At 30.7% G+C, this 144,179-nt stretch overlaps 11 protein-coding genes and 2 pseudogenes across 21 annotated transcripts; 9 read left to right on the forward strand and 4 right to left on the reverse strand.

Moving 5' to 3' along the window:
* The first annotated feature begins 7,003 nt into the window (after positions 1-7,003).
* On the forward strand, positions 7,004-9,019 carry LOC114195909 (UNC93-like protein 1). Its single transcript, XM_028086355.2, has 2 exons — positions 7,004-8,425; positions 8,651-9,019. Exons 1-2 carry the CDS (start codon positions 7,269-7,271, stop codon positions 8,883-8,885), a joined length of 1,392 nt encoding a protein of 463 aa, XP_027942156.2. The 5' UTR covers positions 7,004-7,268; the 3' UTR covers positions 8,886-9,019.
* A 14,372-nt stretch (positions 9,020-23,391) lies between these two features.
* On the reverse strand, positions 23,392-30,689 carry LOC114163642 (uncharacterized; annotated as a pseudogene).
* Positions 30,690-31,049: 360 nt separating this feature from the next.
* On the reverse strand, positions 31,050-32,164 carry LOC146883916 (uncharacterized). The gene is made up of 7 exons (XM_085666779.1): positions 32,158-32,164; positions 31,980-32,055; positions 31,756-31,883; positions 31,587-31,686; positions 31,386-31,512; positions 31,235-31,303; positions 31,050-31,076 (listed from the first exon to the last, which is right to left on the reverse strand). Exons 1-7 carry the CDS (start codon positions 32,162-32,164, stop codon positions 31,050-31,052), a joined length of 534 nt encoding a protein of 177 aa, XP_085522905.1.
* A 20,788-nt stretch (positions 32,165-52,952) lies between these two features.
* On the forward strand, positions 52,953-57,471 carry LOC146883917 (uncharacterized; annotated as a pseudogene).
* Positions 57,472-62,346: 4,875 nt separating this feature from the next.
* LOC114163643 (uncharacterized) lies at positions 62,347-63,148 on the reverse strand. The gene has a single exon (XM_028047943.2). It carries the CDS (start codon positions 63,052-63,054, stop codon positions 62,488-62,490), a length of 567 nt encoding a protein of 188 aa, XP_027903744.2. The 5' UTR covers positions 63,055-63,148; the 3' UTR covers positions 62,347-62,487.
* Positions 63,149-65,935: 2,787 nt separating this feature from the next.
* Positions 65,936-66,799, forward strand: LOC114164558 (uncharacterized). Its single transcript, XM_028049275.2, has one exon. It carries the CDS (start codon positions 66,191-66,193, stop codon positions 66,587-66,589), a length of 399 nt encoding a protein of 132 aa, XP_027905076.1. The 5' UTR covers positions 65,936-66,190; the 3' UTR covers positions 66,590-66,799.
* Positions 66,800-75,837: 9,038 nt separating this feature from the next.
* Positions 75,838-76,848, forward strand: LOC114196030 (large ribosomal subunit protein uL6). Its single transcript, XM_028086523.2, has 3 exons — positions 75,838-76,273; positions 76,384-76,506; positions 76,605-76,848. The coding sequence occupies exons 1-3, from the start codon at positions 75,902-75,904 to the stop codon at positions 76,689-76,691; spliced, it is 582 nt and encodes a 193-aa protein (XP_027942324.1). The 5' UTR covers positions 75,838-75,901; the 3' UTR covers positions 76,692-76,848.
* A 5,898-nt stretch (positions 76,849-82,746) lies between these two features.
* On the forward strand, positions 82,747-90,266 carry LOC114163859 (ankyrin repeat family protein). Of its 5 annotated transcripts, XM_085666942.1 has the most exons (6): positions 83,052-83,189; positions 85,998-86,175; positions 86,340-86,748; positions 87,492-87,528; positions 87,604-87,737; positions 89,673-90,266. In XM_085666942.1, exons 2-6 carry the CDS (start codon positions 86,151-86,153, stop codon positions 90,049-90,051), a joined length of 984 nt encoding a protein of 327 aa, XP_085523068.1. In that variant the 5' UTR covers positions 83,052-83,189; positions 85,998-86,150; the 3' UTR covers positions 90,052-90,266. The 5 variants fall into 5 exon arrangements, with proteins under 5 accessions (XP_085523067.1, XP_085523065.1, XP_027904022.1 ...); XM_085666939.1 differs by having other exon boundaries at positions 82,750-83,189; positions 85,998-86,748; positions 87,604-87,772; positions 89,673-89,959; XM_028048221.2 differs by having other exon boundaries at positions 82,758-83,189; positions 85,998-86,748.
* A 2,694-nt stretch (positions 90,267-92,960) lies between these two features.
* On the forward strand, positions 92,961-93,968 carry LOC114196094 (large ribosomal subunit protein uL6). The gene is made up of 3 exons (XM_028086617.2): positions 92,961-93,401; positions 93,512-93,634; positions 93,735-93,968. The coding sequence occupies exons 1-3, from the start codon at positions 93,030-93,032 to the stop codon at positions 93,819-93,821; spliced, it is 582 nt and encodes a 193-aa protein (XP_027942418.1). The 5' UTR covers positions 92,961-93,029; the 3' UTR covers positions 93,822-93,968.
* Positions 93,969-95,363: 1,395 nt separating this feature from the next.
* LOC114195866 (uncharacterized) lies at positions 95,364-99,421 on the reverse strand. The gene is made up of 9 exons (XM_028086285.2): positions 99,146-99,421; positions 98,810-99,056; positions 98,383-98,532; positions 97,492-97,549; positions 97,313-97,405; positions 97,015-97,146; positions 96,555-96,646; positions 95,929-95,988; positions 95,364-95,828 (listed from the first exon to the last, which is right to left on the reverse strand). The coding sequence occupies exons 1-9, from the start codon at positions 99,310-99,312 to the stop codon at positions 95,553-95,555; spliced, it is 1,275 nt and encodes a 424-aa protein (XP_027942086.1). The 5' UTR covers positions 99,313-99,421; the 3' UTR covers positions 95,364-95,552.
* Positions 99,422-104,818: 5,397 nt separating this feature from the next.
* LOC114164630 (WAT1-related protein At5g64700-like) lies at positions 104,819-110,332 on the forward strand. Its single transcript, XM_028049366.2, has 7 exons — positions 104,819-105,328; positions 105,440-105,502; positions 108,550-108,666; positions 108,848-109,082; positions 109,170-109,328; positions 109,753-109,904; positions 109,989-110,332. Exons 1-7 carry the CDS (start codon positions 105,135-105,137, stop codon positions 110,179-110,181), a joined length of 1,113 nt encoding a protein of 370 aa, XP_027905167.1. The 5' UTR covers positions 104,819-105,134; the 3' UTR covers positions 110,182-110,332.
* A 2,139-nt stretch (positions 110,333-112,471) lies between these two features.
* Positions 112,472-116,510, forward strand: LOC114164389 (putative calcium-binding protein At1g02270). Of its 7 annotated transcripts, none has more exons than XM_085666374.1 (10): positions 112,472-112,895; positions 113,001-113,105; positions 113,216-113,321; positions 114,079-114,299; positions 114,403-114,479; positions 114,561-114,882; positions 115,320-115,427; positions 115,521-115,628; positions 115,760-115,904; positions 116,048-116,510. In XM_085666374.1, exons 1-10 carry the CDS (start codon positions 112,731-112,733, stop codon positions 116,059-116,061), a joined length of 1,371 nt encoding a protein of 456 aa, XP_085522500.1. In that variant the 5' UTR covers positions 112,472-112,730; the 3' UTR covers positions 116,062-116,510. The 7 variants fall into 7 exon arrangements, with proteins under 7 accessions (XP_085522500.1, XP_085522498.1, XP_085522499.1 ...); XM_028049042.2 differs by having other exon boundaries at positions 112,474-112,895; positions 114,561-114,669; positions 114,757-114,882; positions 115,763-116,510; XM_028049041.2 differs by having other exon boundaries at positions 112,476-112,895; positions 114,561-114,669; positions 114,757-114,882; positions 115,760-116,510.
* Positions 116,511-138,012: 21,502 nt separating this feature from the next.
* On the forward strand, positions 138,013-141,531 carry LOC114163198 (NAC domain-containing protein 91-like). The gene is made up of 6 exons (XM_028047355.2): positions 138,013-138,450; positions 138,823-139,100; positions 139,179-139,484; positions 140,152-140,463; positions 140,568-140,975; positions 141,059-141,531. The coding sequence occupies exons 1-6, from the start codon at positions 138,246-138,248 to the stop codon at positions 141,347-141,349; spliced, it is 1,800 nt and encodes a 599-aa protein (XP_027903156.1). The 5' UTR covers positions 138,013-138,245; the 3' UTR covers positions 141,350-141,531.
* The last annotated feature ends 2,648 nt before the right edge of the window (positions 141,532-144,179 follow it).

The raw sequence follows: 144,179 nt of genomic DNA on the forward strand, positions 1-144,179 counted from the left end.
TTTAATAATACCTCATTTTCCAAAAACACGGGAAATTAAAATCTTTATATTAATTCCAAATATAACCAAAGTTCATAAACCATAACAACTAAACTTAATAACAAAGTCTTTCATCAGAGTTTAGAAAATATTTCAAAGCCGAATAATATAAAACTCTCAGGCTTTTTCCCCACTTCACGGCTAAGCCTCACCAGCTTCACCTGCAACATCATCTGCTCACGTGTACCGCGTACACGATCATCGCTAAACACAAGCAGATAGGGTGAGCTAAAAGATAAAGCATAAATGTACAACAAATACACACACACACATATATACATACATACATACATATATATATATATATATATATATATATATATATATATATATATATATATATATATATATATATATATATATATGCATAAACAATAAAATACATCAATAACACAAACTCTTCTCTTATCCCGCATGGCCACAACCATATATGATATTATCTCATTTCCCAAAGAACTTCCTTCTTTTCTATCACATGGCCACAACCATGTATATCGATGCACCTTGCGGAAGACTCGTTACCTTCCTTCCACATGGCCACAACCATGTATATCAATGTACATCAAGGAGACTCGTTCCAGCTCTTCCACATGGCCACAACCATGCTAGCAGTGTTTTACATCTTCTATTAAGTATCTTAAGGCGCTTTGCTACCTCACCTATCAGCCACAACCGATAGAGCACGTGCGGGGACTATGCTACGGATCACACACCTCGCCAGGTGGAGTTCCCAAATACGAACATAGTCCGTAACGTCCCAGGACTACCAAACTCGTTAGTGAATCACTGAGGAGGGCAATCCATCTGGACCCATCCGTACTGGCCACAACCAGCACACTCACACCGACAACACTCGCCAACCCGAGCCACAACTCAAAGGTTGCTCGTGTTCATCCGCTATCCCGAGCCACAACTTAAGGGAAGTCATTCCGGGTCACAACCCATAGAATGCCACATGCTTAAACCCTATCCTGGGCCACAACCCAAGGATACGTTCCGAGCCACAACCCAATGAACACTGTTAAGACTTTGACAAGTGTACCAAGTCGCGCAAGTAGTAACTGGTAAGACCGGGATATCGTTTCCCAAGAGACTCGTGTATACTAAATTATTGTGTAATTAGTGACTAATTTAAACTAATGAATAGATTCATAATTTGGGTTTTTGTATGCAAGAAAGTAAATATTTCATAAATAAGTAAAATTGAACTTGGATATTTGAAGACTTTAGAAAATGGTAAAGACTAGAAATGCATTGGATTGGTATTGTTGGAGTTAGACTTCACCTACTTCACTCTCATGTATATTAAACAATAAAACTTTTCTCCATTAATTACTAATGTCAACCCACAAGTCTACTCAAACTCTAATTCCTTAGTTGAATGAGCCTAGGTTTCCTTATTTAGAGTCAATTCCTTGAATCCCTAAATAAACAAACCTGCTTTACAAATTAGGGTTTAAGACAACTAATGGGTCAAGTTCTATTCCTAGATACAAGTTCCATTAGGTATCTTGTTTCAATTCTAGGTTTCAAGAGATATTTTCCAATACCTAATGACCCAAATATCATGCAATGAATAATCAAAACAAAGCAAGCTTTAAGCACATAAACAAAGATACTAACAATCAATGGAAGAAGCATTTATATATTCAAATCATTCAAAAACACATGAAAGTTCAGTGGCTACATCTAACCCCAACAAAAATGGGTTTAGCTCTCCATTGTCATGGAGAGCTCAAGCTTATAAAAATGGAAATGGAAGAGGGAGGAGATACAAAGAGGAAGAAAGGGTAGTTCCCACTAGCCCTAGCAGACCTCCAAGCACTCCAAGACGTGTTGCTCGAGCTCCAAAGTGTCCAAGATACGTTTCCCCTCGCGAAAACAGAAGAAAAAAAGTCAACTTGCCACATCAGCGAAAATTGGCGCCTGTCGAAAAGGTCTCACCGCCAGGCGCTAGGGAACAAACAATGGCAAAACGACCAGCTACCGCCCTGCGGTGTCTAGGTCCCGCCAGGCGGTGAGCAGCAGTGGCGCCTGGCGCTGGCGGCCTGTTGCGCCTAGCGCTATCTCTGTGTTGCTAGGCGCTTTCTGTTGACATTTTTGCTCTTCTTCTTGCTATTCCGGGTCACTCATTTGTCTGGACTTTTGGAGCAAAACTTCCAATCTACAAAAAGGACACAAAAAATGGGGATTAGTGGTATATTTAGATCAATGTAACCCACAATGTATTTATTTACAAAAGTAAGGTAAAATTGAGGATTAAGTAGGTTAAAAGCTTTGGAAGAGATGATTTTGCTAATGAAATATAACTTGGATAATGGTAAAAATTAACATTATCAAACACCAGCAAGCCCACCATTGAGATATCTTAGAAGCCTTATAGACCACGCCTTACAAAATCCATCTCATCCCATTCATACAACAGTAACACTTACCTTGAACGCACAACAACACCTTCGCTTGCTCAGGCTAAAAGCCTTTGTTCAAATAACCCAGTTTATCTCGCTTAAGCTAGGTTACCTCGCCTAAGCGAGCACCACGCACAGAACCAGCCTTAAACTCTCGCTTAGGCGAGTCACACTCGCCTGGGCGAGTTCACATTTCGCCCAAAAATCAAACCTCTCGCCTGAGCTACGAGTTAAGCCAACAACAGAACATTCTTCGCGTTCTCGCTGAGGCGAGATACTCTCGCCTGAGCGAGACTCTCTTTCGCTCAAAAAAATGGAATCCTCACCTGAGCGGGATGCCCAAGTCAATTCACCCAACCCTCGCGAGTTCTCGCTTAGGCGAGACTCTTTCGCCTAGGCGAGATGTCCTTCCGCCCAAACCAAAACCTTTCGCCTGAGCGATAGCCTCGAGCGGGAAAAGGGTGTGAGTCCCTGCATATCTCGCCTAGGCGAGCCTGGCTCGCTTGAGCGAGAATTGCAGACTCTGGCACTGTTTCACACACACAAACACTGCACCCGAGACCCAAACATAGTCCAAATCATACCAATTCAGTTTGACAACATTGTACCAATAAAACAAGCATAATTTATACGCAATAGAGGCTCCCAACCCCAATTTCGCACCATAACAACATACACAGCACAAAATACCCATCATGTTCATGAAATTAGGTATAATTCTTGATAAAACAGTACCAAACCACCCAACCCCATGACCAACACGAAATCCATGGCAATAGGTCATCAATTTCATACAATCAAACCAGAACTTAATATTACGAGTTCAACTCCCCTAACCTGAATTTTTCCTTGCTTAAAACTTGACTTTGGGAGGTTCCTTTGATTTCCACTTCAAAACCCATGACCTTAACTAATTGAGCTAGTACTTTTCCACGTCATACCCATTATAATTTAATGTCATCAATACACTACCTACCCGCATTTATTAATTAATTAATTATTTAATTAATTAAATTCTGCGAATCTTACAATTACCACTCACATAATCATACATTTATTAAAATTAATAATAACTTAAATAATGCATAAATGGATTAATTAGGACTCAAACCCAAGACCTCTCACACCAGTAAGTACTCTCAACCACTTGAGCTAGTACTATTCCACGTTATAACAATCTCCATTAAATGCCATAAAGGCTCCCCTACCGTATTTATTAAATAGTTATTTATTTAATTATTTAAATTTTACGGGTCTTACAGTCCACGTCCCTAGAGGTCAAAATTGCTGAGCGAATCTACTCTCAAAACTCGCCAGCTACACCAAGCTTGGACAACATTAGTCGGTCATACGGGAAATTGTAGTCTCCCTAAGAGTGACGGTAGGAGAACTACGAGAGGAAAACGCCTTTGCTAGAAATCATTTGTTGAACTCATACGCCAACTCGCCTCATGGATAAGTTCCCTTGTGAAGTTCCTATCAGAGGAATGACTCCCCTCAGACCTCCTAGAGGCCTAGCAAATCAAGAAGAATGTTGCTAAGTACACATTAATAGATGGGCATCTATTCCATTTTAAGTTCTGTAGACCACTGCTAGCCTACGTAAAAGAAGAAGAAGCATATCAAATAATGACAAAGTTCCATGAAGGTATGTGTGGAAGTCACATTGAATGACGAGCTCTAAGTTTAAAGGTCATTTACGCCAGGTACTATTGGCTAACGCTGCGAAAGAACTGCCAAGAATTTTCCAAGAGGTGCCCCTAGTGCCAAAAACACATGGACTAGCATCAAGCACCACCCAAGGTCTTGCACTCTATAAATGCCCCTTGGTCGTTTCACACCTGAAGCATAAACATACTAGGACCTTTTTTTCGAGCTTCCCGATAGTTGAAATTTCTAATAGTGGCCATTGAATCTTTTTGATCAGCAAATAATATATAGGTATATTCATGCATTAGTTTAGTGCATTTTTATTCATTTGTGCATTATTGGACTCATTTCATCGTGCATTATCTAGTTTCAGATCATACATTTGGATTGTTGTGTTGTTGGTGTAAACAGGTATGAAGGGAGTATGTTAGACACAAAACAACATGTTTCACAAGTGTCTGGTGGAGTCTTCCACGACTTGTGGATTTGGCTTCAAAGATGCGAGTTTCAAAACAATTTGTTCCACAGGTGCCTGATGGATTTTTTCACAACCTGTGGTTTTTTGTAGTGAATTGGCGAATACAAAAAAGTATGTTCCACATGTGCCTGGTGGGTGTTTCCACGACCTGTGGAGTTTGCAATTTGGTCTCTCTATATTTTTTTCATCTCAATTTGGTCCCTGGTTTGGGAAATTTGATCTCAATTTAGTCATTTATGTTAGTGGTACAGTAACAACGTTAAATGGGGTGTCACGTGTTAATTCCTCGATTTTATATTTTTTTTTGAAATTTTTTTATTATTTATTTATTTTTTGAATTTTTATAAAAAATTAAAAAATTACCACGTGTCAAGCTGTCATTGTGCCACGTGGCAGTGACAGAGTGATGTGGCAGTGATAATGCCATGTGTCAGTATTATGCTAGGTGTTATTTCCTCATTATATATCTGGTCCATGTATTCTAATTTTTGTCTCAATTTAGTCCATATTTTTGTAAAAATAGTGCAATTTCGTCCCTCTCCAAATTGAAACAAAAAATAATTTTTATATAAATGTTATACAAATATTTTTATTAAATTTGATATTTTTATTCAAAGTGATATTTTTAACATAGCTAAGTTTATTTAAATTTGTGTTTCACATTCAACTTTACTTAAAATTGTTTTCAAATTTTAAATTTAGATGTTTTTTATTGTTACATGAACTAGTTAATTTATGATTTTTTTTTCTATTAACATTATTTTCTATTAACAACTTTAAAACAATTTTAAATAAAGTTCAATGTAAAATATTAATTAAATGAACTTAATTTTGTTAAAAATATTTACTAGAAATATCAATTTTGATAAAAATATTTGTGTACATTTATATAAATATTAAATTTGATTTCAATTTGGAGAAGGACAAAATTGCTCAATTTTTACAAAAATTTGGACTGAATTGAGACAAAAATTAAAATAAAGGGATCAAATTGAGGAAGTGAAAATGACACCTGACATATAAGTGACACGTGTCATTGTTGTCACTGCCACATCATTCTGTCAGTGGCACGATGACAACTTGATACATGACAATTTTTTTATTTTTTTTAAAAAATTCAAAAAATTTAAAAAAAAATTTAAAAAATCTAAAAACTGATATGTGCCACCCCTCTAACAATATTACTATACTATAAACAGAAGGTACCAATTGAGAAAAAAAAAAGAAGAAGAATCAAGTTAAAATTTTACCGTAAAAATGAGACCAAAACATAATTTCAGTTTTCGAAACAAGAAAAGTACATTGATTCCGTTGACTTCTATTATGCATTGTGATCCCATTGGGTTTACCGCTACAATTGAATCCAGCTTTCATTCACGTGGATTCAATAAATGGATGGACAAAAAAAAAACTGGAACCACCTAAATTAATTTAATAAAAAAATGTATTTTAAAATGATAATTTTTTGTTTAATTAACATATAGTAATTTAAAAATTGTCATTCCTTAACAAAACAGATGAATTGATTCATGTAAAATCATGTGGAGTGAATTATATTTGTTCAAAAATTGTCCCTCCCAGAAAATCACAATGCTGTCGATAATATTTTTCTCAGTCTTATTTTTTAATGTATCAATGAGCATTAAATATTTTTATTACATTGGTTGTGAAGCTACAAAATAAAAAGAGAATTATGAATAATAAAAACTCTAATCTAGAAGAAATATAGTAAGTATAAGATAAATGTTTTCTGACACATTTTATGTAATAAAATCGTAATTATAAAAATAATGTTTATTAATAATCTCTGCTGCCATTTCTTTATCTTTATCCTTTCATGTATATTTAATTTTCTTAACAGTGTATCGATTTTGATTTACAAATAACTTATATCTAAATTTAAATTATTTATTAAAAACTAAAAGAACACGAGTAATTTATTTTTGGCATCACTTTAATTTAAATATAATTAAGAAGTTCAAATATTGTAAATTTTAATTATATAAAAATTGTTTAATATATACAAAGCAGAACGAACACAAAGGATAATAGATATTTATAATATATTTAGTTATGTTTTAAATTAAATACCAGAAATTATGTAAACTTTTTTTAATTATAAATATTATTGAAAGTTTTTGATAAATTAACGATTTGAACTATTGTAATTTAAATTAAATTAAAAATTTTCATTAGTACATTTTTTAAAGTTTAATTTAAACGCAAAAGTTTTCTGACATACCGTCACACTTTTAAAATGGGAATGTTAAAATATTGATATGTAGATTCAATAGAATAATTTTTAATAAATTGAATTATTAATAAAATAAATATTAAATAATTTGGATCCGTAAAAAAGTGGATTTGATTATAAAAAGTGGATTTGTTCCGATCGCTGTTTAAATATTCTTGAATGAAATGTTTCATCATAAACAAATAGTTTCGGGAGTAGCAAACGGCCATTTCCGATGGTTGAAGGAGTTTGCGTAAGCATCTTCAATGCTTCCCTCTTTCACTGACCGGTGGCAATCCTTTCAATTGCAAACAACGAAAGATAAGGGAGAATTTATACTCTAAATTTGTTCCATTACTCTTCTACTTAAACTGTTCTATTCCCTCAAACCATCATCATTTTCTTCTTCTTCTTCTTCTTCCCCTCTTCCACATACTGCCAAATCAATTATCCTTCTCAAATGGGTAACCATGAAAATGGGGATTCAAACACCCAGATTTCTGAGGGCGCAAAAAGTTTTTACCTTTTCAGGTACAATTCGCCGATCATTCAGATCGTTCTTATGGGGTTGGTATGCTTTTGCTGCCCCGGCATGTTCGATGCCCTCTCCGGCATGGGTGGCGGCGGCCAACTCAAGAACACCGTTTCCAATAACGCCCTCACCGCCCTCTACACCACCTTCGCAGTCTTCGGTATCCTCGGCGGCGGCGTCTACAACATCTTCGGACCCCACCTCACCCTCTTCGCAGGTTGCTCCACCTACGTCCTCTACGCCGGCTCCTTCCTGTACTACAACCACTACCAGCACCAGTTCTTCGCCATCATCGCCGGCGCCATTCTGGGAATCGGTGCCGGCCTCCTCTGGGCGGCGCAGGGCGCCATCATGACCTCCTACCCGCCAGAGAATCGCAAAGGCACTTACATTTCCATCTTCTGGAGCATTTTCAACATGGGGGGTGTCATCGGTGGTTTGATTCCCTTCATTTTGAACTACAACCGTGGCGACGCTGCTGCCACCGTCAACGACGGAACCTACATAGGCTTCATGGCTTTTATGTCCGCCGGGGCTGTTTTGTCGTTGACCATTCTACCAGCCAGCAAGGTTGTTCGAGATGATGGCACCAGGTGCACTCACATGTTGTACTCCAACGTCACAACCGAATCCTACGAAATCCTCAAACTTTTCTACAATTGGAAGATGCTTCTGATCGTTCCCGCTGCTTGGTCCAGCAACTTCTTCTACACCTACCAGTTCAACCATGTTAATAAGCCACAGTTCAATTTGAGAACCAGAGGGTTCAACAATGTGTTCTATTGGGGTGCGCAGATGCTGGGTTCGGTTGCCATCGGTTATGTGATGGATTTCAGTTTCAAGAGTCGCAGGAAAAGAGGGGTTGTGGGAATCTCTGTGGTTGCTCTTCTTGCGACTGGTATATGGGTTGGTGCCCTTGCAAATCAGATTAAGCGTGACCTCGGTGTGATCATGGATTTTAAGGACTCGGATTATGCTGGACCCTTTGTCTTGTTTTTCAGTTTTGGCTTGCTTGATTCCATGTTCCAAAGCATGGTGTATTGGGTTATTGGGGCCCTCGCCAATGATTCTGAGATTCTTAGCAGGTATATATATATATATATATATATATATATATATATATATATATATATATATATATATATATATGTAGTACACTCATAAACATAGCATAATGTCTCATCTTCTGTTCTTTCTTTCAGTTAACACTCATGAACAGACATGTCTAAGAATTAATCAGGATTTCAATCTGAGTACTTAGATTAACAATCTCATGGTCTCTCATTCTTAATTATTGATATGTTATGCAGGTATGCTGGGTTCTATAAAGGCATACAAAGTGCAGGAGCTGCAGTGGCTTGGCAAATTGATAACCATAAGGTGTCAGGTATGGCTCAGTTGATTGTGAATTGGGTGTTGACTACTGTTAGCTATCCCTTGTTGTTGGTTCTGGTTGTGTTGGCTGTGAAAGAGGACAACAAGGGAGAAGAGGAACAAGCAAAACAAGTTGCGCCTTCATCGGCTGAAAATGCCTTTGTCCATTGATATATTATCTCTTACCTGTAAAAACGAACTGCATCTTTTGTTTTGTCTTACTTATGTTGTCTCATCGTTATCATGTCATCATCAGTTTCAAAACTTTTCAATGTTTGAAGATTGGTTTGTATGTGTTCATGGAACTCGCTTGTCTGATTCGTCACACAAAAGTAAAAGGGACAGATTAATGCAATTTATATAGTAATTTCTAATTATTGCAGCATGGGACTAACACGCAATGCATGTCGAAGGAAATTTCCGTTACTGTTTTAAGTATGTGGGAGGGGAAAATTTGAAGGAAAAAAAGATAAAATGTTGTTCATAGAGGTTTTAGTAGTTTTCAATTTTGGTATAAAGATAGAAAGTTAACTAATTTTAGTTCGATACATATTCATATTTATTTATACCGGAAATGATAACTTAAAAAAGTTTTATTTAACAAATTTTGATCAACAATCATATTTGGTAAAAAAAATTAATATTTTATTATTTTATTTTTGTAACCTCTATAAAAAAAATAAATAATTACTTTATTTAGTAACTTTTGTCAATTTTATCGATAAAAATATTTGTTAAAGAATATTTTCTTATTGGTTAAAATCCAAATGAAAGTAAACTTATTGCATGAAAATCAGTCAACTTTTTGTTATTATACTAAAAACAGAAATCGGAATTGTTTTTATGAAAAATGTAACGCCCCATTTAATTATTAAACGAAATTAAAGGAAACGTCATGCGATAAAAGTATAGTAGCGTAGTCTTGGGATCCTTAACACAACCCCTACAACCTGGACACACCACGATGCCAACATAAACCAGATACAATTCTAACAAAGAGTGTAGAGTATGAAAGCATAAAACGATACAGGGATCGTAGCCCTAAAAAAATCGTGAATAAAATAACTCCAGTCCAGATGGCTAAGCAGCGGACTCGTCATTCCCTTGTTGACCACGAGAACTTCGCCCATCTGCTCCCATCAATCAAATTGATGATCATCGCACGAAGAACAACCACATACAATACAACCATGAAACAAAACGGGTAAGCTAGAGCCAACAACATATTCATCATACAGTCAAATATATTTTCATCATCCCATATCTATATAACAACCACGCATGTTATGACTCTTCATTCAATACACTACGACTCGACTCGACTCGACTCATCCGGATACGTATAACTTAGTCGGATTCAACGGATGCCTACACTTGTGGTGGATACCTCTACTCATCTCCGAGCTGCTCATCCCCGAGCTATGTGTTACAAGTGTTACAATGAATCAAATTTCCCTCACCACAAGGTTAGCCCTTAATGAATTTCAGGTCTCCTGCTACTCTCCCCACAGGAGTCAGTCCGCTCTAAGTGAGACTAACTGGCTCCTTAGAGTGTCAGGATGCAACCTTAACTTGAATCTTTACCTAGTTATACAGATGGGCACCACCATGGACACCCACTAACAGGGGCCATGGAATTACGTCCCTACCACTGAAGCGTAGCCCCGGAGGTCTCACCTAGAGACCCCAAGGAATTACACGCTGACACAGACTAACACTCATAAATCAGCAAGGAAAATGATCACATACACTATGCAGGGAAGATTTATACCAACATCCATAGACAACTCCCGTATATCACATGTCAATCAGTACCAGCTCGTATTACCAACCTTAAGGAAACATCTCCCCTCATGTCAATGTCATGCCACAAAATTACCAACCACCAAGGTTCATCATTGTTCATACCTGATTTATGATCGCATACAAATCTAACCACTCATGTAATATTCACGTAAGATCATGCCACTCTCACCCGTCATCACATATGAATCCCCCCCTCAACATATATATATATATATATATATATATATATATATATATATATATATATATATATATATATATATATATATATATATATATATATATATATATATATATATATACACACACACACACAATTCAACCCATCAAAACAGATCATCCAAAATAAACACACGTCCCAAGCGAAGCGTTGTCTCGCTCAGCACCTCGCTCAGGCTGAGGGGTTTCGCTCAAGCGAGACGTGCTCGCTCAGGCGAGCTCCCCCTTCGCCTAGACGAGGGCTCGAGAAGGGAACAGAAGCACTCGTGGGATCTCGCTTAGGCGAGACCCCTCTCGCCTGGGCGAGATGCTCGCTCGCTCAGAATCACAGTGGGTCGCCTGGGCGACCATTCATGGAAAAAGGGCTTAGGCGAGCCTCTGTTAGTCTCGCCTAGGCGAGACCAGCTCGCTTGGGCGAGTTTATCAGTGCCCGCCACTGTTTTCACCTACAATAGATGCGAAGACATACCACAAGCAACAATCCCACTGTATCATACATCCATATCAACAGGTAAACACAAAAGAGAATCACCAACCACATAAAATAACATACTCACACCAAACAAGCAGAGGGTTCTAGCTTCTCGTACCTGGAATATGCTAGTACAGGACTCAACAGTAACCACGGGCACCATAGCTTTAGGTTATACTTAGGAACTGAAAAAAACAACGGAGCAGATCATATGATGAGCTGACTACGGATTCTTAGCTGAAACAAACATGAATAAACACTGGAGGAAGTACGAGTAGGGGTTGGAACAGACTTACGAGAAGTGAAAAACTAGTTCGAGCCCACTGGATGCGGAAGGCGGCTGAACCTTAACAGAGCTCTCTCTCTCACGGAGTAGAAGGGTGACGGCTGATTTCTGAAAGAGTGAAAGTGGGTGTGGGATTAGGGCAACATGAAAGGCTTTTATCCTATGAGCCGACCTTTAGGCCCATTACTGTAGAACAACCCTTAAAAGGAAGCAAAAATAGAAAGGGGGCCTTACAAAAAACATATTTTATCGAAAAATAAATAGAAAACGTTGTTTAGTCTCAATATTTAACCAATAGTTAGCGATTGATTATATAAAAAAAAAACTAATAATTTTTTTATCAGCAATAATAAAAACTAAATAAGTTGACGTAAGTGAGTACTGGAATGTTTGATAAAATTCCAAATGTTTGGCAAATGTTTTATTTTAAGAAAATAGCTAAAATCTTAAAACTTTAATTTGGTTAAGCAAGTTCCGAAAATATAGAAGTTGAATAAGAAGGCACTCGCTTGATGCTAAAACATTCGCGAAGAAAAAAATATAAAAGAAAATAACGGTTGGCTTAAGGCATGTTGGGAAGAGAATTAGTCTGAATATCACGTCAACTTAAGATGATCCTGATGAAAGAAAAAAAAATGATTATTTATTGCAATGTTGTAATGGGCAGTTGTGATAATGGGTATTACAATTTGATGTGAACCCATTCGTAAGGCCTCACTTATGGTTTTTTAGGATTAGAATCATTTAAAAAAACTTGAAAAATTAATGAAAATGTGAATTGAAAAGTGGTTGAAATTTCAGTTTGGACAATAATTTAGAGATGTCAATATATTGAGATGTAGAATTCCAGTTGAAGTGATTCTAAAATAATGTAAAAGACGAACTTTAATTTAGACTTAAGAATCACTAATTTTGGATGATTTGAACAAGAGTTATGACCACCACATAAATCTAGGTAGAATAGGATTTTCTAAATTTTAGTGAAAAAGAAAGAACAATAGAGAGTAGACAAATATGAAAGATGTAAGGAAATAATCATTTTTTTCCAAGGTGGCAACACACAAAAGAATGGAAAAATCATTTGATCACTCTACCAAGACATTTTCTGTTCTTAATACTTCCAGTTCACAAGTTCCTTTCCCTGCGCACCAACACTTCTTGGAAAGAACCTCACCCTTTGCGCACCAACGCATTGGGAAAGACAACTAATACCCCTTACCTGCTCGCCAAAACCCGATAAGAGCATTACTTTACCTTAGGTCTTATAAGCAACTACCCTTGCCTGCTCACCAAAAAAACCAAGCAAGAGTACACTCTTAGCTGCTCACCAAAACTCGGTAAGAATGCTGCTTCTACTAAGACCCATAAGCAACAACTCTTGCCTGCTCATCAAAACCCAACAAGAGTATCACCCTTACCTGCTCACCAAAACCCGGTAAGAGTGTTGCCTACCCTGAGACTCACAAACAACAACCCTTGCCTGCTCATCAAAACCCGACAAGAGCCCACCACTTACCTATTCACCAAAACCCGGTAAGAGTGTTGCTTCCCCTGAGTCTCACAAACACAACTCTTGTCTGTTCAACAAAACTTGACAAGAGTCCCACCCTTACATGTTCACCAAAACCCGGTAAGAGCATTGCTTCCTTGAGGTTTACAAAAAACAACTCTTGTCTGCTCAAAAAAACCCGACAAGAGCCACAACCCTTACCCGTTCACCAAAACCCGGTAAGAGTACTACTTTTCCTTAGGTCTTACGTGCAACCACCCTTGCATGTTCACCAAAACCCAACAAGAGTACCACCTTTACATGTTCACCAAAACCCGATAAGAGGGTTGCTTCCACTAAGACCCATAAGCAACAACTCTTATCTGCTCACCACAACCTAGGAAGAGTATCACCCTTTCCTGCTCACCAAAACCCGGTAAGGACGTTGCTTACCCTCACACTCACAACAACCACCCTTGTCTGCTCATCAAAACCCGACAAGAGCCCACCACTTACCTGTTCACCAAAACCCGATAAGAGTGTTGTTTCCCCTGAGTCTCACAAACACAACTCTAGTCTGTTCAACAAAACCCAACAAGAGTCCCACCCTTACATGTTCACCAAAACCCGGTAAGAGCATAACTTTTCCTAAGCCTCCCAAGCAACATTCTTTGTCTGCTCAACAAAACCCAGCAAGGACATTGTTACTAAGCTTATATCAAAGTCTTACAGTAACCCAAAATTCCATTTTATCCGACTCTCCAAAGTCCTAAGGGTAAAATAACAACTCCTTTTACTCGACTCTCCCTAGTCATCTGAGTAAAAGTACAACTTGGTTTTAAAGGGATGAACGAACTTCGAGCATACATCACACAACTAACATAACATGCTTCACTACCCCAAAAGAAAAAAAATCAATTCAAACTTTACCTTGTTGTTGTCGTGGCACTTCAGACTTCCCCCGTTCAGGGCAAGATTTGGCGTAATGACCCGACTTGCGACAATTGTAACACTTCTTCTCATACGACTTTGCTCCTGAAAATTCCGGACAAACTCGTCGAAAATGGTCTCCTCTGCACTAGAAACACTTCACTGTCCCTCGTCCTTCACATTGAGGTCTGGTGTAAGGTTTCTCTTGTCGTTTCTCATTGATGCTACTGTTGTTAGGATGTGCCCTCATGACCCGACTTGGGCCCTTCTCCAGTTGTTCCACCATCTTTGCTTGTTCCACCAATACATGGAACTCTCGGATCAGTGCAGTAAAGTGGTGCATTAGTCATTCTCCATTTGGATCATGATGCAATTCACAATCTTAGTCTTTTCTATGTGAATCTTGGACTTGTATTCAAATAATATGGATAACACTTATTAAAGAATTTCCTTTTTTTTCCTTGCTCTAACCTAGTGACAGAACTTGACCAAAAATTTTAGGGGGGCCAAATTATATTTGTTATATATAAATTATTTTTTTTAATTAAAAAATTTAATTTTTTACATCATTTTTTATTTAAAATAAGCACTCATGATAATATAATCCAAACAATATAACAATAATATATACATATATATATATATATATATATATATATATATATGAAAGAGTAACATAAAGTTTATCATCAATAATAATATATATTAAATAAAAACCAAAAGTTACTTTTAGTCAAAATGGTTCTCCAACTTTTACAACCTATAAAAAAACATTCAAAAAATTAAAATATGTTAATGTCAATCAACTTATTGCAAATTAGATTTCAATGAAAATAAACTCAATTACATGTAAGAATGAAAACATCTGAGTCAAGTCCTCCGCTTGATTTTTTACTAAAAAGATAACACGGTAAGCAATACGTAGCATCTTTTAATGGCGATCATCTTTACCAGACAACGGATAATTTTCTAGATGCATTTGATATGGACCCCATTTTAGATAAGCATTCTGTACCTCATCAATTTGATTTGGTGGGTATTACCAGATTTGAAGACGCTTCATCGGATTTCGTTCTAAAGTATTTTCATTTTCTTCAATATTTGGATTATCATGAAGTTTCTCAATTTTAGATGACGTAGATGCATTTTTTTCATCTTCATCAAAAGTTTTCCTCTTGAAAAAAGAATCAATTCTTTTACTCTTTATCATATTTTTTCCTAATATAAATTTGTCAATTCTTTTACAAAAAAAAAATAAAATTATGAATACCCCAAATTAAATCTTAAAAGCAAGACTCAATATTTTAAGAAAATTAATAACTTCTAAATGATTAGTTTCCCTTACCCTAGAGTAGATTCCTAATCTTTCTCTTCCCTTACACAACTTCAAAGCCTAAGATATTCTATCTATACAAATAAGAGTTTGATCAACAATTAAAGCATGATTTTATGATCTCTAACAGATAATATATGCCTAGAGCATAGAAAAGTCACATACAAGAAGAAAACAAATTGTTTTAAAAAAAGAAGGGAAAAAATGAACTTACTCAAAAGAAGAAATTGTTCAATCCAAAATGTTTGTTAACTCTTCAATTTTGTCGTAGTGCAATTTAATTTTGAAAATAATAAGAAAATGATGGTGAAAATTGAGATGGAAATAAAATAAAAGAAAAAAATGAAAGCACGAAAGGGAAAAACTAAATACAAAAATATAAGAAATTATAATAAAAAAAAACATAATTTTTAAATTTAAGAAAAATAATTCAAACTAAATTAATATAAATAAGATAATAATATATAAATAAAATAGTAATATATAAATAAAGTAATAGTATATAAATATATTTTTTTAAATACATAAAAAATAAAATAAAATAAAAATCAATTAATATAAATATTATTTTTTAAACAAATAGAAAAAAGGAAAAAAAAAATGGTTAGGGGAGACGTGGCTCCCCTCTGTCCTGACCTTGTTACGTCCCTGCTCTAACCCTTGTTTCGAATCTTCCAAATTTTTCAAGTAAATATTTGTCTTTACTCTTGTCACGTCTTCATCATAATTATTGACAATTTTATTGAATAAAATTTATTGCGTCAAATTATAACTTAGCTAGTATAATAAATATTTGGTATGATAAATAAAAATGTAGGCCTAAGTGTTTTTAACTATTTTTTCCTCACAATAATACTTTTTTATGAAATTTCCAAACTTAAAAAATCATTATTTAGATGATAAAATCTTTAATTAATTTTTCATTCTTATAAAGAACATTCTTTCATGATTTGTTAGTTGGGTTGGGGTCATTGAATTTTTTATTTTTTGTTTTTTCATATACGGAAAATTCTTTCAAAATTTGTTCCCTTGAAGTTTGAATTTGGAAAAACAATTATTTTCTCTTCATTTTCATAAAAAGGAAAAAAGTTTTTGAAATGGCTTTTCAACAATTGAAGGTAAGTCCTTGGTCAGGCTGTGACATGTATAAAGCTCGGTGGTTGGTGACTGCAGAAGGGTTGGCACATTGAATGGTTTGATGTTAAATTTATTTTTATGTTCATATTTTAATTCAAAAATATTAATCTGGTTAGTTGAAAAAATTATATATATTTTTTTAAATAATTTAAGTCGATTATAGAAAACAAAACTAATTATGGATACAAAGTGTTGATTAGTTTGGAAAAATAATAAAATGACTATCAAAAATTTGACTATTTTGTTACTATCTGATCTGTCATCCAAGGTGACAATTATAATTTAATTTTTGAATTAAAAATTTGTTTACATGTTTAAATAATGGAGGTGCTTGAATATGTTTACATAATAATTATCTTTTAAGATTTTATATCTTGGTTGTGTTTATATGTGTATGGAACCAACCACAAGTTAAAGGATAGAGTCATATTCAAGTTTGTGTCCTTAAGGATGATTTTGAATTTGAATATTGCATGTGAAAGATTATGATTGAGGATGGAGATTTTATTAAAAAAAAATCTTTCAATTTTTTTGGATTAATCATTGGCAATCATTAAATATTTGGTTCAATAAAAGAAAAGTTGAATAAAAAAAGGGTTTATTTTTAGATCTAAATCTTAAATTTCATGCAAAATGTTATAGTAAACTTACAAAAATGCAAAATGAGTGAAAACTATTAATCGGTGAAATTAAATAATATATTTTTTATAAATAAATAAATAAATAAAAAGTCTCCATGAAAATTTTGCTTACCTTGTGGCCTTAAGGTCAATTTTTGAATTCGTCAATAAAAATGAATAATTGTTTGGGGTAGGCATTCTCACTATTTTTAATCATTTGAAAGAGTGGAAATAATTACTATTAAAAAAAATTTCTATTTCCTGTTAATTTTATTTTGAAAATTTTTTTAGAAAATACTTACAAATTTTGTTGTGAAATTTTTTTTAAAGAAATTGTTACCAATTTTCTTGCAAAATATTTTGTATAAAACACTTTTTGAAACAAATTTTATAGAAAATACTTACAAATTTTATAAATTTGTAGAAAATGATTACCCACGAAAGAATTACCTGCCAATTAAAATTTTTAGAAAAAATAGCAGAAAAAAGTTTTTTCTTGTGAATATTTTTTATAAATTTGCAAGAAAAATTTCATGTAATATGAAAATTTTTAGTAGTAATTGATACGGATAATTCCCAAAAAAAATAGTATTCAATATTGAGAATATCAAAATACTTATAAGTGGACAACATAACATGATGATATTTAATTGAAATTTTAAAAGATCTTTTAGAATCATTGATATTTAGAATAAGACATTTCAATAAAACATTTTCTAACTTAAAAGTAATAATAATAGAGTTACTTTTTTTCCAATTTCAAACCTTTTTTTTTACTCATAAATAAGTGCTTTTACCAATAATTTCTGAGATATTGTTTTTATGATTTCTCAGTCAATAAAAAATAATGTTTTTCTTTTTCTTTTTCTTATTTAGGTTTTATATGTCATGTTTTTTTTGTCTTACTACATTTTTTTTTAATTTTCCCTTTAATCACAAGATCGAATTTTTTTTAACTTGATTTAAACTTTTTAGTGTTTAGCAAGATGAAATTTTAGTTATTAAGAGTCTTATGAAAATCAACAAACAACAAAGAAAAATTGATAAATAAAAGAAAGTTTATTAGACTAGGGTTATAAAAATTCTTATCAAATATTTATGTGAAAATAATATATATATATATATATATATATATATATATATATATATATATATATATATAAAGTATAAAGTATAAAGTAAACAAATAGATCCATTTTGTAATCACTTTAAACATTCCTGTTTTTAAATAAAATATTTAAACTAGTAATTAAAACTTTCGATCTATATTAATCAAATTTGTTTATGTTTTATATTTTTGGTTGAAATACCTTTTTGATCTTAATTTTCGTTAAGTTTTTTCAAATAAGTCCTAATTTTGGTTTTGTGTTCAAATAAGTCCTAATTTTCGTCAATTTTGTTCAATTTGGTCATTTTTTACTAATACCGTTTAAATCATTAACAGCTATGAGGTGACTGCCACGTGTCACTTGTGATTTTTTTGAATTTTTTTTATATATTTTTATTTATATATTTTTTATTTTTTAAGTTTTTTTAAAATGTACACGTGTCAACCAAATAGCGTGTCACGTGTCACTTTGTGGTTTTTTTGATTTTTTTTAATTTTTTTAAATAAATTGTTAAATGTCCACGTGTCAACCCAATAGTGTGCCACGTGTAAGAGTCAATGTTCTATATTCAATTTGGTTTCTATATTTGTTATTTTTGTTCAATTTGGTCCCTATGATCAAATTGAATTTTTATATCAAAGTTATAATGATGTGAATTTTAATATATTATATAAAAATATTTAATAAAAAATGTGAATTTTAATATAAAAATTAAATTTGCTTTCAATTTGGAGAGATACCAAATTGGTTAATGTTAACAAAAATTAGGACTAAATTGAACAAAAATAACAACTATAAGAATCAAATTAATTATAGAACATTGACTTTGACACTTGACACGCTACTGGGCTGACACGTGGACATTTAAAAAAATTCAAAAGAAAATCAAAAAAAATTCAAAAAAACCACAAAGTGACTCTTGGCACGCTACTGGGTTGACACATGTACATTTAAAAAAAAACAATTAAAAAAAATCACGAAATGACACGTGACAATCACTGTTTATGGCCGTTAATAATTTAAACGGTGTTAGCAAAAAAAGACCAAATTGAACAAAATTGACGAAATTTAGGACCTATATGAACACAAAACCAAAATTAGAACTTATTTAAGAAAATTTGATAAAATTGAGACAAAAAAAAGTATTTTAACCTATATTTTTTAATTTTTGTGTTCCAAATTTGTTTGAAATTTCTGAAAAAGAAAAGTGTTAAATGCTTGGTTGATATTTAAAAGCTTGCTCTACATGTTCCATCAAGTACTAAGAGTTGACATGAAAACAAACAAACAATTATGTCCATTCATGTTTGAAAGTTTTAAATCCATGTTTCTCAAGTGGATTCTTTAATATATCATTTCCCAGTCTAACAATTCTCACTTGATTTCATTCCAGAACTAGTAGGAGACCCGTGCATACGCACAGGTCGTGTTTTTTTGCATTCAAACTTTGATTATGTTGAAAAATTCAATTTAATATTTTTATGTATAAATAAATAATTATTGAAAGAAGTATTATTATTTATTTATTATAGAATTTAAGGATATGTTATTGATATAGTTAGGTGAAATGAAGTATTATTATTTATTTATTATAATTTATAATAAATTAGTTGTAAGGTGGATTTAAGTATATCTGTAATATGTAATTTAATTTGTTGTAATATATATTGTTATTTAATGTTATTGGATATAGATGATTTATTTTGATTTAAAAGTTTTGAAATGGTTGATTTGTTAGTCTGAGTATATGAAATGATTATACTTATTAAGTAAATATAATATATTATAACTACAAAGAATTAATTAATTTGATGTAGTATATTTAAATTTCTTAATTTTGTTTATGTTTGTAACGTTAATGATTTAAAAGTTTATTATTTGTTGGTAAATTTAAATTTAAAATCATAACTATTAAATTTGGAATATAAGGAGATTAAGATTTTAATTGATGAAAAAACCTATTAGTAGATTTTTGGAACTGAATAACAGATGTTATTTTTTTTGGTTGAAATTATTAATATCATTAAATTAGAAATAAGATATTTAAGGGAATACGAAGAGTTGGCGGCAAAAGGAATTATGGATAGTCTTGTCAACGTGCTCAGACTGAAATTGTGCAAGATTTATTCTAAAGGTCAGAAGGTTTGGATGTGCAACAAAACGTTTCCTTTATTTTAGTTAAAAGGAGATATCGTGGCTGTAGCTTTCTTTGTTCATAAACGAAGAAGAAAAACAGTACTCCTCAGCAATCACAGAACAATCCAACTATCAATGTCTGCCTCTAAAGATTTCAGCTTCACCAATTTCTACCAAAACTCTGTGATGGTGATGGAACCCTTAGAGGTTAGTTCTTTTGCATGTTCTGTTTTTTAATGTTTTTTATGTTTGACGTATACAGTTGGTTTTTGGACGAAAGTTTATATTTTTCTTCCATCCTTTGGTTCAAGCATGTCCATAAAGTTTTATACAGTTGTTATTTTGAAGGAAGTTTGTGTTTTTATGCTTTACAGGAATTTTTGGAGTTTGAAGAAGGATTTTATGAACAATGGGGCAAATCTCTACTGCCGGGGACAAATTTTTTCAGTGATCCGAGAGGAAACGTGATCAACATAGAGTTTGAACCCATTTTTCTTCTTCAGAGACAGTTCCGTGCAGTAGAGCAGCTGATGGGTTTTTATGATCTAAACGATGTTTATTACGTCGTTAGCCTTTACTGTGGAGATCGCTACTTTCGTATGAGATTGTTCGATCTGGACTGGACTGAAGTGGTGTATCCTGGTAGAAGGAACAATGGTCTAGCACGTGACCCTCTGTCCTCAGTCAGATTTTTCCAAGCCTTTAGAGTGCAGTTCATTCCAAACACGGTATGTAAGTTTAATAATTTTTTTTTTGAATTTTTACTTAACATTTGGTGTTATTTTTACTAATATAGGGTTTTTGTTGGTTGTTGTGGTAGCTGTTGATAATCTTGCCCGAGTACTTCCAAATGTTTTGTCAGGATAAAATTTCGTTTAACCATCCGGTGAAGTTATATGATCCTTTGGGCAAAAAATTTGAAATTTTTGTGGATACAGATGAGGGTGGAAGGATGGTGTTATTTGGATTTTGTCAGTATGTTGCATACTACGGGTTTGTTTCTCCTTGTTTCCTACATTTAAATTATGTAGGAAACAATGTCTTTGTTCACAGGATCTTCTTGGTGGAAGGAGTTGAAATTGATTATAGTAGAGATTTGCAGGCTGGTGGTAGCAACCAACTTGAAGTTGGTTCTGTTGATTGTGAGAAAATATTAAGTTCTTATGATGTTCGGTCATCTTCTTTGGTATGGCTGATAGTTGTAGTTATTACTTAATAATTTTGGTTTATATTTATCTTGTTAACACAAATTCTTTGAATGTAGTATCTGGATTCGAAATTTGTGAAAGAAGGCTTGGTGAAAGGGAGAAAAAACTATGTTCTAACGAATGGCCATGCACAATTCTGGAACTGCAAGATTCGATGGACATGCAGGAGTTCATTTGAATGTTATCTGACTTGTGGTTGGAAGAAATACTGTCAAGAGAATGGGTTGGTTGCTGGAGATCGTGTTAGATTTATGGTGCAGACTGACCAAAGCAACGTCATCCAAATTCTGAAGATTTAGCATGTATATGTATTTGTAGTTATTTTGGATTGTAAAACGAATGTATGGCACGTATGAACAATGTCTATTTAGTTTTCTTTATTTGAACATAACTAATATTTTGTATGCCAACATTGATATTTTTGGTATGTTGGCATTAATGTTTGTGTAATATTTTGTATTTGAATATTAACCTTTTATGGTATGTTGTCAACTTTGTTTATAAAGACCAGTATATATAATATTCAATGAAGTATGTATTGTAATTATATGTGGTATTTAGGATTTGTGAATGTTGAATAATTTAATTTTAGTACTTTATATTATTTTTAAGTAGATTATTAGAGAAAAGAAAGATTTGAATAATTTTAAAAGATATATTCGGAAATTAAAATTGTGAACTTGTAAACTTGTACATTATTTGAATATCAAATAACTTAGAATAAATTAAAATAATATATTAGTATATTTTGCATTATATGAAACGTAGAGCAGAAAATATAAAAATTTAAGCAATTATTTTGAATACCAATTGTTAAATAAAATTGGAAATTTATAAGTATTATTATATTTTGCACTATACGAAACGTAGAGGAAGAAAAATTTAAAGTTAATGAACTATTCTTAATAGCTATTGGTAAATAAAATTGGAAATTTATAAGTATTATTACGTAAAAATCCATCCTAATTCATTGGATATAAGTATTGTGATTGAGAAAATTATTTACTATAGAAAATGAAATTAATGAAATAATGTGTAGTATCAAAATTAATAATTCAATTTGAACAACTAAGATTTATAATAATGCTAAATATCTAAATAAACTATAATAAGTTAAAGATGTTAACATTTGTTAATATTATTATCCTTAACTGAATTGAAAAATAATTCCTCAAGTTCATGATTTCATGTACTCAATATCTGTAGGATAGTCATAATTATAATAGTTATTTGATATATGAAAATGGATCACGATTTCTAGAGCTTATAACAATAATAATGTCAACTATGTGGGAGGTGCGGTAAAGAATGATGGTTGTTTGCTTAGTAAATAGTCATTATTAATTGGGCTACTTATAGGTTTTAGAGTGTTGGTTTACCTGAATAAATTAATAATGTGACAGTTATGTTATGAAGGTCCATGGCGTAATTATGGTGGTGTGATTAGTAAGTATATTGAGTATCAATTGGGGTGAACATAGGTTCGAGAATTTTTTTTTTCATAAATAATTATTATACGACGGCAGATGGGCACTATTTGATGTGATTGTGGTAGGCGTGCGAAATAATTATGTTGGTGTGAATAATAAGTAATAATAGTCGTTTGTTGAATCTATACATTTATTATATGTTGTTTGGTTTCTTTGGTGTATGGTAGATTAGAATTTTAATGCATATGCCAAAATAAGCACATATTCAAGGAATAAAGATGGTAAAAAGAAGATATAATAAACCAACGTAAATAATGACAGAAGGAACCAATTTACTTACATCTCCATCTTTTCCTTCAATGCATTCAAACAGAAACTTAAAACAGGACAACAATTCAGCATATGAATGCAGCACAATCAACGATTGATATCTTCAAAAGTAGCCTCTGACAGGAATTTTAGACAAAATACAGGAACACAGGTATGTTACCATACAATACAGTCATACATTGTTAAAAACTTCTTTGAAAACTACATTTGTCGTAGTAGTCAAAGGTTTGTTTTCATTGTCATGGATTAAAATCTTTAATCCGGATTTGCTTTTAACTCTAGAAGCTGCAACATATAACTGACCATGACTAAAAACTGGTGTTGGCAAATACAACCCAACACAATCTAAAGATTGTCCTTGAGATTTGTTAATGGTCATAGCATAAGACAACATGATCGGGAATTGTCTTCTAATCAGCTTGAATGGCCAAGGGGACTGGGATGGTGACATGGACATACGTGGAATGTAGATCTCAGTTCCTTTTGATTTTCCAGTAATAATCTTTGCACTGATTACATGATTTGCAAGTTTAGTCACTATTAATCGGCTACCATTACACAAACCTTGAGATTGATCCAAATTTCTTAAGAGCATAATTGGAGCACCAACCTTTAGCTTGATACTATGATTTGGTAGTCCAGATGTTCTTAAAGAATTTAGAAATTCAGGTGTAATACCATCGTATGCTTCAGCTGCTGCTGGTTCAGAGGTATCTATGCAGTCGGAGCTTAGATATTCTTTAATTTCTCCTGAAACACATGAATCAGATCAAGTTCACAAATCTTAGTGATGATTTAGTAAATTCTTAATTATGTATAATGACTGACCTGGAATTGATTCCAAAACAGATTGATTAATTTGATCAACAGTTTCAATTTGATTGGCTAGAATAGCTCTTGATATAAGGAACCCTTCATCTTTGTACTTTTGCATTAATCCTGAATATGTGCTATTGACAATGGCTTGGATAGGATCATTATATTCTAATATTAGTAATTCTGATGGGATTTCTATGTCAACTAATCCATCGTTTGGTTCATTCAATGAACCATTGCCAATTTTTATTATCCAGGAAGAAAACTCTTCAATTTCAGCTATAGTAGACTGTTGTAACCCATTTTGCAACAGCCGCATGTTCTTTGTCAAATTCATAATCTGGCAATCATCCCAAAGATAGGATGAGTTGATAGTAGCATGAACAATATCAGACCTGCTTCCACGTGGAATAACAGGCAGTATTTGTCTAAAATCTCCTCCAAAAACAACTACTTTGCCACCAAAAATTGAATCAGTTTTGTTCTTTTCCCTCATGATGTCTTTTAAAGTACGATCCAATGCTTCAAAACAATACTTGTGAGCCATTGGTGCTTCATCCCAAATTATTAGGTTTGCCAATTTCATCAACTCTGATAGTTCACTACCTTTTGTAATGTTGCAAACAGAGTGCTCTAATGTAGGAACAGAAATCTTGAATTTAGAATGAGTTGTCCTACCTCCAGGCAATAACAATGAAGCTATGCCACTTGATGCAACTGTCAACACTATTTTTCCTTCAGATCGAAGAGCAAAAGATAAGGTAGTCCACATAAAAGTTTTCCCGGTTCCACCATAACCGTATAAAAAGAACATCACCCTTCATCATGATGAACAACATCTATAATCTGTTGAAAAATATGTCTTTTCTCTTCTGCAATTGGTTAGAATTTATTAAGTTATATTTGAATGTCTTCATGAATAATGCATGGAGAAAAGAACACAAACCTGTCATACGGTTAAAGTTAGATTCAAATACATGTAGCTCATCATCCTTGTTGTAATCAAGTTCTGTATATACCAATCTATTTCCACAATAATCTACCACAAAATGATTGGGATAAGGCATAGATGGCCATTCCTTTAATGTTCTCCTGTTATTCTGCAAGAGCTTCTCAATTTCAATCAAAGTCAAATTTTGAAGAGTTTCAATATTGAGAATGAGTTCTGCAACACAAAAATTCAGTTAACATACTTGGAACATGAAACATACATTTCATATGCTTTAATTCATTGTACCTTGATTTCTAGCAACCATTCGTTCGTTGTATAGTATTCCATCAGACAACCATTCCCATGTTTTACTCCACAGCTCTTCAGGTTTTAAGACATTATTTGACATAAGGATGGTTACAAATAATTTCCTTAAGAAGTGTCCAGATCCCCAATATTTAGCTTCCTTAATAGCATCTACATATTCGGTATCTTCTGCTAAAAATCCACAAGCTTCACACGCTTCTCTAAATGTAAAATATATTATGTTGTCAACAGTTCGAAGATCTACATATGATTGTGGACCTTTTACTATTGTTAGCATCCTCCTTAAATAGAAAAGTTCACCAGTTGCTGGGGGAACCCAGATAAGTCTGCCAATGGTGTTGCCCTTTTGTCTTGGTTTCCAACATCTTTGATTCTTGTTATAAACATACTTAGATACAAATTGAGGATATGTCAAATCCCTTGCATCAGAATATTTTGTGTTGCAGTCCATCCAGGTTGTAAACATTGACTCCTTAACTGTTGGTTTTGCAATGATTTCATCAATATCATCATCATCCTTGAAGTACACTGATTGCTCGCCAGGCAAATGAAAAAATAGACGTTCAACAGCTGGATTTCTTCCATGAATAGGAAATGAAAATATTCTCCAACAGGCTTCACATGGGGAAATATATTTACAATCGATATACTGTTTGATTTCATCTGTCGCAACTTGAGATACATTCTCATCATTGCCATTGGAAACTATAGCAGCTGTAATTCTATCATATCCTTTATAGATGTACTTAAATGAGTACTTGATAGAATTGGAACGATTACACCATTCAACATTAACATGAGCTTGATATTTGACCAATATTGTAGGATTGTAAGGGACAACAAAACGATTATCTAGTTCTATGTCATTCTTGACAACAGTGATATCGTTGCTTCTTCGACGATAATGAGGAAAACCATCTTCTGCAATTGTGGTAGTATTTTGGTATTTCTTTGGATAAAATCTCGAACATGAACCATTCTTCATGCATGGAGATGATCTATTAGATAATCCACATGGTCCGTGCATCATATGTTCTTTGACACAGGCATACAATTGTGGCTCCTTTTTGGCACATGGTATTTCAACTGAAATGACCTTATCTATATCCAAGGCTATTGGATATTTGCTAGAAGGATGTAAGAATATTAGCAAATGAGCATGTGGTAAACCTCTTTTCTAAAATTCAATACTATACATGTCTGTCAAGAAGAAATTAACAATTACGTTGTTAGAAGGGTATAATAGTGCAAAAATTTGGGCTTAAATCATCAAAATATTAAAACTTACATGCTATTACTCTGCCCAATATATGCTTTTTGGTTAAATCTGATAGCAACTGATCAAATTTGATTCTAAATACTCTTGCAATAATATCTGGCCAGTCTGAAGGACTTAACTTTGAACTCTTTAATATTCGAGATATCTCTGGCCATTTCGGGTTGCAAGTAAAAGTTACAAAAAGATCTGGGAATCCTACATGACCACATATTGCCATTCCATCAAAATATAATTGATCCATAAATCTTCTGCCACCAACAAAGCTTGATGGAAGCACAAATCGTTTTCCTTTTTCAGAGGCATCAGTTTGGCTTTCATTACTTGGTTGACAAAGGTTATTATACTTATCAACCCTCAGTTTGGATTGATTATTTCTGATGAATGATAATCTTTCTGACTCAATTATTGTGTATTCATCAACAACAAATTGTTGGAACAATCTTCTAGATCTAAGTATAGTCATTGCCTCAGAATCTCGAGTCTGAATTCTAAAACAAAACCATTCCCTGATTGTTAACCGATTACGTTTTGATGCCAAAGAATCGCGATGACTAATATCATGCCTATAACCATCTTCACCATATGGAAACAACAAAGGATATTGATATCCCAAATAACTGGTGTGCAATTCATTTATTCTTTGCAACTTACCTGTCCTGCTTTCCATAATAATATCTCTGGGAGAAGCGCTATCAACATCGCCAACGATTAATGCAGCTACTTCTGACACCATTGGCATGTTGTATATTCGTCCATCTTTTTGCCTATCTGCGATAAGCCTCAACTTGAGATCATGAAATGGTTGTTCTGCATATCAATCCCTAGCCATTCTGAAAGATTTACAATGTACATTGTACTTATCAAGCATCTGACTTAGTGTTCTGACTATTTCAGCATCAATATCATTATGGTTCCTACAATGACATTGAATTTCAAATCAAAATGATAGCATGATTATATTCAGAATTCAGAAAGCATAATAATAGTTAACCTCAAAGATTGAATTCTATTGTGTATCTCGTTATCAGTATCATATATGTAGAGCTGAGCAAACTTTGGCTGTTTTCCAAGTGGTGGCAGAAGACTACCAATTCGATGACATGACTGCCCATGAACTCTTAAATTTGGTGGTCCACGTCCATTGTTATATTTGTTGTCAATTTTTGCTCCAGGAGATGTGAATGCAAACATCATGTTGTATGTTCTAATGTGTTGTTGAAAACTTCGACTTTGTTTAGAATCAGATTGAAACAGAAGTTGTTGAAGCTCATCAGGGGGGTCTTTTAACATTGGTAATTGAACTTTGCCATTACCACAACAAAGTTGAAATTTAGGATTAACACTTGGATGACTTTTGTCAATACGTTCTTCATACCACATATGACCTTGGCAATGCTGACAAATATAGATTGGATCCCCTATATCTGCATACAACTTGCAAATGAATAAATTAGTGAGTTTATAATATCATAGATGATTGAAAAAATATATGACAATAATTGTTTTTAGAAGGCTTATCTTTCTTTGTGATTGATGAATTCGTAGCTCATTTCATACTTTGCATCAATTTCTGCAAAATAAGTATTCATGTAATTTATGTAATACAGTTGTAATCAAACTGATATACTTTATTTTTTTGACCAAGGATATGAATATTGATTTCCTTATTTTAACTTAATTTTACCTTCTACATGGGAATTAGATGAATCTGAATTATCTTCGCTTAACTGTAGTTCATCAATGACTTCTAACTGCACAGATTCAGTTGCCATGCTGGAATCATTGGTTGTTGTGACCATATTAACAGTGGCTTCAAATCTATGGAGAAGATTTTGTTGCTTTCTTTTGCTTCCACCAATATCTCTTTGCTCGTTCACCAAAGTAGGATGTGGACCTTTCATTTGTAATTCCGTATGACACCTTTCTTCATTCACAAAAAAACTTGTTACATCAGCTAATGGTGTACAATTTCGTCTTTTTGTTTCAGGGTGTTTCTGTTGTATGCACGTAGCATTCATCCTCTTGTGTTGGATTATTTGTTTCCTTTTTAATCTTGCACTTGTATTGGACTTGATATTTTCATTATCCATCCTAATAGATAAAAAGTACATGAAAATAATTAACACAGCAATACAACATTTAAAAAAAAATCTATAAATGTTATGCAGACATTTTGTAATAGGTATTCAAGATTTAAGACGAACTTCCTAGAAAACAATTGTAGATGAAATTAAAAAATCATCCAGCAGCCAAATAATACTCTTCATTGGTCAAGTATAAAAGTTGTCTGGTTGAAGTCATCAGTAGCCTCACAAATCTGGTGTTCTACCATATTTTTGTATCTGCATAACAAAATTCTTCATCAGATTGACATCATTGAAATATTTGGTGTATATGTTAATGGATGGAACAATCCATCCATTTTTACCGCCAAAAATAAAATGTGTATAAAGTAATAGTAGGACATCAGATATAATTACGATTATTAAATGGAGGTCATTTCAACTTAACATGTCTTATCTATCACATACACTGCATTTTCAATTTACCTTATTTAACATTAGGTGGAATAACACAATCAAATATTAGGTTGAACACTTTTTCGTTCAGGGAAACCCATCAACATCTTCTCCGTAATAGTAAATTGACTACTTCTCTGGAAATTTTAATGTTCAACAGTAGTATTAGATTTAAATGCTTGTCCTCTCAATCAATATAATGTCCTTTCAAGAAATCCAAAATCATCCCATCCAAACCAAAAAGTGCTTTAAATTCTAACTATTACAGTTTTTGCTCGTGCGTTGTATTATTATATTTCATGGATAACTTCTTTATTCAAACAATTTAATCAATTATAACAAAAAATTTATTATTATAGTTCTACTTAGCAATTCTATTTTGGGGCGCTTTGGATATAAATATTGTGATAATATGATTATTATGTTGCATAATAATGTCAATTAATGGTAGTATTAATTAATATTCAAGTTTAATGAAAAAAATATTCACATAAGAAACAAACCAAAACTGTAGTAGTCATTATCCTTAATTTTTCTCTTAAATCATTACTAAATAATACTGAAAAACATATAGCAGTAATTTCATAAATTAACAATATAGTTAGTTGAAAAAAAAGATGTAAAATATAATAATAACAATAACGTTATATTACCATTCTACGATATTGTGTTCTACAATTTTGCACCACCAAAACTATTAAAGATGATTCACAAAATCCATAAGTACAATTCATCAAAATACAACCGGGATTGAGTCTACTATAGAAATTACAATATGGTTGACAAAGATAAAAACGTTCGCAAAAATATTTTAACAGACTTTTCTTGGGCACATTAATACATTTATAATTTCTCCTTTTTGATACTCTTTGTTGGCTTTGTAGTCTTTGTAGCTGATAACTGAGCTAGAGGAATATCTTCCAGAAAATCAAACTCCATGATACTTGATGGAATGTCTGGAACATCATCAATAGGAGCAGAAACATCTTTAGAGGGCATCATACACAAAACTATATCAGGTTCATCATCAGCGGTGGAAGAAAGGCACATCTGCAATGATGAACATAATCATGTTACACATTCAAGGAATCAGTTTTATTATTATGCTAACTGAATTAAAATAATCCTTACCAATGAACTATCAGTATCAGTTGTTAAGTCACATGCAGCATTACCAATACATTCAGCAAGTTCAATTGTCTGCCAACATATATATAATTCATGTCAAACATTGTAAAACAATTTACCTCACAACCAAAATGACCATATTTAAAATACTTACTAAAGAAGTCCCGCTAGAAGTTGGTACATCAAGAAGAATGGCATTGCTACATTTACCAATAACCATTGGCTGCATAATTCATTTGCAATTACAATTTAAAAACAAAAACTATCATTGTTGTCATAACAAACAAAATCAAATTCAACTATACTTACTGAGGAATTGGAAGTATCAGGAACTATATCAGATGGACAACTAACAATACATTCACCAACAAAGCTTGCCTGTAAAGTGGTATAAAGAAATCAATTACTAATACGACTATGATTGATAATTCAGCTTATGAATACAAAATATTGCAATACTACCTCCTCATGTCCTAGTAGTGCTTTAACGTGATCAATAATTTCCACGTCAGTAGAAACTCTTATAACTGAGGCAGGTCGGTTCTTTCCTTGTAGCTTAACCTTAAAAGCACAAGTACATCCTAAAATAACATCTAGATCCTCTGGAAAACACTTTGGATCGTCTTCACCATGCTAATGTAAATCAAGTAGAAGAAAATAAATTATTAGTAACTTGTTTACAAAAATGATTCTTGTAAAATTAGTTAAGTTATAAAACATACTGCATTTCTTTTACCTTGATCATTTTCTTTCTCAAATCAGCAGCAGAAACACCAATTAAATTCATGCAATCTTGGTCCCAAAGCATGAAATTGGCCACCTTTTTCCCATCAGTCACTTGAATTTCCAGCTTGTATCTACAAAAATTTATATTACAAATAAGACTATCACATAAGGCATAACATATAAATTAAAAATATACTAACCGGATTCTTGGAGAATCATTAAAAGCATCACAACTAAGACACTTAAAGGAACCAACTTCGTGAGTTCTTTTCGCACAAACGTTACACACCAGATAATTCCATCCATCATTTCCTAAGTTAAATTTAAGTGTACGTGCAACAGTAACACAGGAAATCTCCTATATGAATACAAAAAAGGTCAATAATATGATCAACAAATACAAAATAGATTTAAAAGAAAATTACAAACATAACAACTACCTCTAATACAGTCATAATCTCTGAAACACTTTTAACAACGGTTTTATACATAAACCTATCAACATGATTAATATGTGAAGAGCCACTATATTGACTCCCCTCCTCAAAAGTTTCATTGCCACAGGTTCTACACACAACACATTTATTAGTGTTTATGAAAAATAAAATAATGAAAAATACATGCCTAACATATGAACATACTCTGCGAATTGCTTCTTAAAATTGATCAGCTCAGGTATGTCATCGCCTATGATCAGTTTCGAACCATTCCAAGAATTAGACAGTGAAACTGGCCATGGACCTATACAAACAAATTAAATTAGATTAAATAATAATGATAATCTAAATATAGTAATGACGTTATTCATACCTGAAGTAGGCTTTATCTTAGCCTGAGTAAGAATAATAGCAACATTAGATGTTTGACTACATGTCCTCCAATAGCTCAATAATTTCTCACAATACGAATCCCACAATGTGCAACAGATTATAGCACCACTGCATTAATGAGATAACAACAATAACATAAAAAATAGTTATCAAATAATTATAAAACTATTGCAAATATAAAACACCAAATATAATGAAACAAACCTCAAATCTTTGAGGTCAAACACAACATTTTTGGAATGGCCTTTCTCCTCTACATTGTCCAGCATACCAATGACATCTAACATGCAAAAAAATTAATAGATTAACAAAAAAACAAAATATAGGACACATACATAACGATACAACAATAAACTTACCAACCAACAAATCAGAACAATACTTTCCATCAATGATATCCTTTATACTTTTGAACTTCCAAAGCTTTCTAGGTATGCTTGCAATGGGTTGTGGTCGTATAGACGTTGCTCCTATAAACAACAGCTTAAATGGATGCTCACAAACTCTATATTGAGCTTTGTTCTTCAAGAGTTTAAAGTTATGCATTATGTAACTTTCACCCTCTTTTAGCTTCTCTTCCCAAACACCCATATCTTCCTTCTTAATCATTGCAACAATAACATCACCCTGAAAAACAAATTAAAACATATATGGTTAAATATAGTTGTCATCGAATAAAGTAAAATTTACAATATGCTAAAATATGGTACTTTACATTACCTTTTGATCCATCAGAACCATTTCCATACTTCGTTTGGATTCCCAGGACTCAACATACCAGAAATCTACGATTCTAACAGCAAATTTCAATGTCTCCCTTTTTCCATCAATATCCTTGATCATATCAAATTTTTTTGCCATCTAATATGTCACAAAAAGTTAGGTCTTAAGTTTCAACTGACCACACAACGAACTCAAATAAAGAAAAGAAAAATTAAGTAAACAAAATATTAAGGTAAGAATCATCTTCAAAAATAACAAAACAAAATAGTGTTCAATATGTTCTAATCATATACAACTGAAAAAATTAACAAAAAAAAGTCCTGAAAATAACAAAAAATATTTCTTTTCAACAAAAACATCACAACATCTTAAAAAAACATTAACAAATAATATCTCAAACAAAACGAAACTTCTATAACGTATTTCAAAAGATAATACAGCATAATAACCAAGTACAAAAAAGAACTTCTATAAAAGTGTTTTAAAACATAATACACAACAATGACGAAGTAAAAAAAACAAACGATAAAGAAGAAAGATGCATCAAGAAGAAAAAACAGTAAATAAAATAAATATTTAACTTTTAAGAAAATAAAATAAAATATCAACACCAAAGATCAACACATAAAATGTAGTTCAGAAGTTAAACAATATTAACTTACGAAACTAACAGAGAAAAGAAGATGAAGATGAAGAAATACAGAAGAAGGACGAAGAGAAAAGAAGGAAACCTGGAGAAGAACAGCGCAGGTAACTTGCCTTGCAGAGGAAGAATTTTCAAATGTAACCAAATTTTGTTACGCGACTAAGAAAGGAAGGAAGAAGAAAATGAAGAAATACAGAAGAAGGAGGAAGGGAAAAGAAAAGAAGGAAAGCTGGAGAACGACGGAGGTAACTTGCCTTGCAGAAGAAGAATTTTCAAATGTCACAGCAAATGGCCATCACATCATTTAACTCTCTACACCGCCAAAAACACTACAACACCAAAATGACTAAAATACCCCTAATCTAGAACACGTGTCAATGAACGGGAGTGTCTAATTTAGTAATTTCACTATCCTAACATTTTCTTAGATATATAGTAGATGCGTCTAACAAAGATGGTGCTTATCCTAGACTCACAATTATAGAGACACATAACATAGATTCACATTTTTCTCACAGAGAAAAGAAAATTAAGAATTGAATTTTATATTTATCTTAATTTTATAAAATTAATTTAAAAATGAAATTTAAATTTACTTATATATTATAAATTTATTTTATTTTTATTAATATATATATATATATATATATATATATATTGTGATATGATTTATTTGATGTCATATGTAGTGGTTATAAATTAAGGATTGTAAGAACCTTATCGTATCAAGTTTAAGTTTAATTAGTGGAATATTATTCAAAAGTTTCGTTTCAGTTTGATCCCTGTTTTTAAAAGAAGTTTTATTTTCATCTAAATTTTTGAAAAAATGTTTTAATTAGATCATTTTCAAAAAAAAAAAATTATTAACGCATTTACGGTTATTAAACTGAAACATTTTTTTAAAAGATTGGGACGAAATTAAAATTTAAAAAAAAAAATCAAACTAAAATTTCTAAAAAAAAATAAGTATTATTCGACTAATTAAACCTAGGATAAGGTTCACTTCTCCTAAGTGAAAATTGAATTAAATATTTGATTATGAACTTAACCTGTTAGCATACGTTGAGAATTATTTTATATGTCATATTACATAAATTTCAACAAGCAAATGTTCCTAAACCATAAGGAGTTTCTTAAAAAAAAAAAAACATTGTCAGCGGGATAATAAAACCTGGTAAGAGTCCCACCCTTACATGTTCACCAAAACTCGGTAAGAGCATAACTTTTCCTAAGCCTCCCAAGCAACATTCTTTGTCTGCTCAACAAAACCCAACAAGGACATTGTTACTAAGCTTAGATCAAAGTCTTACAGTAACCCAAAATTCCATTTTATCCGACTCTCCAAAGCTCGGTGGTTGGTGACTGCAAAAGGGTTGGCACATTGAATGGTTTGATGTTAAATTTATTTTTATGTTCATATTTGAATTCAAAAATATTAATCTGGTTAGTTGAAAAAATTATATATATCTTTTTAAATAATTTAAGTCGATTATAGAAAACAAAACTAATTATGGATACAAAGTGTTGATTAGTTTGGAAAAATAATAAAATGACTACCAAAAAAATTTGACTACTTTGTTATTACCTGATCTCTCATTCAAGGTGATAATTATAATTTAATTTTTGAATTAAAAATTTGTTTACATGTTTACATAATGGAGGTGCCTGAACATGTTCACATAATAATTATCTTTTAAGATTTTATACCTTGGTTGTGTTTATATGTGTATGGAACCAACCACAAGTTAAAGGATAGAGTCATATTCAAGTTTGTGTCCTTAAGGATGATTTTGGATTTGAATATTGCATGTGAAAGATTATGATTGAGGATGGAGATTCTACTAAAAAAAGTCTTTCAATTTTTTTGAATTAATCATTGGCAATCATTAAATATTTGGTTCAATAAAAGAAAAGTTGAATAAAAAAAGGGTTTATTTTTATATCCAAATCTTAAATTTCATGCAAAATGTTATAGTAAACTTACAAAAGCGAAATGAGTTGAAATCGGTGAAATGAAATAATGTATTTGTTATAAATAAATAAATAAAAAGTCTCCATAAAAATTTTGCTTACCTTGTGGTCTTAAGGTTAATTTTTGAATTCGTCAATAAAAATGAATAAGTGTTTGGGGCAGACATTCTCACTATTTTTAATCATTTGAAAGAGTGGAAATAATTACTCTTAAAAAAATTCTTATTTCCTGTTAATCTTATTTTGAATTTATTTTAGAAAATACTTACAAATTTTGTTGTGAAATTTCTTTTTGCAAGAAATTGTTACCAATTTTTTCGTAAAATATTTTGTATAAAACACTTTTCGGAACAAATTTTGTAAGAAATACTTGCAAATTTTATAAATTTGTAAGAAATGATTATCCAAGAAATCACCCCAATTAAAATTCTTAAAAAAAATAGCAGAAAAAAATCTTTTTTTTACAAATCTTTTTAATAAATTTGCAAGAAAAATTTCATGTAATATAAAAATTTTTAGTAGTAATTGATATGGATAATTTCCAAAAAAATATTAGTATTATCAAAATACTTATGAGTGGACAACATAACATGATGATATTTAATTGAAATTTTAAAAGATCTTTTAGAATCATTGATATTTAGAATAAGACATTTCAATGATTATTTTATTGTTTAGAATTTGATGATATTTGTGTGACTTTTTATTCCATAAAACATTTTCTAACTTAAAAGTAATAACAATAGAGTTACTTTTTTCCAATTTCAAACCTTTTTTTTTACTCATAAATAAGTGCTTTTACCAATAATTTCTGAGATATTGTTTTTATGATTACTCAGTCAATAAAAAATAATGTTTTTCTTTTTCTTATTCTTATTTGGGTTTTATATGTCATTTTTTTTTTGTCTTACTACATTTTTTTTTTAAATTTTTCCTTTAATCACAAGATCGAATTTTTTTTAACTTGATTTAAACTTTTTAGTGTTTAGCAAGATGAAATTTTAGTTATTAAGAGTTTTATGAAAATCAACAAACAACAAAGAAAGACTAATAAATAAAAGAAAGTTTATTAGACTAGGGTTATAAAAATTCTTATCAAATATTTATGTGAAAATAATATATATATATATATATATATATATATATATATATATATATATATATATATATATATAAAGTATAAAGTAAACAAATAGATCCATTTTATAATCACTTTAAACATTCCTGTTTTTAAAATAAAATATTTAAACTAGTAATTAAACTTTCGATCTATATTAATCAAATTTGTTTATGTTTTATATTTTTGGTTAAAATATCTTTTTGGTCCCAATTTTCGTTAAGTTTTTTCAAATAAGTCCTAATTTTGGTTTTGTGTTCAAATAAGTTCTAATTTTCCTGAATTTTGTTCAATTGGGTCATTTTTTATTAACACCGTTTAAATCATTAACGGCTATGAGGTGACTGTCACGTGTCACTTCGTGGTTTTTTTGATTTTTTTTATATATTTATATTTATTTTTTTTTTAAGTTTTTTTTTAAATGTACATGTATCAACCAAGTAGCATGCCACATGTCACTTTGTGGTTTTTTTATTTTCTTTTTGATTTTTTTAAATAAATTTTTAAATGTCCACGTGTCAACCCAGTAGTGTCCACGTGTCAGAGTCAATGTTCTATATTCAATTTGGTCCCTATGTTTGTTATTTTTGTTCAATTTAGTCCTAATTTTTTTTTAACATTAACCAATTTGGTCCCTATCGAAGATGTGATCAAATTGAATTTTTATATCAAAGTTATAATGATGTGAATTTTAATATATTATATAAAAATATTTAATAAAAAATGTGAATTTTAATATAAAAACTAATTTTTGTTTCAATTTGGAGAGGAACCAAATTGGTTAATGTTAACAAAAATTTGGATTAAATTGAACAAAAATAACAAATATAAGGATCAAATTGAATATAGAACATTGACTTTGACACGTGGCACGCTATTGGGTTGACACGTGGACATTTAAAAAATTCAAAGACACATGTACATTTTTAAAAAATTAAAAAAATAAAAAAATAAAAAAATAATTCAAAAAATAATTCAAAAAAGCTACAAAATGACACGTGGCAATCACTGTTTATGGTCATTAATGATTTAAACGGTATTAACAAAAAATGACTCAATTGAATAAAATTGACGAAATTTAGAACTTATTTGAACACAAAATCAAAATTATGACTTATTTAAAAAAACTTGACAAAAATTGAGACAAAAAAATATTTTAACCTATATTTTTTAATTTTTGTGTTCCAAATTTGTTTGAAATTTCTAAAAAAAAAAGTGTTGAATGCTTGGTTGATATTTGAAAGCTGGGTCTACATGTCCCATCAGGTACTAAGAGTTGACATGAAAACAAACAAACAATTATGTCCATTCATGTTTGAAAGTTTTAAATCCATGTTTCTCACATGGATTCTTTAATATATCATTTCTCAACCTAACAATTCTCACTTGATTTCATTCCAAAATGCGTCTAAGAAAGATTGTGCTTATCCTAGACTCACAATTATAGAGACACATAACATAGATTCACATTTTTCTCACAGAGAAAAGAAAATTAAGAATTGAATTTTATATTTATCTTAATTTTATAAAATTAATTTAAAAATGAAATTTAAATTTATTTATGTATTATAAATTTATTTTATTTTTATTAATATATATATATATATATATATATATATATATATATATATATATATTGTGATATGATTTATTGGATGTCATATGTAGTAGTTATAAATTAAGGATCGTAAGCCACTTATCATATCAAGTTTAAATTTAATTAGTGGAATAGTATTCGTTTTTATTCAAAAATTTTAGTTTGATACCTGTTTTTTAAAAAGAAAGTTTTAATTTCATCTAAATTTTAAAAAAAAATGTTTTAATTAGGTTATTTTTAGAAAAAAAAAATATTAACACATTAACGATTACCAAATCAAACTGAAACATTTTTTCAAAAAATTGGAACGAAATTAAAATTTTCTTAAAAAAAATATTAAACTGAAATTTCTGAAAAAATAAATATTATTCGACTGAATAAACTTAAAATAAGGTTCACTTCTCCTAGGTAAAAATTGAATTAAATATTTGCAAACGTTGAAAATTATTGTATATGTCATATTACATAAAGTTCAACAAGCAAATGTTCCTAAAGCACAATGAATTTCTGAAAAAAAATAACATTGTCAGTGGGATAATAAAGCTCTTTCAGATTCTACTCGTGCATGATTGATATTTGGATTATATATTTTTATCATGTGAAAATAAAATTTTGAACCTTGTAACTAAAAGTTATATATATGAACTCATTTTTAGATTTTTTTTTTCATTTTTTTAATTATTTTAACTATAAAATCCACTATTTGTAAAATGTGATATGTTTAATTTAATAATTAATCCAAACACACGAAATCTTTAAAATAAATATATTTTTTCTGATAAGAACAGAATGAAAGATAAAAGGAAAGACACTTTGATAAAGGGCAAAAGAGCTATAAAAGTAAGTCTATTCAATGGTTCCCTTATATAAAATTCAGTTCAATTATTCCATTGACATCAATGATTGCATTATATTTAAATATTAGCATTCTAAGTGGTCATATTAGAAATTAAATCATCTCAGTGGCTTAGTTGTATACAGCAAAAAATGAAGGGCATGTCTGCAACTGCAATCACTTCAATAACATAAAAAATAATTAATAATTTTTCTCTCTCACCCCTTCTCTCTCTCTCTCTCTAACTTTATATTGTTGAACTGGCTTTATCTATAACAGAAGTCTAAATTTATTGTATTAATTTTGAGTTATGAATTTTACCAATATTTACTGTTATCTCAAATTACAATAACATTTCAACTTCATTAAAATCATGTACAGTTTCAGAATAAACTCCACATTAGCATAATTTCAACTCTCAAATAAACACTCTTATTTACTAATTCCACTGCCACATAATTATTAAGTTTATAAATAAAAAAATGCAATTATTAAGTTCAGAAACAAACAGTATATATATCAAGGATAAATGAGTCTTTTCAAGTACTCTGTTTGGTACACACATGTAATTCTCTGTTATTTAACATTTTCAAGGGTTCATCCATTGGTCAACGATCGTAAGAACACAAGAAGCTTCATTTGGTTTTGGTTTAATTATTTGGACGATATCTCCTTTGGTACATGTGTGTCAATTTGATACCCACTATTACAAAAGTGTCAATTGCATTCTAATTTTTGAAAAAGTGTTTCAATTAGGTCCCTTTCAAACGGAGTTGACTAACGCTGTTAGTCAACGTGTCACGTGATTTTTTTGATTTTTTTGATTTTTTTAAATTTTTTTAATTTCTGAAAAAAAAAATGTCACATGTCAAGTCCTTGTGTGTGACACGTGGCATTGTCAGTGCCACATGGCATTGTCAGTGTCACTATCAAATGCCATTGTGTTGATTTCGATTTAGTCCCTATATATGTCTTTTTGTTTCAATTTAGTACCTACTTATGTGTATCTGATTCAATTTTGTCCCAATTTTTTTTAATAAGTAAAATACTTTTATAATCCATTTTTTATAAGATTAAAACTAATTAAGTATAAATATTTTTACAAAATTAAGTACTAATATTTAAATTGTTTCTCTTAATTTCAGACCAAATTCACTATTTGTATAAATGTTTTATTAATATTTTTTATTAAAAATGACTTTTTAACATATTACTTTATTAATTACTTTTTTTATTAAGTACTCTTGTTTTGTTAATTATTATTTTTTTTCCAAAATAGAACAATATTGTCTCTTACTAATTTTAAACCAAAATTTCTATTTGTCTGAATGTTATACTAATTTTTTTTATTAAAAATGACTTAATAAAATGACTTTTACCACTAAATTTTAATATAAATATCAAATACTTAATTTTTGTAAAAATTGTATACTTAATTACTTTTAATTTTATAAAAAATGGATTTTAATTATTAAAAAAAATTAGGTCAAGATTGAATCAGATATACATATGTAGGTACTAAATTGAAACAAAAAGACATATATGGGGACTAAATCGAAATTAACACAATGACATCTGATAGTGACACTGACATGTGGCATTGCAATGTCATGTGACACTGACAATGCCATGTGTCACACACAGGGACGTGACATGTGGCATTTTTTTTCAAAAAATTTAAAAATAAATAAATAAATAAATAAACCACATACTGACACGTGGCACGTCGTTAACAGCATTAGTCAACTACGTTTGAAAGGGACCTAATTGAAGCACTTTTTCAAAAGTTGGGATTCAATTGACACTTTTTTAAAAGTAAACCTTTGATTTTTTGTCAATTGCGCTTCAAATGATGAAAAACCCTTGGAGGGTCCTATAAAGTGACTGTCTTAACTCTATCATCTTCAAACTTCACACACTGAACAATCACAATGGCTTTCCATAAAGAGTTAGAAGCAATAACCCAAGCTTTCTCAAGTTCTTTCATTCTCTTCAACTACCCCTAACCTCGTACCATGTTCCTTCACTTTTAATATTATCAAATATACATGTCCTTATCAAACATGCTGAATTAATCAAAAGGGTTTATTAAAGTTTAGTTTTTTGTTTGTTAAAATGCTTATACTTAGTGCTTTTTTGCTGTGGGTACCAGTACTGAATCAGAAATTGATCTTATTTAATGATAATTTTATATAATGTGTTGGTTTGGTATTGCAGAAATCAATAATTTTGTTTAACCAAGATTGTTTCTGAGGGACATTTTTTGGGGAAAACCATGTGGTTGATGATTAGAGGTGGATGGTGATTTCAGGGCATGGAGTGGATGAGAAATCGTTGGTAACATTACTGGGAAAATGGGATCATCTCGAGAGAGAATCTTTCAGGAAGAAGACACCACATTTGTTCATAGAGGATCATGAATTCCATTTTCAGAGGTGGGATGATCACCATGTTCGTCTTCTCAAGCATGAATTCGTGCGTTTTAAGGTACATTTTTCCTTTTAGGTTACTTTGTTCTATGTGTACACGATGTTATGTTCTGTGTGTACAAAAGGGGCAACCAAGAGGGGCTGAAAAACCACTATATAATGGTCCTTGAATAGAAATTAAACCCACCATAAAGCCTATTTTCGTTTTAGCACTTAAACCCATAATTAAAACACCTATAAAAGGCCAATTTAAGGTGAGGAGAAGGGTTTCTGCAGTGTGTTATTTTACTTTTGAGAGAAGAACAAAATTAGAGAGAGTGAGTGGTGATTTTGGGTGCACAAGAGGCTGGATTGGGAGAAAGTTGGAGGCAAAGCTTGGTGAGTAAATGAACACTCATTTTCCCAATTTTAAGTAAGGATTCCAAGTTAGGGGAAGCTATCCATATGTGTGTTAAATTAAATGTGCTATGATTTTGCGTTTTTGCTATTCTCAATTGGTTCATGTGTGTTGGAAATTTCGTGTTAGGGATTATGAGATTGAGAATTGGGTTGTTTGATGTTGTGTGCAAATCCCTATTATGCCTTATATGACTAGAATGAGGGTTTTGGTATTGAATGGTTATTGTTGGTTAAATCTCGAGTTTTGGTAGTTCAATTAGATATAAAACATGTTCATGTGGGTTGTTTGTTGATAGGGAATGCTTGGTAGTGATTAAGCTGGGTTTTTGGTATGGCTTTGGTTGATTTCGTGCATGAACAGGAAAGAAACTCTGCTATTTTTGCCCAAGCGAGTCACTCTCACCCAAGCAAAAATTGCAGAAACACGTCTTGGTTTTCATTCGAGCATTTCGCTCAGACGAACAAATTTCGTGTTGAGCGACACGTTTGCTCGCTCAGGCGAGAATGGCTCGCTCAAGCGAGGTCACGACGAAACAGGTCACGTATTCTGCTTTATTCCTCATCCAGGCGAGGGTTTGCGTGTTTGAGCGAATGAGGGTCTCGCTCAAGTGAGAAGGTCTCGCCTAAGCAATAAGGTCTTATCTAAGCGAGAGGTCATGGTGAGCCACTGTTTCATACTCGCTCAGACGAGGAAGTCCAGCTTGAGCGAGACAGATGCACTCGCTTGAGTGAGATAGATGCACTCGCTTGTGCGAAGACCTCTGGCTTAAGCGAGAACGATGAGAATTTATGCTTATGTGTACTGTTTGAGCTGGTTTGCTTGGTGTTTCTTATACTAGGGAAATTTATGTGCATGTGTTTGTGGTGGTTGGGCTTGAAGGACTAAGTCCATAGGATCTGGGACGTGCTTAGCTTGAGTCGCAAGCGAGGAGTTCGTGACGGGTGGACTGCATGCGAAACGTGAACGGTTTAGTTCACCGAAGTTACTCTTGTTGGGATGAGTGAGCGAGGGAGTTCATTTCATGCTCAACTTGAGAATGATATGAGCGAGGGAGTTCATAGTAGGAAAGGCGGGTACGCGTGTCCGGGTCCGAGCGGGGAGTTTGGATGACGGGCAAGGGAGTCCGTGAAGCAGGATTACGAGCAGGACATGCTTGTAGGTTGGACCACGAGCGAGAAGGGTCGTGGAAGCACAAGAAGTCCCATGATTTAGAGTACATGCATAAACTCATAATAGTTATAAGTGTGAGAAAGTGGGTGTTTTTTTATGTAATAATATATATTTATGATTGTCGGGTGGGTCGAATTCATATTTATTTATATCTATGTGCATAGCTCACCCTATCTGTTTATGTGTGGTGATGATTGGGTAACTTGTTATCTGGGAGCAAATGATGTTTCAGATGAGTTAGGAGATGCTTAGTGGTGGAGAGTAGGAGCATAGTACATGGGGATTTTCTAAAGACTGATATTTCATTTTCATGTAATTTGAATTATAGATTTTACTGTTTTTGTCCTTTAAATTGTAAAGGTGAATTCTGGATATTTTTGACTATTAATAGCGGTTTATAAACTTTAAAGTTTTAAAATTTCCCGCGTCTTTGGGGAAATGGATTGATAATAAATGAGGTAATTATTTCAATTTTGTTTAATTCTTTTTGTTTTAAGTAATATCCTATCGGGATGTTACAATGCCCACCTTCCATTATTCTGTTTTTGTGCACCAACAATGCATTCTTGTTCTGTGGTACAGTGCTAGAGTTGTGGTCACAAGTGAGAATAAATTTTTCAAATTTCCACTTTAAGGTTTGAATCATTTTTTAAGAGAAAATTCTAATGTATTTTTCCTTGGTATTCTGCCTCTACTTGTATTGTTGATGCCCCTGCCTTTGCTTGTTTTGTTGATGTCCCTATCTATGCCTCTTGATGTACTGTTGATGCCCGGTCGTGGGTATTAGGGTTTCATGCCATATATGAATTTTTTGTTTTTGTTTTTTTGCAAAATTTTGGGGGTATTGGCTTTAGTCATGGAGGTGTTATTGTTGCGGGGCATGTAAGAGGAGAATGTGAGAGAAGTTCTTCGAGTGTGGCTAGCTTAGATTCTAAAATTTTGATGTTACTCTAATCTGGTATAATCATGGAATTGTCCAGATTTCAAATATTAACTATGACTATGTGTTCACAATGCACTCAAAACATTGAATTAATCTCATGAAAAAGCTGATATTGTTGTTTAATGTTTACTAGTTTTTATCGTTTTTTTTGCTACATGGGTGATCCTCAAGATCGATGCTTTTGTGTAAGGAGGTAAGGAGGTAAACTAAACCCTTTTGATTTTTTCATAGTTTTGATGTTTTTTCATTTGACTCTTTGAATTGCTATATTCATAAAGGATTCTGAGCTCGAAGTTTGTACTCTTGGGATGTTGTTGCAGTGCATAATAAATTGTTATTGTTTGGTGGCTTTGTTTTCCTTTGCCTAACATTATCATATGAACTGATACAAACTACTTCAAACATTAATTTGCAAATCATTTTCCTTTTTAAAACTCATCACAGGATAAATCCAGTTGTCTCTAAAGAATACATATGTGAACAAGCCATTGTAATCCTTTATTGATTTCATGGAATTCAATAAACTTTGTTTGTGATTTAGGAATTGTTATAATATTTTTTTTTTCTTCTCCCTTTCTTTTTATTTGTATATTCTTGTCTCTATTTGCATGTGTATACATTTGTCTCTTGGAATAATTGTTTGTGAATTGTTTTTCTTATTGTTACATATCTCTTTGGAAAAGTTTTTGGCTGTTTTGCAGGTGGGGGTTATGGTATGCATCGTTCTCCCTCCACATACACACATTGTGCATATCATGAGTGGGGCTCTATACCAAGGTCTGTGTAACTTAGAATTAGAGGGAATTGTGTAGCAGTGCCACAGTGCATGAACTTCCCAAGTGGTCACTTCTTGTTGTCTACTAACTGTTGTGAGAAATATCATGAAGTAGGTCATAACTCTAGTGACCTTGATCCTTAAGTTTAGGGAACCATTTTGGTGAGCGCATATACTTTACCTTAGATCCATTAGGCGCTAAACTTTTGTTAAGCACAAAGGGAGATTGCTTGCTATAATCATCATCTTTTTATGTGCATAATATACATGTGAATAAGTAGTGCCTATTAAGGCACAATCATGCATAAAATTTTTATATCATCACATCTCATGCAAATAAGCGTCTCTTGAGACATAAACATGCATTTCATCATGTCATTCTGCATATCATGCATGGTGTTTTCAAATAAGTGTATCACATTTCATCATCATATCATGGGAATAAATGCCTCTTGAGGCACATGCATTACATCTCATGCAGGTTTTTTCAATTAGTTGCATATCATGCATGGTGCTCTTTAATCACATTGGCATACAAGTGAGTAAGTATACAAGTGAGTAAGTGACTCTTGAACACAAACTTGCATTGCATTCAATCGTTGTCGTTATTCATGGTGGCATGTACATAGTTTTTTTTTTAATCTATATCATACATCTCACCTCATATGAATAAACGGTGTTGCCAAAAATGAGCAGAAGGAAATAAAACAAGATTGTCACGTTTTGAGCCATTTGTTTCCTTACAAATCATCAAATTCATTATTTTTACAAAAAAAAAAATAACAACAAAAAGTAGAAAATGAATAATCAAAAGAAAAAAAGGAATAATGGGGTGTCACATTTTTCCGAAGTTAAATGTTTAACCGAGAACAATGATTTTTTTTTCAAGACATTCGTGTGCGCATTTTTTGAAAACACCCATTCTTATAATGAAGCATTTACCTTGTCAATACTAACATTACCCAAATTGATAAACACAATCGTTACGTGGGTAGATTTGATTAGTTTATCATTGCCTATACTGGTTGGGTGGTTCCTGATTTTGTCGAGACAAAAAAGAAATTCAAAGAAAAAAAGAAAATGAAAAGTTAAATTACTCTTTTGATCTCTCTATTTGTCATAAAGTTTCATTTGGTCCTCAAGTTTTTCGTTCTCTCTCCCCTCTAAGGTGACTCCTGCAAAAGTCATGGTCAAAATTTCTATCTTCATTTTATTTTCTTGGTATATTTCCTCAGTGCTCTTGCATGAGTGGCAGATCAAGAGCTTGTGGATACATCTTGGTATATTTTCTTTGGTAACATTGCCGGTAACGAGAATCTTCATCTGGGAATTCGAGGTTATGATTCTATATATGGATTCTTTTCTTCATCTGACACAACGCTAGTTGACGAATTCTATATATGGATTCGAGGTTATGATTCTATATATGGATTCTTTTCTATATATGGATTCTATATATCGTAATCGAATTCATTCAATGAACTTTCAACTATCTTTCACGATATTTTCTGGAAATTACAACTCTGTTCCGAACATGATGGATCTTGGTTCTCAATCAATACAAGTTGGAAACAGCACAGGTGAAGTCATTCCCGTGATAGATAATGAATGATACATCCTGTGAGCTATTAATCATCAATGCGTAACTGTCATAACATGTGTTGTGTATAATTCGTGTGGAGAATATTTAGGGTTTGGTTGCATAGTTTCTAAAATTAGATTACTCAAATGAATACGTTATATCTTTAATAATATATAAATGGGTGATTATTAGACTAATATATGAATAGTTTAATGCATTGAGTTTATCAAAGTAGGCAGAACATTGGTCATTAACGAGTGCTTGCTTCTATATGTATTTATATTTCTGAAACTTAATTTTAATTTTAGAATATAATATCATTTGTTTACTAATTCATGTATTAATGTTTTGATAACTATGTTAAATGTAGTTTTCTATATATACGTTGCTAATTAAATGTTTTGATATATTGTTTTTGGTATTTTTATTTGGATTAGTCTTGATATTTATTTTGAGAAATTCTATAAAACAAAGTTATTCTCTGATTTCTATTAATAAATACAATCAATGTATTAATATAAGTCATACGTATATTTGTTAAGTATTTTTCTTAAAAATAAACATTAAGAAAATTAAATTTAGTGAGTTAAAGGTTGCACTGTTTTTCTTGGTTCGATTAAATGAAATGTTTGATTTATGATGTACTCTTTATAATGCATGAGGCATGCAAAATAAATGCATGGTATAGATTGTGGTTACGAATTGGACTGATGTGATTGTATGATCTTGGCATGCAAAACAAAATGAGATGGTTGGTGTTAAACTAGCATGGTGTGAAGTATGATGAATTGGTATGGGTTGATCTGGAACATGAAAGGGATTGGTTATAAAGGTTTATATATATAGTGTGTATATATATATATATATATATATATATATATATATATATATATATATGTGTGTGTGTGTGTGTGTGTGTGTGATAGATCTTTCTTGATTTATTGAACATGATTGGTCAATGGTCAGTGGGTAATTCCTTGAGATCTCTAGGTGGGATTTCAGGGTCGTGCTTCAGTGGTCGGGACGTAATTCCATGGCCCCTATTAGTGGGAGTTCATGGTGGTGCCTCATCTATATAATTTGGTAAGGATTCAAGATAAGGATTGCATCCTGACACTCTAAGGGGTCAGTTAGTCTCACTTAGAGCGGACTGACTCTTGTGGTGAGAGTAGTAGGCCTGAAACTCATTAAGGACTAACCTTGTGTGTGGGGGATTGATTCATTGTAACACTTGTAACACATAGCTCGGGGGTGAGTAGCCCGAGGGTGAGCAGGGTAATCCACCACAAGTGCAAGCATCCGCTAAATCCGACCAGATTATATGTATCTAGATGAGTCGAGTCTTAGTGTATTGATTGGAAGGTCATAACATGCTTGGATGATATATGTATATTGAACTGTGAAGGTATATCTGATTGCATGATAAAATCTTTTTGGCTCTAGCTTACCCTTTGCTTGTTTGATTGCTTTGTATGTTGTTATTTTACTCTTGCGATGATCATCAATTTATTGATGGGAGTAGATGCGAGAGGTACTCGTGGTCAACAAGAGGAGAGATGATTTCGTTGCATAGTCTACATGGGCATCATGGTGTGCCTTGGATCGTAAGGAGTTAAGTTTTAAACTCCTTGATTGCGCTGTTATATTTATGTGACACTTCCTTTAATTTTGGTTTATTAAATAAATGGGACGTTACATAGATATATCTTACTTTATTTACCTTGGAATTATATTTATCTACATCTAAGTAATTACTTAAATTCAAATAAGTAGTAACAAAATTAGTAAAATAACAAAATTGAAAAATAATTTTTTTATTACGAATAATTATATAAATTAAAAAAATGATAATTAAGAGAATAAAATTATGAAAAAAAAATATACTAAAAATGTGTATCTCCTTACATATGATAATTATTGTATTTTTTTTATCGCGAGAAATCATTATTATTATTTTTATCATGGTGTACTATTTTTATTATTATTATTATCATTAGTGTTATTATTATAAATAATATTATAGTTGGTATTTTTTTTAATCAATATAAATATTGGTATTAGTAGCGTTAGTACGTGTAAAGTGATATTGATATTATTATTATTATAACTTTTGTTATAGTAATATTTAATATTTTTATTATTATTATCTCTATTTTTGTTATATTAATTTTATTATTATTATTAGAATTATAAGAATAATTATTATTATTAATGAATATTATTAATATTATTATCATTATTATTAGTATTAATAATATAATAATTAGTATTAGTATTATTATTTAAATTAATATTATTGTTAATGTTAGTTGCATTGGTATTAATAGTGATATTAATTTTTATCATTAGTATTTTTAGTAGTTGTATTATATTTTTATAATTTTTATCATTGTCTGAGATGTAAAGTCCTCTTATTTCAGCCCCAATTTTTAAGGGCTGCCTCCAAGGTCTAATGGGCCTAAGGGTTGGCCCGAGCTAAATGACCTAAGACCTGCCCTAACCCACTCATTCGTATCATTTCAGAAAAATAGTTCTCCCTTACTTCCTCTTTGAGCAGCCGTGAAGCTCTGCTAGGGTTCAGCCACTATTTCTCATCAAGTCAAGTGAACTCAGACCAGTTCTCTACTCTTCCCCTCGAAGCTATTGCTTGAGCTACTGTTCGTCACAGTTGGGGTGTCGAAGTCCTCTGCTAACCGCTTTGCAGGTAAGGGAAATATGAGAAAAGATTGGGGAAAACATTAGTTTTTGGTATATTTCTGAGTTAGGGTTCAAATATTCATAAGACTGTGATATTTGACGTTATTTATCGTATTTTGTTGCGTCGCGCAGTCGCTGGGCGAGTGTCCTAGGTCATTGGGCGACTATGTCTTTTTTCTTATATGCGCAGTTTTAGTAAAATTGGCTTTCCCGACTCATTAACCGTTAGATTGAGCTCAAATTTTGACATTTGGTTCATAACATGCTATTTTATGGTTTGACCGGTTGGATCGTCGATTAGATGTTTGTAGCTCGAGAAATGTGTCAAGCATTACTGAAATGATTTTTGGTTTTATGATAATAAATTTTCTTAGGAATTTTGGTGTAAGAATTATGGTTGTGGGTTGTGCTTGATTGTATGGAATTGCAAGTACTTAAAAGTTGGCACTCATTTATTTGGGATGAATACTATTTTGTGATATATGTATGTCTTGGTATGCATTTATAAAGTATGAGATGAATGAATTTGCATGAGTGATGTGATTCATCGATTGTGAATGATGAACTTGGATAAATCTTGACATGCGATTTCAATGAAATGGTTGGTTATATATGTGGTCATGAATTCGGTATGAACAGTAATGTTACATTGATGGCATGGTATTGGTATGAGCTGAAGTTCTATATCCCCGAATTGAGAAGAATGGGATGATATGAAATCAACATGGAATAAGAATGAGGATGAGTTACAAAGGATGGTGTGAGGTGTTAAATGCATGATCAATATTATTTGTTTGTTTGGAATGTGATTGGTATGTTGTCAGTACGCAAATTCATGAGTCTCTAGGTGAGACTTCCTGGTCGTGCTTCAGTGGTCGGGACGTAATTCCATGGCCCCTGTTAGTGGGTGTCCATGGTGGTGCCCCATCTATATAACTTGGTAAGGATTCAAGTTAAGGATTGCATCCTGACACTCTAAGGAGTTAGTTAGTACTTGTAACACATAGCTCGGGGGGTAAGCAGCTCGGGGGTGAGCAGAGGTATCCACCACAAGTGCAAGCATCCACTAAATCCGACCAGGTTATATGTATCCGGATGAGTCAAGTCAAGTCTTAGTGTATTGATTTGAAGGTCATAACATGCTTGGATGATCTGTGTATATTGGACTGTGAAAGTATATCTGATTGCTTGATGAAATCTTTTTAGCTCTAGCTTACTCTTTGCTTGTTTGATTGCCTTGTATGTTGTTCTTCTACCTTTGCGATGATCATCAATTTATTGATGGGAGCAGATGCGAGAGGTACTCGTGGTCAACAAGAGAGATGATTCCGCTGCATAGTTTATTGGGCTGGACTTCACGTTTTATTTGGGCTTTTATTTAGGGCTAAGGCCCGTGTATTACATTGTCCCTAAGGCTTTATTTTGAATACTGGTTATCTCTTACTCCTTTTGGGTTGTAGGCATTGTAGTGAGCTTTAGTATTTTCTTTTAAGTACCTTGGATAACTGTAAAGAGTGACCTTATACTCCCCAACTTAGCTCTTTATATTATCCTGTATTATATTATTATTTAAATGGAATGTTACATGAGATATTATATTATATTATATTATGTTATGTTATGTTATGTTATATTATATTGTATTTTTTTTAGTAACAGTGACTAAATACTCATTTTATTTTTATTTATTAAAGATTATATTTTAATTATTTTTCATCTTTATTTTTTATTATTATTATTATTATTTTTATTATTACAAAATATTATTATTATTATCAAATACACATCTTACTTTTTTTAATTTATCTCAAAACCGAAATTTTTATTTTAATTTAAAAATTAATTAATAAAATTAGTAAAATGATAAAACTAAAAAATAAATTTTTACATGAATAATTGTGTAAATTTAAAACATAATAAATAAGTGGATAAATTTGTAAAAAAAACACAAAAAATATGATTTTTTTTATATATAATTATAAATTATTGTTGTTAACATTAATATTAACGATTAATATTAACAATTAATATTAACATTGATATTAATATTTTTAGCATAAATATTATTATTATTATTATTGATAATGTAGTTATTGTTGTAAATGTTTTTTTAATTAAAAAAATGTTATTGTACTAAATAGTTTTACTGGCTAAATTTGTAATTTTTTAAGAATTTATAATTTATAATTAATAATATTTTTAGTAGTTATATATATTATTAAATTTATTTAAATAAATGTAATAATAATATAATTATTATTCTATAAAAAAAAAAGACCGTGCGGGTTACAGACTAGTTTAATATTAAAAAAAGATAAATAAATATACGAATGTAATAGATTACATTAAAGTTAATATAATAAATTAATAATAGGAAATTTTTGTTAATATTTACTTAAAAATCCACCTGTTAAAATTTAACATTATTTTATTAACAGGAACTAAATCTAAAAGAATTCGATACGCTAAAAATAGAAAATCTTAACAATTAACAATACTACAATACTTACGTAGATGTAAATAATAACTGTTGTAACTAGACAGTTGATGTAAAAGATAACCTTACATCTAGTAATTCTCTTAGTTTAGAAACCAACTAATAAACTAATTAATTTGTTTTTTTTTTCTAAATTGAATCTTTTTACAAAATCTACCTATCGTTTCTTGTAAAACAGTTCAGTTTTATTTTATTTTTTACTATAATTTTATAACTTTCTCTAGTTTTACAGAAATTTATTTAAAAATGAATGAAAATTTATTTTTTAATATATTTTTCAAATTTCCCATATATATAATTTTTTGACCGGAGTTATTTTTGTTTAAAAAGATAAATATATATCCACATTCATCTCTAATTAATCATATCACTTATACAATAAGTTGATCGTCATTTATTAAACATATTATTAGTTGAGCTAAATATTATTATTATTATTATTATTATTATTGAAAATGTACTCTTAGCTGTAATTCTTATTTATATAGATATAGATATAAATAGATAAAAGGGTTAAATATGTTTTTGGTTCCTCAAGTTTCAGTGAATTTTGGAATTAGTCCCTCATCAAAACTTTATACCAATTTAGTCCTTCATCTTTCAAAATGCGTGAATTTAGTCCTTTTAACCAAATTTTGTTAAGTTTATCTGACGTTTCAAGCACATTTCATAATAGTATTTAAGTTAACATTGAAAAAAAAATGTGTCAAACAGTGTAAATAATTTATATACTATCATGAAATGCGCTTGGAACGTCAGATAAACTTAACAAAATTTGGTTAAAAGGACTAAATTCACGCATTTTGAAAGATGAAGGACTAAATTGGTCAAAAGTTTTGATGAGGGACTAATTCCAAATTTCGCTGAAACTTGAAGGACCAAAAACATATTTAACCCTAGAAAAAACGAGGAATCTGTTTTACAAGTTAAAAGATGATGGTTCTGTTGTTTCCATAAGTGTCGTCAATTTGACTAGAATTTGACTTTCAGTGTTATAAATTACCAGTTATCAAACCTTACTTTATATATCTCTTTCTTTCACTTGCTTTTTTCCTCTGCATTCTAAGGTGACACTGCAAAGCCATGACCAATGTTTCTTCTTTTGCAATTCACATTCAGGACACACTTCCTCAACTCCCATCAACTCTCACTATTCTTGCCATCGACACTAACTTAAGCGTTCTTGAATTCATCATGAAAACATGCAACCAGGATGGTGTTCAAGGTTAGATATACATATTTTATTCATAATTATTTCTTAAGAGAGAGGTTTATTCTTTTCTCATGTTGACGCTACTTTTAACGTTGTGTGCAATTTTGGCATCCTCTGAATCTCTAACTGTTATGAATGCATTAAAGGAAAGAAAGTGTGTATTGATTGTATACTCATAGAGGTTGATATGCCGATCATGGATGGCTATGGATTTCTAAATTTTCTCAAAACAGTACAAATTAATGTTCCTCTGATATGTAAGCAACTAGTCCTATATATTTCACTCAAGTTTTCGAGTTTCTTACTTGTTTTACTGATTAAGAATTATTTGCAGTGATGTCTTCGAATGATAGTGGGGCTTCTAGAGTAAGGGCGCTCAAACTTGGAGCTCATGATTATTGGATTAAACCTCTTAATGTGTTTCAACTGAAGCGTTTGTGGAATTGCACAACTGAAGATACGTTGCAAAAGGATATTGGTTGCTTGATAAGAGGAATAAGTGATAATTCTGAACTGGCTTCATCAGTGCTTCATAGGAGCAATAGCAATTTCGAAGAAGGCCATGATGTTGATTAATCATGTAATCCACCCCCAACCAAGAAGCCTCGTCGTGTTGTATGGGATGAAAAACTGCATGGTGCATTTCTCAGCGCTATCCAAAAAATTGGAATTGAAAGTATGATGTGTTGTTTTTCTCTATTCATCAATACTTGCATCTCTTTGTTGGTATTCACAGTTTCACTTTTTTTACTTTATTTGTTTTAGATGTTGTGCCAAAGAAAATTCTTGTAGCCATGAATGTCCCTGGTTTGGAAAGAGGACATGTTGCTAGTCATTTGCAGGTTAGTTTCTATCTACATTTTATTTTCTTTCTATATTTCATCATTATTCTGTTGCTACTCATTGTGGCTGAATGTGAACTGTTTTTTATGGCTAGAAATATAGAAACTCTTTAAGATAGCAACAACAAAAAGAGCAACAGTAACATAATGACATGTCATTCGACTCAGCGAGACAAATACAACAACAACCGCAATAGAATGACATGTCTCTCGTTTCACGAACACAAATAAAGCAACAACAACCACAACAAAATGACATGCCATTGGTTTCATGGAGACAAATAGAGCAAAAACAACCGAAACAGTATGACATATCATTGGTTTTAGGGACACAAATAGAGCAACAACAACAACAACAAAATGACATGTGTGTTGTTTCAGTGAGACAAATAGAGCAACAACAACCACAACAAAATGACATGTCATTGGTTTCATGGAGACAAATAACGCATCAGCAACCACAACCGCAACAACATGACATGTCATTGGTTTTAGGGACACAAATAGAGCAATAACAACCGTAACAAAATGATATGTCATGGAACACAGAACCAAGGATGTGTGCAGTTGAAAAAGTTCACTTCTAACCTTGTTTTGCCACTCCAATGACAAATTTTCATCCTGGTTTTACAGGTAACATGGAAGAGGAAGCTTTGGCACTTGATAATCCTTTAGCAAGATTTGGTAACATTGCCATTACCGAGAATTTTTCAGAAGAGCAACTTGCCGACAAATTTCATGCAGAGCAAGCTTTAGAAAATGATCACCATCCTTTTGCAACCTTTACTAACTTGCAACCTTTAAATGTACTCAAATTGTTTTAAGTTGACAACAATTTTTTTTAAATGTTGCATTATAATTTCATGAGCAAATTACTCCATTTTGATAAAAAAAATACCTTGATTTTTGTGGAAAATATTTATGATGTGATCGCATAGTTTGTAAAATTATATTATTGAAGTTAGATTCCTCCAATGATAGATTAAATTTATAGCAAATTACTATGCTATATTATGGTATTATAGTAAGCTTTCATTTTATATTTTCATACTATAAGATCCAATTTGAGTTGAATAACTAAAAACATATTGAGAATATAAATTGTGATGATGGTGAGGTGTTGAAGCTAGTGTTATGCGTGTTGGTTTTGATTGTGGTGGTGGGTGCATGGGACGTGTTGGTTTTTCTAACTTAACTCAAGAATAAACATGTTTGACGGCTGTATAAATTTTGTTGGGTGTCTCTAGTAAACATGAAAAGAAAACGGGGAAGGAATATTGAAATTAAGACAAATAACAATTATTATTAATAGAAGTTAGAAAGAAATTAGGAAAGAGTTTGGTTGGAGAATGAGAGTCCGAAAAGTTTAGGATGAATGTGAATTGAAGTAGGCCAAAACACCCATAAGGGGTGCATTGATGTATGTTGTAGGTTCAGAGTATGCAAAATCTGCTCGAGAATTTGCGTATGAATCGTTCAGATAAGGTCCTCCCACAACAGCTCCTGAAAGCAAATTAGGATTTGGATTTTGGCTTTCAAAATGAAATTATCCTTCTTTACAACCAAAGTGAGGAGGGTACTCATCCACTGATGCCAATGACGACGCACGATGATGTATTTTTTCAGGGTATTTTGCTCCATATCCAACCATGTATGACATATTCAATGGATTGCTTCCCAATATGTAATCCTTCCCAATGCATGAAATGGTGCAAATATTCAACACTTTTTGATGGCTCGAATATTCATGTAACTATTTCACTTTTTCTTTTTAAAAACATATCTACTTTATATTTTTACATTTGTAACTAATAAAAATTTAAGTAATAAACATATCAATAACTAAATATATATTAATAGTTTAAAATATTAAACTATTTTGTAAGAGGTATAAGAATATGGTTAATGTTATAGACTATTTATAAAAATATACATAAATTGAGAATAAATTTATGCTACTGAATAAACCAAATGATTATGAGTGACAATATAGGTTTTGGCTCGATTGGTCGGTCTGCAGTTTTGCACAAAAACACAGGACGGGCCAAGATATAGAGTTTGTTGGCTTGTAAAAGTCTGTCATGCATAACCCGTACTCACACGGACTAACTCGCATTTCGCGTAAAAAACAAAAATTTGCATTTATGTATAATGATTACTTTCCTTTTGGACTGATGCATGAATGTTCCAAATTTGTGTATGAATGGGAAAAACAAATGTTATGTTTTTTTGAATGTGCTAAAATTTGAAGAATACATCGTGTATGTCAAAGTACGTATATGAATATGATGATAATGTTGAATTATCAATCTATCATTCTACACCCTAAAGTCTTTGCTTAATTTCGTGGACTTGTTAAATTTTTCCAATTTTTTGAATATTGAAGATTTTTTTTTAAAAAAAAAAGTTCAGTCCACGAGCTCGTGGACCAAACCTTATGTGGTACGGATCAAACTTATCAACCTGTATTTTTAACGCCTAACTCATATTTTGCGGGCCAAGTGTGGAGCAGGGACTAAATGGGTTGAGCCAGCCCACATTGTCACCCTTACAAATAACCAATTTCTTTTATTTTTGTATAAATGAATTATATCTGAACAAAAGTATTTATTACATGAATATTATGGTAGTTAAACGTGGTTTTGGAAATTGAGAAATACGTATGTTTTATTTTATAAATTGGATGGCATCAGATAAACATGGTGGGTGGATATTATGATGTTGGTGACAATGTGAAATTCCATTTTCCAATGGCATTCACAACGACTATGCTACCTTGGAGTCTGGTAGAATCATGTTGATGAATCACGTAATCCACCCCCAACCAAGAAGCCTCGCCGTGTTGTATGACATGAAAAACTACATGGTGCATTTCTCACCGCTATCCAAAAAAGTGGAATTGAAAGTATGATGTGTTGTTTTTCTCTATTCATCAATACCTGCATCTCTTTGTTGGTATTCACAGTTTCACTTTTTTTTTACTTTATTTGTTTTAGATGTTGTGCCAAAGAAAATTCTTGTAGCCATGAATGTCCCTGGTTTGGAAAGAGGACATGTTGCTAGTCATTTGCAGGTTAGTTTCTATCTACATTTTATTTTCTTTCTATATTTCATCATTATTCTGTTGTTACTCATTGTGGCTGAATGTGAACTGTTTTTTATGGCCAGAAATATAGAAACTCTTTAAGATAGCAACAACAAAAAGAGCAACAGTAACATAATGACATGTCATTCGACTCAGCGAGACAAATACAACAACAACCGCAACAGAATGATATGTTTCTCGTTTCACAAACACAAATAAAGCAACAACAACCACAACAAGATGACATGCCATTGGTTTCATGGAGACAAATAGAGCAAAAACAACCGAAACAGTATGACATATCATTGGTTTTAGGGACACAAATAGAGCAACAACAACAACAACAAAATGACATGTGTGTTGTTTCAGTGAGACAAATAGAGCAACAACAACCACAACAAAATGACATGTCATTGGTTTCATGGAGACAAATAGCGCATCAGCAACCACAAACGCAACAACATGACATGTCATTGGTTTTAGGGACAGAGCAATAACAATCGCAACAGAATGAAACAACATGACATGTCATTGGTTTTAGGGACACAAATAGAGCAATAACAACCGCAACAGAATGACATGTCATGGAACACATAACCAAGGGTGTGTGCAGTTGAAAAAGTTCACTTCCAACCTTGTTTTGCCACTCCAATGACAAATTTTCATCCTGGTTTTACAGGTAACATGGAAGAGGAAGCTTTGGCACATGATAATCCTTTAGCAAGATTTGGTAACATTGCCATTACCGAGAATTTTTCAGAAGAGCAACTTGTCGACAAATTTCATGCAGAGCAAGCTTTGGAAAATGATCATCATCCTTTTGCAACCTTTACTAACATTGTCAGTATCCAGAATTCTCAACTAGGAACTCTAGATAATGATACATCGCTAGTTTACAATCCCATTATGCTTCAGATAAATGATATGCATCATAATCAAATGTATCCAATAGAACATTCAGCCATTTTCCACGATAACTTTTGGAAATCCAGCTTTTGTCTCCCAGAATTATAACTTTGGTATGAACGTGGATCATGGTTCTCAATCAATACAACAAGGTGGAGATAACATAGGTGAAGCCATTGTTGATCAATATAGCACTGGAGATTCCATTTATCTTCCATAGTTTCAAAATGCAAGTTTGCCAAGTGGTGTTGTCAGACGTTTTGCTTGAATTGGTATTACGAGCCAAGTTTTTGACACTGGGGGAATCGAAAACACGATCTCTACCACCCTTTCTTCTAACCCCAACCAAATCAATTTTATTTCTTTAAATTATTAGCAGAAAGGATCGACCTCCCCTCTACTTTCCTTTCTTTTATTTATTAGATCATGTTATCATTTTGACTTTATTTTTATATTTTTCTTAGATTTAAATAGGAGTTATATTTTTTGTATACATAGAATCAAATAAATTATCGATGCAACTTCAAATTAAATGTACTCAAATTGTTTTAAGTTGACAACAATTTTTTTTAATGTTGCATTATAATTTCATGAGCAAATTACTCCATTTTGATAAAAAAAATACCTTGATTTTTTTGGAAAATATTTATGATGTGATCGCATAGTTTGTAAAATTATATTACTGAAGTTGATTCCTCCAATGATAGATTAAATTTATAGCAAATTACTATGATATATTATGGTATTATAGTAAGCTTTCATTTTATATTTCATATTATAAGATCCAATTTGAGTTGAATAACCAAAAACATATTGAGAATATAAATTGTGATGATGGTGAAGTGTTGAAGCTGGTGTTATGCGTGTTGGTTTTGAATTGTGGTGGTGGGTGCATGGGACGTGTTGGTTTTTTTAAGTTAACTCAAGAATAAACATGTTTGACGGCTATTGAAATTTTGTTGGGTGTCTCTAGAAAACATGAAAAGAAAACGGGGAAGGAATATTGAAATTAAGACAAATAGCAATTATTATTAATAGAAGTTAGAAAGAAATTAGGAAAGAGTTTGGTTGGAGAATGAGAGTCTGAAAAGTTTATGATGAATGTGAATTGAAGTAGGCCAAAACGCCCACAAGGGGTGCATTGATGTATGTTGTAGGTTCAGAGTGTGCAAAATCTGCTCGAGAATCTGCGTATGAATCGTTCAGATAAGGTCCTCCCACAACAGCTCCTGAGAGCAAATTAGGATTTGGATTTTGGCTTTCAAAATAAAATGATCCTTCTTTGCAACCAATGTGAGGAGGGTACTCATCCATTGATGCCAATGACGACGCACGATGATGTATTTTTTCAAGGTATTTTGCTCCATATCCAACCATGTATGACATGTTCAGTGGATTGCTTCCCAGTATGTAATCCTTCCCAACGCATGGAATGGTGCAAAGATTCAACACTTTTTGATGGCTCGAATATTCATGCAACTATTTCACTTTTTCTTTTTAAAAACATATCTACTTTATATTTTTACATTCGTAACTAATAAAAATTTAAGTAATAAACATATTAATAACTAAATGGGTTGAGCCAGCCCACATTGCGACTCTTACAAATAACCAATTTCTTTTATTTTTGTATAAATGAATTATATCTGAACAAAAATATTCATTACATGAATATTATGGTAGTTAAACGTGGTTTTGGTAATTGAGAAATACGTATGTTTTATTCTATAAATTGGATGGCATCAGATAAACATGGTGGGTGGATATTATGATGTTGGTGACAATGTGAAATTCCATTTTCCAATGGCATTCACAACGACTATGCTAGCTTGGAGTGTGGTAGAATTTGGAGATTTGATGGGTTCAGATGTTAAAAAAATTCATATCCGCAGATAAAATCTATAATGGATAGAAAATGGATACCCGCAGGTAACGAGGTACAGGTATATTTTATACCCACAAGTTAATGAGGCAAGTACAAGTATCATAGTATCCATACCCATGGATACTCGTACCTACTATACTATAATTTGAATTAAAAAAAATGAAAAAACATGATCAAAATACTAACACATTGATTTTGAATGAGTTATTTTTTATCAATTGGTCTTAAAAACTTTTCATTTCTTTGTAAACTATTATTCAATACTATTTAAATGGGTTAATTGCATTTTTTTTTCAAATTTATGAATGTCATGCATTGTATTTTTATTTGAATTTATGGTTAAAATGTTATTAAATATTAAAATTTCTTTTTGTAAATACCCACGGGTACTGTGGATATTAAAAAAATATACAGGTACATGCATAACAAATACCTTGCACGGATAAGGATACGGGTACGGGGTAGATATTTATCCACCGGGTAGGGTACGAGGGAGCTATTACACGTACCCTAACACGCCCCGTTGACATTCCAAACCAAGACCATACACGGGGTCGAGGCCTGTTATAAAAAACTAGAGAAGGTTGTCATCGTCGTGGTATCACCAAAAAGCTCAAATACTACTTTCAAGCGTACATAGTAGTATTCATGGCGACCAACCTTTCAAGCAGGTCCTCTAGAGGCCAGAGATGTCAAGGCACCTAGTTAAGTGGGTCATTGAATTATTAGAATACGACATTCACTATGAACAATGGGGATTAGTCAAGGCTTAAGTTTTAGCTGATTTCTTGGCAGAGGTCACCCCACCACTCCATGACGTTGAAGGGGAACAAGAAGGGTGGGTCCTCTCCATTGACGGGCGACCAATATTTAAGGGAGTGGAGTCGAGGTCATACTAGAGGGGTCTGTCGATGTATTGATCAAGCAATCCCTATGTTTCTCCTTCAAGGATAGTAACAATCAAGTGGTGTATGAGACCCTAATAATAGGGATGTTGTTGGCAAGGGAGTTGGGCGTAAAGACTCTGATCGCTAAAAGTAACTTGCTCTTGGTTGCGGCACAAGTATCAAGAGATTTCCAAGCAAAGGACCCCTCCTAGCTCGATACTTGGACTTTGTACGAACACTAGCGACCGCTTTCACCCTCTTCAAACTCGTCCACATCCCCAAAGATCAGAACTGTTAAGCGAATCTACTCTTGAAACATCAGCGGTCATACAAGAAATTGTAGTCGCCCCAAGAGTGACGGTAGGAGAACTACGAGAGGAAAACGCCTTTGCTATCCAGTCTGAGCAATCATTTGCTGAACTCATACCCCAGCTCGCCTCATGGATGAGTTCCCTTGTGAAGTTCCTATTAGAGGGACGACTCCCCTCAGACCTCCAAGAGGCTCAGCAAATCAAGAAGAATGCTGCTAAGTACACATTAATAGATGGGCATATATTTCATTTCAGGTTTTGTAGACCATTGTTAGCCTACGTAAAAGAAGAAGAAGCATATCAGATAACGACAGAATTCCATGAAGGTATGCGTGAGTCACATTGAAGGACGAGTTCTAAGTTTAAAGGTCATCTACGCCAGGTACTATTGGCTAACGCTGCGAAAGGATTGCCAAGAGGTGCCCCTAGTGCCAAAAGCACATGGACTAGCATCAAGCACCACCCAAGGTCTTGCACTCCATAAATGCCCTTTGGTCGTTTTGGCACAAACATACTAGGACCTTTTTTCTGAGCTACCCGATAGTTAAAATTTCTAATAGTGGCCATTGAATATTTCATAAAGTGGATAGAAGTCGAGTCTGTGACCATCATCTCAACGTCTAAAGTTCGAAACTTCATCTGAAACAACATATTGTGAATGTTTGGAACACTAAGATGACTAATATCAGATAATGAAACCCAATTTATGAGCAAATTTTTGCTTTCCAAACTATCTTGATCACTCAATTATGTGAAATCACTATTTACTATTTTCTCGAATAACCTCTTAATTAGTTATGAGAATAGTTTTTAAAAATTAAAATTAGAAAAAAAAAAGTAACTAAAAGTAATTTATTAAAATATAGAGATTAATTTTTATTGTTAAGAGGAATAACAAATTAAAAATGTTTAAACATGAATAAATGTTAGTTTTGTAATATAGTTTATAATTAAATGTGTTATTATTGATTTGTTTAAAAATAAAATACAAAATAGTTATATTAAACATATAAATTTATTTTAAAATGTTGAATTAAAAATAAATATAATACTTTAAATAAAGTAAATATTATTTTGGGTGGTATAAAAAATGTGAGATAAATGTTTATTAACTTAAAAAAAAATTATTGTTATGCGTGAGATGATAATAAAAAAATTTAATGAAAAAAATGTTTAAATAGTAAACTGAGAAGGTAAAATTATTTGAAAGTGTTGATTAATAGATATGTTTTTATATTATCAATTTGGCGATAGAAGTTAAAAATGATTCATTGTAACTCTAGGTTTAAATTAAAAATTTAAAATGAAATTTTGTAATTATTTTGCAATAAAGAATATTTATAAATGTCTACATTTTTCATTTAATATTTTAATAATTTTGCTACAATTATGAATATATATTTTTACTGTATTTTACAAATTAATTTTAAAAACTTTATATGATCAATAATATAAATAACAATAATAATTTTAGGAAAGATTATATTTTTCTTCTATTTTTTATTAAATTTTTATACAAACTTAAAAAAATTATGGTTAAATATATTAAGAAAAGTATTTCACATCGTCAAAATTTATTCACTCTTAAATTAGTTTTAATTTGTTCTCTTTCTCAAAAGGATTAAAATCTAATTTCAATTTCAATTTTTTATTTTTTATTTTTTCTTTCTTTTTTCGAAAAGAGCAAATAAAAACCAGAAAACTGGAGAGCTGAATTTAAAGGAATTTTCAACTGTTACAATAAGAATTATTTTCTTGAAAAAAAGGTAATATTTCAGAAAAAAAAAATTGTTTCCAAGTAAAAGAGTATATTTCTTCATATGGTTAATTTTTATACTAAATCATAGCAAGAAAATGTCTATTATGTAAGTAGACATATGTTTTTCAATTACATATTTATTATTTTCTTTTTACTTAATTGTATAGGACATTACACGGTACAAAATTTCTCTTACTTCCCATTTACATTTTAAAAAATTTTTATTTTATTGTAATATTTTTTTTTATTATGTTAGTATAATATTTTATTATTAAAACTTAATATCAAATGGACTTAGAAATAAAGGTGATGTGAAACAATTTTTTCCCAATAATAGGTTACTTTTTATTAGTGAAATGTTGTTCCAATAACAAGTGGAAGGTATAATGAATAGACATAATGGGGGTAAAGGATTTCGAAGAGATGTTAAAAATGAATGTGATCAGAGGGCGAGAAGGTTTTTCTCTGTTTCTTTTGCTTGTTCGGCTTCTTTTGGTTGTTCAGCTTCTTTTGGTTGTTCTTTTGGTTGTTCAACCTCCTTTGGTTGCTCAGCTTCTTTTGGTTCTTGTGGTTGCTCAGCTTCTTTTGGTGATTCTGTTTCCGTTGGCTCAACTTCTTTTGGTTGCTCTGTTTCTAATGGTTGAGCTTCTTTTGGCTGCTCTATTTCTAATGGCTGAGCTTCTTTTGACTGCTCTGTTTCTAATGGCTGAGCTTCTTTTGGCTGCTCTGTTTCTAATGGCTGAGCTTCTTTTGGTTGTTCTGTTTCTGTTGGTTCAGCTTCTTTTGGCTGCTCTATTTCTGTTGGCTCAGCTTCTTTTGGTTGCTCTATTTGTTTTGGTTGTTCTAGCTTCTCTTCCTCTACTTTGTCCTCCTTTACCTGAACTTCTTCATGTTGAATATTGTCCTGAGGAACAACAAGGGTGATGCCCTCAGCATTCTTTGGTGTGATGGGAGTCTGAATTGCGACTTCCTCTCTCCTGTTCCTGGGACCGCTCACACAACCTCCCATTATAAATTTAAGTAAATAAAAATGAATGAAGGAGGAGTGTTTGTGATCCAAGGAACAAACACCACTACGCAAAGAATGCTGAGGTGACTATAACGTTGCCCAAACCCTCTCATTTATACCTTTCACCCTCTCCATTTTAGGAGCACTTTTCGCCTTCCAATACCTATTTAGAGGGCTTTTAACCATTTACGTTCCTCAATAATCTCCGATTTCAAAACTTAATCATTCCAAAAATATTTTCTAAAACACCAAAATTAAAACCATGTCTCCACGAGTATTTTTCTTGGGATTTTTAGAAAATAAATACAAAATCTATATTCAATTATAAAGAGAGTAGTATGAAAAAAACTGATTCTTATTTTACCTTTCCAAATGTACTTTCTAGGATACATATTTATTTTCTTCATACTCTCAGGAGCACGGAAATAAATTTTGAGAGTAAGAAATATAATTTGTTTTTATGTGATTATTTTTCGAAAAGAGTTTTTTAACCAGAGATTTTAAAGAGAGAAAAAAAAATGAAAAACCAATGGCCTTTTGTAAAATACTTGTTTTGGGTGTAAGAAACATAAAAGGTATTGTTTGTGAAATTGTTTTCTGAAAAGACACTTTCAACCAAAGATTCTCAAGAAAGAAAAATAAAAACATTCCATTTGGAGAGCGAAAATATATTGGGAAATGATATTTTTACACATGTTTTGTTTGATAAACTTTGAAAAACAATATTTTTTATAAAAAAAAATTAAAATTTTATTACTTTATTTTTTAACTTCCATTAAAAAAATAAAAATTATTCCATTAAAAAAATTAAAAATTATTCATCAATTTTGTCAATAAAATATTTGTTAAAAAATAATTTTCGAAATATATTAATTTAATCGAAGATCGAGAAAGAAAAATAAAAACATTCCATTTGGAGAGTGAAAATATATTGAGAAATGATATTTTTACAATATTTTTGTTTGATTAAAAAAATATTGTAAAATATTTTTACAATATTTTTACAAACAATATTTTCTATAAAAAGAATCTTAAACGATATCACTTTATTTTTGTAATTTTCATTAAAAAAAATTACTTTATTTAGTAAGTCTGTAAACTTTTTAGACAAAACATTTGTCAAAAAATTATTTTGGAAATATATTAATTTAATCGCAGAGAAACAAACTTGATCCGTGTTATGACTCCGAGCAAAACAAAAAGTATTGTGTGAGGTTGGAACCTTGAAAGAAAAAAAATAAAATTAGGACAAACATATATTTTAATAGGGTTAAATATATTTTTAGTTATAAATTTTGATGTGAAATTAAAATTTATTGTTATATGAAATTTTAATATATTTAAGTCTTCAAATCTTAAAAATAAATAGAGATAGTTCATTTAATTTAATTACATTAAATTTTTTAAATGTATTAATCATATTTCTCATCTAACATTAAATCATTAGCGTGTCAAATTGTATAAACAATTTAAAATATTAACACGCGTTTAATACATAAAAGAATATTAATATAATTTAGTTAAAATAACTACGTCCATTTATTTTTAAATTTGAAACCACAATATAAGTTTCTGACAGTAAAAATTTCAGTTTTACGTGAAGTTTTAGAACTAAAAATATATTTAGTTAATTAAATAGAAAAATAAGAAGGGTGATATAGGTAGTAAAATTGGGGAGTGTAAATAGTATAAGCCTACATTTGCTCCATATATAATTCTCGTGATTTGAAAAACAAATATTTGTACGTAGACATGAAGTATGCTCATATACACGAGAGTTAACAGAAAAAGAAAAGTAATTCGTTTGTAGGAAATAAAATGTGTAATGAAAAAAAGGGAAAAAGAAAAAGGGAGGTGTTCTATAAAAATAAAGTAATTTTTTTAATATCAACACTCTATTATAATTTGCATCGGATGATTCAATTTTGTTTAAAGAAGAGATATACAATATATAAATTTTAGGATAGTTTTCGTTATTTTTCTTGCTTGGTCTAGAAATGTGCCTTCTCTTAATTTAAATCTTCATCTATAACAATATATACGGTGTACATATTTCAAAATATCAATTTTATTTTTTAAAATATAATTATTTATTAAATTTTTTAAAACTAGACGTTACTTTTACAAACTTTTTTATAAAATGGTCTATTTATGTTTCTTCTTTTTTTTTCTACTTATCAACAGTTATTCTTTTATTTTTTTGATATATTTTACTTTATTTTTAATAAATAATTTTATTTTATATATTAACTTAATAACATTACATTATCACACCACCTATTAATATAATATCATGTATATTTAAAAAATACATAGATACATGCATGATGCTAGTGTATGAAAAAGAAAATCATGATTAGGAAAATTATCAAAGTGACATGTGTTTAGTTTTGGAATGATTTTAAATTGAATAAGTTTAAATGTGAGAGTGTATTACAGATTAAAAACATATCAGCTAATTATTTAGAATAAAAACACCTACTATATAAATGATATTTATGGTTTGTATATTAAATTATTTTTAGGAAAATTATATTCTGACAAACATATTTTTGACATAATTGATAAAGTTTCTATAAATGAAATTAAAATAAATTATCTTTCTGTTTATTAATCCAAATAAACTAATAAAATAATACCTTTTACTTAAATTGGTAATTGTCAAAAGTTTGTTAGAAAAAAAAAAAACTGTTAAACTACGATTTTTCTTATTTTTAATATATGTTTTTGCTGAGCATGCTTACGTGTTTTAATACGTTATATATCTTAGGAAAAAATTAATTGTAATTAAGTTAATGTTTTATTTTAATTATTTTGACGCGGAGACTGTGTTTTTATTCTTGCACACATTTATTTATCATTAAAAAGACTTTGATGTTAGCACCTGAAGTTGCATAGAACAGATAGAGAAACAGCAAAATCAATGACGAAGATTGAGATGAAATAAATAGTGAAAGAAAGGTGCAGAGTAATTCGTGTAGTTCAACCACCACTCTCACCCCTCAATTTTCTTAACCTATATTAAAAACTCGATCCAACTTTTTCTCCATCGTAACTAAGATTCAGTTCAAACCCATTTCAATTTTCTGTTCTCCGATTCCTCAGGCGAGCTTTATAAGCTCGCCTCTCCCAGATCATGCCCGGAATCTTCAAAACCTTCCACTTCTCCGCCGTCTTCATCGCCGTCTTCGCCCTCTGCGTTCTCCCGCCTGCGACAGCCGATGACGGCCACTCGACGGTTCTCCGGCTGCCGTCCCAGGTCGCCGGTGACGAAGGGCAGAAAGTATGCGGCGGGGTGGCGCCGTCGTCGTGCCCCGTTAAGTGTTTTCGGACGGACCCGGTTTGCGGCGTGGACGGTGTGACGTACTGGTGCGGGTGCAGCGAAGCCGCGTGCGCCGGCGCACAGGTTGCGAAAATGGGGTTCTGTGAAGTGGGGAATGGCGGTTCCGTCCCTCTGTCTGGTCAGGCATTGCTTTTGGTGCATATTGTGTGGCTCATCGTACTAGGTTTCTCCGTCTTCTTTGGTCTTTTTTGAAAGAGGATGTAACAGTAACAGTAGTATACGTACGCATAGCAGATAGAGTTACGTATTATTGTACGACTATGTCTATACGATGCTTATGGCTATTCTTGTTTTCTAAGGAATGTTTTAGTTCGTCGGAGAACATCATAGAATTCAGATTTTTAGACACTTTGGTCCTTGTAATATTCTCTCTGGAAATGCAGCGTTACATTGTTGTCACTATTGATGAATTTCCCTTACAATATTTTGTGTTTTTTGGAATGAGAATATTTCTTGTTTATGGGACCACCTTCAAGTTTAATACGATGTCTAGAGGGAAAAAAAATCGACTTGTTCTTCAGAAATATGGCTTACTATCACATAGTAAATTTTGAATTTATGTGAGAAATTACACTAACATATAGTAAATTTTGCCGAGTGTGGAAATTTATTTTTGGATAAATTTGAATTTCGATTAGATTTCGTCTTTTGTTTGCTAAACCAAGTTGTTGAGTTTGTTTTCATTAATGTTTTCCTTCCATGATGATAATAATTAAACGCGTTTTGAAGATATATGAACTTTTTTAGCAGGTTTTGTCTAGATTTTGAAAATTGTAGACACCATGGACGCACTCGCGTTAATTGTTAATCATCAATAGTAATTTGGACATCCTCAATGCTAATCGAAGTCTATAAGAGAATAAATAATAATATTATAATCAAAGATAATAATATTTTAATCCAATAAAATTTATTTATTTTTTATTCAGTGATGTGTCCGTCTTGGTGAAATTTTTAAAAGTAATTTTTAATTATTTTTTAAGTTTTTGTTCTTGATGTTGTATATAAAGCGACATCTTAATGTAGTCGTTGGTAATGTTATACTGAGATGATATTATAGTGGCAGGTGACCATTTATTTCATAAAATAATTAATAAAAAATAATATCGTATAAGAAATTTAATGTGGTCACTGATTATGTGGTATTGTGTTAGTTAAAAGGGAGTTTACACGGAACAAGAAAATGAGACATTGATCACGCTAGTTACTACTCTAACAACAACCAGTTTCGTTGGTGGTGGCCTTAGACGGTAACAAAGTGCACAGTTTGCGGATTCCACCTTCAAAAACAACTTAATTTTCATTTTGGTGAATATGACATTTCACATTCAATGCAATCTCTCCGACAACTCCAAACCCATCAATGAGAACAAACAAAAAATTGGTGTCAATAGGTGACACTTCCAATTGCGAGTGGCGACACATCTGCCAACTCCGACGGTAAGAGAAACTATCAGTACTAAAAAGAAATCAAAAGGTGTTTCTCTTGAATGAAACCCTAACTCTCCTTTTATCCGAGTAATTAAAATTACCAATATCGACAACTTAAAAATAACTAAAATTTTCTTTTAAAAATTCTAGCTAGACCGATTCATCACTAAGTACAAAATAAATAACTTTTACTAGGTTTAAGTATCATTATTATGTGTAACATAAATGATTTATCAATATACTAAATAACTGTGATGTAATAAAAGACAAAATAAAATGTAAGTGTTATAAATTATGCTTTTAATAGAAAAAGGACATCCAAATTAATTGAAACAACTCAGTATTATAAATTATACGTTTTTTTTTAGTTTTTGCTATTTTCTTTTATACAGCGGCTTCTTAGAAGTTTACTAGCCATTTTCATAGGAAAATTTATCCAAATTATTTTTTGCACTATTTATAATTTTTGTCAATAAATAATAAATATTCAATTAATTAGATACATAAATGATCACATAATTCAGATGTAACGTATGCTAATTATTTGTATAAAAAGCAGGACTGGTCAAAATGAATCAAAGTGTATTGCACTGTTAAAAACTGCATTGAATTTAAGAATAATTCATCTGAACTGAATTGAACAGTAGTTCAGAGGAAATGTACTGAACTATTTTTTATTTTAAAAAACTGAACTGCACTAAACTTAACTGAACTATAATATGAACTGAATTGAAATTTTTTCCAAACTACACTATTTTTGAACCAAACTGCATTATTTTTAAATTGAATTTCATTATTTTTTAACTGAACTACAGTATTTTTAAACCAAACTAATTGTGTATTATTTTTTAATTGTTTAAATAAATTATTCAGTTACAATTAGATGAATGATCAATTCCATAAATATATTGTGCGAGAGTTTCTAGAATTTCTCACAATGTTCAAATAATATTTATTTTACCTATACCTATTTAATATTATATTTTGTTTATATGTAATACATGTTGCACATTAAATAATTTGTTTTAACAACTTTAGTTTGATTTAATGTTATATTTTATTTATATGTAATACATGTTTCATATTAAGTAATTTATAAGATTAAGACTCAGATTAAGACTTGTATCACTTAACTATTTTTTTATCTAAACAAACTTAATTTAATTATTATCTATTATTTATTTTTATTTGTGAATATTCAAAAAAAGTTACATAAAAACGTCTCTATAAAAAAGATCTCATTGTTATGAAATAAAGCGAATAACATAGAGAATGACGACAGATAATAGAGAAGAGAAGAAACAAGAGAAAATAGAGAATGAGAGAATAGGGAGCAACTCATCTGTGTCTTATTATTGATAGGAAGAGTCCTATTTATAGATACAATATGTAATCCATAAAGGAAACAAATCAACTTAGTTAATACAAATATCTACCATAAAGAGTAATGAATCATATGAGTAAATGTATCAAATCAATGGACAATCATTAATTCATAACACTCCCCCTTGAGTGTCCATTTTGATAAAGAATGTGCCTCGTTAAAACCTTACTAGGAAAAACCCTTTGGGATAAAAAAAACCTAGTGAAGGAAAAAGAGTACAACATTCTGTATTCTTTAATACAATATTGTTTATCACATATTCTATTTCTCCCCCTCATGTAAACTTACATCATTAAGGTGACAGAGTCCGAATTTGTGAGTCATTTGCTCAAAAGTTTTTCTTGGCAAAAACTTTACAAATAGACTTGTCATATTTTCAGATGAACGAATTTTTGGATATCTATATCATCCTTTCAATTGAACAATATACTATTGTCTTCATATATGGTTGTTGATTCCATCTTTCTCGGGGATAGTCACAAGTTTCTTGCACATGTTAAATTATAAACCTTAACCAAACATATTCACAACTTTCCTCGTAATTTTGTATGATTAGACGATGTTGCTACTATGGTTTGTTTCATATACCTTAATGAAACCATTGTGCTACCACATTTGAACAAACATCTTGTTTGTGATCAACCATTGTGACATTGTAAGAATATGTAAAATAACATGCATATCCATAACCCATTGGTCTAAATCTGAATCATTTGGATGGAATAAGCTCATATTCGTAGTACCCTTAAAGTAACGAAGTATATGTTTTACTCCAAACCATTTTCTTCTTGTAATTGAAGAACTATATCTTGCTTAACAAATTTATAGCAAATGCAATATTAGATCGAGTAAATTTGTTAAGCAAGATACATTAGTGTTTCTATGACACTAAGATATGGTGCTTCTAGACCAAGAAGATCTTCATCATTTTCTTGAGGTCTAAGAAGAGTCTTTATCAACATCTAACGACCTCACAACTATTAGAGTTCATAATGGACATGACTTGTCCATTTAGAACATTTTAAGCACCTTAATCATATAAGCCTCTTGATGTATAAAAATACTTTTATTTAAATACTCAATTTCTAATTTCAAACAAGACTTTGCCCTTCAAAGATTATTCATCTCAAATTCTTTCAATTGCCTTATGAGCTTATTAGTAGTTTCAACGACGTTTATGTCATCTACATAAACAATAATTATGGCAAATTCATTATTTGGATCTTTTCATATAAATACAAGACCAAATAGGATCATTTTTTATATCCTTCTTTTAATAAGTACTCAATAAGACGGTTATGCCACACACGTCTTGATTTCTTTAATCAATAAAAGAGCATGTTCAATTTTATTGAATAACCCTCTTAAGAATTTGTCTTGTTGGGCAAATAAAATCCTTCAGGGATTTTCATATAAATATGATTCTCAAAAGAATCGTACGAATAGGTTATAACATCATCCATTAGATGTAAATGCAAACCTTGTTGTGCAACTAGGATAATCGAATATTGCAATGTTGTTACATCCAATACTAGTGAATATGTTTTTTCACAAATCAATACAAGGTTTTGTGAACAACCTTGAACAACCAATTGTGCTTTGTATCTAACAATTTCATCATTCTTAATTTGATTTTTGCGCAAAAATTCATATGTACCCAACGGGTTTCATAACTTCAGGTGTGCGAACTATATGTTCAAAAACCTTTCGTTTAGCAAACAAATATAATTATGCTTCTTTGCATATTTTCATTTTGGCCAATCTTTTCTTTGCCGACAATCTTCAATGATCATTGCTTATTGATCCTCATTGTCATTCATAGCATTCATCGCTATGTTATAAGTAAAAGTTTCGTCAATGTTAACTTTATTTTGGTTCCATATTATATGATTGATGACATAATTTATTGAGATCTCATCATTTTCAACCATTTTAGGTACCTGAGGTTCTTCTGGAACCGAACCATTAATTATGTCAAATGAATCTTTTTGGGATTTCAACCTTTTCGATTAGGTCATTTTGCATATTAGCTCCCTTTCTCATTCTAAGAGTTTTTATCTTTGGAACCAATAGGTCTACCACGCTTCAAACGTGTCCACATGAGTTTTTCAACCCTTTTTTTCGCATCATAATAACTGATCATGTCAAACAAGGTAATCATTTTGATTTGTAAACTTCTGGTTTACCATGACATGCATTTTAATTGTACTAATAAACTTGTAGTACAAACTATAAGAGAATGTTGATAATTTCTCCAATACACTTTCTTTTTCAACTCAATCATAGAGATATAAAGATATTTCATATCTTTTTCATTGTTTGTCTCAATATAATATCCATTCAGACAAATATCATTGAAACTTAATAAGTTTCTATTCAACTTCTTGGTAGAAGTATAGTAGCTCTTTTAGAGTCTTCAAATATATTTGTAGTACTATAAATAATACTAACATCGATGTCTCACATTATCAAACAAGAGAAAAATTTATTACTCTTGAGAATTGTATAAGTTGTTGCACTATCAATAAGACGCATATCTTTTGGTACTAGTGCAAAACATTCGTTTTTCATATAAACGTAAATATCAATATGAGATTTTTTTTCAACACTCTCATAATCAATTAGGTGATCAATGCTTTCATTTGCTTTAGCAAAGAAAATAACAATATTAAGATGAGTAGCATCCATATGGCCATAATCAGAATCACCATCTTCATAAGTAAAATATGTTTCTATGTTTTTCTCATTATTTGTAAGATGCTTTGTACAATAAGTACAACTCAAATGGCCTTTACCACCATAATGATAATATATACTTTCATCTTTTTGTCAGCATTTTCACATTTTTCTTTACCCTTTTTCACATTATTGTGTCACTTCTGGTGACAAAATGTGTCTTTGAAATTTTCTTTATAACCATGTCCATAATCAATATCATGATCTCGATCATGAAAATATAAATCAAATGTTGCGGCACTCACTTCTGGGAATGGAGCAGAACCAATTTGGACAGGTTTCTTGATTTTCTATCAAAAGCTCATTGCTTTGTTCAGCCATACAAAGGCATGAAGTAATGAAATAAATTCATAATATTTATTGCTGCATTCACTTCTGGGAATGAAGCATATTAGGCGGATCTCATGATTTTTCATCAAAATCTTTATTGCTTTGTCCAGCCAGCCATACATAGGCATGAAATAAATCCATAATATTTGTGAAATCTCTTTTCACAATATTTTTGTCGCATGAGCAAATTAATTGCTTAGATGCTTTATTTCTTTATTCAATGGTATCCCAATATCAATTGCATATAAATGTATTTCAACATTTAAAATTCCAATATAAGGAATTCTTCCTTGTAATATCAAGAGTCACAAATCCAAATTTTGCAACTTTTCGCGTGTTTAGAACTAGCATATAACATAATAATATTAATAATAATAATAATCACCGTCATAATAAAAATGAAAATAATAAGATGAAGATGAAAATTGATAAAGTTAAATAATTCTTATCACAAGAGGAAGAATATAAGGTAAAATTATAATTTGAGAAAGGATTAGAAAGAGCCTGGATTGAGACACGCATAACATTGTCGTTATAGAGAAAAAACTTCCACTAGTCCTCAATTGGTTGGAGCATCGTGCTGATAACGTGTTATGAAATAAAGCGAATAACATAGAGAATGACGACAGATAATAGAGAAGAGAAGAAACAAGAGAAAATAGAGAATGAGAGAATAGGGAGCAACTCATCTGTGTCTTATTATTGATAGGAAGAGTCCTATTTATAGATACAATATGTAATCCATAAAGGAAACAAATCAACTTAGTTAATACAAATATCTACCATAAAGAGTAATGAATCATATGAGTAAATGTATCAAATCAATGGACAATCATTAATTCATAACACTCATAACTCCTTTTTTTTCTCTATTTTTTATATTTTTTTTCTAATGATTTTAGTATAGAACAGTTTTCGTAAATTTATATATATTTAGAAACATCATTTTGAGGAAAATATCAGAAACCAAATTCCGATAATTATGAACTACTTTACTTTTTATATATATATATATATATATATATATATATATATATATATATATATAAGTATTTAATTTCTTATTCACGTAAAATTTTTCTTTTCACATAAATCTTGTAAATAATAAACATACAAATCAACACACGATTCACAGTAAACTTTAATCTTTTAGTTTTTCTGCTATCTCAAAGCTCAAGTAATTAGACGTCACATATCTGCACCATTTTGCGTATTTCGTGATACTCAATTTTATTGTTTTACTGTCTTAACTTTTAAAAAACATTTTCAAATAGTTAACTAGTTAACTGATCAACTTTAAACATAAGGGGTTCAATTTTCTTTAACTAAACTTGAAAATGGTACAGTTAGAAATAGTTTAGTTTTTTTTAGTATAATATAGTTAATATAATTTATAGTTCAGTACAATTAGATTTATTTTGTCCAACCTGTATATAAACGAAAATAAGGTAATAATCCAAAAAAATTAAGTGTGTCCTACGATTTTTTATTTCAAATTAAAAATATCTTAGTGTTATCTATTCTTCTTACATTTGGATTTGAAAATGAATTTCGGATAAGAGATTTGAAAGGAAAAGAAGATAAATGTGAGATTGTTTGAATTAAGAGAAAAAAAGAATGAGAAATAAAGAGAAAAAAAGGAATTTAAGATGAGAGTTTATAAAAATTAATGAGTAATATGATGTGTTTAATAAACTAAAGACATATTTTAATGAATAAAATCTTATAATTACCATTTTAGTCTTGATAATATATGTAATGTAAAAAAAAAATGTAATTAGCATAAATCATGTTAAAATGAAATGTGAATTATTATTTAAGATAAATAAAATTGTGTTAAAATAAAATGAGATTAATAAAAATAAATTGTTTTAAGTAACAATAATAATTATTACAATTATTATTATTATTATTATTATATTATATTAGTGAAAACACATGCACTATCCAGAGCTTAAATAAAGGAAATAATCAGTTATATTTTTCATACGATCTCATCTCCTTTATGAATAGACTAATTATCTCCTCTTATGAATATATAATAATCTAATTGGAATATATAATTATAGAATTTGATATAATTTGGATTGGTCAATTAATTGGAAGATTCTCCTAAGAGAATGATACTTCTTAGAATTAGATATCAGTTTCTTTATCAATTGCAAAATCTATCTAGTTTGAACACTTTCAAAAAATTATCTTAGAAGAATAAAAATGGGGTTCATTGGACTAAACAAAAAGAAGAAAGAGGATGAATAAGTATATGAATACCTTTTCATTAGTCCTTCTCATGTGTTCTTATCCGAACATATAAAGAATTATAAGAGTGAATTATTAATATAATTCGAAAAAGGAAGTCCACATATATATTTCTATCTAGTTAGGATTAAACAAAAGGATTAACAAATAAAAGTACGCTATAACCAACTTGTTAAAACTTCCATAAAAGCCGTAATAAAGTGTGTTAAATTTTTTGTGATGACTTTTATCAATTTCATATATGATTTTTATATTCTGTAAATGTCTTTTAATTATTTAATTTTAAAAAACATTTAAATTTAAAAAATTAGTTAAATTTAAATAAACGGTAACTTAAAGGATATAAATATTATTATATTACTTTATATTATTATACAAGATGAAATAAAAAAAAAACACAAAAGCACTAAAAACATAAATTATATCACCATTATCACAACCAACACGAACCAACAAGATCCACACACAAGCCAACACACTATTGAAACACCTCCAATAATAGTCTGCAATAACACCAAAGATCACCACCAGAAGATCAAGGACAAAACCACCACCAACGAGAGCCTCACCAGCACACCACTAACAATGACAACCACAGGACCTCACAAGAAAAGGGAAACACACTACCACAACATCTACCGAGTACCACCACAAGCACCACCACCTACAAACACAACAAAAATAAAATAAGAAACTTTTAAAATGCATGGACTGAAAGAATCAATTCCCCCTCATTGTGTCAATGAATGAAGAATGGAGAATTGATTCTCCCTCACGTTGATATATGTTATAAATCTATAAATTATAAATTATATTACATTTGTTCTTTCGTAATATATATATATATATATATATATATATATATATATATATTCTAAAATTAAATTAAAGTTTACATTATTATACTAAGTTTTAAATTATTATTCTATATTGGTCGATCTAAAAGAATTTTAAAATAAACATAAACATCTCTAATATTACTCAAATACTTTAAAATAAAAAATAAAACAATATCTATAATCAAAACTTACAAAAACCTGCTCTTAAAGCAAAAGAATAACTCAGGAAGGAGGATAGAGTGAAAGTTCATGAAGGTTGAACGTAAGTACAAAATAAAAAAGGGCAAAATCAACATTTTAGAAAATAGGCATTGTATGATGAAATTATGGGTGCGGAAAGCATTTGCTATAGTTTTGTTCGTAGGAAGTTTAGAAGAGAAACGGGCTTTGATACGTGGGCCTAAAGTCAAAACCGTTGATATGTGGGCCTAAAATCAAAACATAAATATAATTGTTCATTAGGGTTTTGAAAGTGCAGTGAGGGAGGTGCGTTGTCTGCCATAGAGAGGGAGAGTTGCAGCAACAATGAAGACGATTCTCTCATCAGAGACTATGAACATCCCAGATGGCGTGAGCATCAAGGTTCACGCGAAGGTGATCGAGGTTGAAGGCCCTCGTGGAAAACTAGTGCGAGACTTCAAACATCTCAACCTTGATTTTCAGCTGATCACCGACGAGAACGGCAAGAAGAAGCTCAAGATCGAGGCATGGTTTGGCTCTCGGAAAACCTCCGCCGCCATTCGCACCGCCCTCAGCCACGTCGACAATCTCATCACCGGCGTCACCAAGGGCTACCGCTACAAGATGAGGTTCGTGTACGCTCACTTCCCCATCAACGCCAGCATTGCCAACGACAATAAGTCCATTGAAATCCGAAATTTCCTCGGCGAGAAGAAGGTACACAAATACTCTTCCTGTTTATTTTTAATTAATTAATTTTCTCTTTTATTTGCTATTAGGAAAAATGTGCGATTAGGTTTAGTGATTGGTTACTTGTGCGTGATTAGGTGAGAAAAGTTGACATGCTCGAGGGCGTGTCAGTTGTTCGTTCCGAAAAGGTGAAGGATGAGTTGGTTTTGGATGGAAACGATATCGAACTTGTTTCCCGGTCTTGTGCTCTGATTAACCAGGTATTTTCTTTTTCCGCACACCTCACATACCCTGTTCAAACCCTTTTCAATTTTGCGTTTGTTTAAGCTTTAATCGTTATTATCTCACTTTGGTGCAGAAATGCCATGTTAAGAACAAGGATATTCGGAAGTTCCTTGATGGTATCTACGTAAGCGAGAAGGGAACCATAGTAGTAGAAGAGTAGATCATGAAAACATACATTTTCTATTTAGTCTGGAAATCTTTTCTGTTATCTTTCTTGAGTTTGGATTTTACAATTTTGTGTTGTTAAAATATCTTGTTTGAAATTTATCCTATGGAGTATTTTAGTTCTCGGTCTATATAGATTTTGCTTTTGTTGATGTGTTTTGCTATGAATGCTTAATTAAGCAGTTAATGGACTGAATTCACAATTCTGCTGTTAAATGTGGTTAGTCTGCAATCACAATTAAATATTCGAGTGTTGTAAGACATGATAAACCGAAATTTTCACTTTCCTTAATTTCATTGGTAGATGATGTGTTTAAGAATTTCCCACTTTGTTCGACACTAGGCTGACAGAGATCTCAATTGTTCTATGTGTGTTGTCCCTGATATTGTGCTCTCACTCTTTCCAATCTATACCATTTATTCACTCAATTCAGCTAAAACTTGGTTGAATGTGGTTGAGTTGATTCATTTATTAGAAGCAGGTTCATTCATGAGGAAATAAATATCAAGAGAGAAAGTCCTAAGGCAACCATGACAACGAAAAACGCTTGCTTTTATTTTGCTTTGTTTTGTGTAGACTCCAATTGCTGTACATTGTAATAGTTTTGAATTAATACGAATAGTTGAGAAGTACTGTAACAGTGTAGTTTTTATAAAATAATTAAAAGAGCATTAGAAGTTGTTCTGTAAGAACTAAAGTGATAATTTTAGTAACTAAGCTTATTTTATGTTTAGAAGTCTAGGGTTTAATTACCAATTTTAGAAATAAACTATAAGCAGTTTCCGTTAGAAAGAAACTTTGAAATGTACAGCAGGAGATGAGTTATTACACAGCTTATATTTTGTAGGATCATTCACAAACTCAAGATACACTAGAATGAAATTTATTCTTGAAAGAAGACAGTAGATAATATCGTGATTCGTAATCAATTATCCTAATAACCAAGTTATACAAAGTTTGTTCCGTGTAAATAACATTTTAAGTTTTTAACTATAGTGATGTAGTCAGTAAAAACGTTATTTTTGTCTGATGAACTCATTACCATCGGCTGGCGAATATTTTTTTCATGGAAAACTTGTTTGCCTAAAATGTAATGTGTCAACGATTATAATAAATCAAATAAATCGGTAACTCGCCTGAAAATTAAACAAAATCCTGATCCTGAATTAGCATGTAAGTTTTTATTATCCCCCTACCTTACAATAATCTAAATCCATATTGTTTTAAGTCTATTTAAATTGATTTTTCTTAAATTTAAATCTATATTTTTGGATTTTAAATCCAATCAATTTAATTGGATTTGGATCGAATAAATTTTGGAATTTTGAAAATCTAAATTCGAATCCACTTTGGATTTGAATTGGATCATTGTTTTGGATTTTGAAAGTTTAAAATCTAAATGTGTCTAAGGTCTTCGTCCATGGGTCGGCCCGATTCGTCCTCGTCCATGGGTTGGCCTGAGTCGTCCCTGATTGAAGGTTAACCCGAGTTGTCCCTAACCAAGGGCCGACTTGAGTTGTCCCATCCGAGTTGTCTCCAATCGACCTTGGTTGAATCTCGGTCGAGTCGACCATAGTCAATTGGTCGAAGGTTGGTTGAACCAAGTCATCTTTAGGGTGACATGAGTTGTTCCTGAGGATTGATCCGAGTCATCTTTGGGTTGACCTCAATTGTTCTCGAGTGAGGGTGAGCTTGAGTCCTCTATAACCAAAGTCGACCCTGACAAACATTCATTTGAGTTGGCTGGATTGCAATTTGGCCAACTCGTCCCCGATCAATATTTCATGAGTCGATCTCAACAAAGGTTGGCTGAGATGCCCCGGGCCGAAGGTCGACCTTGGACGAAGATTGGTTGAGCCAGCTCCAAGCGAAGGTTAAACGAGTTTACCCAGACAAAAGTCGGTTGAGTCGACCTCGGTCGAAGGTCGGTTGAGTCGGTTCTGTCTGATAATGTCCTCTTCAAAGAATGCACACATAAACAAATTTTTGGCTTTAGTGTTTTTGATGGAAAGCTTGTCTATGGTCATCATTCCACATCCTTCTAGGAATTATTATTTCATTCCCATCATAAAGATCATAAATACCATCCTCAATGATTTATGACAATTCGATATCCAGATTCTTAATGTAGGTCATCATTTTTATTTGTCAAATTTTATCTTTTCTTTGTCGTACATTGGTAGATGATCTGCAACAAATTTTACCTACTTTATTTTGTTTACTAGGATCACTCCTCTTGTTCTATTAAGAATTCTCTTAAAGGCAGACTCTGATACCACTTGTTGGTGCAACGTGGCTCTAGAGGGGGGGGGGGGGGGGGAGAGGGGTGAATAGAGTTTGTAGACATTTTATAATTGTTTTGTGGAGACATACTATTGTAAATAAATTAAGATAAAGAGTAAGGTAGAGAATAATGTACACAAGGATTTATACAGGTTCACCGCTACTTCCAATCTCTTAAACAACTTGCTTAAGAAATTCAGTAATCAACACATTTGACTAGCACGAGTATCAACCTCTTTAGGTATGAAGAGTTTAACCTTCTCCAAGATATACGAGTTTAGGTTACAATGAGTATCAACCTTTTCAAGTATCCTTTCTTAATCTCCCACTGACATAGAGAACCCGCAATCACAATAATCAATATAATCTCTTACGTAGGAGAACTCAATCATGCTCATAGTGTATAACTTCACCATTTGAAAGATATTACATTGAGTTACACTAAACCCAACATCACTCTATACACAAATGAATATGACTCTAATGCTCACAAAGTATTCTCTCTTCTTCTTTTTCTTTCCTTTAAGAATTAATATGGCAATATTTTAACACTTTTGTATTTTTCCTTTTCTTTATCATCTAGGTCTTGATATTTATAGTTGTGTTATGCATTTGATTGTGGATGCATATTCAATTCAGCATATTCTTCATATCTTCTTCCTTCTTCATTAGAAGTTCTTGATATTACTTTTAGAGTATATTGCTTCTTGTGCATCATTTTTTCTTTCCTTTTGATTCATTCAACAATTTGAAATTAAAATATCATAATGTTTTGGCTTCGTTCATCTATATAATGTCTTGCAATCTTTGATTTGTAGAGTATTTCTCTTTCTCGTGATTGATTGATAAATATATGACAACATTCACAATATTTAATCAGAATGTTTTCTTATATATCTTTATGAACCATCTTTTATATTCTTCATATTAAATAATGTTGAGACTTGCTGCACAATTCTCTTTCTTGACTTGATCAATAATTTAACGTTCATATTGTGATTTCATATTCCTCTTTCGCACCGTCTGAACATGATTCATCTAATGCTTATCATCATTTAAATTGTCTAGTCATTCTTCCATTGAAGTCTTTTAACGGAAGCACTCATCTAATAGGGATATTTAACATTCAACTTTATGAGTTAACTTGGTTTGTCTGACACTGATACTCGCTTGAGACTGTTACTCGTCTAGTACCTTTGTGTGCTTGCATTGACTCATCTAATGCTTTGCTTTGACTCATCTACTACTTGTAGAAGTCTAATGCCTTGTTTCATCATGTTAACTCATTTGGTCAATGATTTTGTCAATAGAATGTAGCTGCGTTTGCACTGTTGAATGCTTTTGATGACCTTTGTCATTTAGCAACTTATGACTCTTCTAAGTTAGCACTTTTGACTCGGTTTTATCTAAGTTTCACTTTCTCGTGTTTGCTTCAGACTTCAAGCTTTATTTTTATTTGTATTACTTGTGTTTTTACGTTCACTCATTGAACAAATATTAATTCAATAAATGTATATACTCACAAGAAAGAACATCATTGTCTAATGCTATTTATGCACCCTATTTCATGTGCATTTTCTTTGTCCTTATTCTTTACTTTAAGGTATAAATACAGATTTGGTACCTCAACTTTTTCGGAAAGTTCAATTTGGTACCCAAATTTTAGGAATGTTCAATTTGGTACCCAAACTTTTTAAACAGGTTTATTTTGATACCTTCCGTTAAACACTACATAACGCCGTTTGACTTCTGTTAAGGTGGCACTGTGCTGGGGATACGTGGCAGAAACAATGGTTCAGATAAAATGAGTTGGAATCCCCCTTTATTTGTAAACTTTAAGTGCCCTATTTTGTGGAGAGTGCCCTAATAGGTGATTTTCTCTTATTCTGATTTTTCTAGACATTTAAGAAATGTCAAGGGCTCAATCATCTTTCTCTTGCTCTCACAATTCATGGTTGATGCGAAATCAAAACTTGTCCTGTAATGGTGGTGGCCGTAGAAAATAAAAAAAATCAGCACGCCCATCAACTCAAATATAAAATGTAGGAAAGAAAACTCACCTTCCACAACCAAAGATTCTTCTTCCACCGCCAAAGCTCTATCTTCCACTGTCAAAGCTCCGTCTTCCACCGCTGAAGCTTCTTCTTCCCAGCTTCGCCCTCTCCAACGAACGGAAGGAAATCTTCGTCCTTCTTCTCTGATCACCGAACGCAAATCAACCATTGAACCCTAATTCCCAAATTTTGCTTCTGCCCTAATTTTCCATTCTGCAAAATTTTCGATTTCACATCCCTTATTTTGCCCCAAATCGACAACAACGCTTTTCTAAAATTTTTTACTTCACAAATTATTTACTTTGAATTTTTTTTTTACCACAAAAACCACGTATGCCCTACACAGTGTCACCTCAACAGAAGTCAAACGGTGTTATGTAATGTTTAACGAAAGGTACCAAAATAAACTTGTTTAAAAAATTTGGGTATCAAATTGAACATTCCTAAAGTTCGAGTACCAAATTGAACTTTTTAAAAAAGTTGAAGTACCAAATTTGTATTTATACCTTACTTTAAATAATTTGCGTGCGTATTATTTAAATTTGTTTTGTGCTCTATTCACCCCTTCTAAATTTATATTACACCAACAAATTCAAGTTGGGATTTAGTGAGTTCAAAGTGACCGCCCATAAATCAAAGAATAAAAATGAACCTTTACGAAACCTAATAAACATCAATTGAAGGTTGTTTTCGGGTTTAAAGACTTTACTTGCTTTCTTTCTTTGCATAAGAGCCTTTACTATCAAGATGTTGGTACACATGCATTTGGTGCCAAATCTGGTTTGCATAGTTACTTTTTTCTATATTCCAGAGTATTATTATTAAACACATTTTAAAACCATAATTAGTATAAAATACAATAACTACAAGTAATAAATCTACGTATCAAAACTCCCACAAAAGCATATTAAGGCATTTTAAGAGATACAAGAACAAAATCACCTATACAAGAGTTTGCATAAAGCACTAATAAAATAAAAAAATCATAATATTAAATTGTTTATAAGTCATTCAAACAAAATATTAAGGCATTTTAAGACATACAAGAACAAAATCACATATACAAGAGTTTACAGAAAGCACTAATAAAAAAAATCATAATATTAAATTGTTTATAAGTCATTCAAACAATATATATATATATATATATATATATATATATATATATATATATATATATATATATATATATATATATATATATATTCTTTATTTATTTTCATTGTATCTTCGAATATATTGTTTTTAAAATATTCAATATCTACATAATATTTGAACATATTTAAATCTTCTCTTAAAATAATGTTTACATACGTTTTTTCAATCAAATATAATAACATTATTTTATTAAAAATATCATATATTATTAGAAACGCAATCCATTCAATATTCTTAAATTATGTATAACCATTAATCAAAATACTTAATTCATAAAAATATTGTTTAAAAAGTATGCATCATTTGTTAAATTCTAAACTATGAATCATCAATAATCATTATTCTGTTACACTTTACTATTTATAATATAAACCTATATAAAATAATAGTATTTACTTTTATTAATTTCTTTTAAATAAAAATAAAAAAGTATAAAAGGAAAAAAAGAGAGGCACATGTGTCATTAGTTGAGAGTATAATCTACTTAAAATTAAAAAAAAAAAAAAAACTAAAAACCTTTTTTTTTTTTTTTCTTTGGTTTGGGTGGAGCTCGAGCGGAGTCAAAGCAGCATCCATCGAACAGTTGAGTTGAGTCACAAAAATACAATGACATTGGTTGACGAGGTGGAGGTGGAGGTGGAGGTGGAGGCGGAGGCGTCGGTACCAGTAAAGAAGGTGCCGTATGGTGACATATTCGAGGCGTCCCGCGCCGGCGACGTGGAGCGGCTCCGGTACCTGCTGGAGACAGGCGTGAACGTCAACGCGCGGGACCAGTGGGACTCGGTGGCCCTCTACTACACCTGCCTGGTCGGCCACCTCGACGCTGCTCGCATGCTCCTCGAAAACGGCGCCATCTGCTCCGAACACACCTTTGACGGCGACCGCTGCCACTACGCCGCCCTCAATCTGAAGGTCCGGAAACTCCTCAAGGCATTTGAGGCGCGGCCCCCGCCCTTGGAACCCTTGCAGGCTGCTTTGCGTGACACCTTCCTCGCTTGTATGCTACTCTATTGCCCAATTTCATTTCACTCTTGTATAGACTCTAGGTTTAATTACTGGGTTTAAGTACCTGTAATGCATGCAATATTCACATAACTATAGATCAAGAAGTTTTCAAGAATTTCGATGCGCTGTATTGATTAATTTGTTGTACAATGATAGTGATACAGCTCGGATAGAGAGGTTTTGACGCAGTAGGATTTCTTTATTCATGGGTTTGATGGAGAAATGGAAAATTTACTGGGTTTGTGCACACTCAAGGAAGACGTGTAAAACATGTAATTCTAACATTGATGTAATATCCTACCTAAATACAAAATCATATTGAAACTGTAAACCAAACCAGTATGTTAGCATCTAGGGTAACATAAATAGGCAAAAATATCCACAACCAAAGGGCAATTTCACCTACCACCAGTCCCAAGTTGACATTTTCATACCAGAAAAACTAGAGTTTAATTACAGTTAAACATAAACAGCATCAAATCATTAAAACAGGGGCACAGTTACATGAACATACCAGCAAGGACATAATGTAGAAACATCAAACACTGAAGAGAAAACAAGCCAGTTAGCACTCACCCAGATTGTGCAAGAGAAGAGTTCGGCCATAACTGAGATCAGCCAGTTAAACCCAGGCTACCCAGTAACAACAAATGCAGTTGAACAAATGTTGCACTAGGGTTTGAGGTGAGAGTGAGGTCCAATGGAAAATTCAGTCACACAGAGAAACAGATCAAATGGGATATCCTGGGTTCAGCTACACTTTGTCTTGTGTTTTCTTTTTCAGAATTGTGAGTTGCTCCACCACTTAAATGTTATCTAGATTGGTCACAAAATTTGGCATATTTCACTGGTTACACGAACTCCCGGAACAAACCTTCCACTAACTCTCCAAATTGATTTTGTGTTTAGCATTGAAGTACATGTGATCCATTGAGGAATTTTTTGTTGAAAATTAGTGATAGAACAAGTCAAGGAGGATAATACCGCTCTAGTACCTTGTTTAGGAGATAGAAACTGAGAAGGAATATAGTGAATTTTGTGTGTTGTGTACTCGCATGAATATTCTTATTGATAATAAAGAAAAGATACAATAATAGGGAACAATCAATATCTAATAATGTGAAATATTTGGTAAGATATGCCCTTATCAAATCATATCTCTATCGATGTAATCAAATCATATCTCATGACAATTTTGATCTCAGGTCTTAACAGTCAGATTTGGGGGATACAAAAATTTCTGAGAGGAGTCCTCCACTTCAAAATTGTAATGTAATGCTATGTAGAAAAGAAACAATGCGTGATATAATCTGTATTAGTGAATTTACTTCACTAAATTTTACTTAGTTCCTGTTCTGAATTCTTGAATTTATTATTTTACTCACTATTTATGTTGAACTGCCCGAATTGTGTGTGGTTGAATCAATGACATTGGATTGAATTTTATACTAATTTTAGAAAGTGTGATACTGGACCCAATTCAATCTTACAAAATTGACTTGTAAGGTGAGGTTCGCATCTATTTATATGCTACACTTTAACCATATCTCTTACCAATGTGGGATCTCCAACACACTTTCGCCAAGGATTAAAAATCTTTAGCATTGTTTGATAGTCGGTGGTAGGACAGGTTCTAATAAAGGGGATCAATAGATGAGAATATATAGAGGAAATGAGTCATGAGTCAACTACACAAGGAGACATAACACCACTCTCAACCCAAAATCTTAAGACAACATGTCTTTGGGTCCTTGTATTTATATATTGCTTATCTCTTTTACATTGTAAGCTCATCCTCTGGTGGAAGCTGTGAGTACTTTTAGTGTGAATTACCATGTTGTCTGAACTAGATGTACTTGTCAGTCACTAGGTTGAATTTGACTTTAATACACACATGAATATTCTTATTTATAATGAAGAAGAGATGCAATGATAAGGAACACAATCAGTATCTACTGATTGAAAATATTTAATAAGATATTTCCGTATGAAATTATATCATATCACCCTATTTAACATTGATAAATCATATATCTAACATAATCAACTGATATATTTAACATTGTTTCTAGATATAATTAACTTATCAAATCATGGAAGGATAAAAATGATTCTTGAATTGGAAAAATACATATCATGTGATTGATAGAGCATGTTTTGGAGAAATAATTGCTTTTAAAAAGTAGGTTCTTTGCTAGGCATGCTAGAGGTAGACTTTCAATAATACAGATTTAGAACTGAACTACAAAAACTCTTAGTTGACTTGTAAAGAAATTGTGTTACGAAACATCCCCCCATAACTCAAGTTTACTTTCATAAGAAAGCCTTGAAAATAAGAATAAGTTAATTATCCTTGTATTTATTGTTACCTAGAAAAGTAGGAATACGTAACTTATCCTATTTATTTTTGTTTATCTAGAAAATAGGAATAAGTTAGGTAGCTTTCTACAGTCATCTATCTATATCTCTATCCTTAGGAAAAGAGGGGAAGGGAACCACTGTATATAGGAGGATCAGCAGAACTGAGGGAGGAAGCTGGGTTTCTAGTTTCCCTGCAAAATCAGGAAGGGGAACCCTTGCTTACAAGGGAACTCCATTAGAAGTTCTTTCTCTTTTACTTATGATCCATTTATTTCAGAGAATAAATAAAGGTTCCCTATTCTTACAAAGCATTAATTGATAGGCATCGGATCTCTATCATGATGTCATTGGTTGTAGCTATTGTTTTATTTTTTTTCCCCCAAAAAATAATGATGTCTGCATACATAGGCTGGGACTCAATATTATCATGATTGAATAGGTATTTCATCCACTCAGGGGTCCATTTGCAGCCACTTCCCTCCAGATGTAGTATTTATTGTACAAGGAAAACGTATTCAAACTCACAGAGTCATACTAAGTGCAAGGTCGCCATTTTTCAAGAAAAAGTTTACTACTGATTGGAAGGATCGCAATGAAGTTAGATTCTCAAAGGAAAGGTTGTCATATCCTGCACTTTATAGCCTTATACACTTCTTTTATTCAGACAGATTAGAGATTGCCATTGATGACATGGAGGATCTTGTGAGAATCTGCAAAGTATGCAGATGTGAATCACTGCATAAAGTTATTGAGAAAGAACTAATTCATCAAAAATATGCAGACTATAAAGCGCTGGGAAATGTAGATAATTCTCAGAAACGGTATATTTTACAAGGTCTATCCCTTCCTGAAGAGGACAGGCTTCCCGCTGCCTTGCATCGAATCCTTCTGACCGCCCTTTCAAATTCAACCCATGAAAGTGGTCAAGAAGATAAATTGATTTCTATGATGGATGCCATGCAGATGGCCAAATCTGTGGATGATCTTGCTGATGTTTGTGTAAAAGTTGATAGAAATATTTTCCGCTGTCATCAAGTTATTCTAGCATCCAGGTCAGAATACTTCAGAGCAAGATTATCACATATGAAGAACTTCCATGAGGGGAAACATGAGGTATCTGTTGACACTCTTCCTTGTCTTGAAGAACATGACTTAAGCAAGGAGGCTTTTGAGAAAATGATTGAATATATGTAAGTCTCTTCCCTCTATATAAAATGTGGAAATTGAAAATTGAAAATATTTGAGGGATTTCATGTGGCACTTTTGCCATGGTAAGCTGAGGATATTCTATAGAGTCTGGTTTGTCTGATTTATATGTAACTTAAATGCTCTACAATGACGATATTGCATGCTTATGTCTAGAGATTCACCTTTATATTTATATATGTGTGTGTATGTATGTATATATATAGTTGGGTTTCAACTTGAGTGCGATAAGATAACATTGTCAAAGTCAATCACCGTACCAAAGTATTGATTGCATTGGAACTCAATGCTTTTGTTACAGTTTTGTTTAAAAGACATCTTAGTGAGCTTAGAAAGGAGGTTATTTATAAATTGTTTATAGTCTGGATTCCTAAATAATGTGAGACTTTTGACATACCAAAACCAATTGAAAGTAGGAATTATTACTAGATAGACAAACAAAAGAGATTGCTGTATTCATATTGGAAGTTTCTTAAGTAGTGTTCTGGTTGAGTCCAATTAGTTTGAGATTGATTAATAAAACCTGTTTATATTGATTTAGTTTTATGAAGATTGCTTTTGGTTCTAGGTCATTTATATATTGTATTGTTTTATGCTTTTGTTGCCCTTCTTAGTGTCTGGAGTGCGTTTAACATGATGAAGTTTTTTTATGTAGTTTGTATATATAACATCAATTTTCCGTTCAAAAAGATATTTTCATGAATTGTATTGTCCGTTGTTGGACCAGGTACACTGATCGTTTGCAGGACATAAATCCAGATCAGGTTTGTATACACCCGTATAACTTATGTGATAGTGGTTTGTCCCTCTGTTGTCTAATATTAATATGTTTTGAACAGGCTGAGGAAATGTTTGATGTTGCTTCTAGATATTTATTGTTTCCTCTCAAGCGTGCAGTCGCTGATGTCTTGTTGCCACACTTGGAAATGGTGTCACTTGATGAACATTGCCATTGGTTAATACTAGCAGACATGTATTGCTTTTCTGCCGATCTCCCTCCATTTTACAGTAATGCATACCAGTATAATTGTTTCATTGATATTTGCATGAAAGGACGGATGGGATCTACGAAACATGAACTCCAACATAGACATAAACACTCTTGCACAATTAATATATAAAATGTGAGGCACTATTACACCGTGCACACTCACCTAACTGAAATGAAATGTGTAACAACAAAATATCTATATTGATAATCAATATTTGTATTATATGTTCTTGTGTATCTATCTTATTCTTATAATATTGAGCCTCAGTAAAGAATATTAGTAGACATTACAATGAAACAACATACTTTAGAAAAAAATACAAAAATAAGAGGTTAAATGGTATATTTACCTTCTCAAACCGACTTTCTAGGTCTTTTCTATGATAACTACAAAAGGGGGTTGTTGTTTTTTTCTTTTTTATATTTTAACCTGACTTTTGTAGAAGATAGAAATAAATATATTTTCAATAATATTAGTGTGTGCACCAGTGAGGACTACATCTTCCTTTGTTTAGCCCTGTAAAAAGAGAGTCTAACCAAGAAAGATATCGGAGGAAATATAAAATTAAGAGAGACCTTATGGTAAATGATATCTCTAAGTGTTTAGCCTCTTAGAGTAAAAGTTAGGAGGACAATACTTAACCTATGTTCGCTCAAGGTCTTTGATGATATTAGTCATTGCTTTCAGCGATGAGTAATCCATACCAATAACAGGGTTAGAACAAATGGTATCATGTGAGTGTGATCCATGTAGCTGACATCACTGTGGCTTGCGGGATAAGGCATCTGTTGTCCATTCCTATGGATTGAGCTGTGTAGAGGTGTTGACTAAAGTATTCAATCTGAAAAGATAATCTTTTTATTGGATACTTAATGAGAAGTGTTTAACACTTGTCCCTGACAGGTGTTGGTGTTGAAAATGTGTCCTGCATTGTGACACTTCAAATAGGAGAAATTTTTGTGCTTCATGGGAGGAAATTCTTCCTTGACTCTTATGTTTTTGTTACATTTTGGTGATTAAGGAAAAAATATAGTTGATAAGCTACAATAAGATATTGTAATTAACTACAAGTGTGTTGTTAGATGCTGTTAGAAGATTTTAGAGATCTATCTGTAGTCATTACTTTAGGGTTAGCATTCTTTATATATAGAGAGGCTGATTTACTGTTTTAAAATTCAATTCATTAAAAATCTTTTCTCATTGAGTTTAATCTTTTTCAAGTTATTTATATGATTGTTTCAATACCTTTCAAATCTCATGCTGTACTGCTTGCGTTAAAGTTTATTAGACTCTACTTGTGTTTGTACAGCTTATTAAGATAAGTTCTACTTGACTAAAATCCTTTTTTTCCGATGAAAATAGGTTTACTAAAAGCATCACTATATTGATTACTATCCCAATTTGGCTGACATCCTAATTGACATCAACTGTTTGTAGAATACCTGAAAATGTATTTAGAAGCAAGAAAACAGTACAAGGGGACTGGTAGGTAATTGAAAATGCAGACTCTAGAATTCACTTTATTTAAGCTATTTATCCAAATAGGTTATTCAACTTTGTAAGGTAAGGTAATTTAAGATTTCAGATATTACTTTGCATCATGAGGAGGATGAAATTTGAAAGGAAGAACCAAAAGTGAATGGATTAGAGATCGTTATCTTTTGGAAATTATTACTGCAAAAAATTTGGGAATAAATATGAGAATGGAAAAGACATTTATTTTGTTTACTCTTGTCTGTCATCCCCGCACTAATTGGATTTAAGATTGGTGTAATGAAAATCATATTTTTGTAAAATGATTCCTTGGTTCTAACTGCAAAGTGTTGCAAGTCCTGCTATTGTGAATTACATATGTTCCTTATTTTCCCACTGGATAAGTAGTTAGTCGTGTCCATTGAATATTTGTTCTTGTCCAGGTATGGTGTTGTGAAGATTCGGGAGTATTGTCTGGACACCATTGCTTGCAATTTTGAGACTTTTGCTGAGAGTAAAGAGTTCAGGGCAATGTTGCTGACTTTGCCTCCACCATCTGGAGACTCGTCCCTTCGCACCACTGTCCCTAGTATTCCTGGATCTTCTCTTAATACTGATCAAGGAAATCTTCTTGATGATTTACGTGAGAAATGGCTTGCAATTGAAGCGGCTGAGCTTGACAAGAGAGATGAGAGTGCTTTGCAATTTGACAAGCGACTAGAGATGCTTATGCTTGTTGCAGAGCAAGAAAAATCATCACACAATGCTGATTCCGATTACGCTCCTGCATTTCTTCCCAATCACCACTCTGATTTAAACTGAAAAAACCCGGATTTCTGAAGCAAGATATTAAGGTCACTGTGTTTAAGTCGAATTTTTTGTAACTTCATTTGCTCGGGCATTCCTTAATTTTTAAATTTCTTTGTACTTTTAGAAGAAAAAAAATGAATATATTGATTGTACCTACCTGGCTCATATAATTATATTTTTAGCAGACTCAAAAAGGTTTAATAAATTAAAGAATAATATTAGATTCATTTGATATATTAATCATCTTAAAATAACATGCCAAAAGATATATGTTTTACCCGATAGTGCAAGAGAAATGTAAGGTCCACCCAAAAGTTATGAGAAAAGTATAGTCGGGGAGTTTATTAAAGAGCAACTCATATGGAGACCTATTTTGCAGAACAGGAGTAGGAAGCATGTTTATTATACTGACAGCAGAAGTAAAAGCTTCTCCCCAGTAATTCATGGGTAAAGATAAAATAGCAAACAAAGATAAGCTAACGTTAAATGATGGAAGATCCCATATTCACGTAAAACAGAAGAAAAACACAACAGGAAGGGACGCATGGATGCTAGAAGAAGATGTCATCTTGAAATAAAAACAACTCCAGGAAAAATATTTAAGAAAAATGAGAAACAACGCCTTAATGGCAATAGAATCGAAATCTATTTGGATGAATTTAGTGACAAAGAGTATAATTTTTTTTTTCTTCCTACTCCAATATTAATTTTTATAAAATAATAAAATATTACAGTAAAAGAAACATAATATTATCAAATATTCAATATTAGAAGATGTTTGTTTTTTCGATATCAAATACTTTGAAATAAATTATAATTGTTTATATTTTATATTAAAATACAAAATAAAATTTCACGAGAACCAAAACATTTATTAAATTTGCAAACTACAAACATTAATGAAATCTAGTTGATAAAGTTTAAAAAATATAAAAGAAAAACAAATATTCAAATTAAAATATATTTTAAGTGTTTGTTTACTTTAATTTTTAAAATTCTAATGAATCTTTTTTTATACACTAATAAAAGTTATAATACATCACTTGATCAAAATGATGTAAAGAACAAATAATAAACATAATAATAAAATTTTCATAGATCTTATATCTCTTGAACTTCAATGTACGTTGGATGATGATAAAAAAATATTCATGACAATTACATTAAATTTTTATATTGTAGTAAATAAAATTTATTTATACAATTATAGTGAAAAATTATATTATGATTGATAATGAATTAGAAAATAAAAAATAATTAGATAAAATATATCGAAATAATATTGTACATGATGAAAATATACAATAAATAAAAATATTAAAAAGTAATAAAAATATTCAAATGTGAGACATAATTTTTTTTTTTTAATTCACATACATCATTTTAACATAATTACATAAAGATTATGATAAGATGAAAAATATATTGAAGATGCGAATGAGTTTCATGACAAACCAAATAATTAGAAGAAAAAAAAATACATATATATATATATATGTGTGTGTGTATATATATATATATATATATATATATATATATATGGTTACATAATTAATTATGAATATTTTAATAATTTAAACGGAGACAGAGATATGGCGAGAACGAATATTATGGTGGGGATATGTATATCCCCATACCCAATTGAAAAAGTTGGAGATTTCTCATACTCATACCCATACACAATCAATGCGAATATTTCCGTCAAAATAGAAACGAGTTTGGACAATACCCATAAAATGAATTTATTTACTATCTCTAGTCACAACATGTAAAATCTTAGATAGAGTTTAACATCTAGCTAAGGAATCTTTTCATTACAATGATGATAACTATTGTTTTTATTAGTAATTAACTCTCATTAAAAAAATACACAAAATATTACTCTAAAATTAATTTTTTATGATATTATTTCATTCTTTTTAAAGAGCATTTGTTATCAATTATGAGTATACCTTTTTTCCCAAAAGACAAAAAAAGGGTTAATAGTAGAATAAAAAATATACTTTCATTAGTTTCAATTAAAAGAAAAAAGTGGAATCAAGATTTAAAAATCAATATTTAAACTCGGGTCGGACTGTCAAAAATGGGGTGGCCAAGTTGACCCATTCTTAAAATTTTATTTCTATATATACTTATAAATAAATAGGTAGTTAAAAAATATATTTAATTATATAATATTTTAAAAAACATTAATTGATTATTTAATATTTTTAATTAGATAAATAAAATAATTATTATATTTATACATTAAATTATTTTTGTTATAATTAATAATCATAAATTAAGTCATAAGTTTTAATGATTTAAATTATTATATATTAATATAGTTTTAAAAAGTAATATAAAAAATTAAAATTTTTAACTATTTTATTGTAACTTTTAATTTAAAAATAAAAAATAAAATGAGTTAATGATAGACCGGTTTGTCTTTGCCCATCAATTTGACGGATTATGATAGTCGAATCAAAATAGATTTGCGAATTAAAAATTCCAATCCGATTTATCCTGTTGTGGAGGATCGGCAGGCTAGCCGCCTATTTTGACACTCCTATTTTAAGTTATTGTATTATTCTAATACCTTTATAAGTTTTTTTTATTTTTTACATCTTCTAATCAAATAACATATTTTTATTCTAAAATAATTAAATTACTTAAAAGAAAATGTTTTATCTTCTAAAAAATCTATGTTTAAACTCCCGAATTTCATCTGACTTCCACGGCCATTAGGCAGTTTATCATGATGGTATTTTTGTGAAAGGGGTACTTGTGAAAACAATTATTAAAAGGAATAGTGATAAAATGGGTAGTTGCAGATATTAACTCCGAAAATAATAATATGGGTTCTTCTAAAGTTGTTAGTTTTGGGCCTAGCCCAGTTACTGTTTTCTGTGAGATGAAATAAGATAAAAAAAACGAATGAGGGAGAGAAGAAATAACTAGGGTTTTGCGTCAGTGTTTGTGCAAGTGAGGGGAGGCGTGAAGCGGCAACAATGAAGACCATTCTCTCATCGGAGACTATGAACATCCCAGATGGCGTGAGCATCAAGGTTCACGCGAAGGTAATCGAGGTTGAAGGCCCTCGTGGAAAACTAGTGCGAGACTTCAAACATCTCAACCTTGATTTTCAGCTGATCACCGACGAGAACGGCAAGAAGAAGCTCAAGATCGAGGCATGGTTTGGCTCTCGGAAAACCTCCGCCGCCATTCGCACCGCCCTCAGCCACGTCGACAATCTCATCACCGGCGTCACCAAGGGCTACCGCTACAAGATGAGGTTCGTGTACGCTCACTTCCCCATCAACGCCAGCATTGCCAACGACAATAAGTCCATTGAAATCCGAAATTTCCTCGGCGAGAAGAAGGTACACAAATGCTCTTCCTGTTTATTTTTAATTAATTAATTTTCTCTTTTATTTGCTATTAGGAAAAATGTGCGATTAGGTTTAGTGATTGGTTACTTGTGCGTGATTAGGTGAGAAAAGTTGACATGCTCGAGGGCGTGTCAGTTGTTCGTTCCGAAAAGGTGAAGGATGAGTTGGTTTTGGATGGAAATGATATCGAACTTGTTTCCCGGTCTTGTGCTCTGATTAACCAGGTATTTTCTTTTTCTACGCACACCGCACATACCCTGCTCAAACCCTTTTCTATTTTGCTTTTGTTTAAGCTTTAATCGTTATTCTGTTACTTTGGTGCAGAAATGCCATGTTAAGAACAAGGATATTCGGAAGTTCCTTGATGGTATCTACGTAAGCGAGAAGGGAACCATAGTAGTAGAAGAGTAAAACATACATTTGCTATTTAGTTTGGAAATCTTTTCTGTTATCTTTTGAGTTTGGATTTTACAATTTTGTGTTGTTAAAATATCTTGTTTGAAATTTATCCTATGGAGTATTTTAGTTCTCAATCTATATAGATTTTGCTTTTGTTGATGTGTTTTGCTATGAATGCAATTAAGCAGTTAATGGACTGAATTCACAATTCTGCTGTTAAATGTGGTTAGTCTGCAATCACAATTAAATATTCGAGTGTTGTAAGACATGATAAACCGAAGTTTTCACTTTCCTTAATTTCATTGGTAGATGATGTGTTTAATAATTTCCCACTTTGTTCGGCACTAGGCTGACAGAGATCTCAATTGTTTCTTATGTGTGTTGTCCCTGATATTCTGCTCTCACTCTTATCAATCTATACCATTTATTCACTCAATTCAGCTAAAACTTGGTTGAATGTGGTTGAGTAGATTCATTTATTAGAAGCAGAGGTTCATTCATGAGGAAATAAATATCAAGAAAGTCCTAAGGCAACCATGACAACGAAAACGCTTGCTTTTATTTTATTTTGTTTGGTGTAGACTCCCAATTGCTGGACGCTGTAATAGTTTTGAATTAATACGAATAGTTGAGGAGTACTGTAACAGGGTAGTTTTTATAAAATAATTAAAAGAGCAAATGAGAACTGCTCTTTAGTTTTATGACATGAAGAACCATTAATAAGCTTTAGAAGCCCTGTAAGAACTAAAGTGATAATTTTAGAAACTAAGCTTATTTTATGTTTAGAATTCTAGGGTTTAATTGTCAATTTTAGAAATAAATTACAAGCAGTTTCCGTTAGAAAGAAACTTTGAAATGTACAGCAGGAGATGAGTTGTTGCACAGCTTATATTTTGTAGGATCATTCACAAACTCAAGATACACTAGAATGAAGTTTTTTCTTGAAAAAACAGTAAGGTAATATCATGGTTCGTAATCAATTATCCTAATTACCAAGTTAACAAAAATTGTTCCGTGTAAATAGCATTCTAAGTTTTTAACTACAGTGATGTAGTCAGCAAAAATGTTATTTTTGTATGAACTCATCTCCATCGGCTGGCGAATATTTTTTTCATGGAAAACTTGTTTGCCTAGAATGTAATGTGTTATATATATGGTCAACGATTTGAACAATGGACATTATTACACACAAAAAAAAACCATCTCAACGTTTATAAAAATCAAATAAATCAGTAACTAACCTGAAAATTAAATAAAATCCTGATCATGAATTAGTTGAATTAGCATGAAAGTTTTATTTATGCCCCTACCTTACATGTCCGCTTTAAATTCAGAAAACGCTTATTAAAAATAATTAATACGTAAAAGTTTGATCAAAGGAAATAAGATTAGTCTAAACGCCCGTGGGTTCATTTTTTTTATCCAAAAACGTCATGGACACTAAATGCAAGAGATAAAGGGAGTAAGATTATGGATATACATGTGAGACGACAAAATATCTTTTTTTCTTTTTTATTTCTTTCAATTATTTCCTCAAGAAAGAAACACAAAAAGTGAATTAAAGAAAGTCCAGTGATCAATATAACGTGTACCATGTGATGAATTCCACAATAACTAGCAATGCAAAGTCCCTCCTAACTCTTTTGCTTTCTTCTCTCCAAAGTCCGAATTCAATTTACTGTAACATCCACAAGCTAAAAGAAAATTGAATTCTTGGAAATAGTAACTCCTACAAATCAAAGACTATTCCCTTTTTGGTGGGGTCTGAAGTGAAAATCCAGATTTTCCATGATAATCTTGGCTTTCATTAGTTACATTGGCAGTTGTGGAGGTCTTGCCTTTAACCTCCTCCTCCCCCGAGGTATCATTTCCTTCCAATTTTGCTGATACTGAAAGGGGCATATTTCCACCCTGCTTATCACTAGAAACGTTGCCAAGCAGGCTTTTATACATAGTAAGCGCTTGGGCCATCATGTTAGCAGGATTTGATGCAGAACTAGGAAGCAACATTGTTGTGCCCTGATCAAACAAGTAAAGATGAAATGAAAAACAATTTTCGAACTAAACAAATTATGTAAAGCACGAAATTGAATATCAATCAGTTTATGGGCTATATTACCTCCTTGGCTATGTTACTGAAAGCTTGAATATATTGCTCTGCAATCCTTAAACTTGCTGCCTGCAAAATCAAATGACAGTATCATTCCCTTCCCTGTCAGTCCATGAGACACAATAAAGCTCAAAAGCAGATGTACCAATTAAGAGGCAATTTTATCCACCACATTCACCACCTAATTTAATTTGTCTCCCATTTTCAGTGATCAACCAACATCAACATAATAAACCCTTCTACCCTATTTATATGGACAGATGTTTGATTGTCTTCAAGATATCAAATACTATAAAAAGTCAACCAGATCCTGTATTGAAAACTGACTAGGAAAGGAAAATCAATAACCTGGTTTAGCAACAAAACAAAAGTCTCCCAGTTACTGATATATCATTATATGGCTGGAATGCTAATCCAAAAATAAGAAATATCAATCATCAGAGCTACCAACCGAAATAAATTAATCCAAGAAGTTTTCATCATACACTTTCTTGACCAACACAATCTAAACGAAGGCTAGAAAAGTACAAAACCGATATGAATCAAACGTATAACAAGAAAAAATGTCTTAAACTAATCAATATAAAAAGCTAGCACTGGCTGTGATATACAAAATACGAACTTGAAGATCTCACCTCAGGTCCTCCATTTTCCTTTAGGGCGGTTGAGACGTGAGCTAAACCCTCAGCTGTTGCTTTTGCTTTAGCTAGGATGGCTTCAGCCTCACCTGAAGAAGAATAATGCTAATCATTAGATTCATCAGGCTTCGAAGATATCAAATCAACCAACTGAAATTGGTATATGAAGAAAGCAGAAGATATCATATCAACTAGATCGGCACATTAATCATGGCATGTTATTAAATAAAACACAAATCAGATATTCATTAGACTATGGTTCAATCCACAATTCATTATTATCTAGAAGTGCATAAGATCATTCCTCTCAACAAGGGAGTACACGTAGACCTTGATATAAAGGACAGTGTGAAATAATATGAAGGGATATCATATCACATCATGTTCACTATACATCAAAGCATTAATATTGAAACATAAATGGAAGTTGGAACTAAGTTATCAAGATGTTAATAACCTTGAGCTCTGTTAACTTGATCCATCTTCGCAGCTTCTGATGCTAAGATCACTGAAATCTTCCCAGCTTCTGATGCTAAGATCACTGAATTCTTCTTTCCATCAGCAATGTTTATATGAGCCTGTCTTTCTCCTGTTTAATAACTATAGATATTAATACTAGAAGCTACATGTAGTTGTTGGATCAGAACATATCCCTTTCGGTTGAATGACATGATACTAAAACTAATTTCATGATGAAAAATAATGCAAAAAGTATAAACTGAGCATACGAAGGTTTGGAATATCAAATTGATTACCTTCAGACTCAAGAATTTGTGCTCTCTTTTTTCTTTCTGCTTCTGCTTGCATCTCCATAGCTGCCCTCACTCCACGTGGAGGAGATATATCCCCTAAATAAGAAAAACAGCAAAAAGAATTACACAGAAACATCAAGTAAAAAATATAGTAAAATTATTTATGCACGGCTAAAGCTTACTTATTTCATATCGAAGGCACTCCAGACCCCAACTTTTTGCAGCCACATTAATGGCCTCCTGTAATAATTTTGTCACACAATTAATCATTATATGGTCAGCACAAGACTAACTCTGTGAGTACATTTTTTTAGGGTACGTCAGAAAGAAAACACAAGGCTAACTCTTATGGAAGGGCTATGCATAGCTGTTAGATCATATTTATTATATCTTCCTGTCCTTGTTAAATACTAATTCCTTGGCACCAGCTAGCTTAAAAATCATGCTCATCATGCCAACCTTTCTAAATAAGTCTAATATATAAACCAATAACCGATTGTAAAAAATTATTCCTATGTTATCATAAGTTAAGGACTTAGGCAACGTTGCACATTACTAGGAAGGAAACTAGTGTCACCAACCAGCACAACCACTACAAAATTTTCATCTTTAGCTATTGTCAGGTTTCTCCTTTTCATTCCTATATATAACTGGATTGAAATAGGAGTGGGAATTTTTATTATTTTCAATTTTTTTGTTTCTCACAGGTCAACTTCTTTTGAGACCATCCTATCCAAAACAATAGCTCCCACTACATGTGAATATCTCTCCAAGCAAAGATTCAATTCAAACTTTATTTAGCCATGTTATGAGGAACTAGCCGCTTCTATTAGACCCAACCCATGTAAGTATAGGACTACGAAATTTAAGGTACTCGATCATCCTTCCCATACTTTGCACAGCCCCATCTAAAGAGACATGTCTTTACTTTTCACAACTATTTTCTGTTCTGCTATAGAAGCCTTCCACCAACACCAACATGATTTTATGCGTGACTTGAATTTAAAGTATCTAAAATGGAATAAAATGAGCAGCACAGACAACAAATTCAAAGAACTTATAACTAAACTCACCACAATTTTTTCATTGAGTGTGTCTCTTTCCTCAAATGTCTTATCAAGGGTAATCTTACCAAGCTCACTACGCATTGTCGTTTGTGCCAGCTGAATGACAGCATAAATGGGATTCTCCACCCCATAAGACGCGAGCTTAGGATCCACAATCTGCACTCCAAACAAAATTAATAAAAAAATAAATAAAAATATGATCTGGACATAATTTCAAAGAAGGAAATAGAAAGTCAAAATGAACCAAAACCACCCATAAGTTCAAACTAGCTTATACATAAACTAAAATCAGCTCTTATAGAAGCTAAATGAACTGCTCATTGATATATTTAACAAAAAGTAGTTCACTACCACTGACCACTCAAATACACTAACCGAATACATAGACAAAAAGAAAACCTTGTAAAGCACACCAAAAAGAAAAACCAGAAACCTTGACGTAAAGCACACCATCGAAGAGGATGGTGACATTGTCCCTGGTAATTGCACTCTGATCAGGGATGTTAATAACCTCCTCCTTGAGGGAATGCACATAAGCGATACGATCAACAAGAGGAATCAAAAAATGGATTCCAGATGGAAGAGTCTTAACGTACTTCCCGAATCGTTCAATCACAAACGCCCTCTTCTCCGGCACAATCCGAATCCCCCAATTCACCGGTGGAATAATCTCATATGTCCTATTCAACCACACCTCAACATTAAAAATGAAAAAAAAAAAAGAAAAAAGAATTGTTCGACGGCGAAACCTAGCAGCAAGAAAACTAACCTGGAACTAGGATCGCGACCTGTGCGGAGATATCGAACGGAGGAGAAATGAGAGGGAATTGAAGGAGTGCGAGAGGGAATTGAAGGAGTGCGGCTAGTAGAAGCCAACGATTGGCTCAAACAACGCACTGCGTTTCTTGCGGCGTTGGTTTTCCAAATGGTCGCCATTTTCGTGCTCCGGAGTTCTCTGCAGTTCTAGTGCGCTTAAATTTTCTTCCTCTTTGTTAATTGTGAAAACCCTAGTAAAACCTCTTCCTTCTATTTTTTCTTAGTTTGTTCAGATTTTACACGTTAATTTTCGTGATGAGCAAGTAATTCATCATTTCTTCTTCTTACCCTAATTCTCCGCTTAGATTCATTATTTTTACATTTTTTATTTTATGATCTCATTTTATTTTTATCAAATTTTCTCATTTTTTCAATGCTTCATTTAACCCTTAATTTGTGTATTAATATTTTTAAAACTGTAATTATTATTGTGTTCTTTTTTATTAGGATTTTAATCTACTTTTGGAATTAATTAGATTCTCCTATTTTTTGTTTTATTTTTTAAATATTTAGTTTTATTTTTTTCATTTTATTACTTGGTTCGGCGGTGTGTAATATTCCTACTTATATTAATAAGAGAAGTTTTTTGCTAATTTGTATATTTGTAAAATATAATTAGATACGTAAATTTAATAAAAAAATAATTATGCATTTACGCCGTGAGGAAGATTTTATTAACCAAAGCGGACAATAGATAGTTATTACTTGTATTTAACTTGACTCATTGTCATTCCTAACAATAATATCACAAAAATAAAGAATAAGGTAGTGAAAATTGAACAATACTACATAAACCAATATTGTAATCAAATTAGAAACTAATAGTTAAATCAAAATATCATATCTACCACACAACAAGATCAATATCCCATCTATTTATCACACTTTTTGCATATCTATAATAAATTTGATTCAATAAAAAAATCAACTTTGCAAACAAAGTTTATCATCAACTTCAAATCAACAGTTAACAACAAGAATCAAATGCTTATTGAATAATACAACCTCTAAGGCTCAATCATCACAACACACCCTTTATGGATCAACCCTAATGGCTAAATCATAACATAGACATTTAACTCAACTTCTAGAAGACTAGTTTATTGAGCAAACTCAGATACTCTCTATAGACTTCACATTGGGACACCAATCCCTCTTGAGATGACACAGGTAAATTCCCTACATGTTTTTGGTATGATCTTATTTCATATTGAAGCTCCACATGTGTGAAAACCTTCCTTGGCTCTTATAACTAGATATATTTTCTCTATGTAAGTTCGATGCTAGTAGAGTAATGATAATCTATGTGGAATCCTTCTCAATGCACCACCTAACATCACATCAATGCAATACTCCTTCCCTAGGAGTCACTACATTCATCACATCTACATAATAATTTACACAAGATCATCACATTCTCATATAAATTTAAATCATCACACCCCGTCATACATATGTATCTTATGTTAATCTAAATTCATCATATATCATCAATCATATATTCTCCATTTAAATTTAATTGCTAATTGCTAATAACTCATGATTTTATTTATATTGCATTAATGTAGTATTCGATTACAATATTTCAATCAAATATATTCAACCCAAGGAATGTTATAATCATTTTAACCTTTAAAGATATATAAAATACAATACTCTCAAACATTTATTCAAATATATTCATATCTTTAGAAGTATAAATAAAACATATTTTTAAGGTTTTGGCTCAACCAAAAATCTTGCCTACCCAGCCAGAGATCTAATTTGCCCTACAAGCTTACATACTTGCCTAGTGGGAAACCACTAGAGTTGAACTCGTTCGACTAGCCATACACTTTGCCGGTGAAGATAAAACAAAGGCACCTTAGATTTGGAGTTCTAGGCCACATTCAATGCCACCAGCGTTGCACCCAACGAAAGACCAAAATCTAAGCTTATTGATTTTAAAATAAAAGCTTTCGGCTCAACAAGACTCCTTATTCTCTAGAATTCAATAAAATATTTTCGCTTAGCGATCCAAACCTTGGGAGCCAAATTTCACTTGGCTTACCCAACGAGGAAATGGTTCACCCAACGACTCTAAGATCTTGTCCAATGAGTCTTCATAATGCATAAACAAATCATGTGTAGTATATTAATCAATTGGGTTATCTAACCCATTTTTACTTTTTTATTTATCAAAATATATTTAGTTCAATAAAAGATCTACCTAGATATTTCAAATGGTAATATTAATACCTCATAAATTAATTTACTCTAATTATGCAATCCAAACTAAGTAAATTTAGCACAAACAAAATTCAATGTCATAACACATTCATCATCACCATAAAATTTCAATAGTAGTATTCTAAATTTTTATTAGCTTCTCTGATCTCAAAATATCTTGTCTTAGATTAAAACTCCGCAGCTTAATAAGTTATTCTCGATTAAAGGCCTATTGCAAAATATTTAAATAAGATAAAAAATTAGTATATGATAAGTTAAAATTAGAGGACCATTTCTCTCAAGTGTCCGTATTAATTTTAATGACTAAAAGACTACCAAACTAAAAAAATAAATGATTTTATGAAATATATAGAAACTTACACTATTTTAAAATATTATATGTTTAAAATACCCCTTATCTCGTCAATTTAAACAAGATGGGATTGGAACTGAATTAGAAATAAAGAAGTAGAGTGCTTCTGAAAGGGACCCGGAAATAAAATGATAAGCACAAGGTAGAATGTTTTCTTCTCTTCCGTCTTTCCTTTATTTTATTCTCTGCTTATTTACTTAATTTTTTCTATACGTTAAAAAATCATTTTGTTTTTTTTAACTTCTTTTTAAAAAAATTAACCTTATAGATTCAATAGTATTTGAAAATTATTTTAATATTTTCTTATATTGATATAACACTATTATCATTAACTACAAATTCATTCCAAATTTACTAATTGAGATTCAAATACATTCAAACAAAAATATGCTCAAAATCAAACAATTAAAAAACTTATAACTTTTTAATGCCATTGATTTTCATGCAAGGGTATCGGATAATCCCAAGATCAATTGTAATCTAAATTAGAAATCTCCGGTACCTTACTTTTTTTTCCCTTTTGTCCTAAGAAAAACAATAATTTAAAGAAGAAAATTACAACACTAATGAACTCTTTTAATAGTCGGAAAGATCATACCTAGTCATTAATAACTTCAATTTCAAGTTCAAATTTAATAACTTCAATCTCAAGTTCAAATATCAGAAGTCTAACATGCATGAACTTTACCGGGAAGAAATAGAAATTGAAGAGAGTAAAGTTGTGGAACTTACCCTAATCTAGCTCTACATTGATGCTCTATACTGTATCTTAACTAGTTTCGAGATTAATAGAGGATTTTTGGTTTGTTATCCTTAAACAAAAAGAGGATAAGAATGTAGAGAGAATGAAAGTGAAGAAACGTGTTAGGAGAGAATTGAAGTTCTTCTATAGGCACCCACAATTTCTAAGTTCAACCCTCGCTCTTCTCATGTCTATTCTTTCGCACCAAACCCGAAATCACGGCTCAACTGTTTTTCATTTGTATTTTCTAATTTCTATTACCCTTTCCTGTTTAAACAACATCGTATATACTTTCAAATTAATTTAAAATTTAAACAAAAAATATAGACTTAATTATCACTTATAAACGATTTTATATATTTATTTATATATAACAAAGAAAAAAGTGCTTACAACAACCGTACAATCCGTCTCATTTTCCTTTTATTTTAATACAAATGTTTTCCGGGAGATTATATTGTTCGAATATTATAAAATAATTATGAAAGATATTTTTTTTATTTCAAATATTAACACAAAAATATATATCTAAAATTTATATTTAATATAACTGATAAATTAAACCATTAATGTAAGTTCAGAAACCACAAAAAGTGTGATCTATTGTAATTGCTAACATATAAAAAAATGTGAGCATGTAACAATTATATAAATATATCTCTGCTCAATAATGTATATATTGTTGTATATATTATGTTGTTAGGAAAAACATATCGTTCATTAATAACATTATCATTTTTATCTCAAGAATTATCTTATTAACATATAAAAAAAATAAAAAAATTATAACATGAAAACTTCAAATATATAAAAAAAAAATCACGATCGTTGTTCAAAGACAACTAGAGAATAATCATTCTGCAAATATTTACAACACACAGAATACACTTTCAACCCTTTGACCCCAAACTCCAAGTACATCAATACTCTCCATAGCAAAAATTTAATTACACCTCACAAACACCCTACTACAAGAGTATAAGAAAAGTCATACACTAACTCAAAATGTCTTGGACTTGGGATAAGAAACATCATGGACTTAAAAACCTATTTTATAGTCACTGACACCCATTCCATAACTTATCCAAGGTGATATGAGACTTTTCAAGACGTATTATTTTCATCAGTCATACATTCTTCAACCTGATTAAAATCAACACATCTTTATTGCCTATACCAACAATTATACTCCATCATAAGGAGTATACTCACTTCGAATTAAACCATCCTAAGAATTTTCACTTGAAATTAAACCATCCTAAAAATTTCCACTTGGAATTAAACAATCTTAAGAATTTTCACTTTGAATTAAACCATAAAAAATTTTCACTTGAAACTAAACCATCTCAAGAATTTCCACTTTACATCAATATTACCACACACTTTGCATCAATATTAGTTAATGTCCATGTACAAAATTACCGCTAGAAAAATTCATCCTAGCAATCACAGTTTGCCCAACCATAAACAACCATGTGTCATAGTCATCCACTTCTAAATCTGACCAACTAGGAGCTATCACGTCATCTCCTTCTTACTCAAGCAGATCTACAACACAACCAATATTCTTCATTACATATCCACCACTGGCCTTCCACGCAGTCATCACAACAGTAAAACAAGCACCCTTCGTCGAAAACCACGCTGCCATTGCACCACCATAGCACCACGACACAACACTAGTCGCCGACGAAGCATCGCACAAGCCACTCAAAATGCCGCCACTGGAGATCTCGATCTCTAAACATTATCAAACACCACAATCCACCGCACACAATAACTCAAATCCATGAGTTACACTGTAAACCGTAGACAACTTCCTCCATGCACATGCCACAAATCGGGATTCACATAGATCAGATCTCCATCGATCACCACTCATCGGGTCACGCAAGCATCAACTCAAAGAAAAAACCATGGCCGCTATCCAAAGACAACCAAAGAATAATTACTATGTGCAAATTTTTACAACATACAAAAAAAATACTCTCAATGCTTTGATCCCAACCACACTCTCGAGAGTAAGAATTTAACTATACCTCACAACACTCTACTACAAGAGTATAAGAAAAGTCAAATACTAACTCAAAGTGCTTTTGACTTGGACTAAAGAACATCATGGACCTAAAATCTATTATATAGTCACCGACATCCACTTCTTAACTTATCTTAGATGATATGAAATTTTCCAAGACGTATCATTTTTATGAGTCCAACACAAATGTGATGTGTGAAATAGCCTTGAAAAATGTCCCTACTTAATTAATAATGCATGTATAAAATACATGAAGCCAGAAACATGGGTGACACGAGAGTTTCCTAACTTACGGTATAGTTTCTACAAAAGAAATGTATGGCATCTGTTATCATTCTCTACCTTCCAAAACTCTGCAACTTTTACTTATGCTTATGCTTTTTGTACCATGTGTGCGATCTCAATATTAGATTCTCTTTAGTTAATCTTTTTCCCTTTTTCATGAGCTAATCAGAGATAACACAAAGTTCAGTTCCTGATTCCTGTGCCAACCCAAAGAAAACCCTTTTTCTGCCCACATTTTTTGCTTGATTCTTTTCTATCTAGATAAGGAGAATTGAAAGAGAGTGTTATAGAATAGAAGAATGAAAGTTGTTAAGGAATGGTTGAAGGGTTCGCAGACTGTGCTTAGCATGTTTTTAGTGCAAGTTTTTGCAACGGGGATGCAGATTCTATCGAGGGTTATACTTGTTGAGGGCACTTTCATTTTCGCACTCATCGCCTACCGTCACGTTGTTGCTGCTGTTTGTGTTGCCCCTTTTGCTCTCTACTTTGAAAGGCAATATATATTAATTTCATATTCATCTTCTTCTTATTATATACTCTTCTGCATCTATCAACTTTCTTCCACATTTTCTTCTCACTCTTTACGATGTGTTGTCATTTGCAGAGGCCGTCAAAAGAAGTTGAAGTGGTCGATTTGGTTCTGGCTCTTCCTTAACGCCTTAGTGGGGTACGCATGCATTAATCTGCTTATTTCATTTTTACAACAAAAATCACTGAAAAATGAACACAGATATTAGCTTATCCAGTTTCTGTCAAAACTAGCTTTCTGTCCATACATAATTTCATAGCATATTCCATTGCAGTGTACGAAATTTGATATTTTCATCTTCAACACTCGATTTTTCAAGTTTTATAAGGATGGCACTGATAATTGAATGTATCTTTCTCTAATTAACTTTTGCAAATCAATGTCCGTGTGGAATTTTTTTTTTTGTGAGGAAGAATCAAATTTGATGGCTGGAAATTTCTTGGTGCGTGCGTGTAAAAGAGAAACAATTATCTTTTATTCTCTTTCAGTAAATGAAACAAATTAAAAAAAAAAAACATTATTTTTAATAAATTTTAGCTTTTTTCTTTCATCTATAGCTTAATGGTAAATAATGAAGTACAGTGGACATGCATGTCTTATTCATTGTTACAATACAGACATAGAGACATATCTTATCTTATATATACAAACAGAAAATTGTCCTCTGAATGTGCCCCATTTGTTTTGGAAGTTTATTTTTTGTTAGTACCAGTTCAAAATACAAACGAAACACAATGAAAAAAAAGGAAAAAAGACAACCTTCTACTTAATTTGTCAAACCTGACATGACAACCACCCTGCATTTATCGATGTCGAGGGATAGGTGACACTAGGCACGTACCTCCTAAATCTAGTAAATAGTGCAACACTGACTTATATGGTGATTACGAAACTGATTTTTAATGGTGATTATGAACTTGTGCTATGTTCTTATTCGTTTGGTTGTGTGGTGAGAAGACACCTTTATTTTGGAAATGACATAAGCTTCAGATTTTCCAAAGAAATCTATAAACTAAGTTGCTTGAAGTCATTAGTTGGGTATCAGCAGCTTTCGGTTACTCTAATAATCAATGTTTTAATTTTTCCACGTCACGTAACTAGTGGAAATTAGGGTTTTCAAACAGCTCAAGGAAATAGAGAAATTTGGTTTAACAGATGAATATAAAAAATGTGTGGATGTATAATTATTAAATTATTTCTATTTATTTTAAAATAATAAATACCGATAACTAGTTATATATGACCGCACATAAATCCTTAAAAAATAATGAGCATATAATCCATCATTTTTTTTTTCATTATAAAATATATTTCTATCCACATAGTTTTGAGAAAGAAAATAAACTGTATCCACACATAAAGTGTTATATTTCTATCAACAACATATGCTTTCTCAATCTTATAATCTTCTTCATTTATTCTTTTCTACCTTGCTTTACAAAAAAGGTTTTATTTTCATATGTTCTTTTAAATATTCAATATTATTATTCTCATATACAGATATGTCAAAAATATTTGTACCCGCGGATATCCACGGATAAAATTCGCAATGAGTAGGAAATGAATATTAAAAATGTATACTCGTTATCTGCAGGTACATGTATTTTTGATACCCGCATGTTAACGGGGCGGGTACGGGTATCATAGTATTCGTATCCATGAATACCCGTACCTGCTAAACTTTAATTTACAAAAATACCCTTATATATATATATATATATATATATATATATATTAGTAAAAAACATTTTGACCTAATTTTTTTCTCAAGAATCCATCGGAGAAAGTGGGCTTGTTGATCAAAGCACTAATTAAAGAATTTTCATTGTGTTGAACGTCATTTTATATTTATTTTCATGATTATTTGGACTTGTATGGACTTGAGTTTGTTTGAACTTTATTTAAAATTTATGACAGTAATGTATTTTATTTTATTTGAATTTATGATTAAATACTTATTTTTTAAATAACTTTGTAAATACCCGCGGATACTCGTGGATACCTGCAGATATGAAAAAAATAGACGGGTACCCACACAATGGATACCCGACGGATATAGGTACGGGTACGAAACAAATATTTATATGGTGGATAGGGTGCGGAAGAGCTACTACCGTACTCTATCCGCCCCGTTAACATCTCTACTCAAAGGAAAAGAATATTAGCAACTTAATGGATTAGAGTATTTAGTTCGTAATTAATATAAAAATATGATACACTTAGAGCTGATGTCAAAATTGTTCAAAATTGATGTATTTTACGATTTTTAGAAATCATATTTTAGATTTTTGAAATATAAAATAAATATTTGTTTTTTATCATTAAAATTAAAATTAATAATAAATAAATGTGTTTAGTATACAAGTTATATTATAATTAAAATTTATAATAAATCAACTTGATTAAACAACATATTTATAACATATTTATGATATAAAATTTTATATTGTAATACTAATTTATTAATGTTTTTTAAAAATAATCAAAATTTAATTTAAACAGAATAAATTGAAAGAAATATATATTAGACATTATCATTTGCTTCAAGGGGGCAAGAAAATTGCAAAGTAAGAAAAAATAATGTTGAAATTTGATATAAAGTGAAATATTATTTTCTTTTTTGAGTTTTTTAGTTCAACTTTATTCTCTCTATTTTCTTTCCACTTTTTAAATACAAAAAAAAAATGAAAGTCATTATTCTATTTTTTTCCTCCATACAAATATGCCATTAAGAAAACAAAATATAAAATAATATGATTATATGGTTGATAAATTTTTTAATTGTCGTTAAACCAAATAAAATTTAAGGTTAAATTTTAAAAAGAAAAATTAATATTTAATTATATAAGAATTCATAGATAACTAATTCTACAAAGAATGAACATAATTCTTAAAAGCATTCTCGAAATAAATACTAAAAATACTATTGTTCAAGAATAATCCTTAAAAAAACAAATATGAAGATTATATTTTACAATATAAGAGTGGATGGGTTATATATATTTTTTAATTGTTTTGCATATGATTAATTTTAACAAATTCTATGAGTTTTATTTTATGATATTTTTTAAAATTTTAAGAAAACACGTTTTCATTTCGTTTTATTACTTGTTGAATAATTTGAATACATTTATCTGTTGTAATTATGATCTAGAGTTTTTAACTATATGATGATATGATCGCAGGATAACACTGGGCATGGGACTGTTCTATTATGGTCTGCGAGATACATCAGCTACTTACTCTGTCAATTTTCTCAGCTTGGTTCCTATCTCCACTTTCATTTTCTCTATCATATGCAGGTATATATACGCATATACAAAGAACATCCATTATATGTATAAACATATACTAACTGAATATTCATGTATTTCTTTCTATTCGTATGAACTAATTAATACTGATATGATATAAGAAGTTTATACAAAGGAGTTAGAAGTTTCAGTAATATGCATATGCTAGATTCTGAGTGATACATGACAGAATGGAGAGGGTGGAGTTTGGAAGATGGACGAGTAAAGTGAAGACAATAGGAGCAACCTTGTGTGTTGGGGGAGCATTAACAACTTCTCTCTACAAAGGAAACGAATTCTATATTGGTTTATCTACCCATCATTCACACACTCCAACACTTGAGTCTTCCAAACCAAACATGCTTCGTGGCACTCTTTTTTTGCTTGGTAGCTGCTTCTCATACACAGCTTGGTTCATCGTCCAAGTATTCATTCATTCCCTCTTCTTCATATTCGTTACTTTTTCTTTCTCTAAAAACTCTACAATATTGGATATTTTTCACTCTAAACAGGTTAAGTTGCTTCAAATATTTCCATTCAAATATTGGGGAACAATGCTTACGTGCATTATAGCATCAGTTCAAGCAGCAATAGTCGGAATATGCTTAGATTGCAGAAAAGTTACTTGGAGTTTAAAGTGGAATCTACAACTTATCACAATAATATACTCGGTAACATTGCTACTTTATACTTCATATACACCAATATCATATATAAATTATTAAAGCTAAACATATATATTAAATTGATGTACATGTGGTCTAAACAAATATATCCAGAGGTATAATTAACAAGTTTTTAATTAGTACTTGAGTGGTAAAGTTTATTGTTTGTGCAAATTGATAAGGTATTTGATGTTTGTGCAAATTAAAGCAATATTGTTTGAGTTTACTAATTCAACATGGTAATGCCTCATAGAAACCCCTTTATATATAATTGTGTATTAGTGTTTTTAACAGGAACTACCCAAGATTCCTTGGCTTTGATCAACTTTTAGTAATGAGAAAATGCAGTAACCTTAAGTTTTGAGAAAGGAAGTGAAGATGTGAAGTAGTATGATTCTGCATTATTAATGAACAAGGGTTGTTTGTACAGGGAACATTGGCCACAGCTGCTACGTTTTGCTTAATTTATTGGGCAATTTCAATCAAAGGACCAACTTATCCCACAATGTTCAACCCATTGGCTCTTATTTTTGTGGCCATATCAGAAGCTATCTTACTGGGTCAACCAATCAGTCTTGGCATGTATGAGTGAATGCTTTTCCTTCAATCACACGATATTTATGCATCCGTGAAAGTGAGTAATGAAAAATTGAAACTTATTTGCAGCTTGGTGGGCATGCTTTTGATCCTAACGGGGTTGTACTCATTTTTGTGGGGCAAAGAAAAAGAGACAGAAAGTATGGTTGAAGCCTGTGGAGAGGTTTCAACAGGCATGGCACGAGAGTCTCTTGGAGTTCATTCCACAGCCATGGTGGTACCAAGTATTTCACCTGCCAATGAGAAGACCGATAGAAATTGAAAAATATAAATTATTATTATAATGTTCTTACGAAGACTTCTGCTTTGTCTATAGTTAGCTTACGAATACATATACAATAAGAGTGTAACCAATAGATAGTCATACTTGGACATATCTTTTATATTTATATATTTAGATGGCTTTTACTTTATTTTGAGCCTATCTCTGACCAGACCTTATGATTACCTTATATTTAAAGACGGTAAAACGGGTTGGTCCGGCCTATTTTGGTATGATCCATTCTTGACTTATAAAAAATAAGTTAGACTCGACTAAACCATCACAAAAAAATTCAATTATAGGATAAGTTACGACAGGCTGGTAGACTGGCCCACCACCTTTTTTTTTTTTAATTTGTAACTTTAATTTTTAAAATTTATTTGTATATTAGCAATAAATATTTAAAACATATTTAATCATATAAATATTTTTCAAACTTTGAATTGATTAATTAATATTTTTAATTGGATAAATTGAAATAATTATTACATTTATATATTAATTACTCTACTATAACTAATAATTGAAACTTAGTCTGTAAGTGTTAATAATTTAAATTATGATAGTATTGCACATTTATATCTACAAAAATTTAATATAGAAAATTTATTTTTTTTATTTTAATTTTTAATTTAAAAAATATAAAAAACAAAGCAAAACGGGCCGGTGGGCTAGGAGAGCTAGTCCACCAATTTGGTGGGTTATGTAGGTTGGATTAAAACAGGTTGGGAGGTCAAAAATTACAACCTGACACAACCAATTTTGGTAGGTTAACGCACGAGTCACAACCCATTTTTACACTTCTGCTTAACTTTACATTATGGAGAAGGTAACTCCGCGTAAGAGGAAAGAGATGAGGAATTTGAATGGGGAACGACTTGTGTACAAAACGTGTAAAATGACATGTAAATCGTGCATACACTACAATGGAACATCGTTTGATACATTAGAGAGAATTTAATGTCGTTGAGTGGAATAGACTATATATTCAATCATTTCTAAAGTTGGGTGTTCCAAATAGAATCAAAGTTTCAAGAAAAGATCAATTCCAATTTTGCGTTATAATTAAGGGATAAAAAATATATTTAACCCTTAATTAATTTCTCTTCTTATGTTGGCTTTATTTTGATTTTTTTTTATACCATATGTAATCATACATTTATTAATTTTGTCCTAAATATCTTTATCTTTCAAAGTAGTCCTATCCTTTCGAAGTACTTATCTTGGTATCATATATATATATATATATATATATATATATGTATATATATATATATATCCAATCTCTTGATTTCGATACCCTCAACACAATATGTTATTAATTATAAATTTTATATAGTTCTTACTATCATCAAATACCAATTTCTCAATGTGATGATCATCTCTCTTTGAAAAGAGAGAAAACAATCAATTAAAAGAGTAGTTATTTGACAGTCAATTTTTTTCTTACTTCCAACTTACACTTTGAAAAGTTATTATTTTATTATAATATTTAATTTATTTTTATTTTTATTATGTTAATTTATATCATTAAAATTTGGTATCAAATGAACGTCAAAAATAAAAGTGTGTCAAATCACCATTTTCCTAATTAAAACTTTGTTGTGTTTTTGACTTATAAAACATCATAACTAACCCGTTACTTAAAACTAAATAGAATTTGACTCCACGAATTAGTTCCCTGTACTACCATTCCCCGCATTAATTTTAGAAGTTGAAAAGCTTATACTAAAATAGACCAACTATAAATCAGTCCAATTAAACTAAATAGCTAATATAACTAATATATAAAGATTAAGTTTTTTTTTTCAATTCTTATAAACAAGAGAGATTTTTTATTTGATCTCAAAAACATATCCATTCTAATACTTAAAATAGAAAACATGTGCGATGTTCTTTCTTATGTTCACGAATTTGGATATATAATTGATTTCAATATTCTTACTCGCGAAATTGAATGTATAATTCATCATTGCCTTTTCTTATTAGTGCTTAAAATATTAATCTATGTTTTGTAATATTCTACAAATGAAATATTTTGTTTTTTAGAAAGTATTTTTTTTAACAGGAAGGGACAATAAAAAACTAAATCGACAGACAGATAGATTATTAGTTTATTATTTCATTATAGTTTGTGTGTGAGTCACATTTTTGAATTGTTGAACTCAAATATAGTGTTAAATGTTTTGAAAAGGAATGAATCGCATGATTAACGTGATACGGTGAGATACTCGTTCGATTGAGTTGGGATTGGGTTGGCAGTTAAAATGGGTTGGGAAATTCGAAAATCCCTATTTATGAGACATAAAATCCCAACGTTTTCTATTATCGAACATTTTCTCAATTCTTTTTCTCTTACTTTCTCTCTCTTCAAACCTCCATCATCATCATCATCATCATCATCCTCGTCGGCATCATCGTCTTTCGTAATCGAACCACTTCATTTGCGGTTAACGTTTTCATCATCGTCATCGGTAACATAGGAAAATAAGAAGAAAGGCATCTTCAGGGGCAGGTAGCAGCATTGGTGGATTGGGTTGGGACGTAGAATGAGAACGGATAGGTGGGCTAAGAGCATGGGAAGGATTTCAAGGTTTGGGGGTTTCTCAGTTGCTTCTTCTAAGGAAAACCAACAACAACAACAACAACAACCTACTATTACCTGCACCACTTTTAACATTCTCGCTCCCATTTACAAGCGCATCAACCATGAGGTTCTTATATTTTTAACATTCTCAATAATACCAACAATGTTAATCAATCACCGTTTCAAAAGGGTAATCTCAATTTTCAATTTTTTTTCTTTTTCATGGAAGCAGGATCCGAGTTGCCGCGAGAGCGACTACAGAGCGTATTGGTTGGCGAGGAACCACAGGATATTGGACTGGTTGTTGAATGAGATGTCTTCAATTATCTGTCTTCAGGTTTGCGTCGTCAAAAACTGAAATTCATTGCTGGGAGATGTGTTATTATGATTATTATTATTCTGTAATGGGTCGAAAAGCTAATCATTACGTGGGTTTTACTTTCGCAGGAATTTTGGGTTGGGAATGATGAACTTGTTAATTTGTATGAGAAGAGACTTGGGGACGCTGGTTACGTTAGTTTCAAGCTTGGAAGGACAAACAACCGTGGGGACGGTATGATAATATATAATGCACGTTGTCCCTCAATTCCTATGAAGTCTATTTGGATTTTTTACAATCGGTTTTGTCGGAATTTTGTCGTCTTCTTTATTTGCAATTACATGCTGTTTTCTGAATTTAAATGGGTAGTTATCTCTTTTTCAATGGGACTTTGAGTTAACAATCCAATATTATTGTTGAAACATTTAATACTTTTCCGCCTCATTTAAGGTAACCTGCATGCCATTATTCTTCAGAATATTATTGGAAAAAAATACATTGTTGATACTCTTAAGTGACAGATGAATATTGCAAACGTATCAAAATAAAATGAGACTGAAGGTGTATTGTTAGATTCTTCTTAGGCTGAAATGTGTACTAACATTGTGTTTTCTCTTCGTAATTATTATAATTTTGATAAGTCTTTACGTATTCATTAGACATGAAGAATGATAGAAACAAACTTTTCGTTCTTATGTGAAAATTCAACTCAGAGAAGCGAGTCCTCCCATTTGGGATCAGATAATAATTTGTTCGAGTTGGCAAACTGGATACCACAGAGAGTATTTATCTAGAAAGGGAACAAACAAGTAAAATTCTTTTGAAAGGAAAAACATGTTCTGTTTTTAATTTTCTTCTGAATACAAGTTTCGTTGAGTACTAATACGGCTTTCATAATGTGCCTAGTTTGTTCCTCCATAACTGCCACTTGAAGATTTTTGTACAAACTAAGAAGTAGAAATTTTGATATAATTTCCTCCGGGGTCTGCAGGTCTTCTAATAGCAGTGCTAAAGGAATACTTTAATATTTTTAATTACAAGGAGTTACACTTCAATGACTTTGGAGATCGTGTGGCTCAGTTGTTACATGTTGAACTAGGTTCTGCGTTTTCACAATGGCGAAGCAGTAATATTAGGCAGGAGATTTTGATTGTTAACACTCACCTGCTATTTCCCCACGATTCAACTCTATCCCTTGTACGACTGCAGCAGGTATCTAAGCATATCAACGTGACATCTAATTTAAATCTCAAACCAAATATCAAGTTTGGTGTCTCGCTTAGACTTACACACGTTACTATTTTCTTTTCTGCAGGTTTACAAGATTCTTCAATACGTAGAATCATATCAGAATGATTTTCAACTCAAGCCAATGCCAATCATGCTCTGCGGGTAAATTGGAAACCGATTTCCATGTACTTTTTTTTCTTAATAGACTTGAATCATGGTTTTATTTACTGCTTTTTATTTCAGTGACTGGAATGGAAGCAAACGTGGACATGTCTACAAGTTCCTGAGGTCTCAGGGATTTGTATCATCTTACGATACAGCACATGATTACACTGATGCAGATGCGGACAAGGTCATAAATTACCGCTGTCTAGTGTTTTCTTTCTTTTGTGTAATGTGCCAACTGCCAATCACTTGCATTTATTTTAACATTGTGCAGTGGGTTAGCCACCGCAATCATAGGGGAAATATATGTGCTGTTGATTTTATTTGGCTCCTAAATCCTGACAAATATCGAAAACTACTAAAAGCAAGTTGGAGTGAAGCAGTGTTCGGTATGTTCAAGGTAAATCATAAAATAATCTGACTGGAATTTTTGATGAAAGGTGTTTCCTGTAAGATTTAAATATTATTTTCTTTAAGCAAAAGTAGAGTTGGACAGTTAGTGAGGCAAAACATTCATATATTGGACAAGGATTCTGATTAGTTGTACTCTCCTAAACGTCAATACATCTAATTGGTGTATTAGTTAAACTTGTTAAAAGATAGTGCCAGGTGTAGATGTACATTATATAATATTGTGGAACAGAGAAAGCAATGAGGTAGAGTTTGTTGTAGAGAATCTGTATTGCTTATTACACGTTGTTAGGGTAATGATGTTTTTTCTATAGCTCCATTTCAGTGCAATTTTACTTATCAAGTCAAAGCTAGCACCTACCTCTACTTTGGGTTTTTTTCTTTCGTGAAACAATTGTCATTGACCATAAATTTCTACTTTTTCAGTATTTGGTACGGAGAGCTTCATTGACTGAGAGTGATGCATTTGCCTTTCTAAAGGCTGATAATGAAGATTGTATCACCTATTCAGGTTTCTGTGAAGCACTTAAACATGTATGTTGCTAAGCACTGTGAAATTTCCGTCCATGCTGGTCTCGCCTGAGAAATAATAATCCTGATGGTTGTGGGTTTCTTCATTCCATGCAGCTCAGTTTAACTGGTCATTGTCATGGATTAAATGACGAAGAGATCAAGGACTTGTGGCTCCAAGCAGACGTAAATGGAAATGGTGTTCTTGATTATAAAGAATTCCTGGTAAAGTAATCGATACTGAAATTAGTTCTTGAGATAAATACACCACTATTGTGAATGATTATAAAGAATTCCCTTTTATTATTTTTATAATCTTTTCTTCCTTGTTTGGTGATACGATTGGGATGATGCAGCAGCAGATCTGGAATTCAACAGCTCCAGAACAGAGTGATGAGAACAAAATTGGGGAGCAGGATGAGGTTGTAAATGATTCACAGGAACAAACAATTGGTTTCTGTGTAAAAAATGCAGTTCTGTTTCCTCCAGAGGTGGAGAAAGGTAGATGGCCTGAAGATTACTCTCTTTCTGATCATGCACGACTCACTGTAGTGTTCTCGCCAATAAGAATGCCATGCTCCCAGTTGATTTGCTAACAATACGCTCCATTTTGGCTATTCTTGCTAATGGTTTTGGAATTACAGACATGTGTACATAAGGAATGGGCGAAGCAGTGGAACAAGTAAGGAAAGATTCAAAAGTTCTTTTCTGGGGAGATTTTATAGAGCCCTGTGTTGTGATGCTGCACCATCATTGGCCAGAAAGTGCTCTCATGCTAATCATCAAGTACCACTAAAGTATCATCTCTGGCATTGCTCCTCACCTTTGCAGTGAGCAACACTCATCACCCAGTTTGTTTTCCCCATTTATTCTTCTCCGGTGAAAGATTAGAGACAAAAGGAAGAAAAAGAAGAATGATCTGTATCATAGTTGTGTATAGGTCCTAGGTCCTGTTTTTGTAGTTTGATAAGATGCACCGATTCAGACACATTGTAACATTTTTTTTTTCCCCTTGATAGAGTTGCCATGAATTCAAACTGTACAGAGTTTGATAAATTAGTTTCACACTTTCACTTGTAATAACATAGGTCCCTTCCCTCCTAAGAAGGTAAATTCTTTGAACTTTATAGTTTGGAAAAGTTCAGAAAAAAATTTACAATCACTCAACCTCCTAAAACAGACTTAGATTTGTGTATTAAGCAAACATGGTTAATCATTTACATAGAGCCTCTATGAAAAATATTTACATGAATAATATATTTATCTAATCTATCGAGTGAAAAATATATTTACATGAATATTCGAGAGTATCATAAGAGTTTTGGTGTAAGGGGCTATCCTTGAAACCGATTCGGTGACATGTATGCATGTGAGTGAAACTAGATTGCATGCGGCTCTTTCAAGTTTAAGATGAGTCTTTGTATACCAGTGATATGTAGGGTATGTATCACTAATATGAAATTGTTCTTTGTGTAAAGTAGTACAACCCATGAGAGTGCTTGTTGGTAAAGTTTGAAAAAGATGAAAAATATTAAGCATAGGTAAGAGAAGCTAATTGTTTGTTGTTATCTTTGAGTTTGATGGTCTCCTTGTTGTGTGATTTTCATGTTGATGATTAAATGTGATGATGTTACATGTTTGTTGCCATAATGATTTGAGAGTTTTGATGATGTTGCATGTTTGTTGTATGGTTAATTTGATAAAAGTGATGATGTTTTGGTTTAAAGGTTTTTTTTGTCAAAAACCTTATATTTATATGAGATTTTTGAGATGTTGAACAAGTTTAAATTCTTGAAGCATATCAACTGAGTCAAGAGGTTATATTATAAGTAAATCTTTAAATTATATGAAATCTTTTAAGTTTAGAAAATAAATACAAAACACCTAAATAAATGAAAAGAATCAACTGATATAATTGAAGAATTTATATAGTTGTGCACAAAAAACTCTAGATGATATGGCGAGTGTGTGAATTTGGAATTATTTGGTTTAAAGTAATTTATTTTAGAACTAGACGATGTGCTTTTTAAAGGTTAAAAGAGGGAGAAAACGTAAGTAAAAGCCAATCATACAAAATTGATGTACTTATCAATTGCAAAGTAGAGTAAATAATGTATTTGTTGGATGAGCCATCCACTTGCTAAGCGAGAGTTACAATTTAAAACCCAGAAAGAGCTTCAAATGATACACTCATTGGGCAAATCAAATCTGTTAGACAACTTAGTGGATTTAGCTCCCACGGGTTTGAGTAGTTAAGTGAGTGGTGTTGTAACTTAGCGGAAAATGTTTTGCCAAAATGTAGAGAGCTCAAGGTGGTTGGGGCGCTAAGCGTGGTATGCATTTGCTAGGCAGGTCAGTTCCATCATTGAGCAAAAATACATTTGTGAAAATCTAGAGAGCTCAAAGGAAAGTGGACCCTAAATGAACTAAGTATTGGTTGGATTATACACTCGCCACATTATACCTTCTTTGGACAAGTATATATGATGATCTCATTAGGTAAGAACGAAGAAAATTCTTTTCAAAATGTTGAAAACTTTGTGATGAGATGAAACGAATGAGAAGTGTTAGGTTGAGTAGAGCATGGACACGAGGTCCTAATCTACTATCGATACATACATATATATATATATATATATATATATGTGTGTGTGTGTGTGTGTGTGTGTGTGTGTGTGTGTGTGTGTGTGTGTGTGTGTGTGTGTGTGTGTGTGTGTGTGTATTGTGTATGTGTGTGTGCGACTGAGTAGAGCTAGGGCATGAGGTCCTAATCTACTATTGACACACACACACACATTCATGTTTTGTATGTGTGGGGTTAAGTAGAGCTAGGACTAAGGTCACAATCTACTCTGATGGTTAAATTGTGGTGCGTGTATGTAGGGTTTTTGAGGAGGAAATGTTATGTAATGTGATCATAAGGTGTATTGAATGATCATTTGATAATTTAGACTCTACTAAATTTGGACTCACATAGAGGAAGAATTCAGGTAATGAGAGTTGAAACAGGCTCTTGTAACCTAGTCTAAAATATGAAAAAATATTATGTCTAGTAGGTCGTAAAGAATTTACCCTATCATATGATTTTATGACTTAGCCTACAATGTGAAAAAGGATTGTGCTTAGTAGGTTATATGAGTAGGACTTAGGTTTTGAGGGCAAGTAGAGCTTGGGTTGTTTTGCCAAAATCTATTGTTGAGAGCAGATGATAGGTGCAAAAATCTCAGAGTCTTTTCAATGCACAAATCTTTTGGAAGTTGATCATGTTATCATGAATAAATAATGTTGTTAGATTATTATATGCATTGTTGAGGAATGTAATAGATAATTTGTTGTTATATATTTTTATTAAATTAGCTTCCTCTATCTTTTATGGTTGTAGTTTTATTTGCTATGATTGTGTGTAACATGAAAGCATACGACAATGTAGGTAGGAGTGCTCAACGATGAGAAAATTGAGAATTGTTTCTTTTGTATAGAGTTTTGTATATGTATGTAATATTTACATTCCTCTCGACAATTTATGGAAATTGTAAATTTATTTTGAAAATTTTTAAAGTTCATGAGGATTGTAAATATGTTAATAATATAAAAATTATCCACCAATGAAAAAGCATGTAGTAAACGTATTAAAGGATTGCTCATTAGATAATATATCTCTAGACAAATAATACGACAAGTATGTAAACATGTAGTCAAAATAATGTGATATCATGCGAGGAGTATTACAAATGGCTTAAAATTAAAAGTAAGAATAAAATTATATCTTGGTTTAAGTGTATAATTTTAACTTTTATATTAACTTATTTAATTAAAATTAAAATTTAATTATTTAACTAATTAAATAGTTCATCTATATTTTAGTAATTAATAATTAAAATAATATATATATATATTACAAGAAAATATATCATAAAAAAACTAATTTTATTAACCAAACGCTAAAATAAAAATTTATTAGTTATTAAAATAGTCAATATTATAAATAAAAAATTATAATTGGTCGCTGAATTTGTCACTAATTAATTAGAAACTAATTTATAAATCAATTCCTTTGATAGCCAAAACCTTGGTAACTAATGTTTACCCATCAATTTTTTTTTGGTAACTAAAACCTTGATAGTTAAATTTTAGAAACCAATTTAGACACCATTTATAATTTTTTATTTATAATAGTGATTATTTAAGTAACCAATAAATATTTATTTTGTAAATTAGTATCTAAATTGATTATTATAGTAACTAAGAACTTTTAGTCACTAAAATTGATTGTTAATGAAATATTTTCTTGTAGTAATATCTATATATGAAAAACCAATGAACCAATTACAGCAATAATAATTAAAAGGGAGTTATTTTTCATTGTCTCCTTTATTTTCTTGTAATCTAATAATTAAGATAAGTTAGTACGTAGAATATTAAATTATAAGACTAGATACTTAAGATTAAATTTACTTATGTAATATCTGATAAAAAAAAAACAAAGAAGATGAAAAAATGATTCAGTGATGAAGGAAGTCGTTGAATTGAAGATGAAAATGGTAAGTAAAAGAGGTGAAGATATGAAGGTTGGCCTTGTGTCAATCCTACAATCCACATGCTTTAGTTTCCATTATTATTAAAGGTATTAAAGTCAGATTCTCTAACCCAATGTTTCTTTATTTTTCTTTCATCCTTTTTCCTCGGAAATCGCAAAGGAAGAAAAAGCTGTGTGAACTTTAATGTTTCGGTCAATCCTTAACAAAGATAAAGTTGTTATTTCCTTACTTTTGTGGTTAGAGTTTGGAAGCACCTTAAATCGGTTTCATAATATTTTAATTTATTATTTTAATTATTTTTAGATTATTATATTATATTATTAAAAAAATTAAAATAGATAATTTAAGAATGATTAGAATGATAAGAGTAAAGAAAAAATTAAAATATCATTATCTTTGGGGTTATTTTTTCCTTCGTATACTCTCTCGGATGTAAAATTATTTAAATGCAAATTATTTTTTAATAATTAAGTTTTAACAACTTTTTTAGATAATTTTTTTAATTAATTTTTTATTTTTTTATTTTTTAATATTTCAAAATTACTTAGAAAACGTATAGTTAAAAAAATTGTCAAATTTTAATTATTAAATAATTATTTTCCATAAAAAAATAAAAAACACAAGATACGTTAGAAAATAAAATATTTGTTCTTGCTTTAAGCGAAAAAAAAACTGTACGTGGAGAAAATCCTACAATGTTTGTAGTGGGTTTGTAGTGGATGGCCTGAAATTTTAGCTGTTTCAATCTGAAAAAGAAGAAAAAAAGTGTTGAAACTTATACTTTTAGATAGTTGTGGAGTGCAACTAAATAATATGAATAAATTATTATTTTATGCACCTTAAACTTACTTTTCACACGTGCTTCTCAACAGGGAAGGATCGTTTATCTTAAATTTCTGTTTTCAGTTCTGTACCTTCTGAAATATTTTGAGGATCAAAGATTTTAAAAACAATTACCCCGATATTCATATATAAGCCAAAGCCACAATTTTGTGTTTGAAAGTTTTATTGAATGAGTATTAATATTGAAGGTTTTTTCTACACAAATAAAGTGGTGTCAACCATGTTAAAGATTCAAGAGAAAATCTACAAAAAACTTTTTCAAATATTTGAATTCTGTACAATATCTTAAATGATCAATGCAATTTATTGGTTTACTTAAAACCTTGAACTAATTTTTTATAAACGTGTTATTTTTAATTAGATTAATACTTGAAAAACATAATTTTAACAAACAAAATTTCTCTAATTAATCTAACCCGCTCAAAAGTGACTTATTGAATTAAACATAAAATAAAATAAAAAAACTCCACCCAACCCAAAACCATTTTTGTTAAGTTGAATAATAAATTTACCCAAATCGTAAACAACCGAAACAAAACCTTAATCTTATATTTCGTTTTTCTAATTTTCCATATTCCTTGAAACATACTTATCTCTTAAAATTAACAAAAAAAGTTATAAATAATAAACAAAGTACAAAAATACGATTGAAAAAAATAAGACTAGTTAAAGCTTGTTTATGTTTTAAAAACATGTTTTATTATTTATAAATAAGAACAAAGAGAGTACTTCGTTTATATCATTATTATAAGAAGGTAGAACTGTAGTACATTTTTTTAATTCATTTTAATATCATATTTTATTTAGATAATTTTTGTTTCAATAAATAAAAAAAATTATTATTTAATAAAATAAATAATTAAGTAAATTTTATATTCAAATGTAATTACATAAATTTTCCATTTGAAAATAATTATTATATAATTTATAAATTATAATTTTTTAAAATTTATTCCATTTAATATAATAAAAAAAGAAAATACACACTAAAACGATTTTTTTAGTTAATATAAATAATTATACTTACATAAAAAGTAATGAATAATTGTATTCATATGTGAGTGATTTATAATATGTATATTGTTTAATATGTATAATTATTTTTAGCATTTGAATACTTTATTTTAATTTTTTTAATTTCATTAGCCATTAAAATTGAAAAAAAAATGTATGGCATATAATCTGAATAGGTAAATAACTTACAAGGGAATTAAAAAATTTCATTTATCATTTAAACATAATTTATGATCCATGATGAATATGCGGGTACTATGTATCCATTTTCTTGTTATAAAACATATCAATGGCTAAAATATAATAAATATTTACTGTATTAATATTTTTTTATTCTATTATTACATTTTGCTGATATATATATATATATATATATATATATATATATATTGTAACTTTTATTTTAAGAGGAATGGTTTAGAAATTATTGTTTTTATTATTATTATTGAAAAAAAAGTGTGTATTTCTTTTTTTAATTTTAAAAATATTTTTTTTTAATTTTATTATAAATATTTTTTTTTATAATTTTTAGATATTTTTTCTTTAAGGATATTTATTTTATTTTGAAAGTAATTAATTAAAATGAAAAATTAAATTAATGAAATAATTTATATAATAAAACGATCATTTAAAGAGATAAAAATAATAAAATAACTATTTTAATTAAAATAATGTTATTTATTATGGTGTAAAATTAAAAATAGAATTTTTATTTATATAAAAGTATATATTGTTATTATTATTATTATATTTTTGTCACTTTTTCCAATTTTTTTACACAATTTTATCATCATGATTATGTAATCATTATCACATTAGTATCTACCATGATTACTATACTATTACTTTATCAGTTAGTTCATAATTTTAATGTTAAAATGACATATGCTTTTCCATATTAAGTTATTAGAGTTTATCTTTCAGAGTGGATTAATTTTTCTTCTTATATTAATACAGCTCGACTTTTACCTTATAACAAAAGATAAAACATAAGGATGGACAAAAAAACCATTGTAAAATTCAAATCATAATATTTCTAATTCATATTATTTAAGTTAATTTAAATAAATTTATTTAAATCTATATTTATACTTTTAAGTTTTAAGTTCAATTAATTCGGATTGTATTTGGACATTGATTGGATTGATTTTAATCAGACTTAAATTAGATCAATTTTTTATTTAAAAAATTTAAAATCAAAGTGCGTTTAAATTGAATTAAAACAATTGAAAACTAGGTCGAATTAAAAACACAAACATAAATTAAAAACAAAAATTGAAGAGAAAACTACTACAGATAAGTTTATAACCTGGTTTTAACTTATAAATTGATAACTTTTTTATACTTTTCTCTCCTAAAATTCCTTCCTCTTGCAAATGAACTTACCTTATAAGGAAGAAGTAAAAAACTGCATTGAAACGTGTCCATAATCCGCAAGTTTTATTCAGTAGATTCATATTGATGACATCGTGGCATATGGTATTGAATTTTTTAGACGATAAAAAGTTGAGTATCAAATATCAAAATGTTAATTCCAAATTTATAATTAAAATCACGAATGATTATTTAAATTTTGGATTGATTAAATAAAAAGAGTACAAAAAGTAATAAAAAATTTTGCTTTTACATTTAACTTTTTTAGAAAACAAATACAAAACACACACAAAGTTAAGGAAATAATCATCTATAAACCAATTTTCAACGATTCGATTTATTTTAAATAAGTTATGAAAAGTTCTATAGATTTCAATTATAAAAAATATATAAAATTATAGTAACAAAATTGTGTTTAAGTAAAAGAAATTAGATGCAAAAATAAGTATTTATTTTGTCACAATTAAATGTTTGAGTTTAAATGAAGTATAAAATTGGTAATATTAATTTTTCTTTTTCAAACTTGATTTTTTGTCTAATTTAGTGCATTCATTTGGTCACTTAAACAATAAAACCAGAACCATAGAAAAGGAATTAGGTAAGGACTAGAAATTCATATCACTAAACACGAAATGAGAATATGGACTTATGTTTTGTCTTTTTTTCAAGACAACCTAATCATGTTAGACCTTTAATCTAGAGTCTGTTTCGTCTGCGTGAGTGTGTGTGGGTGGGTGGGTGGAAATTCTCTCATCGATAAAACCATCACTAGTATTAGAATCAATGGTTTGTTTTAGTGACCGACTTAAAAGTCTTCCTAGCAAAAGTTTTAGACATGTGTATCTTGTTAAGATAAACACACTACAAAATGAATACTCGTGGCTGGGAATACTTCCGCTCAATGTGAAGTAACTAGGTTGAGAATACTTTCGTTTGAAGGGAAGTGTATTAATGCGGAAAGAGTCATCCTTGAATGGAAGATTGTTGAGATGGTTGAGAATCAAAGTGTAAATTTAAGTCTCACATTAAATAGAAATGATAAAGTTGATTACCTTATAAGCAAAAGACCCATAAACTCATTTTTCTAAAATTTTGGGTTAGAGATTGTATTAATTTCTTATGTGTGTTAAATTCAGATGGTATTGTTGTTGTGTCTCCCCATGAATTCCTTCCTTAATAGACCCATCAATATATATTATTCTTTGTTGATAAAAAAAACACAAAAATAAAATAAAAAATTAAGGTGAATCAAATTTGAAAGCATTGATATTAGATTTAATTTTGTTTCACCTAAAAATTTCTAAAGATGCGTTTCAATTTAATTTGACTAATTAATTTATCTTATAATTTATTTAAATCTTAATTCTGTAAAAAATGTACCCTTAAATTACTTATTATATGAAATCAGGAAGTAATAAACATTCGAATTAGAAAGTCCAGACAAGAGAGAATAAGCAAATTCAGCGTAAATATACAAGGAGAAATAAGTATTTAGGTAATAAGCAAATTCATATATATAAAAAAAAAACACTTGATCATTTAATAACAAAGTATTTATTTAGTTATAAGTTGAAAATAGCAACAACAAAAAAACGAAAAAGGAGAAAAAGAGAGAGATCCATAGATGCTTAAAGAGACATAGGTTATCATTCTAATCATCCTTCTCCTATGTACCTATAAAGTTCCTAGAGACAAAACAAAAATCTAAGACGATGAGTTAAAATTGGACACAAAAAGAAAACATTCCTAACCCTTTATTTCTTTATTCTTTATTATATGAGCCAAGTAATTAGCACTAAAGAGAAAATAAAGGTCCAGGACTCTTGAAAAAACTATTCACTTATATTGAATTTCTTTCTTCATGAATTATAAATCTATCTTTTGCTTTTTGTTTTAACTAAGATAAAAAGGATATAAGGAAATAAATATAGAAATCCAATAAACTACAGAAAATAAAATAAATATCCTCTTCCATTCCACTGTTTTAAAGTTATTTATTTGAGGAAAGCGAGTTACGAATTAAAATTAACAACTTAAAATATCTCTAAAATAATATATATAATTACCTACAACTTTATCTATGTTTTTTTTTTATCTTTTCCATACATGTTTTAAAAATGTCAAAAAGGAATAACTTTTGTTGTCTCATTCACAAAAATTTCGTTTTTCTTTTTATTGTGATAGTAGACAGCAAATTGAAGCAAGCAATGATATATACGACAACATATGTAAAGCTTGCATGTGCACTAACTTCAAATGTGTGACTTCTTAACCCATCAAAGTAAACAAACACTTATCTTTTACAACTTCGGACTCCAAAACTCAAATTTCTTCAATAAAGTTTTGTCAAAAATAAACTACAAATTTGCAAAGTTACAATAATTATGAAAAGAGTTATTCCATGTATTCTGGTGTTTTATATAAAAAATTATAAAAATTGATAGATTTTAAGAAAAAAATTATAGTGATTTGTTCTGTATTAGACAAGGTTCTTAGGCTTCAATTGTTATGAGAAGAATTATTTCATATACTGATTTTTCTTATTATTTTTGTATAAATTTGTAAAAAGGTTATTGAAATTGGAAAACTTAGAAAAAAAAAACAATTACAACGATCGATTAATCATGTTTAGTGTTCACGATTTTTTATTGAAAAAGTTGTGTTTACGAAATACGACTTTATCATTGACATACAGAAGTTGTGTATGACAAAAACGAACGTGATTTGTCTTTTTTCTCTCCTATAACAGTTATGTGACGACTTTAATTAATTTTGTACGAATGTGTTAAAACCGTGAATGGTAAAAACGATTTTCAATTTTTTAAGTGAAATCATGCACTAAGAAAGTAGTGAGGATCTCATCTATCTTTTTCTTAAACTATAAAACATTAATTAAGCTTAATTATCTATTATGTAGAAGTAGCAAGGATCGTAACGATGTGGAAGTGCATAATAACTTCTCTATGCGGAAGAATTTGGATTAGACTTGACAAACATAATTCGAAGAGCGAAAAAATACATCTAAAATTTATACATTTAATTATTGTCACTAATATAATAAAAATGAATGCATAATGTAGTATAACGATAACTAAAAAAATCACACATATCTAAAAGATTGTCAAAAGAAAAATTTGATGATAATCAAACCACATTTAAAATCCAGTTATAAAAAATACATAGTATAATTATTTTTTCTTCTATGTTTATAAAATAAAGGTTAAAATACCTTTTTGGTTCCAATTTTTGTCAAATTTTTTCAAATAAGTCCTAATTTTGGTTTTGTGTTCAAATAGGTCCAAATTTTCGTCAATTTTGTTTAATTGAGTCCTTTTTTACTAACACCGTTTAAATAATTAAGGGCCATGAACAGTGACTGCAACGTGTCACTTCGTGGTTTTTTTGAATTTTTTTTATTTTTATTTATTTTTTTTTTAATTTTTTTTTAAATTTTTTTTAAATGTACACATGTCAACGCAGGAGCGTGCCACGTGTCACTTCGTGTTTTTTTTGAATTTTTTATTTTATTTTTCTTTAATTTTTTTTGAATTTTTTTTAAATATCCACGTGTCAACCTAGCAGTGTGTCACGTGTCAAAGTCATTATTCTATATTCAATTTGGTCTCTATATTTGTTATTTTTGTTCAATTAGGTCTCAATTTTTGTTAACATTAACCAATTTGGTCCCTATCGAAAATGTGACCAAATTTAATTTTTATATCAAAGTTATTATGATGTGAATTTTAATATATTATATAAAAATATTTAATAAAAAATGTGAATTTTAATATAAAAATTAAATTTGGTTTTAATTTGGAGAAGGACCAAATTGGTTAATGTTAACAAAAATTAGGACCTAATTGAACAAAAATAACAAATATAAGGACCAAATTGAATTTAGAACATTGACTTTGACATGTGGCACGCTACTAGGTTGACACGTGGACATTTTAAAAAAAATTCAAAAAAAAAATTCAAAAAAACCACGAAGTGACATGTGGCACACTCTTGGGTTAACACGTGTACATTTGAAAAAAATTTAAAAAAAATTTAAAAAATTAAAATAAATTAAAATAAAAAAATTTAAAAAACCACGAAGTGACACGTGGCAGTCACTGTTCATGGCCGTTAATGATTTAAACGGTGTTAGCAAAAAAAAGACCCAATTGAACAAAATTGACGAAAATTAGGACCTATTTGAACACAAAACCAAAATTAGAACTTATTTGAAAAAAATTGACGAAAATTGGGACCAAAAAGGTATTTTAACCTAAAATAAAAAATTAATATAGAAAATGTTCACTAAATAAATTATTAAATTAATATTTCACTCTCAAGTGAGACGACCTTATTTTCTTCCTCTTTGGAATGGAAGAGAACATAGGAAAAATAAAAGTAAAAATAATATATCTTTTTTATTTTTAGAAACAAAAGAAAATAGGTGAGAGTGAGAATAATTTGCATAAAACTTAAACTATAATGAAAAATAATAATTAAATATATCTTAATAAATATTTTTATTTTTATTTTCTATTATGCTTGATTTTATATTTTATTATTTATTACCATTAATTATTATGTTTATAAAAGAAATAAAATATTTGATTTAATTATCATTAATTTGTAATATATTATCTAATATTTATAATATAAAATAATTCAAAATATATATAATGTAAAAAGTATTTTAAAATTTTTGGGAGAGGTCTACCCTGTCCCATTACCACAATGTCCCGTCACTGGAGATTTTACTGAGTTTTTCTATATTATTTTTTTGTTGTGTCTTTAAAATACATTGATAATTACTGATTTTGAAATTTTAAAATATATTAAAAAGATTTTAAAGTACGAATATAATGTATTTAACAGATAACAACACTACAAAATATTGTAAAGAATCTGGACTCGAAGCAATGAGTGAGATTGATATGGGTGATTAACATTGCTTACTTTGCAAGTAACAAGAATTGGTGAGAAGTTAGCAATTATATAGTTGAAGAATAATGAAGGTGGCGAAAGGGTATTAAGGTGAAGCAATAGTAATAGACACTGAAAAGGATTTGTATGAAGGTTGAAATTGAATTTTGCATGATTTAGAAGACGAGATAGCACTAGTTTAGTAGTGCAGTATGATATGGCTTTAGCTTTAACTTGCTTTCTTTTTTTGAGAAGTAGCTTTTCCTACTTTTCTTTTTCCTCGGATTCGCCTTTTTGGCACGTGAACTCACATCCTATCATTTTCATCTCATTGCAACTTACATTACGCAAACTGCAACATATGGGATATAGTGACCTAATTTCTTTCGCTAAAATTCACAATTTTTTTATATTGTTGTCTCCTCACTTCCACTTTTAAGAGAAGAATCTACAGTTATAATTTATAATTTTTTTTAAGTTAATTTGTCATGAGAAATGTAATTAAAGAACAAAAGATGGAGATAACATTTGTATAGTTAGCTTCCAAATTTTATGTGGTATGAAGAGTTGTTAAGATTTTAGTTTTCAAGTCTACATGACCTGTTTTGGTTAAATATGCGTGGCAATAGTCACAGGTTACGTCATCTAAGCTCATTTCTAATAATCCTCTTTTATTTTGTTATAGATTTCAAACTATGATAGTTTTAAAAAAATGTTAATGTTTTAAAATAAAATGAGTATAATTAAATGCTGTTAACTTTCTTAGTTAGGATGAATTTTTTTAACACCTTAATTATTTCCAGATTTAATATAACGTACAGTCTTAAATCTAGTCGTCTTTTAATACATATATTTAGTTATTGCATTATCAAAGAGGAAAAATATATGGAAGGATTATAAATATATACATAAGTCAAAACTAAAACATTATAAATATATATATATATATATATATATATATATATATATATATATATATATAATTAAAGTTAATATTATAAAATTTCTATGTTTTCTTCTTAGTTTATTAGAATTATTGTTCATGTGTCAAAATATGATTATGGGTGAACTAATTATTTAATTAAACGTATAAATAAATATATTAATATATAAACAATAAAATGTTATAGTTTGCCAAAGAAAATTTATTTCATATACAAGATCTACAAATATTAATTACTTTCACAAGAAACATTAAGTTTGAACACAGAGTAACACATGTCATAATATCTTTTTGTTTAGTAAATCTCATATAAAATTCTCCTATAATAGCTTAATTTCTTTTATGTCTTATCAAATAGGTGACTTTTATCCCAAAACTTAATGTTAGAAATCTCTCTCAGTGTCACAGATTAAATCATTCATGTGAAATTTTAAGGGTGTGTTCTTTTGGAACGAATGATTCAAGGGAGAGGGAGAAGATTGATTTGGATGAATTTGAGGATTAAATTTGTGTTGTTCTTCTGAGGAGATCGTAAGATGACAGTGGAGTTGATTTGAAAGTAAAATTTGAAAAAAATTGTGAAAAATTCATTGATGTGATTAATAAAAAATAAAATTTAGTAGATAATAAGATAAGATTACCTTATTGATCTTAGTGTTAAAAATAATATAAAATGATATTTAGATAAATTATAATTAATTTTTATTTTTATGGTGAAAATATTTATTAATAATATTTATAATTTGAATAAAATAAAAATTATAATATAATTGATTTGAAAAATTAATTATTTTAATTTTTTTTCTTTATTAACGCAAAAAAAATTGTAATAATCATATTTATTATTTGAATAAAACAAATATTTTAATATAATGGATTTGTGTTTTAAGTCATGATTTTGTAATTAATATTTTAATTGGTTTGTGTTTCATTCAAATTAAGGAAGAAAAGTCATGATTTTGAAATTGGATACAAGAAAAATGGAACTGGGTAAATATACCAAAAACTTTTGAAGTTGTGATCGGATCCAACTAAAATGTATTAGATTCCATTCACTTCTTCAAGAGCACACTTCTAGTAATTCAGTTTGACTTTGGCTATTGTTGCTATCTTCACACATCTCTGTCAATGACTAACAATGGTGGAAAGGTAGGAAAATGATATGGAACATCAAATATCAGGGAAGTAGAGCACTAGGGCACATCAATAAATAAGAACAACCATATGTTCTCACCACAAACATATAACTCACCTCGTTACAACTCAAACCTATTCACAGCCATGGAGAAGCTTCCTTTTTCTCATGTAACATAATAAATCAATTGACTTCTTAATTACATTCAATGGTTAATTCAAGAGGCTCAACAACACATAATACACGGACAAACAATTCAAAATTCAAACGAATTAGGAATCTCTCCTATTATGCATTAGGAATCCCTACTGTGTGCATCAGGAATCTTCCTCTTTATACAAACCTCGAGCCATGAGAGTGCAATGTGGTATTGTATTTTGTAGTATAATAATGAGGGCATATTGATAAAATGTTAAAGTTCACTCTCAAATCTCGTCTTGGTAGCGGGATGTAATATGGTGAGGTATCTCCCAAATTAACACTTTCTATTCCTTTTCATTCATTGAAAACGAATACGAAAAATCTCTCCAATTATCGCTCCTCATCACCTTTCAACACTAATTCATTCCAAATGAATACGTCCTAAGCCTTTCATAATAAAAAAAAAAGATTTTAATGCAAAATAAAACATATTTTAAAATAAAACTTGATAGGCCAAAAGTAATCCTTATTGAACCACTTTCTACTTGGTGAAATTGGTTAGTGAAAAACAATACAAAATTACATAAAAAAATATGACTAAATCAGAAAAAAAGGAAAAAGAAAAGGTCAGATAAAAAGAAAAGTTTAAAAATAGAATAAGAAAAAGAAACGATGCTTACAGAATTCATTTATTCCTTTTAAATTTAATAAAGTGACATCATCTAATTTTCTTTTCTTTTTGTTCTTACATAGATGAGATCGAGATGAATTCTTCAATTCCGATATCTTCTTTCTCTTCCTAAATCGAATCCTTCTTTATTACTAAAATCTAGAAAGACACACACTGCAACAACAGTCAAATAAATAATAAATGTACAATTAAAGAATAATAAATATCTTAAAATTTTCATCAATTTATATAATCTTAATATGGTTTTTTCCGTTATAGGCATTTGGGATGATGTTATCCATGTTTTTATTTTGGAATTAGGGGCCATCTCTTTTTAATAAATAATTTTGTTTAAGTTTCAACTCATTTGGTACAGTTTTAAAAGAATTAGAATTCTCTATTAATTTTTTTGTGTATTCAAATTATACTCATGGACTCATTTTAAAGTCTTCATGTATCCTCTCTTCAATTTATATAATAACACAACTTCGTATTATTTTTCGAGAATAAGTATCGATAATATTAAATAGACTAAAAGTGAAATAATAAAGGAGAATTATTCATGGTACACAGATGTTTGAACTGAACCATTCAACTAGAGCCTGCTTCTTAATATAGAAGGAACAGACGCACAGAGTAAACAAGAACACCAATAATGCATAATTTGGCTTCGTTTTTAAGAAAATTAATTTGTTTCCATTCACGTACAAATTGTAAAATCAGATTTACTTTCATTCCTAACCTTTTCTGCTGTTATTCCTTTATAAAAGAATAATTATTTCAGAGAGTGATATATTTGTGTTTTTTATGAGAAGAAGTGTTATATAATTTTGTTAAGTTATCATTCTCTTAACAATACTAATGTGAATCTAACATAAAAGACTATATTATTTTATTTTAATAATTATTACAACTATATTGAGTAAAAAAATTAGAGGAAAATATTTACAAATATTATATTAAATCTTAAATTATTATGTTATAAGCACTTAGTCAGGAATATGATGATTGTTATATATATATATATATATATATATATATATATATATATATATATCGCTAAGCAAATTTAATCTTAATACTTAATGTTTTTTTTTCAGTAAATAAAATTTTATCTAGTACTTTTTGTCACTTTACCTTTTCCTTTATAGATCAAAGTGAAAATGTTGTGTTTTTCGTAATCTTAGCTCTAGATATTTTAGGTCAAAGTGAAATTATTAGTTTTTGTTGTTATTGAATAACATCATGTTACTCGAAGTTGAGAGTTTTGGTTAAAATTTTGTCTCCATTATTGGCGTCAGTCTTGTTGTAACTAATGAAAATGACTGAAAAACATGTTTCAAAACAATTTTCATGTAATACGTAAATTTCTTTTTAAATAGATAGAATATTTCTTTCTCTTTCTTTTTCTTTTCTGAAATATTCATTACTCTTGTGAGATCCAGTTCAACCATATTTTCTATTTTATTTGTACGAATAACACTACAACACATTTTCATGAAGGAACAAACTCTAACAAACTGGTTGTAGCAAATTCCTAACAAAATATTTATAGCAAATTCCTAGTTAATTCCTCACAAACTAGTTGTAACAAATTCCTAAACAAACTATTTATAATAAATTCTTAGCTAATCCCTAACTAATTGATTGTAGCTAATCTCTATCTAATGTCTAGCAAAGTGATAGTACCCTTGCAAAATATTTGTAACAAATTCCTAGCTAATCTCAAGTAAAGTATTTATAGCAAATTCATAGTTAATCCCTAACAAACTACTAGTTGTAGCAAATCCCTAGTTAATCACTCGCAAATTGTTTGTAACAAATTTTTTCGTTAATTTTTCTCACAAGTTAGCTACGAAATCTTTTTGTCGTTGATCTCTCACTAAATAGCAAGAAATTAGTGAAAAATATATTCGCTCACTAATTTCTGTCACAAATTAACTACGAAATCTTTTTATCGCTAATTATTCGCTAAATAGTGAGAAATTAGTGGAAAATAAATTCCTTACTAATTTACAATTTTGTTGTAGTGTTATGGTCATGATGTAACTAATTAGTATAAAAAAACAATTAATTGTATAAACAAAAAAATAATTGATCAGTTAGTTACTAGTTTAAATATTAATTGACAAACTAAATGTTTTTTATTTAAAATATAGTGAATAAAAAGTTATAATTATACTTTAAATCAGTCACTAATATTAATTACCATAATTTATACTATTAAAGGAATACGTGTTTACATGGGTAATTAATTATAGACCAGTTTAATAATTCGTTTATAGCTAATTAAAAGTTTGGTAGTCAAAAGTTTTGATTTCTAAGATTAATTGATATTTAAAGATTTTTTTTAGTGAATATGTGTTTCTCACCAATGATGCTTTAAAAGTCTATTAAAATAAAAAATATATTAATATATGAAGTTGATAAATAACTAACTGAACATCGTTTAATTAACGGAGTTGCATAACATTTTAATCAATTTACAGAGGTGTATTATTTGTATCATATATCTATTATATATAACCACCCTAACGTTGTGGTTTAAGAACTAGATTCGAGAACATATATACTTGCTATTTAGTTAAGTATTAACTATGCAATATGAAGTTTTAAGTTCGCCATTTAGTAAATATAAGAAAGTAAAATAAAATATCTTATGTTAAAGAAAGACTTATAAGTATATTATCTTAAAATTTTAGCATATTAACTCCTTTAAAGTTGACTTTTCTTTCCATAACCACGAAAAACAACTCTTTGAAAAGTTTACTTTGTGGTCAATTACTAATTCAAAGCTCTTTAACATAATGTAATTAATAGCTCTATGTTCTCTCTTTTTTCCTTACCTACCACCAGAGATATCAACAGGATATGTGAGGTAAGGGTAGTAGCTTTCTCGTACTCTATTTGCTGGATAAATAGATAAATATTCGTCACATACTTGTATTTATATCCGTACAGGTATCCGTTATGCGAGTATCCACATATTCTTTTAATACCCACGAGTACCTATGAGTATTCAAATAAAAATACAATGCATAACATTTATAAATTTCATTTCAAACAAAATGTAACAACTCATTTAAATAGTGTTGAATAATAGTTTACAAAGAAATGAAGATTTTTTAAAATTAATTAATAAAAAATAAACCATTCAAAATCAATGTATTAATGTTTTAATCATTTTTTAATTGAAATTAGAATATAGCAGGTACATTTATCTGTGGGTATGGATACTATATGATACCCATACCGACCTTGTTAACATGCAGGTATAAAAATACTTGTATTCGTTATTCGCGAGTATCCATTTACAATATTCATTTTCTACCTATTACGGATTTTATCCGTGAATACCCGCAGATACAAATTTTTTTGACATCCCTACCTACAACTAATGTGTCAATAGTAGATTACATAATACTTACTTTAGCCTTATCCATTCCTACATACCATAAACAAATTCTTCTTAATCACCTCTCTCACGAATCTAGTAAACCATTCTCCCATGACAATGAATAGTGTGGGTGTGTGTTGTTCACTTGATACAATCCTAAAAGGAAAGATGACGATATTTTCTAACTTTGAATTTCTTCTATAAAAATAATCAATATAAATAAAGAATGCAAAATATAAATGATATGGATTGCGTCACAATTAGATTGATAAACAAAGGAAGATTCATCAATAAAATGAACACCAACTTTTCTACCTTTTGTTTTGTTCTTTGATATTTGTAATAAATTTTATCAATAAAATTCATCAGTAACATTTGTCAATAATTAATTTTTTCTTAGTAATTTTTAGCTAAATTTCGTTCATAATGTAGTCTATCAATTTATTTTTCCAAATCCGATAAACTATGTCTTATTAAACCCAAGTTTTGGTGATGGGTGAGAAAAATAAGAAAAAAGAATAGCCATAGGATGAGGGAGTAATAGCAAGAGACAAAAAGAAGAAGAAAATAAAGATGACGAAGAGAATAAGTAATAGGAAAGAGGGAAGAGAAAGATGGAGAAGAAGGAAGAAAATATAAAGAAGAAAAATAATTATCAAATAGTGATAATTACCATTAATAATTACCGACAAATATTTGATTGGTAATTATCAATAAATTTCTTATAATCATTAATAAATTTTAACAATAAAATAAATATTTTGTCGATAAAATTTATTCATTAATAATTCCATTAGTTCATCAAAATTTGTATCCAACATTTGAATATTTGATTATCTTCTTGACTGTCTTTCAAATTAGCCTATTCCAAATATCTCTTTAAACCCTCTTCAAGATACTCTCATGTTTTCTTGTACCTCATTAAATCCGTCAACCATATGATGTGATGACTTAATTTAGTATCATAGTTTAATAGAGCGAAACTAATTTAATTATGGAAGTTAAAATACTACATGCATCTTAATATATTTGAAAATAGAAATACACTGTTAGGAGGAGAGAGCCGCGTTTAAGTTAAATTGCTTCTAAAAATAAAATAAAAAGCAATAAACCCTTTAATTTAATATGAGTTTTGTTTAGCCGTCTTTATCACGAACTCTCTTAGAGTTTGGTAAATAGGTTAGAAAGGGATGAAACATATTCGTTTTGTTGTATATTTGGGGTCTTTTTTTGAAAATGAAATCAGAACAAAACATAATATTAAAGTACTATATTTTGATTCCGTTGAAGTTTTATAATGTGAGGACAACGAAAGAGGATGAATTGTTGCATTTTATCCACTTCACACGTCAAATTATACCACAACCAAATTTATTATTGTTCTTATAATTTCCTTAGCATTCCTAAACATTTTTCAAAAAAGCAAATAATTTCGTTAACCTTCCTTAACTTATATTATATCCACGTTTTTCTCAGAAAAATTTAAACAATACTCTACAAAAATTTAAAAAAGCTTTTCATTAAAAAAAAAAGAAAAAGAAATTGCGGGAGCATTTTTAAACATGCAATGCTTGTATAAACGGTCATCGTCAAATTGACAGATTCTATTATACATCGAAAGGAGATGCGAATGTGAAGAAATGTTACCTTAAATCCAATTTCATTTGAGGTGTCAATTTCAAGAGCAAAAGAAATATATATGGAATCCATTTCCACTAGGTACATAAAGATGGTGTCAAAACTAGCCTAAAAGGATTAAGAATATGTTCCATTTTACAGCATGCAAACACTATAAGTAATTGTAAGAAATCAATGTACACTTCATGGATCGTCTTATTTAAAATCTGTTACAATTATACATTAAAAAATAATTGTCAAATATTTTTAGCTTTTGACAATTACATATTTTTCTCATCTGTCAAGAAAAGTTGCCTTAGATTATACCACTTACTTTTCCACAAGTTGTGTTACTAAATTAGCTTTAAAATAGTATTTGAGGCGATTTAAAATGAATAGATTATTCTAATGGGTTATTATTATATAGGTATTTTGGAATAATACTCTTAAATGTACAAATTCTTTGTCTAAAGATTTTGGATTGCAAGAAATATCAATTTTTTATTTGAGTTAAATTCAGGTCTCATTAATGTTTATCTTTCTAGGATTTTTCTCTTAAAATACTAATCAATAAGAATGTGATAAAATATTTCATAACCAATTGATATAAATAAGAATGAGGATGAATTTTTAATTCATGTTTGCTTGTTCATGGGTTTAGAGCGAAGGGTTTCAAAGTCTAATAAACTTCTAAAAGATGATTGTGTGTAGAGATATTTTTTCTGAAGTCTCTATGACAAAAAAAAAAAAAGAGAAAACACAAAAAACACAATTATTGATGAATTTTTTTAACAAGTGATTTTTCAAGAAGACATCATATAATGAAACTTGAATCAGATTATTTGTACTCAAAATCTTCATCCTTATAATAAGATATTAATTTTTTCATTTCAAAACAATATAAAACTTAAATTCATATTTAAATTCTTAACAAAAAATAAATAATACCCATATCTGTACTTTATATATATATATATATATATATATATATATATATATATATATATATATATATATATATTTTACTATTTTACTATTTTAAGATTGAATTAAAGTCGGGCTTGAGTAATAAATATACCATCCTTAGTACAGATCATAAACATTTATTTCATATATTAAAATTCATGTAGTAATAAATTAAAATTCATATATTTTATCTAGACAATATAGTAACCAAACATGCACCGACAATGTAGTAATAAATTAAAATTCATATATTATTTTTTATTTCAAAAAAAAATAGGTTACTAATTTTATTTTTAAAGAACCAAATATAATTTTATCTTTCTAGAATTATAGTTATAGTTATTACTTCATAATTTAGGCTATAACCTTTTCCCTTAAACCATGCAACTATAACACAAAAAATATAACAAACGTTTCTTTAGAAATAAAATAATGAATTAACACGTATGTTGGGTTCAATTATTTGCTAGAGGGAAAATAGAGTATAAACGAGAAACATTAGTAGGAAAATAAAAATGTTAACAAAGAAAAAAATTATTATATTTTTTACCTTTTTTCTATTTGTTAAAACAAATCCTTTTATTTTCATTATATGCCTTCCATATTTTTATTCGTCTTCATTTTTTCTCTTTCTACCAATTTCTAGATTTTTGAATTTTAGAAAACAAATAGAAATGTTTTTAAAAAGTTTTCCGAAACAAGCACAGCATCATATTTTATTTGTCGTTGTTATTGTTGACTATGGTTTTCTTACCCAGCACGTAAATGGAGGGTGGGAACGTGCACGTTTGGTGCCACGTGTCAAAATACTATTTGCTGAACAACATGTCCTTTTTCCCTCTAATCTAGTGCTTCCATCAATAATAGCAAAATTCACATTCCGATTTACCCCAACACTTGTCCCTGGCTCAACCCTTCACCGCGTTGGATTGAATCAGTGGCATCACCGTAGTTTCGTGGAAAGAGGAGGGTAAAACATGGCACACGGTATATACGAGGAATTTAAACGCGCTTTCTCCTACGTGAAATCCATAAAAATTAACGAGTCACCACTACACTACACTACACTGCAGTGCCTGGGAAACTTTCTCTGCTCATGCGTGTTACCTCTGAGAAAAATAAAAGCGAGAAAAAGCTATGGGCCACACCACCTAACACAACACAATCCTCTCTGAATTATTCCCCTGATTCTCAAATTCCGCTTCCGCTTATTTCTTTATAATTCATCGCTGTTCCTTTATAAATCTTTTTCCCTTTCATTTTAAGTTTCGTCTTGCTTGAGTGAACATGAGTTCCGTCGAGTGTTATCCGTCGCGAGGCGACGATGTCGCCGTCGTGTCGCTGGATTCTCTACCGTTAGGGTTCCGATTCAGACCTACCGACGAGGAACTCATCGATTACTACCTGCGGCAGAAGATTAACGGCAATGGTGCCGAGGTTTGGGTTATCCGAGAAATTGATGTCTGCAAATGGGAGCCGTGGGACATGCCTGGTATTTTTCTCTTCAACCTTTTCCGATCATTAGCTCTTATCATGCTGGCCCTGCTGTTTCTTTTGGTAGTTTTTCCCCCTTGAATTAGGATTTCAACTTAATTCAATCCACAAGTTAGTTGGTGTTGTGTTACACTTATATATTATTTTTGTAGTTTAATTAGACAGCGTGAGATTTCATACTATCCCCTTATATTGAGTCAAAGCTTTAGCAGGTATTACAGAGCATCTTAGTGATTATCTTTAGATGGATAATCTGTATGTCTTGTATTATGATTTCAGGCTCGACATGTCTGGTGACATGGGGTGTGTCGGAGATTCTACAGTTTTTTTTTTTTCTTCTTTAATTTGTTTATTGGATTTTGTTTTGTAGATTTGTCGGTGATACGGAACAAGGATCCGGAATGGTTCTTCTTCTGTCCACAGGACAGAAAGTACCCAAATGGGCATCGATTGAACAGAGCAACAAGTCATGGATATTGGAAGGCGACTGGGAAAGATCGTAAAATAAAGTCTGGGATGATTTTGATTGGAATGAAGAAGACTTTGGTGTTCTACACTGGTCGTGCACCCAAAGGGAAGAGGACCAATTGGGTTATGCACGAGTATCGCCCCACCTTGAAGGAGCTCGATGGCACCAATCCTGGACAGGTACATAGCGTATTGTGATTAACAATTAGTTTAGGAATTATATGAAGTGATGATGATTCTCAATTTGTTTTCTACCAGAATGCATATGTCCTTTGTCGCTTGTTTAAGAAACATGACGAAAGCCTTGAAGTTTCGCACTGTGATGAGGCAGAACAGACTCCGTCAACTCCGATTGCTGCCAATTACTCTACGGAGGAAATACAGTCGGGTCTGGCTGTTGTTGCAGTATCCCCATCACTTGTTACAGGGGATGATAAGCACCAGAAAATTGTCCCTACGCACTCTGAGGAAGCAATATCCAACGTTATAACTCCGGTTGATTGCCATAGTGATGGATATGAAGCTTCTGATGCACAAAATAAATATTTGGCACCAGCTGCAGAGGTTAGATGGAATACCTGAGTTTATTTATTATTATTAGTTATACTTGTTTAGAATGGGGAAAATGTATGATATTTTATTCTTTTTTTTTTCCATTTCTACTTAGACATAGAGTTTCAAATAGAAAATACTCTTAAAATCATAATGGAGGATTTAGGCTATTTAGAAGATCATTAAAACATCATTTCAATCTTTATTAGCAAGAGAGAGCATAATGTCTATTTTCTAAAGACAGAAGCTGGTTATGGGAAGACTGGTTTTATGTTTGTTTGGAGAAACTCCTGTACAAGCACTTTTAGGAGATAAAAATAAGAAGGAAAAATGAAATTATTTTCCGCATAAATTAAAATTAAGTTATGCATAAGTTAAAAATTAAATTTTTGAAAAGCTAATGAGGAATAGCTCCTATAAACTAGTTCGTGCATTAACTAATTTTAGTTTCTGGAGAAATTAATTTCACTTTTTATTCTTATTTGCCTCTTCTAGAAGTTTTTATGGAGAAAGTAGACCTAATATACCTTATCTGGTAATTATGATTTGTGAGAGTTGGATATATACTTTAAAGATCATTATTGTACATTTGTTTTGTTTTATTGCTTTCATTCACCCCGATTTGATTTTTAATACACCGGAGTTATTGATTTAGTCGTATGGTTGATTTTCCCTGCAGGAGTTTCAGCCTTGGAACGTTGATATGTGTTACGACCTAAAAAACGAGCTATTGGATGATAAGTTATTCTCCCCTGAACTTGCACATGTTCAACCAGAATTTCATTATCAACCAAACAGAGAATCAGATAGTCGGTATGGGCTTCAATATGGCACTAATGAGACGAACATTTCAGACTTTTTGAATTCGGTGGTTAACTGGGACGAACTACCCTATGAGGAGCCCAATTGCCAACAGTGGACCTACCCCTCGTTTAATGTTCAGAATGGCGCATTAGGCAGCGATATAGATTCTGAACTTGCCAATATAAAAGTGAGTAACAGCTCCTACATTATTTTGTCTTTTGTTCATTCTAGGTAGGTTTTGCCTCGATAATAAAGCGGTTTTCCTAATGTTAATCTTACTGTATGCTGCAGTATATGCAAGCTGGTTACGCTGAGGAGGCAAACGACAGAAAGATTCCTTTGGTGATAGCTCCAGAATTTTGCAGCACCACTGGCATCCCCATTAGCCGTGGTGGTGATGAGCAGAAGAGCAATGTTGAGTTATTTCAAAGCATTTCCCAGAGAGATTTTACCGATGCCAATATGGGCCAAGTATACAATATTGTCAATGATTATCAGCAACCCAGAATCTATAATTCAGTTCCTAGTGGGGATACTGGAATCATTAGGAGGACACGAGTGGTTCAAAACGAAAAGCTAAGTGCAAACGTAACACAAGGTACAGCGCATAGGAGAATTCGTTTGGCGCAGAAGGCGCGAAATGAACTCTCAAATAAGATAGTGAAAAAAGAGCTTGATTTGAAACCAATCATTGCTGTGGTAAGAATTTTATCTGTTTAGCCTGTCTGTGAACGTAAGTGTGTGTAGTCGCGTGTGTAGTGACTCCTGTTGTTCTTTGATAGGAGGAGAAAGGTTCAGAAAACCATGCTTCGGAGGAAAGTGCTACGCTTACTAATGATGGGAATGAACTGCAGAAGACAGCAGAGGCAAATGGCACTAGAAAGATTTCTCGTCAAGTTACAAAAGCAAGTTCTACCTTGGGGTTGAAAGATTTTTTATTGCTCAGAAGGGTGCCATACATTTCAAAGGCTACTTCCAATCCTACCAAGTGCTCTTCTATTTTTGTAGTTTCTGCCTTTGTAATGGTCTCATTAGTGGTCTTTACTGACATCTGCGGATATCTTAAATTCTAAACTGCTAGGAGATCATTCGTTTGTTTTTGTTTTTGCCTCTATTTCTTTTTTGTGCCAATTAAGTAGAGGCGTGTAGGGTCTACTTAGAGTTGTTGATAGTTGAATATATATGCGGGTGCATATGTAGTTGGTGTATTATATGTATACTCACCAGGTTGGTTAGTCTGTAGACTCTTGATGTACATTGGAAGTGCAGTTCCTCCCCCCCCAACTTTTTAGCTCTTTCTTTTGAGTTTGCTGCATCTCCATTTCATATTAACAAAGGTGGCAAAAATAACTTGAAAGCTAAAACTATTGAATTGCATGTAAGTGTTAAATTATCCGACTTTCAATGACAATTCTAGTGTTACAAGAATATGCAAGTGAAAGTACTCACCATAATTGCCGAATAATATCATACCATACTATTTATTGTATATAAGTTGCCAACGGGGCAAACAGCTTTACGAGGTCGACATTTTATCAAACCTCGCTTCAATAACGTTCCAAAGGTGGTAAATCGGTTGTGTTTTTTTTTTTTTTTAAGTATTCTACGATCGATAAGTTAATTTTTCTGCCTGTTTTTGAGTGGTTTACTAAGTAGCGATTAAAGTGCAAAGGATTTAAGAATTGTTTTAGTTACCGTTGGAAATTTTGACTTAATTTAGTTTATTAATTTTAAAAATATATTAATTTAATTTTTTTAACCAAATTTTATTAAATTTATTTGTTGTTTCAAATGCGTTTTATAATATTATTTGATTAAATTACATTTTTTGACATAATTTCGCTTCAATTGATAAAATTTAGTTAAAATAATTAAATTTATATATATATATAAATTAATTCAAAATTTTGAAAAAAACTAATACCAATTATCAATCCAAGTTAACAAAAACATATTTAACGTCAAAATAAATCCATAACCATTTTGGAGATGCTAAATACACCAAAATACCTTAAAAATAGAAAAAAGAAGAGAGTTATATATATATATATATATATATATATATATATATATATATATATATATATATATATATATATATATCCAATGTCCCTATCCTTACTCTAAGACCCACCACTGTTAAAAGGAATTTTAAAATTTGTAGAAGTTGTTTTTTCTTGATGTAAACAACCGTTGTCATTGGTCTATACGTTATCCACTTTTTTTATATATATTTGTCATCTGCGCAGCCATAATAATGTTATCTAATTTAATTTAAATAAAATAAATTAGAGCGTATATCAGGAGTACCTTTATTTAATTTAAAGCAATCAGTTTTAATAATTTGTTTACATGTTTTAATTAAGTATAAAATAATAGTATAATTTATGTAATAATTGTGATGTATATTTGGTTGGATTGAAATTTTTTGTTAATTTACATAACCAAATGAAAATAAAAGTCTTATCTACAATTTATTTTAATTAATATGACTTCTATTTGTCCCTCTCTTTTTGATTACCTATAGGGTGAATGTGTAAAGATGATCATACTGAGTTATTACTTGTTAATTGGATTAGGTTTACACATAAATAATATGCTACTGATGCATGGAGAATGAATCACTGCAATGGATGTGGAATAGAGATTGAATTAGTGCGTAAAGTGCATAGAAAAAGTGGATGAAGAAGAAGATTGTGTTCCCAAAATACTTTCAGATCACTCTCTAAATGTTATTTTTATATTCAAAATTGGGTGTTTCGTAAATTATTTTCGAAACATTTAATTCAAAAATATTTTTTATCTATTAAAAATTAAATATTTTGATATATTTTTTATATACAAATAATTCCAAATCAAAATTAAGATAAATTGATAAATAAAATAAGAGGATCAAATAAAAATAATTAAAAAATTTATACACATCATAAAATACAAAAACAAATTCAAAATGTAAGTCAAATATTAATGAAATACTAATAAAATATAAGTCAAGAAGGTGAATTAAAAATAAATTTCAAAATTTCAAGTCAGTTAAGTGACATATCAATCACTGCATGAGGTATTGTTCGTTTTGTACTCTAAAGTTCTATCACGATTTTATTTTTAAAAAACGTATTTAAATGATTTAAATTTCTTTTGATTTTGATTTCTAAACGATATAAAATTATTAGATACATTAAAACAAACGATAATATAAAATTTAGTGTTTAGTGTTGAATGAGGTTGTTGTCTAATGTCATGACAATGATTTTCTTTAGCTTCATATATAGAGAGGAGAATTTATATGTTGTCTTTTATTTTTCCTTTTTGTATATTACTTTATATATGAGTCGAAACAATTCAATTATCTTCATTTAATATATTTGTCTTTCTGATAAGAAAACGAGTTATATACATTAGCTTAATTAATTTATGGTTTAAACATAACATGTTACACATTATAAGAGTTGACAATATAAGTAAAAGATCCAAATGCAAATTCATTAAGGACTTTAAAAAGATCGAGTACAAACAAATCTTGACTAGAATATCCATTTCTGCATTATTATTTTTTTCCTATAACAATCTTGTTGGACTCAAATGCCACTTTATCCCAACCTTTTCCAACAATATTACAAAACTAAATTTTCTAATTGAATACACATATACAATGTCACGTAAAGTTAGAGTGTTTATAGATGCCAGATTCAGAATAACTTTCCTAAAACCAGAGTTGTTCTAAAATCATAAGACATACTTGTTCCTTTTCCACATCCTGCATTAATTTTGGAGTTAACCATATTTATGTTTGGATATATGTGTTTTGTAGTCATAGAGTTCAGCACCCTTTGCTCTCGGAAACCATTGCAACAATTGTATCTTCTTCTCCAACTTGGTTTTCTTTATGAGATTATCATTCTT

The sequence above is a fragment of the Vigna unguiculata genome, chromosome 9 (genome assembly GCF_037176805.1).
Source record: "Vigna unguiculata cultivar grain cowpea cultivar isolate G323 ecotype 2 chromosome 9, ASM3717680v1, whole genome shotgun sequence".
In the NCBI taxonomy this organism is placed as follows: domain Eukaryota; kingdom Viridiplantae; phylum Streptophyta; class Magnoliopsida; order Fabales; family Fabaceae; genus Vigna; species Vigna unguiculata.

Excerpts from the sequence above, each read along its gene's own strand:
- LOC114195909 (XM_028086355.2), top strand. The coding sequence starts at position 7,269 with ATGGGTAACCATGAAAATGGGGATTCAAACACCCAGATTTCTGAGGGC. Across the intron at positions 8,426-8,650 it reads GATTCTGAGATTCTTAGCAG|GTATGCTGGGTTCTATAAAG; the intron begins GTATATATATAT and ends TATGTTATGCAG.
- LOC146883916 (XM_085666779.1), bottom strand. Across the intron at positions 31,687-31,755 it reads TAAGATAAAGCCTACTTCAG|GTCCATGGCCAGTTTCACTG; the intron begins GTATGAATAACG and ends TTGTTTGTATAG. Across the intron at positions 31,513-31,586 it reads TTTAAGAAGCAATTCGCAGA|AACCTGTGGCAATGAAACTT; the intron begins GTATGTTCATAT and ends TGTTGTGTGTAG.
- LOC114163643 (XM_028047943.2), bottom strand. The coding sequence starts at position 63,054 with ATGGGAGGTTGTGTGAGCGGTCCCAGGAACAGGAGAGAGGAAGTCGCA.
- LOC114164558 (XM_028049275.2), top strand. The coding sequence starts at position 66,191 with ATGCCCGGAATCTTCAAAACCTTCCACTTCTCCGCCGTCTTCATCGCC.
- LOC114196030 (XM_028086523.2), top strand. The coding sequence starts at position 75,902 with ATGAAGACGATTCTCTCATCAGAGACTATGAACATCCCAGATGGCGTG. Across the intron at positions 76,274-76,383 it reads ATTTCCTCGGCGAGAAGAAG|GTGAGAAAAGTTGACATGCT; the intron begins GTACACAAATAC and ends GTGCGTGATTAG. Across the intron at positions 76,507-76,604 it reads CTTGTGCTCTGATTAACCAG|AAATGCCATGTTAAGAACAA; the intron begins GTATTTTCTTTT and ends ACTTTGGTGCAG.
- LOC114163859 (XM_028048221.2), top strand. The coding sequence starts at position 82,799 with ATGACATTGGTTGACGAGGTGGAGGTGGAGGTGGAGGTGGAGGCGGAG. Across the intron at positions 87,529-87,603 it reads AGGACATAAATCCAGATCAG|GCTGAGGAAATGTTTGATGT; the intron begins GTTTGTATACAC and ends TGTTTTGAACAG. Across the intron at positions 87,738-89,672 it reads TGGTTAATACTAGCAGACAT|GTATGGTGTTGTGAAGATTC; the intron begins GTATTGCTTTTC and ends GTTCTTGTCCAG.
- LOC114196094 (XM_028086617.2), top strand. The coding sequence starts at position 93,030 with ATGAAGACCATTCTCTCATCGGAGACTATGAACATCCCAGATGGCGTG. Across the intron at positions 93,402-93,511 it reads ATTTCCTCGGCGAGAAGAAG|GTGAGAAAAGTTGACATGCT; the intron begins GTACACAAATGC and ends GTGCGTGATTAG. Across the intron at positions 93,635-93,734 it reads CTTGTGCTCTGATTAACCAG|AAATGCCATGTTAAGAACAA; the intron begins GTATTTTCTTTT and ends ACTTTGGTGCAG.
- LOC114195866 (XM_028086285.2), bottom strand. The coding sequence starts at position 99,312 with ATGGCGACCATTTGGAAAACCAACGCCGCAAGAAACGCAGTGCGTTGT. Across the intron at positions 98,533-98,809 it reads ATGGTGTGCTTTACGTCAAG|ATTGTGGATCCTAAGCTCGC; the intron begins GTTTCTGGTTTT and ends TTTGGAGTGCAG. Across the intron at positions 95,989-96,554 it reads AGGAAAATGGAGGACCTGAG|GCAGCAAGTTTAAGGATTGC; the intron begins GTGAGATCTTCA and ends TTGATTTTGCAG.
- LOC114164630 (XM_028049366.2), top strand. The coding sequence starts at position 105,135 with ATGAAAGTTGTTAAGGAATGGTTGAAGGGTTCGCAGACTGTGCTTAGC. Across the intron at positions 105,503-108,549 it reads TTCCTTAACGCCTTAGTGGG|GATAACACTGGGCATGGGAC; the intron begins GTACGCATGCAT and ends ATATGATCGCAG. Across the intron at positions 108,667-108,847 it reads ATTTTCTCTATCATATGCAG|AATGGAGAGGGTGGAGTTTG; the intron begins GTATATATACGC and ends GATACATGACAG.
- LOC114164389 (XM_085666371.1), top strand. The coding sequence starts at position 112,731 with ATGAGAACGGATAGGTGGGCTAAGAGCATGGGAAGGATTTCAAGGTTT. Across the intron at positions 113,322-114,078 it reads GACAAACAACCGTGGGGACG|GTCTTCTAATAGCAGTGCTA; the intron begins GTATGATAATAT and ends CGGGGTCTGCAG. Across the intron at positions 115,629-115,759 it reads TTGATTATAAAGAATTCCTG|CAGCAGATCTGGAATTCAAC; the intron begins GTAAAGTAATCG and ends GGGATGATGCAG.
- LOC114163198 (XM_028047355.2), top strand. The coding sequence starts at position 138,246 with ATGAGTTCCGTCGAGTGTTATCCGTCGCGAGGCGACGATGTCGCCGTC. Across the intron at positions 139,485-140,151 it reads ATTTGGCACCAGCTGCAGAG|GAGTTTCAGCCTTGGAACGT; the intron begins GTTAGATGGAAT and ends TTTTCCCTGCAG. Across the intron at positions 140,464-140,567 it reads CTGAACTTGCCAATATAAAA|TATATGCAAGCTGGTTACGC; the intron begins GTGAGTAACAGC and ends TGTATGCTGCAG.